At 49.1% G+C, this 141568-nt stretch overlaps 8 protein-coding genes and 1 long non-coding RNA gene across 18 annotated transcripts in view; 5 read left to right on the plus strand and 4 right to left on the minus strand.

The window, feature by feature from the left end:
* LOC122367985 overlaps positions 1-3975 on the minus strand; it is an 8885-nt gene extending 4910 nt beyond the window's left edge. Inside the window, exons 1-2 of the long non-coding RNA XR_006254159.1 lie at positions 3852-3975; positions 3118-3286 (exon numbers count right to left, since the gene is read on the minus strand). This is a non-coding gene — a long non-coding RNA (uncharacterized LOC122367985). The remainder of the gene's footprint in view (positions 1-3117; positions 3287-3851) is intronic.
* Positions 813-13151, plus strand: LOC122367984 (translation machinery-associated protein 16-like). Of its 2 annotated transcripts, XR_006254158.1 has the most exons (7): positions 840-992; positions 1849-1931; positions 3195-3335; positions 3854-4008; positions 4302-4535; positions 10094-10494; positions 13087-13151. XR_006254158.1 is itself a non-coding variant. In XM_043341564.1 (5 exons), the coding sequence occupies exons 1-5, from the start codon at positions 990-992 to the stop codon at positions 4511-4513; spliced, it is 594 nt and encodes a 197-aa protein (XP_043197499.1). In that variant the 5' UTR covers positions 813-989; the 3' UTR covers positions 4514-4539. The 2 variants fall into 2 exon arrangements, 1 of the variants encoding a protein (XP_043197499.1); XM_043341564.1 differs by lacking the exons at positions 10094-10494; positions 13087-13151 and having other exon boundaries at positions 813-992; positions 4302-4539.
* LOC122367983 (tetraspanin-5-like) lies at positions 4948-18043 on the minus strand. 2 transcript variants are annotated; one of them, XM_043341561.1, is made up of 7 exons: positions 17778-18043; positions 17467-17661; positions 14929-15102; positions 14231-14359; positions 13626-13676; positions 8513-8629; positions 4948-7867 (listed from the first exon to the last, which is right to left on the minus strand). In XM_043341561.1, the coding sequence occupies exons 1-7, from the start codon at positions 17862-17864 to the stop codon at positions 7799-7801; spliced, it is 822 nt and encodes a 273-aa protein (XP_043197496.1). In that variant the 5' UTR covers positions 17865-18043; the 3' UTR covers positions 4948-7798. The 2 variants fall into 2 exon arrangements, with proteins under 2 accessions (XP_043197496.1, XP_043197497.1); XM_043341562.1 differs by lacking the exon at positions 8513-8629 and adding an exon at positions 10104-10220.
* Positions 18044-29409: 11366 nt separating this feature from the next.
* Positions 29410-48318, plus strand: LOC122367976 (protein spaetzle 4-like). 2 transcript variants are annotated; one of them, XM_043341549.1, is made up of 6 exons: positions 29410-30008; positions 42886-43112; positions 44649-44869; positions 45554-45755; positions 46148-46270; positions 46689-48318. In XM_043341549.1, exons 1-6 carry the CDS (start codon positions 29976-29978, stop codon positions 47446-47448), a joined length of 1566 nt encoding a protein of 521 aa, XP_043197484.1. In that variant the 5' UTR covers positions 29410-29975; the 3' UTR covers positions 47449-48318. The 2 variants fall into 2 exon arrangements, with proteins under 2 accessions (XP_043197484.1, XP_043197483.1); XM_043341548.1 differs by having other exon boundaries at positions 29682-30008; positions 44649-45755.
* On the minus strand, positions 48311-57471 carry LOC122367977 (pre-mRNA-splicing factor RBM22-like). The gene is made up of 10 exons (XM_043341550.1): positions 57026-57471; positions 54633-54686; positions 54248-54346; positions 53843-53920; positions 53319-53405; positions 52925-53142; positions 52411-52517; positions 51264-51390; positions 50594-50754; positions 48311-49821 (listed from the first exon to the last, which is right to left on the minus strand). The coding sequence occupies exons 1-10, from the start codon at positions 57077-57079 to the stop codon at positions 49625-49627; spliced, it is 1182 nt and encodes a 393-aa protein (XP_043197485.1). The 5' UTR covers positions 57080-57471; the 3' UTR covers positions 48311-49624.
* On the plus strand, positions 57435-60279 carry LOC122367978 (histone H2A.V). The gene is made up of 5 exons (XM_043341551.1): positions 57435-57450; positions 57762-57841; positions 57951-58028; positions 59191-59304; positions 59663-60279. The coding sequence occupies exons 2-5, from the start codon at positions 57839-57841 to the stop codon at positions 59861-59863; spliced, it is 396 nt and encodes a 131-aa protein (XP_043197486.1). The 5' UTR covers positions 57435-57450; positions 57762-57838; the 3' UTR covers positions 59864-60279.
* Positions 60280-61548: 1269 nt separating this feature from the next.
* Positions 61549-71702, minus strand: LOC122367979 (adenosine kinase-like). The gene is made up of 8 exons (XM_043341552.1): positions 71401-71702; positions 71081-71160; positions 70334-70597; positions 65575-65720; positions 64621-64791; positions 64013-64163; positions 63481-63561; positions 61549-63217 (listed from the first exon to the last, which is right to left on the minus strand). The coding sequence occupies exons 1-8, from the start codon at positions 71418-71420 to the stop codon at positions 63090-63092; spliced, it is 1041 nt and encodes a 346-aa protein (XP_043197487.1). The 5' UTR covers positions 71421-71702; the 3' UTR covers positions 61549-63089.
* Positions 71703-72398: 696 nt separating this feature from the next.
* On the plus strand, positions 72399-85138 carry LOC122367981 (outer mitochondrial transmembrane helix translocase-like). Of its 7 annotated transcripts, none has more exons than XM_043341554.1 (9): positions 72399-72445; positions 72974-73125; positions 73276-73400; positions 74007-74180; positions 75067-75191; positions 75499-75695; positions 81790-81895; positions 82365-82452; positions 83071-85138. In XM_043341554.1, exons 2-9 carry the CDS (start codon positions 72979-72981, stop codon positions 83249-83251), a joined length of 1143 nt encoding a protein of 380 aa, XP_043197489.1. In that variant the 5' UTR covers positions 72399-72445; positions 72974-72978; the 3' UTR covers positions 83252-85138. The 7 variants fall into 7 exon arrangements, with proteins under 7 accessions (XP_043197489.1, XP_043197490.1, XP_043197491.1 ...); XM_043341555.1 differs by having other exon boundaries at positions 72399-72408; positions 72957-73125; XM_043341556.1 differs by having other exon boundaries at positions 72402-72530; positions 72957-73125.
* Positions 75710-80887, plus strand: LOC122367980 (uncharacterized protein K02A2.6-like). Its single transcript, XM_043341553.1, has 2 exons — positions 75710-76374; positions 76939-80887. Exons 1-2 carry the CDS (start codon positions 76192-76194, stop codon positions 80356-80358), a joined length of 3603 nt encoding a protein of 1200 aa, XP_043197488.1. The 5' UTR covers positions 75710-76191; the 3' UTR covers positions 80359-80887.
* Positions 85139-141568: the final 56430 nt, after the last annotated feature.

Raw genomic sequence — 141568 nt, forward strand, 5'->3', positions numbered from 1 at the left:
ACGAGACAAAAATGGAGGGGATGTTACGGAAATGGCGCACTGCCGCTTGTACGGTTTATATTTCGAAACAGAATTGATGGGCAAAATAAGCCATTTTGCACTAATTGATAAGATTCACCCAGCAGTGCAATAGAAAACTTATCTACCACATATTACAGATCAATCAGTGTTTGGGGCTACCAATGTCTCATTTTTCAGCTACCTCTTTACCACAGTGACACTTTGCATGGCGACACTGACACATAAAGTACTGAAATTCACACATTTGCATTAATTGTAGAGCAATGAGGGTAACACAGTTCGAAAGCAGACGAAACATACATTATAATTCAATTTTTAGTTGACCCTACCAATGTCCACGTTTTCGTAAAAGGCGCCTCATCAAAGTTACCCCCGTCCAACTTCAGCACAAAGTTGACATTTGGAGACCTGTGCCTTCTCTCCCTGTTGTTATTTCCCAATAAATTTATACTTAATGGATTTAGAAATTCATTTTCTTTCGAAAAATAATACATTTTATAAGTTTCAACGCCTAGGTATCGATATATTTGAGAATTACTGAAGGCATGACGATTCTTTATATAATTACAAAATTCCTGGCGAAGACGAATTTAGATAAAAATAATAAAAAATATGTATTTATGAAATCACATTGGATGATTGTAGACAAACTTTTATGAAAATCTATAATGTAGTTAGGGAGAAAATATCTTGCAAGTTGTGCTAGCAACAGTTGTCAAGACCTGAACCCGTTGCCCGCATGCTGAAGGAATTTCTCGGCGTTACCTAGTGTTTTTATATACCTTGATCTCGAGAAGGGTAAGCCCCGATAGAGAGAGCCCCATGCTCTGCTCATACTGCATCCGAATATACGCAGTTGTCCACGCGGTGGCTATAGAACTCAGATAGAACTCCTCCGAGAAGAATGTCTATAATTTGACATTTGAAATATTAAGAAGCAAAGAATCTTTTGAGTAGCACACAACATAATGGTAAGCTGTCTGATTTTGTCATCTTGCCGAATTGGAATGCAAGGCCGTTCAAACAAGTGCTGATTGCGTAGGTAGGTATATACCTAGCTTGCCTGTTTCCCTTGTGGGTCATCACGTCATTATTCGGTCAGGGTGGTCAGGTCATATAGCATTGTGATATACATTAATTTTGTAGCTTTTCGATTTTAAGCTACCACTAAAGGTTGCAATGCATACATCATTACCTACAGGCTACACAGCACTAACCAGTCAGAATTTGGGGTATTAGTAAAGCAGACGTCACATGAAGGTTTTCCAACCAAGGAGAGGCGCTATACCCGGAGGTGCTTCTTTCTAACAAAGCCTAAACAAACCACACTGAACCTGACTTAGCCTAACATACAACCTACAACCTACAACTGACAAGCCTACAACCTAAAACCCTATACAAACCTACCCTACAACCTACAAACCAACAGCGCATATCCTTGGTTGGAGGACCTTCGTGTGATGTCTGCTCTACTAATGCCGAATTGGATACAGTGCTGCCGTGCTGTCATGGTTCGGGGTGGCACCTCCTTTGTGTGATGCAGATAAAACCTGCAGCATGGTTCTTTGGGCAGATTGAATCATATCAAAAATAGCTTTATTTTGTCTTGCAAGCATTGACACAAATGATTTGGAAAGCATTGCCTGGGGACGAGAAGGGAGTTTGCTGTTCCCAGGAAGGAAACACCACGTCTTTACAGGTGGATGTAGCATTCTGGATGGCTAACAAGGAATTCGCCCCTAGCCCAGACCAATTCTCTCCACTAAACTCATTGTCTGGGGGTGCTCTCTACTTGATGCTCAGTGCTCATTCTAATTTATTTTACAGGGCAAGCTTGAGAAGAAAAAAGAGCCCAAGCTGGTTCACCCCAATAGTAGAAAGGCTGCTGCAATTGTGAAGAAGAAGATAAAGTAAGTATACCCAAACATGCATTGTTAGGTATTTTAAAGTAATCCACACTCTTAAGATATAGCACAAGCTTTTAACCCTTCATTGTTATCATCATGACTGATTTTTTTCCCTCTGCTCCACATAAGACATCATATGACAAGTAGGCCCCAGCCTTCCCATCTTACCCCACTGCAGGTAACATTGTTGTAATAATATAGTACATATCATCCAGGGATGCGGAGCCGTGGAAATTTCATACGGCTCCAGCTCGGGCTCCGGAGATAAAAAATTGGCTCCGGCTCCGGGTGAAATGTCATGGCGGCTCCGGCTCCGGGTAAAATAGTCCGGCTCCGGCGGCTCCGGCTCCGGCACCTACTCGGTACAACCCCTATGCGATCAATTAAATACGGGTGAAGAAAAAAGGCGATGAGATTGGTACACGTTGCTTCTGTATTTGCATAACAAGGCTATTTTGAATACCACATTGTTTTACGCCTTGTACTGTCAAACCGAACTAGGTAAATAATTTTTTCCTCTTTAAAAAAAAAGGAGCCGAGGTCGCCCGTCGCCCCCTTTTTTTGACGGCTCCAGCTCCGGCTTCGGCTGCGGACTATATTGTTTCACGGCTCCGGCTCCGGCTCCGGGCAAATTATGCCGGCTCCGGCGGCTCCGCCTCCGCATCCCTGGACTATCATAACAGTTCACACCAATACCTTTTGCTAGTCATCATCAACCTATGATGAAGTTTACCCATCATGAAGCCAAAGTTATGATGCATAACCTTTGACAAAGCCTGTGTGTGTACTGTGTAGGTCAGGCTCGACCAATTATTGATACTTTTACAGAGCGGTTTTTCTTAAGTTCGACCCTCACTGGACAATGTCTTTTTGAACATAGCACACAACTTGCCCAGAAAATGAGTGGGAAAATTGGTCGGTGCACATTGTGTGAAAGAGACGAAAATATTGTCAAAATTTATTTTGAACACCGATAAAGTAGCGTGTAGCTTAAATACCGTGCAATTGAAATATTGATTGATGAGTTCAGTGATGATTCTCGACAAGTCTAGTATCGCTGTGGGATATAGCCAAATACTCATTGTGAGTCCGGGAAATGGGAGTCAAATACAAACAGTTTTGAACAGGTTAATCAACATCTGTAAAAAGCAGTGTACGCTAACCAGTTTTCCAAAATTATCTAACAAACCTTGTGTCTTGTTTAGAGTGACGATTACAGTGAGGGTCGAACTTAAAACGAACGATGCATCTTTTGTCGCCGCTCAGGACAGCGCGCAGGGAGCAGAAGAAGGAGCGCGGACATCAGCACCTGAGGTTGCTCTCAGAGAGGCTCGTCTGGTTCAGGGACAACCTGCCGGCTGAAAAACAGAGGTTCACGGTGGAGCAGACACATCAGCTCATTGAACAGTGAGTACCTATACAGGCAGGCGAGGGAGTGAGAGGTAGGGTAGAGTAGAGTAGAGTAGAGTAGAGTAGAGTAGAACAAAGTGAATGTATGGAAGAGTGTAATGTATTGGGTGGATTGAGCGAGTACGATTGAGTGAAGGTGTAGGTCAGGTTAAGGAAATGGGGTAGAGTGAATAGGGTGGAGCAAGAGAGTAGGAGAGCATGAGGGAGTAGGTTCTGAGAAGGTTGAGATAGGGTGGGGTGAGCACCTTTTCAACAAGTCGCGTTTACTCTGAACATAATGGACTGGACCATTTTGAAGTGAAATATTGCTATACAAGATAATTGTCAACCACGGTGATGCAACCTTATGTGTATGCATCAACTGCATGCTTAAATTTCCATATGAGAATCTACATCATTATGAGTATTATGATAACAAAACCAAAACTTTCACATCACTTACTATTCACGCACATAGTCAGCACCATTCCCCTACAGTGGGCTTACCCCCCCCCCCCCGTACCCCCTCCTTACAGATATATCGCGCGCCACACTGCTGAGCTGGAGCAGCTGAGAGGTCGCGCTGCACCTCGGGGACCCGCCGGGCGGCGCGCCAAACCCCCTCAGAGGCTGGCCGCACTGGAGGCTACCCTGCGTGCCGAGACAGACGAATTCACGCAGGGCGGCATTGGTGAGCGACCGGAATATTGAAAATTCGGGGGTGGAACACGGATTAGATAGTAATGAGAATGCCTGTCATAAGGATATGATGGCTGAAATAAGGGTGGAATCGGAGACAAAACGTTTTGGCTGGTTCAGTTTTAGCAAGTAACTTTTCTAGCATTATCGAACATGCAAAAAGATTGCCTTTGTGTGCTCACTGCTCATTATGCACGAATTTCGACTCAAAAGAATGCCAAATTACCGATTACGTGGACTGGCCGCAGGTGATTCGGCTGACCTTGACCTCCCGTGACCCTGCAGAGGTGGCTGACCTGACCAACGAGGAGGCTGTTCTGTACCTTCGCGCCTGGGACGGACAGGTCAAACTCGTTCCGCAGATCAAGACCCGACGCTTCATCCGTGGCCGCCTGGCGGAGCCGGCAGCAAACACAGCTTCCGAAACTGGCCAACAGATGGCAGAAGAGGCTGTCAGCGGCGAGTCGGAGACCGAGGAGATGAAGGACGATAGCTGATAACAAATATATGACGACATATGTAAGTTTGTGTGGAATTGCTGCAATACGCGATGTAAGCGTCATGAGCTGACACAATATTTCGATTCCTTGCTGTTGATTGGAGCTATTACACTCTGCGGGCGCGCCGGCGGCATCCATGGCCGACCGTGCTGTTTACAGACAGTTCAGAGTAGCAATTCGATCATGGTTGATCACAGCCCAGCCCGGTGCGACGCCCCGAATCTCGCTTTAGCAAATTAAAGGATCCTCAAATTTACGGAAGTCACTGAGCTCAATGCTTGCATTTACAGGAAATCGAGTTTTTAAGTTCGCCTTGATCAAAAGAAGCAAGCTAGCGCTTTAACGAATCTTCATTTAACGGCAGTTCTTGTTTTATCAAAGCTTTGCTGCATTATGACTCGTCTCCTTCAACAAAACAATCACAAGCTGCATTTATCTCGACCAGTGCATGTATTATATAAAAGCTGAATAAACTACCAACACGACACAGTAAACCAAGTTCTAAGAAGCTAGGCGCACGGGCATACATCAGTGAAAATGTGCCATAGAAATATAGAATGAAGCAAAAGCGAACCGGTTATCAACGTATCCATTATAGTGTGCAAAAATTAACGGAGTTGATCTTAAAGCTAGCATATAGACACTTAACTAGACATTTGTAAATAAGAATCCGCAACCAAGCATCCAGCAAACGTGCCTGTCTTATGATTGATCGTAATCGTTTGCCCATGCGGTAAAACAGTCAATGAAGCGAAATACATGTAACATGACGCCCTTTAGAACGACGGCGAAGTAAAAACGTTGAGTGTTTTCTGCGCATTCGTAAACGTTTTTTACAGACATCACAGCAACATATTACCTTGATAGCACACGGAGTTTGTGCGAACGCTAATATCTACACCGCTGTACCGACGCCGCCTTCGAGTGTATGTAGTTCCATTCACACACATTGCACTTGGGACATTCCAAGGCTGTGAAATCATCTGCGACCGACACTTCCGCGGGGCTAGACCACATCATCGGCGAATGATAGGTACTAGTGAAGTTGTAGTGCAAATGTGAGTGTGCATGTGGTTGTTTTCGCAGCGTAGTGCACCACGCGGATACCATGCAGTGTGGCGCGTCATTCGAGCACCCCAGAAGGGGACGGGCGCGCACACATCCCCAGCCACACACGCAAACAGAGATGCAGACAATAAACGCTCACTTAAACCACGACTACGCATCGGACGAGTGGATACACCCCATTCGCTCGTACCGCACTGACATCACGTTCCGATTCAAAAGGTTAGGCTGAGTATAACTCAGCGATGCATGGAACACTACCGAGATTTGGGAGAAAGTCCAACCGAAACGCTTACATCGAAACTGCGGCGATTCGGCGTTAGTTTTTCGGCGCCGTTCGGGAACATTTGAGCGGGAGGTCACTCTCACTCGCTTAAAGGAAATAGTTCACTTTTAACATGGGGTTTGGAACTGGAATAGCAGTTTTGTTGCTTGCGCTGAGACTAGCACAAATCAGAAGCTTTTACGGCCCAACGATCACCCTAGACGAAGATATTCCATTTTTCGTTCCGAAAAGAGTGCCTTGCAGAGGAATGCGTGCCTTGCAGAGGAATGCAGTCACGTCATCGTCAGCCAATCAGAATGCTGCTTACAGCCGATGGGTTTGTCCTACGCAATATGATTGGTCAACGCGTAATAAGCTTCCGCGTCAAACATTATTTCATATAGAATATAGTTCTTCCTATACTAAAATATAGAAAATAATCCTTTTTACAAAAACGTTTTGTTTTATTTTCTGATCATTTTGAGCATAAAAAAACATAAATCCATAGCAAAATACTAATTTCAGGAAAGTGAACTATTTCCTTTAACTCACATGCTTATGCTTCGGGACGTTGGCATATACAGAGCTCGCACGATCTACGCTAAGTAGTACATAATCTCAGTGACTTTACCCTATACATCGTGGAGCGCGACACGAGTACGATCTCGGACATTGTTGTCATTCGTACAGCACGTGCTCCGGTCAAAACACGACCGTTTTAGTACCGTTATTTTGCGTTAACCTATGATGGGCTCGTAACGCGCGCAAACCCTCACTTCTGACATGTACTCAGACATAATGTTGTCAAGCACAGTTGTTTCACACTCGAAAGCCTTTTCATATGATCAGTATCTACCAATGGACACTCAATGCTCGTCGCGATAAGTCCAGCGCTGACCAACCCCTGTTTGATTTTTGTCGGTACGTCTTTCCACAAGTTGTATCCACCACGAATACCATTCAGAAGATGAATTCACCACGAATATCATTCAGAAAGCTTGGCGATGAAACAGCACCCTCCTTGGCCGCTTCCGAAAGGAATGAGATTCGACTGTTCTGTCACGTCATCACTTTCCACCAATCACCGAGCAAGGACTCGACCCGCTGACCAATCAAAAGTCGCGACAGTCTATCCCCACCAATCCGGTCGGCAGATCTGACGTCACACTTTGGCGATATGAAAAACATCTGCCAAAGCGCTACCACATACTCTGAATAGAGAGCTTCATATCGGGCACGGTAGAAGTTTTCTGGAAGACAGGAAGCTGGAGGGCTTCCGCAGAGGAGCGAGTCTTTACAAGAATAGGCAGCAGAGCATCCGGCGCAGAGCAACGAACATGTGGAGGATGGATGCAATGGAAAATGTCAAGGATAATGAGAGGATAAAGGTGGCGTAAAAAACGTCCCCGTAAATATAGAACGGAAATTGACCCAGTCCACTAACGGACATAAATATCTTCAAGCACAAATAATGCTTGGATGGGCAAATGCTATGGCTAAATGTACCCCGACTTAATGGAAATATTCATTGTTGACTCAAATATTTAAGCCGAAAAAGTACTGGATGATGGACAGTTTTGGTAAAAATAAGCTCAGAGCCTGTGGAACAAGTTCCGCTTTACGTAAATTTTGGCTTTAGATATCCCATTGAAAAATTCCACTAGTACCATAAAATCCAATAAAATTTTCCTAGCATATCAATATCGCTTTTGCATCAACCAACAGATCATTAGCGAAAAAAAAAAACCTTGAGCGATTACTTAATCATCACCCCAGCGGTTGAGGGGCGGCCGGTCAGCATGCTGACCCCGGGACAGGTCAGGACAGAGGAGTAGAGTCGAGGGAGAGAGGTGGAGCGCCGGCGGGACCACACGGGACCATGGGGCCGGTCACGGGACCATGGAGACCGGTCACCGGACCATGGAGACCGGTCACGCCCGCGGCACACACCGTCAGCGCCACTTGGACTTTTGGGCGAAAATGTCCGCGCGTAGATTCTGCGCAAAGCAGATGCCGAGAATCTGAAAACGGGGGAGCGGTGTCAGCGGGGAGTGCTACAACCTGCGAGTGGGGACATCTGCTAGGGATGGCTAAATTTGGTGAAATGAAGGCGATTGCTGACACTTCACGTAAAACGCAAAACCGTTCGGGAGCCCTGTGCCAGGTTAATGTATTTCACGGAAATTCGGTAACGTAATTTTCCGATACGTAAAGATTAAGAATGGCAATTACAGGTGACCGCTATAGAGCAAGCTTCACCCATCCATATGGTCTATTACCACGTGGTCTCCATGTGAACAGTACGCTTCACACAGGGCAACGGTTGTGGGTAAATACACACAGAACACCAAACTATAGTGCATCTACCGAGCACAAACTACTACAACTAGTAAGCAGGCAGAAACGTTATACCTATTGCCTACCAAGACGGCGCTTTGGTGGCCCGTGAGGCTCTGTTTCCTTCGAGTAGTATTCATGTCTTACGTCGTCATACTCGAAGAAAAATTACGCATTCGCTATCGATTCCAAGCATGCCAACTCTCAATACCTAGCAGATAAAAACGCGCTTTTCTACGCCTACAGGAGTCAAAGCCACGCCCATTCATACTTACCAGAGATGCAGCCACGCCCATTCCTACCTGGGACGAAGCCACGCCCCTACCTACCTGGAGGAACGCCACTCCCACAGCCACGCCTGCTACAACCAGAAGATTTCGTTCGACCCAAGCTTCTCCAGCCGGTAGACAGCCCGTTTGGTAGATCTTATTGGCAGCGTCATGCGGCTGAAACAGCGCCGACGACGCTCATTGGCTGTTCAGACGGCTGGCCGCCGTTCATTGGTCGACACCGGCGCACGACGGTCGCTGATTGGTCGGGAGGTGAGTGATTCGGAAGACGATTAAGAGGTTGATTCTCAAGATATGATTGGACAAGGAATGCAGACGCAGGATGGGAAAATCACGTGCAAATGAATGAAGAGTCGCCGCCATGCAGAGAACCGATGAGACAGATTGATCCTTTCATGAGAACCAATGCGGGGAATAACCGAAAGGGCCCTTGTTGACGTTGCGTTAGTTGTGTAGCATGCAAGGAATGCAAGGTGTGTGGGCCATGTGGGCCAGAAGTATGCGGTTGGGATTGGATGCATGCGGTGTACGGTTCCCTACCTCTAACTCGGAAGAAAAAAGAGGTCGTACCCGTGGATATTCAACTCTTCGTATCCGAAATCGTAGTTGTTGTTTGTTGTTTACCGTTTTACCTTTTTACCTCTGAAGTAGGTATTTGACGCCATTCGTTGGTTTGTTCGTGCCTTCGACGCGAGTATCTCATAAGTTAGCCACTCAAGACCAAATTATGTTGGCTTTCTTCGTCCTCATCAATGTCTTCTTTTAACGAGCACATTATTGTCCTTCTCTCACTACCCGGTGACACAGCCGGCGACTGTCAAAAGACAAATCTGACACCAGCCCCGTGAATGGGTTGATGGCCCAATCCACTGTTCAGTTTCCATATCTTCTGGAAGAAACTAAATGCAAAAGCCGAGCGTAATTTTAAGAACAAGATTCGCAATTCGACAAGGAGAAGAAAACCTTAAGTTTTATCGCTGTCTATACTTATGAGAGAATCTTCATTTCAGGACCATACTGCTCGCGCCTCAAACGAAGAAAGACAATGGTTGTGGACAAAGATCCAATTGAGGCGATCCCTATGTAGTGCAGTGCTTCGTTTTCCAAATACTGCAATGGTCACGATTACGAAGTGACTGAGTCTCGTTGAACTTCTGACATGCTTACGATAAAGAGTTGACATCGCATAAGGAAAACATCATAACCAAAAGCATGCTACATTCACTATCAATTTAGATTTCATGGAGTTACATTGTAGCCAAATATGCTTGTTCCATTTACAAGAACATAGAAGACAGCAAATACCTCAGCAGAACGAATTCTAGGAGAGCAAGAGAGCATCTATTCTGAGCCAAAACTATGTTCAAAAAGAAAAGATCGCGAACATTCGGAACGACCTAACTGCTAATTGTCAGCCACCAAGAAGAAAAAAAAACAAAAAATAAGCCACAGCAAATTAAAGGATACAAAGCTCAACAACCGCAGAGAAAGCACAAATGCCAGGAATTAGCAAGCACAAAAAGGCAAGCGAGCGAAAAGAGTGCAGTCTCCAACAACAAAAGTCAACCGGTAGCCCTGGTGGCGGCAGCTCATAACTGAGTTTCTCTTTCTGTCCGACAGATGCCAGTACCTGCAGCACGGCCATTGCGACCGTGGCGCCGGCGATGGGCACGAGGTTCCGCTCGGCCCACTCCTCGCCGGCGCGCAGACAGCCGTTCTCGTGAATGACGGCGCCGCGCTCAGATTGCTGCCGAACGAACCACATGTTCGCCGGGTCGCCAACAGAGGGCAGCAGTGCGGTTAGTGCGGGGAAAGCCCAGTAGGCGAGAAAGCGAGCGTGATATTGGGCGAAGTTAACAGACATGTTAGCGGGGGGTTGCTTTTGTAGCGTGTGAGTATAGAGGGAAGTGAAGGGGACATTTTACCGAGTGAGTGAAAAGCAGTATGCCTATGCATTTCTTCTGCATAGCAAGTGAAGTGCAACTCCTAAAGCATGTGCGTTTGGTGCTTAGGGAAGAAAGGATCAGTGGCGGCGCCACGAATTTTTGCCAGTGGGGGCAAGCTTGAGGTGACCCGACTGTTGTCTGATGATACGCCAATCTGCAAAATCAATGAGCACCTTGCCCCTAGATGTTGCCATTCAAAATTATTATGGTTCTCATGTGACCTCGAAATTTATAGATCCGGGAACAGGGGGGGGGGCAGCGGGGGCGCTTGCCCCCCCCCCCCCCAACTTGGGAGCCGAGGGGGCGGCGCCCCCTCAACATTGAGGCAGCGAGAAAAGATATTTCCTCCCTTTTCCGGACTTCTTTCCTTCTCGTTTCCTTTATCCATCTTAACATCAACACACGGCATGTTCCTTGCCATCTGAATGGTTTCTGCTGATACAGTATCGATTTAACAACATCTGCTGTTGTCATCCCGCTTTGATTTGGGCATGATCTTGGCCATAAGTTTGGCAGGCCAGATTTTATACTGGACCATTTTGAGTCAACTTTGAGATTAAATACATACCTAACGTACAACGGTGGTAAAATCGTTGCTATAGTTATAACCTAGTTCCGGGTGTGAGGGAGGGGCGTGGGGCAATGAGTGCACTGACGTGGCGCCCTCGGAGGACCGGTATGGGATTAAAGCTCAGCGACACCAAGGGCTTGTGTGGTGCCTTCGGTTTTCGGTAGCACCCTTAGAATCACCGGCCATAGGGCCCTCAGAGCCGCCGGTAAGGGGCCTTTAGAGGCACCGGTGTGGGGCTGTCATGCAGGTGCCGGTGTGGGCGCTCAGAGGTGCAGTATATAGATTCTCTCAGAGGCGCCGATGAGGGTCCTTACAGGCGTTGATGTGGGCCCTCATAGACGCTGGTGTGGAGCCGTTACAGACGGGTGTGGCGCCTTTAGAGCTGCTGACGCGAACTCTCTACAAGCCGGCAGGGGGTATCAGTGACCAGCAAGGGGTCCTTAGGCCGGCAGAAGAAGTCTTGTGGGGTCCTTAGAGACCAGCATGGTACTGTCAGACGCCGGTGGGGCCCTCAGAGTCACCGGTGTGGGGCCCTCAAAAGTCACCAGTGGGTGGCCTTTAGATGCGCAGGTGTTGGTTGGGTCCTCAGAGCCGCCGATATAGGGCTTTAATAGGCAATGGTCATGTAGGCACTCAGAGTTGGGTGTGTGAAACCCTCAGAGACACCGGTGTGGGCCCTCATAGGCGCCGACGAGGGCCCCACAGTTGCCGTTATGGGGCCCTCAGAAAAATAAGTGTGGGACCATCACAGGTGGGAAATGCCCCTAGAACTGGCCTCTCATAAGCCAGTAAGACCTCTCAGAGGCCAGTAACGGGCCTTTGGTGACCACCGAGGTGACCTTAAAAGCCGCAAGAGGCCCTCAGAAGCTGGCGTGGGACTCTTTTGGAGATCTTAGTGTGGTTATTTAGGGCCCATGAGGTGATCTAACGAGCTCCATGGGCCCTTCTGAGTAGTAATATGGCCAATTGGCCATCGTTAACCTTCAGCGGTCAAATGGCGCCGCAGGGCCCCTCGGACCCGAGGGTCCCTTTGAACCCGATGGGGGGGGGAGGTACGTGTCCCCCTAGACCCCTAGCTATGCCACTGTTTCATATGCATCATGTCCGGTATTTTAGGCTCGCCCCCCAACTTCAAAATCGTTCCCGGGCCCCTGCCTCGAATGACCTTTGGTTGACTTTGACACATGAAAAGTCATTTGTGATGATTTCGTAGCCGCTGATCACGATTCTGGCATCCATTTTGCTCGAAGCATTCATTTAAGAGCCTTAGGATGGGAAAACATGTCTTAATTACTAGATGCCGGCAACGCTCTTGCGTTGCCTTGGGCCAGAATTGGATGAACGGAACTGAGGGCACACACCGGGCAAAACCACCGAAACCCAGACTGAGCTCGGACTGAACCTGAAACCAACCGAAACATCCCAAAAATGCTTAAAAGCACGTGAGATTGGTGTGGATATCTACAGGGTGTCCCATAAGTTCGTTTTCACCTATATTTTACGTTTATAGGCTCTCTTGCTTAAAGGCACGCTGAAATTGGTTCGTAACTGAGCTTACGTGGTTGCCATGGCTGGTAGCAATATGCTCCACAGTAACTAATTTCTGTAGACAAAATAGCTTTTGCTAGAGAGCCCGCTTCCTACAGAGACGGCTAACGCCGCAACATAGAGGTCTCCGATACGGGTACGTCTTAGTATTTAGTCAGCACGTGACCATTCTCGACGATTAAGGGTGATTGAGGCCTACCAGTCTGTAGCCAATGTTCATCGCTAACTGGACGCACAGCCAGCAAGTGACGGCGATGATTTGTCGGGAGTCAATCACGGTGAATGAACATGAGTAGGAGAATGAGTGGGAATAGGAGATATGCGACAGATGGTCCGAGAACGAACGTTTTGCTGATGCACTTGATACGGGGACCGTCAAAAACAGGCGTACTATAACCGCTTATCATGAATGTTGCACTGCTCTTCTGTTCCCTTTTCAACATCAGCCAAATTTTGTGGGGGCAAAAACATAGTCTTGCCCCCACGGCCTCCTGCCAGTGGGGGCAGTCTGCCCCCACTGCCCCCACGGTGGCGCCGCCCTTGGAAAGGATACACCTGAAACAGCTGTCATAGTTGGGGTGAATTACGAAATATTAATGTCTAAGTGATGGGATGATGTACTTTGAGCCGTAGGACGAGGATACACCATTACTAAACATATGGTACGGTAACCACTAACCAAACAAGCACAATGTCAAAGCGTCGCAAAATAACGATTACTTATTTGCAAATTACAATTGCTTTTCCCGCAAGAATGAGCACTAAATCTTAGCTTGCAATTCAAAATACGAAAAGCATGATGAAGTTAACTGTTTTAACAACAACCCCAAAGCAACGTTCTTACGAAAAATGGGCAAGAAAAACTATCGTATTCTATCAGCATCCAAGAATGTATGAGCAGTGTAAATACAAATTGCAGATTTTCTGTCGCGCTTAGCGCTGTTGTTTGCTTGTAATCAAAACGTATCTAAACCACTCATGCATCAATTCTCCAGCAAATATATCGCCCGAAAAGCTTATCACTTCTACTGGCCAGCTAAGCCTAACCTCTCTGGCCAAATTAAGTGTGTGAGAGATGTGTACTTACATAGTCGGGGCTGCGCACCCCATACCCGCACTGCTTGTTGCGGATTATCTCCTGTGGAAGGCAACGCAGCATCAGTCTCACTCTCAGTCTCCGGCCCAGTATCAGTGTCAGTCTTACGTGCTCTGTGACGAAGGATGGAGTTTTGAAGATAGAGTTACGCACACGAAATAATAATGGACTTTGTACAGGCTTCTTGGTTCTTTGGGGCTTTTGACATGCTTTCCCAGTTTCGCATATTTAGTCATTATTTGCATCGTTAAATGGTTCTACACTACAGGTAAGTAGGTATGTGGAATCATTGTCAGAGTAGAATGTGCCACCAAAAGGCCTAGCATCCATAGCAAAGTACACATGTATTACGTGGTGGGACCTGAAAGTTGCGCGCCTGGTAAGACTTGCATTGGTAAACGTCACACGATGCAATTTTCCTCGGAAGTGGTATGTCATACACTACCTCAAAATCATGACATTGTCACCAGACACTCTTAATTATACATGGTCATCCCCGTTTTCAGAGCAGACTGGGAGTTACCTGGGACTAAACCACCAAATCTCCCTGTGTGGATGGAAGCTCAGCCAATTTTCCGTTTCCGTTCGGCACTCACGTTTTCATCTCTGACGCAGCAGCTGAAGGGCACGCCGCACGCCTCGCTGCTGCCCACTTCGACGGCCGAGCAGTTGAAGTAGCGGTTGCCGTCCCAGTCCTTGGGGCCCTCCACACCGCAACAGTGCAGCTGCAGGGGAGAGACGGGGAGTGTCATTTTCTTCCGAACAACAGTGGTTTGACGAGCGTTACATATGGACTGATGTGATACCCATGGTTATCTGTTCACATATCAAACCTCGGACTTTGGGGATCAGCAGTCACAGACATAAGGCAGCAGAGGCATCCAGTCAGAAGCATCTGGGTAGCATGAATAACTCCTGGAGCACATATATAACGATAACCTTTAAATTGTGAATCCAGTGATGCATGCTGACAACAGCCAGTGTGTCCCTCACAATGCACCCATGATTATTCCCATACACAATGGATTCTTCCCTCCTGGATTTTCAGTCTTGGATCCACCCACATGTATCCTTCCTGGCTCACTGATTGTTCCTGGATCCTATTTATCCCATTAGACCAGGGATCTGGTGTATTCCTCTCTAGTATTGAATCTGTGTTTTCTGGATTGAGGGCTCACACATCCATCCTGGATCCAGTATATCCTGATAGCTGGATCCAGTATCCCCCACTCACACATCCCTCCTGGATCCAGTAGGTATATTCTGATAGCTGGATCCAGTGTCCTCCACTCACCCATCCCTCCTGGATCCAGTCGATGAGGTTCTGCTGATCCGGATCGTCCCGGTAGTGGACGATGAAGGCCCTGAAGCCCTCTGTGGCCTGCTCCTTGAACCAGTCTTTGAAGATGAAGCACAGGATGCCGCTGGTCATCTCGATCAGCAGCAGGATCGCCAGGCAGATGGCGTACTAGTGACAGAGAGAAAGTCAGGTCAGATGAGACAGGTCAGGTCAGGTGACAGGTCAGACCAGGGGGCACACTGTGGAGTAATGGAAATACAATCCATTTCTGCAGCCAGGTGGTCCAGAATACTCTGTTCTCCTTAGCAAATATATATCTACTCTGACAGCCACAATACCTACCTATTCTCCATTGGCTTGGGCCATTTAGCTTCATGTTGGGACATTTATAAGTGATCTGAGCTCTTAAAAATTACCTCTTAAAAATTTTAGTCAACTCATTGTTCTAAAACAGGCTGACTCCACATGCTGGCACTTGCTTAGGTTAATACCAACCAAAGCTGGGTCAGTAGGCGGAACTATGGTCAAGCGTACCCATTTTCGGGAACGCATTTTCGTTCCCATGTTTGGGAACGATAAACCCAAATATGGGAACGCCATGTAGGCATTATTTAAAACAAGAAAAAGAACCGTTAAATGACGTCCAAAAAATATAAAACGATCGTGAACCGCCTGATATTTGTCTCAATATTGTTGGGAAAGAGTTTGATATTGTAAGGCCCATCGTAGTTTCAAATCGTTCCCCTATTTCTAAAGCAGTCCATCATCCGGGCCGCGAGCCCAAATTTGGGAACGCTCTCGTACACTGGCGCTGCAAGCGTTCCTTATTATGGGAACGGCGTACCCAAAATTGGGAACGATTTCACCGACGCCTTTCAGGGGCTCTTTTCATTAACAAGCATCACGTCCAACGCCGCAAATTATTGTTAACGCAACAATCATCAGATGACCTTTCCGGCAAGACCGTCGCATGTTTCGCCCGGTCTTCTGCGCTTTTATTCCCGTCGATCTCGCAGCGGGCACGCCCCCCTATGCAGGATTACGTAATTCACAACGCTCAGCGATGTTCAACAAGGTCTTCCATACCTATATCCACCGTCCGCGCTGAGGGTGGAGACATGTCAAGCACTTGTCTGTTTATCACCGATAGTTGACGAGTACAAGGAAGTATCCAAAAATGGGAACGCTGAATATGTTACACCCTCAAAACACCTAGTCCCAATGAAAATCTAGTTTTTTCCTTTCTTGATGAGTGTAAGTGGCAAAAGGCCTGGTAGGATGGGCACGAGGAATTATCGAAATCAGCATAAAAATTATAAATAAGCCACACAGAACGAGCTATACCTATAAGAAAAATCCCCCAAAACGATCACGCTTAGAAACACGGAAGACAAAAACCACGCTCATGACGCTCCTTATAAAACAACTCTAAACAGCTAGCATCCAAATAAAATATGTCTTTCCGGGACGATAAAATACAGCTGGATAATTTTCAACCGCTTAAACCGAGTTTACAACAGTAGCTCGGTAAATTCACTCACGTTCCACGCGGTCGTCCGCCCCGACACAAAAGTCAACAATATTACCTCGGGACCGTCCGCGTCTTCGCTTGCATTTGTCAGCATCTGGTGTCGATAGTATGAAAGTTCATAACCAGGCGAAAATTATTATACTTTACCTCAAACTAAAAAATGCTTCATTTTCCTTAAAATTGCATGCTAAATGTCGTATAACCCATATTTCAACCATTCTGTCATTTTCAAAAAATCATTAAAAATATCATTCCACGGTCAATTTCCTTGTTCCACGGTCAGATTAAAGATAACTTTATGGAGATTTAGTAGATACTTAAACGATAGGCGTTATCACAAGTGTATTCGCGGCCATTGGGGCGACGTAAGAAAAGAAGAAACCAACTGGCCCCAAGAACTTTAAATTATCAGTTAGCATGCACCTTTTCCTTGATGTGTAGAGAATTTACCATTATCTGTTACAGAAAATTGCATTTAAAATCTTCCATTTCTGCTTTTTTCACCGTTTGCACAATATGTTCTTTTACTAAGCTAGAAACACTAATTAGAAATAGTTCCCGCATCATCAAGAACAATAGGGAAGGCTTGAAGTGAGTAAAATAATTTAAACGGTTTTGTAATCTATGTGAAGGCACTTCTAAAAATGCCTGTAGAAATATTGAAGGCAAAAGCTCAATTTTTTCACAAGACGGATGTCTATAAACCTATTTAACTTGTGACAACTCAGCCGGTATTTCGTCGCCTGCAGCCCAGCTTTCCCTAGTGACCGATAGAGGCGCTGCTATCGATGTCCGCCCGTGCCGCCTAACGATCAGCGTGCACTTTTTTGAGACGTGATGCACTTTTGAGTTTTAGTGGGAGAACGGCCGAAAAATTGCCTTCCGTTCTCATAAATGGGAACGCCCGTTCCCATATTTGGGAACTCCGTTCCCAAAAATGGGAACGTTCCTATATTTGGGTACTCATGACCATAGTTCCGCCTACTGGGGTACCTACTCACAAAGGCCAAGAGGCAGGTGTTTTCTCGAAGGGCTCCAACACAGCCAGTGAACCCAATGATGAAAGTGATGGCGCCAACGATAATGAACGCAAAGGCCGGATCCATCGGAATATGTGTCAGCCGGCTGAGGTTGTTGAATGTGTTCTTCTCTGACCACGCCCATACTCCGATGGCCAGGATGGAGAAACCCAAGAACTGAAAAGAGGAAAATGGTCAGATTTGACTGAGTAAGACATGACAAAACCATGACGACTGAATAACATTCCTAGAAATGCAAAGCCATAAGATGTTAAATAGTTTAGCAGACTTACCCAAAATATGACGTTGAAGCCAAAAATGACATATTTCAGACAGCAGCTGACTTCTGTTCTGTCTCGTCTTCGCCTGTGATTCGCCATTGCCCTAGCTTCGGGCTGCTATAAACTAGGCTCGAAAGCCCGGAAGCAGACTTCTAAATGATGCGTATTTCAGCCAGGTGAATGAGCTGTTAAATGACGAATAAAATACTTATTTCACTATATCTTAGCTTATACGACAGCTTCCAGTAACAACAATTCCAGCACAAACAAGGAAATGCAGCGAATGCGACGCGGAAAGTAAGTAAATGCCGCAAGGTTGAAGAAAGTCGTGGCTGCTATATTGTAAACGTGTACGCTTGAAAGGCAATTTTGCGATTGTAAAGATTTCATTGAACTTTGGTAATTGGTTCATTCTTTTATTCAATAAAATGTTTTACAGATAGAGTGTGTTAGAAGGATAGTATTCGTAGTAAACAGTCTACCAACGTCATTGCTACATTTAAGGCAAACGTTGGCGTGGGTCTTTTCGAACTGAACCCGTACGGCTACCGTAGCAGCCAATAGGTAGCTTAGTTGGCAAGATCCAAGACTGATACCCTAGTTTGATCGAATGCCCCCCACCACCACCACCAACACGGGGTGCTGTAGATTATCCGCCTCGTCAACTTACATTGATGGATTGTGGTCGATTGTAGTAAGTAGTACGGTACCTACCTAACCACCGTTTACGGCCTATTGCATAGCGCTAGACTCCCCGGGCCAAGTTCAAGGAGAGCCAGATTTCCAACTTTAAATAAATCAAATGTCCCGGCGCTTGAAGATAAGATTCCTGATAAGCAGGGCATATGTTAAGGCACTTACTGCGTCCCATTCTGGGACGCAGCCCCCTCGCCTTGGGACGTAGCCCCTGCTGATTTAACCCACTGCGTCCCTGCCCTGTGCCGTCCGGTTCCCTGACCTGTGCCCTGCTGTGTGCCCTGACCTGTACCCTTCCCTCTAAAATGTCCTGTGCCATGCCGTGTGACTTGCCCTGCCCTACTTTCTGCCCTCCTCAGCAGTGGCGCAGCCAGGATTTGGTTTCGGGGGGGGGGGGGGGTCATCGCCTCCAAAGCGGGCCCCCTAGTGTGCGGGCCCCCACCCATTTTTCAGAATCTTTCCATATTTCATACGCATTCTGCTGAGCGGGCCCCCTTTACCTACACGATAACCCTGAGCGAGTTTGAATCGGAAAATTTTGATAGAACAATAGCTCGGTAATCACCCGGTGTTCAATTTCTACGCGAATTGACCATGACAGAAATATGTTACTATGAGGTACGAATTCGTATCGTTCGAGGCCGAAATGTGCCCCTTCCGCAATATGCATAGCATATACGCTAACAGAGCTGTTGCCTGCTTCTATCGGACAATATTTAAGTAGTCCCATGTGCCCGTTCTAAGTCATCTATTGGCTGCTGTAGTAGATTGTGTCGACAGAAATATGTTACTACCAGTAAAACGCATTTTGGGCGAAGAACGAGCGAGCGAGATAGTGAGCCCTGCACGTGCGGAAGGGCGAGAGGGTACTTCCAACAGTCTTGTGCAAAGCACCCTTCTAACCGGTCGCTAGCGGTGTGCCAAATTTGAACGCGATCGGCCCAGCCGTTCCTGAGATCTGGAAGCGGCATTCTGCACGTGCGCACGTGCGAACGGGGTCCAAACTGACTTTTGCACGGCACCCTACTAACCGGTCCCCAACCGTGTACCAAATTTGAGCGCAATCGGCCCTGCCGTTCTCGAGATCTGGAAGCGCCCCGCTGCACGTGCGCACGTGCAGTAGCACCCTAACCGCAACACATGGGAATGCATTGCCTGGTGGGTGCCTACCTGTATGCCAAGTTTCAGCGTCGCCCCAGTAATTACCGAGTTATTGAAATGGGAAAAAATGTGGCACCTCTTCTTTTTGTATTTTGCACGTGCAGTGGGGGTCACTTACATAGAACAACAGTACCCGACCTTTGGTAGAAGGGATGCAGCTACCCTACAAAAATTACCGCGAGACAATCGCCCAAGCGGCCCCGTTCTCCCGGGGCCCCGGACCCATCCACGGGAAGCCCGGGCCCTATCCACAAAGGGGGTCCCGGGCCCGTTCTCCCAGGGGCCCGGGCCAGTTCTCCCGGGGGCCCGGGCCCGTTCTCCGGGAGGCCCGGGCCCGTTCTCCCGGGGACCGGGGCCCCATCCAGCCGGGGATCCGGGCCCCGTCCACCCGGGGCCCGGGGCCCGTTCTCCAGGGGGCCCGGACCCATCCACGGAGCCCGGGCGCAAATTCCCAATAGTGCTACACGCCACGCACAGCCCGGGCGGGTGACGTCACGGTGTCGTCACTCGCGTCCGGGGCATGCGCATGGGGGCCCGCTCGGCTCTGGAGGCGCCGGCGGCAGGCGGCTCAGAGAGATCTGCACGACCGATGGGAGGGGTTCCGAGATGTGCACGGCCGATGGGAGGGCTCGAAGACCACTGCTCTGATGCTTTAGTCATTAGTCAACTACACTGCGAACGATTTATCGGGTTTATCCGACGCAAGGGAAGTTGCGGCGAAAGAACCTGAGGTTGTTGCGTCATGCAGCATTTATATGGTAATCGAAATGTACTCTGCTCGTGCGGTGCGAGTTGGAGTGTTGGCTCGGTGGTAGTAGGGCGAGCTGTGCACGGCTGGTGGCAGGTTTTGGGACCAACATTCCACCACGGCTCAAGTAAGCGTATCCGTCGTGAATGATTTACGCACCAGATGTTTGACAAAGCAAATGACCTCAAACAAGTAACACCGAATAGCGAGATGCTACGTTATTGCAACGTAGGTGAACGAGATGCACTCGCATCAATTACGAGTTTGACGGCAGCTGTAGCTGATCCGTTTATACAAAAGGCTATAGAACGTTTAGGTATAGGTACATAGTGTTCAGCGGTGTCCCTGGGTTTAGGTAAGTTGAGGTAGAAGAACAGCAAATTTCCAGCCAGTTGCTGAACTCTTCTCGGGTTTTGACGTTACATCTCAAAGCCAAATCTTTGCAGTTCACGTGGATGTTCAAAATGCCTGAAGATCATTTTTTCCGAAAAAAAAAACATTCTTTTCCATCGAACACCACAGGTGCAGAAACAACACTACCCACAAATCCAACACGAATTACAGTCTAACAGGTCTAACACCATCACGGTCAAATTCAACACCCAGCGCACCGACTCGCTCTATCGTCTGGAGGAAGATAGGCCCCTCTTGCACGGAGACACAAGTCAAAATCGTTTTCAAGTGATTCTAAATGGTCCGCACTCCGCACTCCGCAGACCATCAATATCGAATATGAATCTCAATCTAAATACGTTACCAAGATTATAGACATATTCGTCCAAGAAGACTGCGAATTAGGGATGAGTCTCCGTGCAAGAGGGGCCTATCTTCATACAGACGATGGATTGAGTCAGCGCACCCAACAAACGCCAACAATAGCCCCCTTGAATTCGCGCCTTAGGTCCGCGCTTGGATAACTAACAAGGTAATTATCCATGGTCCGCGTGTGGTTCGTGCATAGACTCGTATATTGTCCTCGTCAAGGCCCTATATACCAGGTAGGGTCGTCCGGCGATTCTACCTTTTCGTGACGTCAGCTCGTGACGTCATTTGGAGTCAAGTCTCGAAGCCCCGTTCAATCCCCATGTAAATGAGCGATTTTCGAAGCACTGTAGAATGAAGTCTGCACAAGATATATCAAACCTAAGTATCTTATCTGAAAGAGCAGACAATTTTCTGCAAGTTATCTATTACGTGTTTTTCGCTAAATCTTTTGCTTTTTTCACAAAAGCGTAAAATGTCCCCCCATGTCTCCGCAGCCTCCCTGGCGCCGGCCGCCGCGCGGTGGCGGTAGTGTAGTGGTTAGCGTGCCCGCGCAGTATTCCAAAGGTCTTGAGTTCGAATCTATGCGGTGCGGAACTTTTATTGCAATTCCAAGCTGAATATACGCACATCCATAATAAATTATTATTCGTATAGCTAAACTGTCACCAAGCTATCCATATAAATTGATTTCACCCAAAATATCGGCAAGATTCTATTAAAATATAAATTCAAATATGGCGGCTTGGACTGCCGCGTGCGTTAGGCTCCGCCCATAGCTCCGCCCACATGCGTGACGTCATTCGTGTTAGTGGACACGCAGAGAGATAGGGGACGACATGGGCCTGTAAGTTTCCTTAACCTGTATCTGGACTAGCGCAAGGCCCTATATAGAAGGTATGCTCATTAGGCCGAAGCAGCGATTTCCGTGACGTCACAGGTACGAAGGGTCGGACGGCTGTAATGCAATCATATGGAAAATGACCCAACTTTAGGGCTCTCCCACATAGCTGCCAGACTCGTTGCTCGGGTAAAAATTATATCACATGAAAGCTCGAATCAAGACGAACAAGAAACCTATGTGACATTTTTACGTATTACTAACGGCTTAGACTCTATTCAAGTATATTCAGAGCTCTGCATTAGCTCACTTTTTCTGCCGTCAATGCCTCTACAAATGCCTAGTCGGCGCACGTGCGCTTGTCGAGCGGGGACCACCAGTCGGGCGATTCGGAGCTACCGCCCAATCAGAACGCCACAATGCCGTGACGTCATTGGTCGCACACGACACGTTACGGAGATAGGGATGAGACAGCCCTGGGACTAGCGAATAGACCCCACCTCGTCTAACTATTGCTTGGCTGATAGATGTGACGTCACATAACCCGCACGCCAATGAGCATGGCGTCAGGCTATGACGTCATCTCCCGCGGCAACCAGCCACTCAGCGCTGGAGGTGCGTAGCAAGGTACCTATAAGAAACAGGTAGATCCGATGTTTGAAAGTAAAGCCCCAGTCACAAATTTGACGCACCTGTGACATTTCCTGACACCCACGTGACTATTGTATTAACTTTTGTGTTTTGCGATGTTTTGACCTTATTTAAAGTACTGAAAGCTCAAAATGTATGATTTATGTTGTTTAAAGCAGCATATTAATAATTATGTTTGTAAATTATCGATAAGCTGCTTATAGCAGGTCACGTGATTGCTACCAGATTATGTGCTCAGAAAGCATCTTTTCAACTTCGATTTTGAACAATTTTTACCTCCTTTGAGGCCAAATGATGGACGGTTTGAGGCACACGATGAAATGCTGAATCTATTGATGCCAAAATTTGTTCGCTTTTTGCATTTTTAGACTAGTATATCCTGGCTCAAACTTTGACCAGTTTGTGTGTAAACCCTATGGTGAAGGGAAAACTTCATGCCCAGCAGGCGTCCTTACAGTGCTGCCAAATCGTGTTTGGTGGGTGTCGGTGCGTAGCGTGTAGCATTATTGGGAATTTGCAGCCCGGGCCCCATCCACCCAGGGGGTCCGGCCCGTTCTCCCAGGGGCCCGAGCCAGTTCTCCCGGGGGCCCGGGCCCCATCCAACGGGGGGTCCGGGCCTCGTCCATCCGGGGCCTGTTCTCCAGGGGGCCCGGACCCATCCACGGGGGGCCCGGGCCCCATCCACCCAGGGGGCCCGGGCCAGTTTTCTCGTCCGGTTAGATTAGGACCTCTCTCCTCCCTCCCTCCCTCCCTCCCTCTCTCTCTCTCTCTCTCTCTCTCTCTCTCTCTCTCTCTCTCTCTCTCTCTCTCTCTCTCTCTCTCTCTCTCTCTCTCTCTCTCTCTCTCTCTCTCTCTCTCTCTCTCTCTCTCTCTCTCTCTCGAGCGGGCCCCTGACAGAAATTTCGGGGGGGGTCAGCTGACCCTCTGACCCCCCCCTGGCTGCGCCACTGCTCCTCAGTGCCCTAGTCTGTTCCTTGCCCTGTGCCCTTAGTCATAGCACGTGCCCTCTGCTCAACTTTGGGACGCAGTTAAAAATTGTTAAAATATGCCCTGCTGATAAGACATTAGTGAGTGGCTGTCATAAAGTCATTTGCGTCATCACAACTTTACATAGACAACTTCAAATCAGATAAAACTAGCGAGCGGACAGGACAATTCAGGACATGAACTGCCGGTACGGGCAAAGGTGGAGATCTCGGGGTCGACCGTCGAGGGGGTCAGGAATAGGATCCCCCTGATTCTGAAAACGAATTTGGTACTGTTCTGTAAGTCAGTTGTGAATTGGTACTGCATTCAGCCCGCCTCCATCTGCCCGGTCTGGACCTCCCCCCCCCCCCCCCAGGGGCGTAATCACTCCTTAAAAAATGGGCTGGAACTAACTCCCTCCGGGGGCGGCATTAAATGCGGCGCTTATATTTTGGGAGCCAGAGGCGAGTGTTTGAGGGCCGTTGTGTTTGTGTATTAACTTTCGCCCGTATGGGGGGGGGGAGGGGTCGAACGGACCACCACCTCAGTTTTCCGCGAATAACTCGCGTAAAAAGCCGCCAATCGCGACGACACTTTCAGTTCCCTCGCGATAATCAATTTTACACCTACCCTGAAAATGTCATGAACCTGACCTTAATGACCTTTGACCTGCGACCTACTTTTCGAGACTATGTTTGGCCCGAATCGTGATTCGGCGTATGTCGGCTCGCATTAGCCGCACGTTTGCAGTCTTTTCGTGGTTTCAAGCGTTCAAACATGGGATATGATGTTGCTCCCATGGATTAGGGTGGGTGTCAAGGTCACCGGAAGGTCAGACCAGATCATTGACCTTTGATGACCTCGGTTCACTTTTTTAGTTTTACATGTTTCTTGGTTAGTTTTTGGAGCTGAATTCGAATTAAGAAACCATTCGAACATTTACGAAGTAGATTTGGTGCCTCAGTAACATGTTGCGAAGTTGTCAGAGGCGGTTGCCACCTACTACGAATACCCGAATACCCGACAAAACCCTTACTGGTTGACCTGACCTGACCCGACCTGGCCTAAATACATGAAGACATCATCTATGATCATAATTAACATGATATGGGTGATCAGCACCCCGAAAAAACCATAGCAGCCACCCTTTACGACGTTCTAACGGGTCCCGATTTTCCCGACTTTTGGGTCAGACCTGACCTGGAAGGTCAACCAATGACCTCGGACCTAAAAAAATGGGTAGCATCAGCTTCCTCTCGTCACGGGCGTCGGGCAGCACGGTCGTTTTTTTCCGCGAAGCTCTAACTCGATCAGGGGCGAAACGGCAGGGGGGGGGGGGGGTTCAACGGACCTTCCTATGCGTTCGTGGCTAGAAAAAAAAAACACCAATAAGGGCGAGGGTTAAGTACTTTCGCTTTGGGAAATAAGAACAATAATCAGCAGTCAACTGACTACACGTTATAAGGGGCAGACGCAGAGAACCCGCCACGGCTCTGGTGTTGATATTGATACTTTATGAGGTAGAAATGCAATTGCATGCGTAAGATAGGCGGTCAGCCCGTTGCTAGCAGTTTGACTTTGCTACTACGCACCGGATTGATAAATGATAGGTACACCTTTAAATAACTCACTTCATTCAGGCTAGTTCAATTGCAATGGGATCTGAGTTCTGACTGGTTGGCGTCAAACCTAGCTGACAATTTTAGGGCACCCACAGGAAGTTAGCTATCCTGGTTAAAAGTTTACATGATAGACAGCGGCGTATTTAGAAAATTGCAAAGGGGGGCCAAGAGTTCGGAGGGCGCCACCTCACCCAAGGAGGGCGCCATATGGTCACGAGATAATAAAAAAAACATAAAGATCGCTCAGGAGGGGGAGGCGTTTTTTTTTTTTTTGCCACACCACCAGTTTTTTACGTGTGTACCTAAATGTCATTATTGTAAGATCAATCTGTTAAGACCAAGACGGGTTTCATGCATAGAGCGTAGGTAGTTTTGGTTTACTTCATTCATTGTGCTGAATGCACGCTCATCTGTGGCAGTTTCGACAGGCAAGGCATCAAATATGTGAAAGAGAGCGGCTATGCTGGGAAACATGCAAAATGAGTAGATAAATGAAGGGCAGCGATCAATAGCGGTCGCCAATGGGTAGAAGGGCTGCGATCGACAGGAAGGCGCCAATGGCTGAGAGGGCGGCGATCATCAGGAGAGCGCCAAATAGGAGGACCCCCGATCAGCATTAAACAGGAGGGCGCCAAAAGATAGGAGAGCCCGATCGACATTCGACAGGAGAGCACCAATATAGGCTATTGGCAAGCAGCAGCAGGGCCCCAGTAGGTATATGTAGAAGGGCGGCAATTAACAGGAGGGTGCCAATAGGTATACCCCGGCCAACATTCACCTGGAAGGCGCCAGTAGGTGGGGGAGCACCGAAAAACAGAAGAATGTTAATTATCAGGAGGGCGGTGATCAGCAAGAGGGCGCCAATGAGTGGGAGGATGGCAAATGGCAATCAACAGAAGGTTGCCAATGGGTAGGAGGGAACATGAGGGCGCCAAGAGGTAGGAGGGTTCCGATCAACATTCAACAAGAGGGAGCCACGGAGGGCGCCAATAAGTAGGAGGGTGGCGATCAACAAGAGGATGCCAGAACGGAGGACGGCGGCAATCAAAATTCTACAGGAGGGCGCAGTAGGTAAGAGGGCACCGACCAGCCGAAAGGCGCCAACGGATAGCGGGGCGGCGACCTACAGGAGGGCGCCTTTGGGTGAGGACGCCGATTTATAGGAGGGAGCCAATAGGTAGGAGTATTCCCATCAAAATGAGGGCGCCAGTGGGTAGGACGGCTGCGGTCAACAGGCTTAAATTGGCGACTACCACTACGATTAGAGCGCTACAGACTACAAAGCGGCTGGAGGGCGCCGGAGGGCGCCCTCCAACCGCATTTTCCTTGTAAACATATTCGCGATTCGAGGGCTCCTTCGGCGCCCTCCAATCGCAAAGAGGGGTGGGCATGGTCCAGTGACCCCCCTGCCTACGCCCCTGGATAAAAGATAGGCACGTGAAATAATACAGCGTGATAGGGAGGGGCGAATCATAAAACGTTCTGGGAAAGGGAGGCGTGTAAGGGCAGAAAGGCGTCTGGGGAGGGGCGGCACGTAGAGGTGGCAAGGTGCCTTGGGAGGGCGGCGCCGACTGCTAGATAGAGCATTGTGGGGAGGGGCGGCTTATTGAGGGCGGCGGGAAGTTGTTGCGAGGGCAGCACATAGAGAGCGCCGAGGTACTCTGGGGAGGGGCGGCAAGTCATCTGGGGAGGGCGGCACAGACGGGCGATAGGGCGGTACATTATGCGGAAGGGCGGCACATTGAGAGCGGTGGGGTTCTGTGAGGGGCGGCACATATAGAGCTCTGAGGAACTTGAAGGAGAGTCGGTGCGGAGGGGCGGCAGGGCATCTGGGAAGGGCGGCATGCATAGTGGTTACCTAGGTATTTTAGTGAGGAACGGCACGTTGAGGTCAGGCGTATAGTGGACCGAGCAGCTTGCCGTTTCTTTTGCTTCGTTTTCAAGTCACCAAGCCCCCCAATTGCAGAGTTCCTCTACCGGGGGCGGCATTTCAGCATCCCAAAAAATGGGCTGGAATTTCCAGCGTTCCAGCGCGGTGGTTACGCCCATGTCCCCCCTCCCCCCTGAAATTTTGACAGATCTCCACCCGACCACCCCTGAACTGCCGAATAGAATGATGCCTATTACCTACCTATGCAACATAATCTCCCTCAACCAGCTTCATGACCCGAGACTTTGACTTAAAGGAAAAGGGCCACCTTCGTGAAATATGAAGATATCGTTGTTTTTCATTTTGACATTATTATTTTTCATTTTCTTTTTAAAACTGGTGCCAGAACTGCACAATTCGCGAAAAAGTATTTAAAACTATTTAACATATTGGTACTATGTTGATACTCTCTACGGCACCTACTGTATGATGGCATAGCGATGACGTCACACTCAAGCCAATCAGCGTTCAGAAGACAGACTCGTCGGATTGTGTCAGATAAGCTGATTGGTTAAAGCTGAGCTGGTTGGAGCTGATTGGTAAAAAACCAAAGCCTCGCCGCGGGTGGCTGTATTGTCGGATAAGAACGCATTCCTGGGATAAGGACGCATTCCTGGCGTATTTTCTTTTAAAATTGCCGATAGCTACGAATGGAGGCCGAAATCGGCCGTAAGGAGGAAGACAGATAGGTTTTCGGACACGGGCTACAAGATGGCTATCTCAGTTTCAATCCCCATGTTAAAGGTGGCCCTTTTCCTTTAAAGGGACTATCCCACCTTCTAAAATGTTGTTAAAACCAGTTAAATTGTGCCCGACTTTATAGATTGGATGACCAGGAACACGGTTCTGGTATTTATTTTTCATTAAACATCTTAGGCTTCCCATATTCCAAACACAAACTTTCAAATATGTGACGTCACAGCCCAAAATTACCTCCTTCCCCAGGCCACATTACTGTCATAAAGCTGATTCTTTTTACTCTGTAGGCACCACAACAAAGTTCAGACCAAGTTTTAAGCGATTTTTCAACGAACAAACCCATTTAAATCAGAATGACTAAACGAGGTGACGTCACACTAACGGTCGCTCCATGTTGAAGATAGGGCCTTGTACAAGGCCCATTTTCAAATGAAGGGAACGAATTTCTTCAACACTAAGAGGCCGCGGGGGTTGCAACCTAGATAGATAGTGGTTTCTGAACCTCGCCGCAAACTTGGCTATCTCAACTCAAACCCCATGTTAAAGGTGGGATAGTCCCTTTAAACTTGACCTGAGGTCAACACCTTAATTTGATTATTCCCCCCAAAAAAAATGTCAATTTCCGCGAAGCAATAGGAGCAATGGGGTAGGTAGATTCACCTTTGAGAGCGAAAGCTACCCCCCCCCCCCCCTGTTAGAGGCGTGTGAAGGAAAACAATAGGTCCGACGAAAGAGCCCCCTTCGGCCGTAAGCGACTGAGGCTTTCCATAGGTTTCCCCATGAGTTAGGAATGTAGGTAGGTATGTACAGTCCACAGCAGAAGTAATGTACGGTTTCAGTCATGGGCATGTTCTGCTTCTGAAGCTTAGGAACGATTAGCCAGACTACAATGAAACTTTAAATGTAGCTTATATGTATCGTCACCCTTGCAGCTGAAACTTTAGCTGTTGACATCTTCTTTTCTATCACTATCGCCAGTCAAAGCCAACCGTTGAGATTGGTAAAACCCTACATTACTTTAGCGGTGGGCTGTATGTACCTACCGAATTGTTAAAAAAAAAAGCGAAAATCGGACATTTTTTGGCTTCGGCGACGTTAGGTTACCCGACCTTTGACGTGAACTGACACAGGTGCCGAGTTAGAGGGGCGATCAGACGTTGCCCAACAGGAAAACAACAACACCAGTCTTGCTAAACAGAGGTGCCAAACAAATGCCTTTTTTATTTTGAGGTAGAAGTAGCTGTGATCTGTGTGTGCAAAGTCAGTGACTGGTACACACCGATCGTTTTGACAAACCGTCTGTTAGAAAATAAACCCGTGATGCCCAATTACGACATCTCAAGTTTGTCAGGAACGCCTTTTATTTCTCAAATGATCAGCAACTTCCATTCTCTAGGAAGACGGGTAGATTTCCGTTTCTGGGAACCACAGTTGCATGCCTCACATCCCGCTGAGCCGATGCTGCTCACTCTGCCTTGTCACTCTCACCTACTGGTGATGCAAACGCGACGCACCGGTATCGCCGCATATCTCAACAGGGACCCGCCGAGCGCCGTGCTCTAGCGACCGTCTCTCAGTCCAGGCGTTAGGTACTGAGTCGTGCTGAGTCGAAAACGGCTGGGACGGGCTCGCGCAGTCCTCACCCTGACCCGTGCTAGGTGTATCGCCCACCACGCATCTCAACCCATTCACCCCAAACGGTTGTAGCCCGCCCCCGCTCAGACCTGTGCCTTTTCTCCAGTCTGACCTCTCCGATGGCAGGGGGTGAGGCTGTCTGTGACCGGGCCGGCCGGCGGCTCCTCATGGGTTCACTTTCACCGCGCGGCGACGGCGGCCGGGGCAGCCGGCGGCGGCGCGGCCGGCCAGCCGCAGCGCGCTGACCCACATCCCGGCAGCAGCGAGTTCCACTTTCCTCACAACTGGCGGTGCAGTGCGGCGGGCAGCACGTGCCTGCGAGCGGTGGCCGGCGCGCGGAGCAGAATCGCCGGGCTGTGCGCGCTGCCAGAGACGGGCATGAGGACGAGCCGGGTGCTACGCAGTGCTAACACGTGCTAACGAGTGCTAGCGGGTGTCGGCGAGTGCTAGCGGTCTGTCGAGAAGTGACCGGGGAGTCGTGCTAACCGGGCCGACAGTCATGGAGCTCTGCCTACTTCTGCTCGTGGTTATGGTGAGTAGAGAGTGCCGTTGCTTACCCAGCTGTGCTAAATTGTCATCTGACCTGTTACACTGTCTTTTGACCTGTCACATTTCCCTTAGACCCGTCACATTGCCAACTGACCTGTCATTGTCAGCTGACCTGTCAAATTGTCATCTGACATGTCAACTAAAATGCCATGCTGTCATATGATGTCGCACTGTCATCTGAGGTTGTCAGACTGTCATAAGAATAACATCGGCCATCGTCCTGTCCTCTGAATTGTCAGGCTGTCATATGACACGGCAGATTGTCATCTGACATTGTCATGTGACTTGTCAGGACAGGTAGAGATAAAGAAAGAGGGAGATAGAGAGAGAGAGGGGAGGGGGTGGGTGGGAAGAGATGTGCCGTCTGAGATGAATTCAGCTCTCTCTCCCTCTCTCTCTCTCTCTCCCTCTCCCTCTTCTCTCTCTCTCTCTCTCTCTCTCTCTCTCTCTCTCTCTCTCTCTCTCTCTCTCTCTCTCTCTCTCTCTCTCTCTCTCTCTCTCTCTCTCCCTCTCTTTCCAAGGCGAGCGCCTGTCGTTGCAGACTGGATAGAGGAGAGTTTAAGAGTAATTATGCTGTCACTTCAGCTTACGTCTGGAGAGCACGCGATCACAGTCAGTACCTCACACCAATCGACTGGGGAGAGCGTGCTTTGAGTGGCGACAATTTCCCTAGTATGAGATTACAGGCCACAGATATTGATATGGGATAAACGGTGTTTGCCAGACAGGGCAGTGTACAGATAATTATTAGGAAACAGACGTTTGCCAAACGTTTATAGGACAGTATTGCCGTCTTTTCTTTTGTCATAGGTATATGAAGTCTTGAACACTTCCAATCATACAAGAACATCCTTTTTCATCACACATCTCGGTTTTACAAGCCTACCCAATATCCATTCGTTTTACCTCCAAACGTCAATAATCACCACCTGCCTATTTTCTGGCCAGCTGATCTTTCTCGTCACGTCGACGCGTTGCCTCAGGTCAGTGCGTGACCCATAGAGCATTCTGTCAGTTTTCGGCGCCTGCTGTGCCCATTGAGGCTCGTGAGAGCTTCTGTACGGCCGCGTGCCCTCAGGCGCCGCTCCAGGGCAGTGCTGACTGACCATAGTCTCACAGTGGACCGTCTCCAGTGAATTAGCTCGCAGTCAGCTGAATTCACACCACAAATGGGTCGCTACTGGGGTGTAACTTAATGTGCGCGTGTGTGATGGTTGTAGTTTGTTTGTAGATTGTAGCTTCCCTATTTGTGGATTAGGCCATGGAAAATGTCTTGAAGGATATGGCTTGCATTCATCGGTTTTATACACCCCGCAAGGATATCAATGGCTTGCATTCCTCTGTCATATACTCCCTGCTTATCTTCCACCCTTCAAAGAAATGTGAGCGTGACATTGATTGGTATGCCAAGCGTTGGAGCTGCGGTTTGACCGAGTTTTGTTTCGTGTTGCGTCACCCTTCTGTGGGTGTTTCTTTGAGTCATCCACTGCTTGGCACCGATCCGTTATCGACAGAAATGGCGCCCTGAGCTCAAAAGCAGTGCACGGCATCCAGTAAAGGTGCAGGGCCCAATGTTCGCCTCTTTCTGTTTATTGGTTGTAACTTGTAAGGACGGTGCTCTCTCGTTCTTTGGCAAATGATTAGCCCGCCAGCGCTGTCGGCCGTTCGGAAACATTCCAATTGTGTTGAACCGAGGATTTGTCTGTATGACATTTGATTAATAATATCAAGTTCAAGGCCGGCACCATAGCTGCCTTTACTTATATCATCGTGCCATTGCTAACGATACATGCAACACATCTAAGCTGTGCTGGGCCATCATAAATCAAATGTCATGTAGGTATTTTCATCATCACTGCAAACAAGTTCTCAGCCCCCTGAGGTTTCTCGTACGCATGCTAAGGCGTTCTTCTTGCATCGAACTAGCTTGCAAAAACTTCATCCCTCGCTGGCGAAATGTGCTGGAGGGCAGGCGGGCGTCTGTTTTGCTGCAGCTGAGGTCAACTGCGTCAGAATAGTCATCTGAAGTTGGCACTTTGCCAGGTTAGCACAGCACTGAGTTGGCGCATTGCCAAGCTCACACAGCGCTTAAGTAGCTTGTTGCCAGGTTGACACAATATAAGTATTGAAGCTACTGTGTCAGTTGGACTGGAGTGACAACACGGTAAGCGATACTTCGGCGATACAGCAGCCACTACGGAAGTGTCACACCTAACAACGCACGAGATAGCGCGGATAACAGTGCCCTAGTGACTGAAGCCGCCGTGTTTTTAGAGTTCAACTGAGGTGAAACTTTCACACCACAGCTACCTCGCAGAAGAAATACGAGCCAAACTCATGGTCATACGCCGGCTCTAGCTGCTTGGATCGTCTCAAACCAGTTTGTCTGATCACTAGGGGCGGACCGGAGAGATTTCCATTCGAATTGCTACTTTCACCACACACCTCAGACGAGTCTGAGCAGGTCGTTTAATGGTATAAGAGCCGAGTCCTTTATTATCCCCAACAACGCAATCAGGCGTTGCCCTTTTAAGGAAAACGGTGCTACCATTTAGATTCGCATACCTACCCGCATACCTCCGCTACGGGATCCGGCGTCGCACCCTCCCTTAGTGCGTGGGAAAGGGGAGGACGAGGGGCTGGTCCCCAGGTGTCATGCCATTCTCTTCTATAAATATCCCATCCATTAGGTGGAAAGTTTTGGCCCGTGTCCAACTCGAGGGGACCACGGAAAGCCCCGGCTCATAGGAGTCTTGAACTGAATCGGGATCAATTGCTTGTCGTGTCGATATAATGTGACGATGCACTTGGGCACTTGTTATGTACTCAATAATTATTTCCCGAATAATGCCATTGTGACAGTCGTTAACAGCTCCTGTCTCACCAGCTCGGCGCGGTCTGCCACCAGACTGGTTACGGAGTGGTTAGACCGGCTGGCAGAGGACCAAAAACAGCCGGTACCTCGTGGTCCGGACTCGGTCAGCCATCACCCCTCCCCCTCCCCCACCCGCCCCTCCCCTCCCTGCACCTCGCCCTTTCGGCCGCAAACTGTGTCATAAACAGGTTCATACACCGGGTAGTTGTTCGCACGGAGAGGCCGCAATAGGTCGTACAATGGTGGGGATCAAAGCGTTTATGAGCGGTGTATGGCGAAGAAAAGAGAGAGAGAGAGAGAGAGAGAGAGAGAGAGAGAGAGAGAGAGAGAGAGAGAGAGAGAGAGAGAGGAGAGAGAGTTAAATGTAAATACAATACAATGCAATACAATACCGTGACGGCACGGTGTGAGGACGTATTTAGCACATTATGCCGCGATGGCGCTTCCAGTTGCTATGGAAACCGACCTCACAGCTGTTTTAAATTCCTGTCCAACAATCTGATACACGTAGCGGCCCTCTATCACCCACATTTCCATATTGATTCATCCTTACATCAGTCGAGGCACGTTCGAAAGTCAATGCAGAAATGCATGTCCATGTGGCCAATTGCAGGTCATCGCTCCGTCATTGCGGAAAGGTTCGACGATTGCGGAAAGGTGCGATGATTGCGGAAAGGTTCGACCAATGCGGAATGGGTCGGTCGGTAAGACTCGGACAGAGACACACCGCAAAATGTCACTCAGAGACAGATCAGTGGTCGATCTCGCCACCGCTATGCCAAGTTTCACTGGTTCTCAGTTTCCTTGTGGTTACGGACCGCTAGGCAGAGCTGAGGCGGTTTACTCCGTAGGTGACACGCCTATGACGAACAGTTTATCTTGCGCAGGGGTGGATTTTTATATTAAGTTGGGGTTGCCCGTGCAACCCCAACTTTGAATTGTGCAACCCCAACATCGGTTTGTGCAACCCCAACTTTACAACTGAAATAAATCGGCGGGCGACTCGAATAGTGCCGCCCCCATAACCCTGAGCCATCCCAAAACTCTATGCCACCCGTTGACATGGCACCATCTTTCAAAAGAGCCCTACCCATCATGTAGGCAATAGTCAGTTCACCCCTCAACTATCTAGTGTAATTGCCGCCTCCTCAGACCTCAAATGTAGGTGCCGCTCCCTCGAATGTAGGTGCCGCCCCCTCGAATGTAAGTGCCGCCCCTCGAATGTAGGTGCCGCCCCCTCGAATGTAGGTGCCGCCCCCTCGAATGTAGGTGCCGCCCCCTTAAATGTAAGTGCCGCCCCCTCGAATGTAGGTGCCGCCCCCTCGAATGTAGGCGCCGCCCATTAAATGTAGGCGCCATCCCCTCGAAAGTAGGTGCCACCCCCTTGAATGTTGGTGCCGCCCCTCAAATGTACCTAAATGCCGCCCCTCGAATGTAGGTGCCGCCCCCTCGAATGTAAGTGCCGCCCCCTCAAATGTTAGTGCCGCCCCTCCCTCGAACGTAGATGCCGGCCCTCCTCGAATGCAAGTGCCGCCCCCTCGAATGTAGGTGCCGCCCCCTCGAATGTTGGTGTCGCCCGCTCGAATGTAGGTGCCGCCCCCTCAAATGTAAATGTCGCCCCTCGAATGTAGGCGCTGTCTCCTCGAACGTAGGTGCCGCCCCTCAAATGTTAGTGCCGCCCCCTCGAATGTAGATGCCGGCCCTCCTCGAATGTAGGTGCCGCCCCCTCAAATGTTAGTGCCGCCCCTTCGAATGTAGGTGCCGGCCCTCCTCGAATGCAGGTGCCGCCCCCTCAAATGTTAGTGCCGCCCCCTCGAATGTAGATGCCGGCCCTCCTCGAATGTTGGTGCCGCCCCCTCAAATGTACCTAAATGCTGCCCCTCGAATGTAGGTGCCGCCCCCTCAAATGTTAGTGCCGCCCCCTCGAATGTAGATGCCGGCCCTCCTCGAATGTAGGTGCCGCCCCCTCAAATGTTAGTGCCGCCCCCTCGAATGTAGATGCCGGCCCTCCTCGAATGCAGGTGCCGCCCCCTCAAATGTTAGTGCCGCCCCCTCGAATGTAGGTGCCGGCCCTTCTCGAATGCAGGTGCCGCACCCTCGAATGAAGGTGCCGCGCCGCCCCCTCAAATGTTGGCCCCGGCCACTTATGCATAGGTGTCATCGGTCATCCCATAAAATGTAGGTTCCGTCCCTTCGAATGTAGATGGCACCCCCTAGGGTGTAGTTGCCGCCCCCTAAGGCCTTAGTTGCAGTGCAGCCCCCTCAAATGTAGGTGCCACCCCCTAAGTGTAGGTGCCACCCCTTGAAATGAAGGTGCCTTTCCCTCACATGTAGATAGATGCCCCCCCCCATGCGTGGGTGCCGCCCCTCAAGTGAGGGTGCTGCCCATAAAATGTAGGTGCCGCCCCCTTTAAGTGTAGGCGCTGCCGCCTCAAGTGCAAATGCCATCGCCGCCCCCTCTAATGTAGGTACTACCCTCCTCTCAAGAGCTTGAGCAGTCACAAGGCCGTGTAGAGCTATCGGACATGCAAAAATGACCAGTTAAAAAAATCGTGGATTTCGATTCCTGGTGCGCCGCTCAGTGGGGGGGGGGGGGGTGCCCAGTGGAGGTCGCAGGGGGCACCCAAAGACAAATCAGGGGCCATCATATAATTTGCCCCCTTAAACAACCGATGGGCCCCGATAGGCGTAGGGGCCCTGGCTCTTACCCGATTGTCACGAGGCTCAAGAAACCAACGCCAGGTATTATGTAACAGCCCCCATACCGGTCTTTGAGTATCCTGACTTCTCAGGGCGCTTCAGTGGCCTTCAAGGGCCCACCTTGACCGATGAGGGCCCACATCGACCGATGAGGGCCCACATCGACCTCTCAGGGCCCTCCACTGGCCCTTGAGGGCCCTAAAGCGGCATCAGGAGTCCCCCAACCGGCCTTTGAGGGCACCACACTGATCTCTTGATGGCCTCATTTCTGTCTCTGGGGTTCAGGACTGACCTTTGGGTGCCGGTCACTAAGAGCCCGCTTCGAGCTCTGAGGGTCTCAAACTGGCCTTTGAGGGCCCTGTACTGGTCTCGAGGGCTCCCAAACTGGTCTCTGGGGGTCCACGCCTCTAATGGCCTCATTTCTTTTTCTGGGGGCCTAAGACCGGCCTTTGGGTGTCCCCGAGGGCCCGTACTGACTTCTGAAAGCCCGATGCCGGTCTCTAATGGTTCACATCGGCCTCTGAGGGCCCTATGCTGACCTCTGGGGTCCAACACCGACCCATGCTGGTCTTTTAGGGCCCCACACTGACCTCTGAGGGCTCCACGCTGGCCTGTAAGATACCACACCGGCATGTGAGGGCCCACGTCGGCCTCAAACTGCCCTTTGAAGGCTCTGTACTGGTCTCTGAGGGCCTCACACTGCCGGTACGAACCCAAGCTGGTCTTTTGAGGGTCCAAACTGGTCTCTGACGGCCCAAACTGGCCTCCTAGGGCCCAACACCGTGGCTTCGGATGGCCCAATTTCTGTCTCTGGCGGACAAAGACTGACCCTTGGGCACTTCTGAGGGCCCGTACTGGCTTCTAAAGGCCCGATGCCGGTCTCTTAGGACCAACATTGGCCTCTGAGGGCCCATCCTGGCTTTTGAGGACGCTCTGTCCGGTCTTTTAGGGCCCCATACTGACCTCTGAGGGCTCCACGTTGGCCTGTAGAAATCACACTGGCCTCTGAGGACCCACGTCGGCCTCTAATGGTTCCAACTTCCAAACTGACCTTTGAAGGCCCTGTACTGGTCTCAGAGCCCAGAGGGCCTCAACTGGCTTCTAAGGGTCCCAAACTGGCCTCTGAGGGCCCCAAACCGGCCTCTAAATGTCTCACACCGGCTGCTGATAACCCCATTTCTGTCACTGACATCCAAAGCTGGCCCTTGTCCCTTGGGTGCCTCTGAGGGCCCCGTACTGGCTTCTGAAGGCTCTATGCCGGCCTCTGAGGACCCATGCCGGTCTTTAGGGGCCCTGTGGTAGTGTGCTCCTCGATTGTCTCCCTGGAGCCGCCTCTGCGATGACTTGCCCGCCGGCGCATGGGCCGACGGCTGGGGTCAGCGGGCGCGGTTGGAATGTGGACCAGTCTTGTTCGAGACACAATGCAAGCGGGAGCCCTACTGTCGCTTATAACAGGCCCCATACTGGACTCTGAGGGCCCCAAACTGGCTTCAATGGGCCCCAGCCGGTCTATGGGGTCTCTACACCGCCACTGATGGCCCTATTATGGTCTCTGGGGTGCCAGGTTAGTATAGTCCCTGAGGGCCCACATCGGCCTCTGAGCCTGGGGGCCCCATACAGGCCTTTGAGGGCCAATACTGGCCTTTGAGGGCCCTACACCGACCTCTGAGGGCCCCGAATCGGGCTCCTCTGAGGGACCCACACTAGCCTCTGATGAACCCACTCCGGTCGCTGGGGGCTCAAGATTGAACTTTGGGTGCCTCGCACTGGGCTCTGAGGGCCCACATTGACCTCCGAGAGCTCCACACTGGCCTGTAAGGGATCATATTGGGCTGGCCTCTGATGACCAACTGGTTTTGGAGGGCCAGTACTGGCCAGTGGCCACTCAGTGTCCCAAACCGGCTTTTGAGGGCCATAACCGGCATCTGATGGACCGAACCGGACCCTGGTAGCCCAAAACAGGCCTCAGAGGGCCCCGCACCAGACTCTGAGAGTCCCATCTTTAGTCTCTGGGGTCCAAGGAAGAACTTTTGGCGTTTCATGCCGTCCTCCAAGGTTCCCTGTCAGTCTCTGTTGGTCCCCATGTCGGAATTTCGGAATTTGAGGGCCGTTATCTCGTCGCAGCGGGCCGGCATTAAGGTCTATTACCAACCATATCGGGGTCACATCGGTTTCTGAGGGCCCATGTCTGCCGCCAAGGGTCCCTGGTCTCTGATAGAACCATTTAGGTCTTTGAGAGCCCGGGCCTGCCCATCACAGGCGCCTCATGCTATCTTCTTATTCTCTGCCGATCTCGGAGGGCCCCTGTCGATCTGTTTGGCCCGTGCAGGTTTTTAAGGGCCGCTGCTAGTCTCTGAGAGCCCCATCCCCATGTCGTTAGTTGTGTCTATTTTGGGTCGCATTGGCACCACACATGTCTCTTAGGGCCCATACCAGTCAAGGGGTCCCACATTGACCTCTCAAGGACCAACGCTGGCCTCAAGGGCTCACACCACCTCAGAGGTTCCGAACTGGCCTTTGACGACCCCGCACTGGCCTTTGATGACCCCGGGCCCGCACTGGCCTCTGATGGCTCAGGCAGGTCTCGTAAGACCCAGGTTGGAGTTCAAAGACCCATACTGCTGTGCGAGGTCTCACCCGGTTTACGAGGGTCAATCTCAATACTGGCCTTAAATGATCTTACGCCGGGCTTATATAAGGGTATCATACTGGTTTCAGAAGTTTTCCGCTACTTAAGAAAAACTTCAGGGGGAGGGGAGCGGATATTCGCCCCCCCCCCTCCGCGGTACGCGGGTTAAGCTAACACACCGCCCCCCCAGCGAGGGTCTACAGGGGCCCCTTTGCCAATTCGCCCCCCCCCCCCACGCCAAGTTTACGACCGTACCTGGTGGCGCCCACTTCCGAGCTATTGCGCCCCTCGGAACCGCTTTGGGCGCCCTTTCAGGGCTGTGCAACCCCAATAAAAAACAAAAAAATCCACCCCTGATCTTGCGTTCTAACTTCTATCAATATCTGTGCGGTACAACATGGATTTTGAAGTAATTTATTGTGAACATAATAATTACCTCAACTGAAAAGCCTCGATGTTTGTGAATGTTGTTGTAGGTGTATAAATAAATAATGTTCGAAATAAAGCTAAATACAAATATCTCCCAATTCAGGGACAAGTTTGACATTATTCGTCGAAATTGTACTCAACTGGCTACTCAATAGCTGTTCTGTACTCACCCGACACCGGCGCTATTCCAGAACATTCTCAATTTACCAGCGTTCAGCCGACAACCCGCTCGTAGTGCTAGTGCTTTATTCAGACATGCAGTCTCCGAGTATATCGGTGTTACTGTCTTGTGATGTCAGGAGGAAATGCAGTCTCCAAGAAGGCTGGGCAAAAATACGATATGGTTCTGTTTCTAGACGCAGTCTCCACGGATGTTCGCGGTTGCAAAGCTGTGTAGCACTTAACAGTCAGTCGGTTCACCTCGGAAATAACTTGTATGTTGGAATAATTACATCGAAACGAGGAAATAAGTGTCGATTGTAGAAATATCTATAACGCTTGACCAGGATAAAGCATTCATCTTCCACCATTAGGAAAATGTAAAATGCTGAGTTTCAATTTTCAAACCAAGTAAGTTACAAGGGAGGGTCAACTATATTTACGTTACCGTTCGAAGGATGAAAACATGTTTTCATTTGTTACATAAGTACATGATTGTAAGTTAGCAGTCGGGAAAGTCTGGTCCTCGAATAAGTACCGGTCTCCCTTTCATACGTCACCGACAAGTGCATCCTGTATAAATGCATACGGATGAATCTGTGGCCCGCTTGGGCGCCATGGCCCATGAGAGCGAAAGTGAGCCCTGTTCATCCAGCTTCGTACCACCAAAATTGGCCTGCATGGTCGGCTGGCGTGCGCGGCAGATCGTGAGCAAGACACCGCTACTGCTGCCATAGGCGGCGGAACGGGGGGGGGCACCGGGGCACCGTGCCCCCCTTCATTTTGCCATTTTAACATTAGCCCTATGGGCGTTGCATGGAAATAATGGGACCAAAAGTCGGCAGTGCTCCCCCCTTAATTGAAGGTGTTCCGCCGCTACTGACTGCTGCTTCTTCATAGCAGAAATCTTCTGTTTTATGCTTTAGAAAGGATGTCCGGAAATGACTGTCACTTACAGAATCATGAAGTGATACCTATGTGTTTGGAGGAAAACAATCAGCCGGCTTAGTATGTATTGTTACGAAGAGTTGTGGCGAATGCCCACTGGTCACATAACACAAACACAAGATTTACGAATAATGTTCCGTTGTACCGAACTCTCCAACAACGTTTACACTTACGTTCGTCATAGGTCTTCGTTGAGTCCAATGCCCTTACTTAAGTCCAGAGCACCAAAAAGTCTAACTAATTCCATGCATGACCACTTTCTTTTGCGTGTGTTTTGGCGGTGAAATTTCTACGCCGCACCATCCGTACTCTTAAATCTGTTGAAATGCCCTTTCCGCAGCAAGTTGCCAAACTCCAAATCCCTTCCAACTGTTGCCAAATTCACCGACAAGTTTTCGAGCGTCCGGTTTGCCGCCGAGTTGCTGCGTCACTGCTGGTGAGCGACCTTCAGCTATTCCAGGATTTACCAGCTGGCCTGTCCTATTTTCTGCCGTCCCCCTGCCTCGTTGATATTCAGCGTTGACCTAGCTTCATCTGACACCATGCGGACCTATTTCGGTCGGACCAGGAGCAGCTAAAAGTGAAATGTATACTGCTATAATTTGAAAGTCACCGAACCAATTGACCTAGGGAATGGACGAGGATGTGAATTGCTTCAGTGACTCAAATTTAGTAGGCCCTTCCTCGGTCAGGCATGATGGATCCACCGTCACTTTGCGCGGTACTTTTAAGACAGACTGTACAGGGTGACACAAAAAAAACGGTCATCACCAAAATTCGAATAACTTCGGAAGTTTTTTTCAGATCATCACCAAACTTCGGCCACTTTAGGTCACACCTATGTAGCAGACATCCACCAAGTTTCAAGTCTTCACTACGAATACTTTTAGTACAGTGTGTGTTTTACGGACGCTCCACAATGTGCTCCAGGTGAGCGCCCCGGCGCTGCAGGGCGTAGGCACACCTGCATCCGGCGGGCAAAGTTGCCGATAACCCGATAAAAATAACGTTTCAGGGGTAGCATACCCCCTGAGCACTGTCTCCAGAGGCCATTGCACTCTGTAAAGTGCACAGCCATCGGGTTATCGACAGCTTTGCCCGCCGGATGCAAGTGTGCCTACGCCCTGCAGCGCCGTGGCGCTCACCTGGAGCACATTGTGGAGCGTCTATAAAACACACACTGTACTAAAAGTATTCGTAGTGAAGACTTGAAACTTGGTGGATGTATGCTACATAGGTGTGACCTTAAGTGGCCGAAGTTTGGTGATAATCTGAATAAAACTTCCGAAATTATTCGAAATTTGATATGACCGTTTTTTTGTGTCACCCTATACCTACGAGAACCTCATAAGGTATACCGAGTACGCAAAGCTTGTCGACACCGTTTGAGTCGATGGGAAAGCGATCGGCGATCGCCTGCTCATGCGGGAATAAATCTAGTCGAGAGCGTGACAAATTTCAAGCTAACACCTTCGACACTAGAAATCGGTCTTAGAGAACGAGCATTGCGTGCCGAAAGAGCAACGAATTCGGGGACAGCTCGCTGCACGATCGTGCAGTTCGTGCTCAGATGTAGCACTCTTTAGACCAGAGTGACTTACTCTTGCGCTGGTAGTGGCATCACGTTTTCTGGCAGAAATCGTTTCTACTACAATTTCGTGCACCAAGCTAGCACGTTCCACTATGATTTGACCCAGTCCTTGGAGTGTGTAGGCTAATGTAACTCGTGATTTCACGATGGTTAGGACATACATAAGACCCGTCTCGATCCGAAAGTGGCACCATCACATCGTACAAGCGTTTTCTCTGCCAATTACGTAATGTGCAGTCTGGTGGCTACCCTTCACTAGAAGAAGAACCAGTATCAACCAAGCACTCATGGCAAGCATTCTTGCTCAACTTGCGCCAAAAACCAGACACACTCGCGCACCCGGATGCCGCTTTACAAACGCGCTTCCGAACGAACCTTTACATTCACTTGTGAGTGAGGATCTCCGGGATTGCGCTATCGCTGGGCTGGGCGGTAGGCCCGGGTCGGGTGCCCCAAAGATCCGGGTGCCCGGACCCCGCGGGAACCCCCTCCCCTCCCCTCCCAGTTCGGTCACTGTCACTTTCTCTGCTGGCAAGCGTGGCGTTGCCCACATGTCACGTGAGGTCACTCGATGCTGCGACTGGATCACGTATGTAATGTAATGTAATGCATGTAACCTGCAGTGTCTTTGGGAGAACAAAGAGTATTAAACGCTTTATTATCTGGGCGTTAAAAGATGAAACCGTGAGTCTTTTTTAGAATCAAGTTCTAGAGAAGGGATTTAATAGTTTTATAGCTCCAGCCTTCAAGGTTTTGACCCATCGCTTGCATGTTTGGTAGTTACACGAGCTAGAATAACCTAAGGCGGGCCCGAAGGCCCTGCCCTACAGAAGCCAGCGGGCAGCTGCAAAATTACACCGCGCTTACAATGTAAATGTAAGCAGCGGATGCCCAAAAACATCCACCACTCCACAAACAAGACCTCGTCGAGTCAAGCAGATGCAGCTCGCGACAGTAACCATGGCAACGCCCTGGTGTCGCGCAGGTGCACAGCTGGCTGGCGATTTCACTTTTATTCTCGGCTCCAGGCCATCGTTCGGCCGTTGCCTGTCTCGCACCAGACAGCGTTTCTCGTTCACAAAGCGCTTTCGTGACGAGCTTCGATGCTTCTGAGGCTCGTGAAGCTCTCATCGTTTACGATCCATTGCCACCAGCGAAATGCGACGACGGTGTTTCGTGATTGTGGCTGAGCTCTCACGGGCGTTCCGTGACACAGTTTATGGTGTGTCGACGGCTCGGAGAAACTTAGCGCATGTGACGTGCCTCTTAGCAGAGCACCCCTTACGGGGGAAGGTATCAGGCTCGAGAGACATGCATCGGCCTTATGGCGATTGACAAACAAAGATTGGCTGGAAATGGGATCGATAATAAAGTAGGCATTGTTGGCACTTAAACAGCCTACGCTCCAACTATACCTCCTTTCAGTCCACATGACTACACGGGTCGCATAAATTTATGAGCCACATACCCGCTAAATACCCCCGCTCTCATACCACATGTCTAACCCCCCCCCCCCCCTCTTCCAACAGGCGGTAGGCGTCGCCAGCACTGGCAACAACAACAACAACAACAGCAGTAGCGGCGGCGGCGGCGGCAGCGGCAGCCCGTTCCCCAGCCTACAGTGTGGCCCAGTGAACCGGAGGGGTCGGCGACTCTGGGGGAAGCCTCGACCGGTCCACCCGCCGTCAGTCTGCGAGAAGTCGGCACCGAGCCGCGGTGCCGTGCTCTGCGACGAGCCGGGAGACGACTACCCCTGGTAAGATGGGGGTAATAACTACTAACCCTGGTAAGATGGGGGTAATAATTACTACCCCCGGTAAGATGGGGGTAATAAATACTGCCCCTAGTAAGATGGACCGAAGCCAAATGACGGCTGTCACTGGGAAGGAGTTACTGCTATCAGGCAGTAACTACTCACTCCTCATAAGAAGGGAGCACCCCATCTTGGTGAAATGGGAGAAGGGTCGGGAAGATGGAGAAATGACAATTACACTGGTAGCTAGGTACCTAAAACAAGGGGGCATGAAGTATGAATTGGGGGATGCTCACCTTATATAATAGTAAAACTACTAACAAAAGAAATGAGTTACCATCAGCGGATCTTTCTTTAGGATAGTTGCGGGGGAATACCTACTTTATTGTATGGTAGCAGTTGCACGACCAGCCTATTCCTCATTTTATGTTTTTACTTTCACAGGGAGTTAACCCTCGCCCGTATTGGTGTTTTTCCAGCCGCGAACGTATAAGGGGGGGGGGGGGTCCGTTGGACCCCCCCTTGCCGTTTCGCCCCTGATCGAGCTAGAGCTTCGCGGAAAGAGTTAACCCTCGCCCGTATTGGTGTTTTTCCAGCCGCGAACGTATAAGGGGGGGGGGGGTCCGTTGGACCCCCCCTTGCCGTTTCGCCCCTGATCGAGCTAGAGCTTCGCGGAAAAAACGAGCATGTTGCCCGTGACGAGAGGAAGCCGATGATACCCAATTTTAAGGTCCTAGGTCATTGGTTGACCTTGCAGGTCAGGTCAATGACCCAAAAGTCGGGAAAATCGGGACCTGTTAGAACGTCGTTAAGTGTGGCTGCCATGGGGTTTTTCGGGGTGCTGATCACGAATATCATGTTAGTTTTGATCACAGATGATGTCTTCATGCATTTAGGCCAGGTCGGGTCAGGTCAGGTCAGGTCAACCAGTAAGGGTATTCGTAGTAGGTGGTAACCGCCTCTGACAGCTTCGTAACATGTTACGAAGGCACCAAAACTACTTCGTAAATGTTCATATGGTTGCTAAATTCGAATTCAGCTCCAAAAACTGGTCTAGAAACATGTAAAACTCGAAAAAGTGAACCGAGGTCATCAAAGGTCAATGACCTGACCTGACCTTCAGGTGACCTTGACACCCACCATAATGCATGGGGGCAGCATCATATCACATGTTTGAACGCTTGAAACCACGAAAAGACTGCAAACGCGCGGCTAATGCGAGCCGACATACGCCGAATCGCGATTCCCGCCAAACATGGTCTCGAAAAGTAGGTCACAGGTCAAAGGTCATTTGGGTCAGGGTCATGAAATTTTCAGGGTAGGTGTAAAATTGATGAACGCGAGGGTACTGAAAGTTTCGTCGCGATCGGCCGCTTTTTACGCGAGTTATTTGCGAAAAACCATGGGGGGGGGGTCCGTTCGACCCCCCCCCCCCTATACGGGCGAGGGTTAGGATAGTTGCGGGGGAATACCTACTTTATTGTATGGTAGCAGTTGCACGACCAGCCTATTCCTCATTTTATGTTTTTACTTTCACAGGGAGGCGATCGACAACTACCTACGCCAGTCCAGCGACGTCGTCAAGAAACGCGTCGAGAACACGCTAAAAGCCAGCAGAATAGTGGCTGCCAACGCAGTCCGCAGACGAAACGCCCGCTCGGCTGATCAGGTGGTCAAGGATAGTGACGCCCAAGAGATCACCTTCGCTACCGATTCCAGCGACAAGATCAGAGCAAAGAAGCATATCGATCCGCCGCCAGGTAATTTGAACAATGCGATGACTTGGGAAGGCTCCGGGACCCACGACGACACAGAGACTGACCCGACATCTATCGGTGACAGTGCAAACTTGACGTTCTCTGAGGACTTACTAGAGGGCAGTGGGGACGAGACGACCTCTAATGAGGATGCTAAGGCGCCCAATGACGACCTGGACTTCTTAGTGTCGTACTTTCTGCGAGATGAGCCTGTGGACGATATGACAAAAGACGCCATCAAAGACATGCTGAAGTTCCGCAAGACGTTTGTGACCCCCAGTGGACGTGAGGAGATACTCGCTCCCCCGACCCAGGCGTCCGACAAACTGACTCCGACTCGGACTCCGACTTCAACTCCGACTCAGACCACGACTCCGACGACTGTGACTCTCAGTCCAGTCGAGCAAGCCCCAGCCACTGACTCAGACGATTTCCGCGAGCAAACAATCGCTCACCCCAAAAGCACGAAACCTAGCAAAGTAATCCGCCTGGAGCCTGCTAAACGATCAGAAAGCGACGTTGAGCTGAAACAGGCTGCCCCGAATCAAAACCCCCCAGCAGACGTCCCTGAGGATGACCTCTTGACCTCGGCATCAGACGAAGATCCCGTGGCAGCGATGCCAGAAGCTCTTCCTCTCATTGCCAGTCCGCCAAAGATTGTCCACTTCAACCCACCTTCGGTTACAGTGCGTCAGCGCGTCACCGTTGCCAAGACAACGCCACCGCGTCCAACCACCTTCGGCCCGGAGCTGGACGACTTCACTGAGCTGGTGTACGCTAGCGGCACCCAGCGGCAACCTGAGGAAGCTGAGGTTGCGCCGCCGGCCACTCGAGCACCAGCGCCGCCGCCGCCGTCTACAGTCGAGCCCACTCCGGACCCTTACACACAGTGAGTATGGCATAGCATGAGCCTGGTATTCCCAATGTGGGCTTTCTGTTCATATTTGGTATGCCTGGCAGGTATCTTCTTTTTGAGCCACTATTATCTAACAAACTTTCGAATCGGAAAAGCGACTGTAGTTGCCCCGTGCGGAGTCGCAAACGCAATACACCTTCCAGTGGGCCAGACAGTAGGCCCTCTCGTGGTACATTCTCCTGTTTGCCCTCATTGTCACATGTAATACCAAACGCAGCGAGCCAGAGTACGCTCAACTGTGCTGAAAACACCCCAGGTACTGGACACTTGGACACCTTGCCCTGGAACAACTCAAGTTCCCCGGATCCAACGTGTTTACGTCTGGAGTGCTGGCAGCGAATGTGACATCCCCGACTTCCCCTCAGGTCTGCCTGCGACTACTGGGAGGAGCTGCGGTCCCCGTTCTACGCCATGAACACGCACAGCGAGTGGAAGACGCTCATCAACATGCCCAACTACGAGACCTACATCCACATGGAACACTGCAAGTAAGTCAATGGCAAGGTTTCTTCGATGGCTGAAAAGTCGTGTGTCTAGGCACCCCAAGCGCTGAAACAAGTTGTATCTCTAAGTCATCTCGATAGCTGGAACAGGTCGTGTGTTCAGGCTGAAGTCAATATGAAACCGATGGGGAGCCATTGGTAACCGTAGAATCTGTGTGCTCAATTTAGGTGTCCTTAGCATCATTCTCGTTGGAAAAGTTAGGTTTTCGGAATAAGTGAAGGTGCTTTCACACCAGACATGGATCCCTCCCACTGACCGATAGCTCTGAGCATTGACACCTCATTTCACGTCTACATCTTGCCATAACTGGAAACACTCCGGTCACATATGCGACCAGCTAGCTGAGCCCCTGCGTTCATTTATCCCCAACTCTAACATACCCCTCTGTCTGTCTATTCACAGGGAGGACAAATCGCAAGGACGCTGCGCCGAGGGATGCCGATGCACTCAAAAGTTCACCATCCGCAACATGCCCGTCTATGATCGTGACATCAACGGATGCGACGTTATCTACATGGACGAGTTCCTGTTCCCATCTCACTGCGACTGCAAGTGTCTTCCGCCCGGGTATACCCTGTTCCAGAGACCACCGGAGCCCACCACTCCTCTTCCTGAGGTGGCGGAGTTTTCCGAGTCGGTCCCCGAGGGGTGGCTGCCTGAGAGACCGACGACGGGGAGGTACGGTCAGAAGGAGAAGGAAGAGGAAGAGGAAGAGAAGGAGGTGGTAAGAGAGGAGGTGATAGAAGTGGAGGAGGCGGATGGAGAGGAGGAAGTGGTGGTAGTGGAGGTGGTAGAGAGGGAGAAGGGTGAAGAGAAGCCAGTGACATCTGTTGGCAGTCCGGAGAAGCTCAAGTCCGACTCTCCACCGTCGGGTGATGAAGAACGATCCGAATCTCAGGAGAAGGGGACGGAAGAACGACGATCACAAGCACGGCCACCGCCTCCGGCAATTCGGCGTCACGTGACCGTTCGACCCCGGCCCCGACGGCCCACAGCTGGCCCCAAACTGCCCTCCCCGCGCCCGGCAGCCGGCCCTCTCCGCTGGGAACTGTTGGCACAACGCCAGCGACCGGAGCGCCGCGCGGCGGTAGACAGCGAAACTAGCCACAGAAATCGGCTGCGCGGCCCGGCAGAGGCGCCCGCGGAGCTAAACCGCCGGTAGTGACATCTGTCGGGACGGAATGAAACTAGAGCTTGGCTGTGCAGGCGCTGCAACCGGCGGCGCTGTGTGAGAATGGCACGCTCTGAGAAACCTCGCGCGTGATACAAACACTACCAGTGGCAGCGAGGAACTTCGGGCGAAAGCGTCACTTATGAGTGATCAGAGACATTCAGCAAAAGGCGTGCGCTGTTGCCACGCCAAGCCATTGTCATGGAACGATACTTGTGGTAGTGTAAACCGCGAGATGGACGTATACCAGCGCTGCCGAGCTACGCCAAAGTGTGTGCCTACTGCCTTTTATCCCCAGTGAGAGGACACGAGAGAGAGAGAGAGAGAGAGAGAGAGAGAGAGAGAGAGAGAGAGAGAGAGAGAGAGAGAGAGAGAGAGAGAGACGCGTGCACAACTTTGCAGCACTTCACTTGCTTTACCTGCCCCAGTATGTTTATCCCCGTTTCATCACATGTACCAATATACCCCAGTGTGATGCGAGTATTAGATATTGACTAGTCTGTATTTACAAATGACAGGGCCGCGTGAGAAAAGCGTTCAGACATGTTCCGATACGTCACAGCCAGTTTTGATGAGCGATTTGTCCACCTTCTGGGACTCATGTTTATACCTGCAGTGTTTTTATTGCGTCGCGAGTGTTATGTGTAAGTGTATATTGTATACATACCGTCTTCCCAGTACTGTTTTACATTTGTACCATACTTTTACTTATGTGTTTTCAGGCTGAATTGGCCACTTATTGTGATCGGATGTCGTAACAAATATAACCGGACGTTGATGCTACAATTGTTTAGGACTCGAACACACGATGATTACTTTATTTTCTCGTGTCTGCTTTTTGTAAAAACCAAAATCCGTATGTGTGGTGTTTATTGGTTTCCATGAAGAGCACAAGATGATTCATCATTTTTACAGTCTAGAGGCCCACGTGAATATGGCTCTAGATCTCTCTTCAGCGATATACACGCAGTTTACATCAAACCATTACGCACAGAAAACAGAAAGAAACGGTGACGTACGACCAACACTCGCGCTGACATGTAGCGTCTCACACAAAACCACACACACAAACACACGCATCTTAGGCCCACAGACCAGGCGAGCAACCGATCATCTACGAATGTACAACAGTACAAACATGCCCACCATTTAGACAGGATGTGATCGGAGCGTCCACTCGCTTACACGTCAAGTAGGGTGCCTCGCTCCCTTTTGTTATTCAGCCTTCATCAAAGGAAGGTCGGATCTCGGGCGATCCCAGACAAATCAGGTAGAAAACTACCCTAGTGCTGGGTGTCTGGTTCCATTGTTGTGGCTAAAAAGACCAGACGCTTATACAGGGGAGCCCTCTGTCATATAGAGCCCCGTCAGCCTGATCAGATAACAGGATAGCGTTGTTCCTCACGTCAGCTGGGAGGTGGGTCCAGTCCAGACGTCCTTATTCTTTCTCTGTAGAAAGGTCACAACTCCTATTCTCTCTCTCCTCACCCTCACGAACCCCGCGCTCTGTCTCTTGCTCGTCTCCCTTTCGCAGTTTGAGCCACCAACTCTGTAGCTGAATCAACCACCGTCTGTCCTGCCTCAAAATAGGCTTCCAGCATCCCGCCTTTCCTTGCAGTGACTGTCCCGACTTCAGGGGAAGAGGCTCATCGAAGAAGACTCAAGAATGAAAGGCTGGGCAATCGATCGGACGCGCATCATCAACAAAATCCCCATCAGGAACCGGTTCTTAATTCATTACATAGAATGTGTGAAACAGATAATCAAAAGGGATTCATTGTTACTAATGTTAAATGTGTACGACAATCACGTATTTTACGGCAAAGTACCCACAGCATAAAACTCTTTCGACAACGTACGTTTTGTTACCGGTTTGACAGCTACGCCAGTCTAGCATCTCAAGTCAAAGCCATCGACATAGGTTCGCTTCCTGTCGATAGCATCCTTCGTCTATTCAGAAAACTGGAACAAATTTGGGCAAACCAGCCGCCAACAGCACCTCTTGAAACCAATCAGACCTAATCCAAGCGCACAACAACCGACCGACATAAGATGACAACAGTCCTAGCCAGCGGCGGTGGCGGCGCAGACACGGTGTGGAGACGACGCAGAGACGCGGGGGCCTGGGGTCGAGGGAGACGGCGGCTGCGGCAGGCTCTAGCCCTCCCTACCTCCTCGGCGGCTGACTGGGCCCGGCCAGAGCGCCCATCCTGCTCGGGTCCTGAGACGGATAGTGTACTGCCGCCAGGAAGGCCGGCGGGGGCGGCGGCGGCGCCAGACCCGGAGGCGGCCTCGGCGGCATCAGGAACGGCGGCGGCCCCGGCGGTGGGCCGTGCGGCGGCGGCGGCAGCGGGCCCGGCAGACCTGCGGGCGAGAGAGGAAGAAAGGGGTTAGATGGGGCCGGGCAGACCTGCGGACGAGAGAGAAAGGAGGTGTTGTCGATTCATTCACTGATTCGTTCATCAGTCCATGATTCATTCATTTATTTATTCTCACATTCATTCATTCGTTTCAATTCGCTCGATATTATTTCTGCAGATGTCAGCGTCTTATTTTATGCAAAGAGCAATGGATGTCTTATTAGTTTCTCCTTCCTGGCAGATCTTTAAATTTTCAAATGTCTCGATTATTGTCTCGCGACCGTTTTTTTTATACAATGACCTTTGCCATCGATTGAAGGTCACACATTAAAAATATTTTCATTGCACAAGCATGAATGTTCGTTTTTACTTCAATATATTGTGAAAATGAAGAAGGCGTCTCATGTTGCAGTTTGCAACTGAGGAGGGGAGTGTTAAAGTAAGGTGGAACTAGGGGTGAGTTGGCGTAGGTAAGGGGGGCTTTGGGGCGTTAAAGAAGAGCTCGAGAGTGGCTGGCATACCTGGCGACCACGCTTGCCTCCAAGCATCGATTCAAAATGAGTGGTCTACGCCACAAAATTAAATCGATTCAGCAACAAAAACATCACCCCGAAAGGCGACAACCCACACCGTCTAGGAAACACAAAACCACACCCGTCCACAGGTGCGACTTGCGAGCATTTCACGTTCATCTCTCATTTGAGCCTGTATACCGTCCTTTGCATCCCAACCCAAAAAAGCGTCCCCCATACACACTCTTTTCCCACCAGTCTCACCTGGCACGGGTTCTAGCGGCATGCCCGATGGCCCTGCTCCGCCTGTGTACGTCTCCTCTGGTCCCTGGCGGCCCTGACTGCGGCCCCACTTAATGTTGAGCCGCCTCCCACGGATGATGAGCTTGTTGAAGGTGGCCTCCGCGGCTGCCTCGGCGGACGATCTGCGTACAGGGAGGAACGGTGGTTAGTGAGGCACGCGAAGGTGTGGGGGAGCGGTAACGGGTGTAACTTACACTATAAGAGTCGATAAGACCGGTAGGACCAATGCCCTAAAACGAGGGCAAGACATGGGCAATGGACATGCATAGTGACTTCAGTGGAATGATGGTTACAGTTAAATAGACGTCTGCTCTTCTTCCAGTGCAAATTGTCAGACGCATACTTTCAAGATTTCAGCCCAATATACAGATACAACTAAGATAAAGTAGGATTTATATCACATCATATCCCGAACTTAGCTTGACACACCTACATTAAATTGAAAGACTTATATTTCATGGTAGTCTAAATTTCACTCAGTCTCAATTTCACTTCAATTAAAGGGAATTTAGTGAGACCGCTTCTGTTCGAAAAATTGCACCTATACGAATATGACAGCCATGCTGATTCTGAATGAATGCCTTCCAATAAACGACCAATTCGAGTGGGACAGCTCCCAACGCTTACATACCTGGAAACATACTGTACGAAGGCACACTGATTTTTGTGCACCACAGTGATATTTCGGATCTCTCCGTACTGATAGAAGTGGTCCTTCAGCTCCTGTTCGGTGATGAAGTTGCCGTCGCCTAGGTTACCTGTGGACATATGGGAGAGCATGTTAGATATACAAAAACGGAAATGCACTGGTCATGAAAAAACGATGCACGAACCAAGTGTGTGGCCCATTAGCCCTGATGGGCCGCATAGTTGACGCTGAGCGTTTCTTATAGTTTGGTGGTGACATTAAAACGAAGGTTCGTGTCCGCATGTTACGCATTACAGCAAAAAAAAAGGTACAAAATCGTTGCTAAGAACGCTAAATGCATATGATCAAGGATTGATTTGACCTGTAAGAATATAGACATCGTTGACGTGAATAGTCGACGTTGATGGAACACGCATGTAGGAGAGTCGAAAGTGCGACCTGAATAGGCAAATTAAATCACGAGAAGACTTAAAGACAAGGGAAAATAACGTAAAGAAAACAAGGACTAAGCAAGGTCGTGGTGGTTGGAAATGTCAATTCCTCAGGTCGACACGACGACAGAGCGATCGATCAGTGACGAGAAGCGCCACAAGGACGAGAGTCAGGATAAAGACGGATTAGACATTTGAGCAATCACGGTCATTTAGTATCCAGCCTATGGGGTTTATCTGAGGTGCTTTTATATTTACTATTTTGTAGATACATGATTCATGTTATCTATACTATAGTCCTCTCCGTGGCCGAGTGGATAAAAGCGCCGGAATTCGACGCTTAGCCGTAAGTGAGAGCCTTGTTCAAGCCCCGGTGCGGGCGGCCACATTTAGCTCATACGTGTAATGGCGTGCGTGTCTGTGGCAGGGGCCGCACAGAAGCCAGGTAACGTGAGTGAGCGGAGGGGACCGTGTCCAGTCGTGAGGGCACGTTAAACGTTCGGACAAAATTCTGCCATACAACTGGAATTGCGCGATCGGGTGGTGGGGTCAGGGTCAGCAAAACAAGCTATGCTTAGTGCGGCTCTGACTCCTCAAATCCGCCCATTCAGCCATTCGGACTAAATTTATAAAAAAAATAAAAAATGCTAGTTTGAAGCTAGACGAAGATGAGATTCCAAATACGCCTCCGCACGTACCAACATAGAGCGTAGTGATGCTCCTGTCCTCTGGAGTATCCAGTCGTGGCATGGCGGCCGCCCGTCTCAGAAGTTTCTCTGCCACTGGATCGTTCACGCCGTAGTACCTGACGGGGAGAAGCGACAGGTGTTAGAGATGAACGTGTTCCAAACGAGTGGGAATACACACAATTTAGGCGTCAGTTAACATAGTTTGAGTTATGAATTGAAATTTGGTTGTCTGGAAAATAAATAAATCACTTAATGGTTCAGCTAAGTTTCCCGAAAGAGCGAAATAAACTGACGAAACTTCGACAGAGAAATCATAAAAGGAGCTTAAAACAACAGCTAAAATGCATTACTTACCTAGTTGGTAAGTGATAAATGCTAACCACAAGCATTGGCCTTCAGTTTTTCATCGAAATTCACATTCCCCGAAGAATCTGTCACCTTATCAATGCCTTGTCTACCTCCACGGCAATGTGTTCTGAAAACAACCCCCCCCCCCCGGTCCCCCTCCCCTCACGGCACCCACCTGTCCTTGATGTTCTGATCTGCCAGCGGATCATCCGGATCGGTCGGCTTCTCGTGCCGGTAGGGACACTCCTCGCCGCGGCGGCACTCGCCCTTCACCCAGAAACTGCAGATGTGCGGCCGGTTGCGTTTGTAGTAGGGCGTGGTGCGGGCGAGTTTGAGTAGCAGGTCGCTCGGAGCTGCGGATTTGAGCGCGCCGGCGGGGTTGGCGCCCTGCAGCTGAGGAGGAGAGGTTGAGAGGCAAGTGAGGTGCAGACGACACTGTAGAGCTTATGGAAAAGATAGAAAGAATTGCACCATATTCCCCAGCTGAAAAATGAGCACACTTCATTCAAACACAGCCAGATGTCTGCAGTGTTTAACTTAACAGCAGCTAACCAAATAAAGACACCTACCTCTGCCTCCTTGTTCTGGATGTAGTACTCCTTGTTGACGTCAGACTTGGGGATGTCCTCCTTCATCTTCAGGGCCGCATCACGCACCTGAGGTCAAAGGTCACAAGTCAGGTCACAGGCATGTCACAGGTCCAAGGAAGGTCATGGGTTGTCATGGATTGAGTCTGTATCGGTGTTGATACATTGGCTAAAGTTCTGTTCGTTCGTGTCAAGGAGGGAATGCACGTTTTTTCACAAGCGACACACAGGCCACAACTGGCCCAGGTTTCGGACGCACGGCTGGCTAAGCACAGCTATAGAGATCACAAATGTGCCCGGACTAGGTTAACAATGAACATCCTGCTAAAGTGCGTTCAAAGCGCAGAAAACGAAAAAAACGACGAAGGTAACACGATAAAGGTTGCTTCCGCCGACACCCGGACAACGAGGGCTATTTACGGTCACAGGTATGTGTCAGTGACGGGATGCCACCCTCCAAAGGCTCATTCCACACCGCACCGGTCAGACTGTTAGTTCAGACTCACCTGAATCGGCAGACCGTACTCAAGGTCCAGCAGACACGTCTGACAGATGTTCTTCAGCTTGGCACAGGTCTGACACACCTGAAACACATGGAATTGTGGTGTCAGATGTCAACTGTGTCACTTAATTGCTTTCAACTGGGTGGCAGGAAAGTAAGCATCCTAAGCAGAAGGCAAGGTACTCTGGGGTGTTTAAGGACATAGCACACCTTTAATATGGCGAAAAATCTAACACCCTCCTTCATTTCCACCACTTATAACCTACTGTCAACAAAGACAGTACCTAACTATTGTTAGATGTCCCCTGGGATCTGTCCCCTGGAATCCCCAAGCAGTTACAGTGCATACCCAGCCTCTCTCTATTCCAAAATGAGCCACAGCCACAAACTGCTGCTGCTCACAACTAACCTCTGTTTTCTTGAAGCGCATCCTGGCTCCCGGGCACCACCTGAACACTGTGAAGGGCCTGGTACAGATCTTGCACTCCTTGCCATACTTTTCCTTGGTCTGAGCATGGGGGATAGGAATTGTCAGTCATTGTTCAAACAAAACGATCTGCACTTGGTTCAAACATCAAGATCTCCACTTCACACATGTACTTAATTAAATCTATCAGAGATTCAACAGTCACATAAAATATGTCATTGAGCACAGACATTCAAAGTTGCAATGACCTGACAATACCACACATCTGAAACAAAAAATCAGCAATAGATTCAACTAATAAAGAGAACACATCAGGGTGCTTAAGACTGTGCTAATATCTTACACAAAACCAGGGAGACTAACTCACCATCCTGATGTAGGGATTGTCTCCAAGACATGTCTGGCAGAGTACAGGAAACTCCTGTGAAAGAAAACAGACCACATTTAGTATTTATAGGTTAGGAATCACAGGGAGATGGGGCATGGGCTACACACAATAGTAGACTTTGTCCATAGTCCATACCATTCTGATGGCTGACCCATTAAAAATTATATTCCTTATCTATTTAAGAAATTTAAGTAAAAGGGGCAATTCAAGCTTCATTAGCACCATGGAAAATAATCACCCAACTCAGATGGGTCTCAATAGAAAAGGAAAAGGCATTCAACAATTGAGCACTGTAATGTAAAGGACATATCAGTAGGTGGAACTATGGTCATGAGTACCCAAATATAGGAACGTTCCCATTTTTGGGAACGGAGTTCCCAAATATGGGAACGGGCGTTCCCATTTATGGGAACGGAAGGTAATTTTTCGGCCGTTCGCCCACTAAAACTCATTAGTGCATCACGTCTCAAAAAAGTGCACGCTAATTTAAGTATCTACTAAGTCTCTATAAAATTATCTTTAATCTGACCGTTGCACAAGGAAATTGACCGTCGAATGATATTTTTAATGATTTTTTGAAATGACGGAATGGTGAAAACATGGGTTATACTACATGTAACTTGCAATTTTAAGGAAAATGAAGCGTTTTTTACATTTTGAGGTCAAGTATAATAATTTTCGCCTGGTTATGAAGTTTCATACTAGCGACACCAGATGCTGACATATGCAAGCGAACACGCGGACAGTCCGGGGGTAATATTGGTGACATTTGGTGTCGGGGCGCACGACCGCATGGAACGTCAGTGATTTTACCGAACTACTGTTGTAAACTCAGTTTCAGTGGTTTAAAATTATTCAGCTGTATTTCATCGTCCCAGAAAGACATATTTTATTTGGATGCTAGCTGTTTAGAGTTGTTTTATAAGGAGCGTCATGAGCGTGGTTTTTGTCTTCCGTGTTTCTAAGCGTGATAGTTTTGGGGGAATTTCTCTTATATAGGTCGCTCTGTGTGGCTTATTTATAATTTTTATGCTGATTTCGATCATTCCTCGTGCCCATCCTACCAGGCCTTTTGCCACTTACACTCATCAAGAAAGGAAAAAACTAGATTTTCATTGGGACTAGGTGTTTTGAGGGTGTAACATATTCAGCGTTCCCATTTTTGGATACTTCCTTGTGCTCGTCAACTATCGGTGATAAACAGACAGGTGCTTGACATGTCTCCACCCTCGGCGCGGACGGTGGATATAGGTATGGAAGACCTTGTTGAACATCGCTGAGCGTTGTGAATTACGTAATCCTGCAGAGGGGGGCGTGCCCGCTGCGAGATCGACGGGAATAAAAGCGCAGAAGACCGGGCGAAACATGCGACGGTCTTGCCGGAAAGGTCATCTGATGATTGTTGCGTTAACAATAATTTGCGGCGTTGGACGTGATGCTTGTTAATGAAAAGAGCCCCTGAAAGGCGTCGGTGAAATCGTTCCCAATTTTGGGTACGCCGTTCCCATAATAAGGAACGCTTGCAGCGCCAGTGTACGAGAGCCTTCCCAAATTTGGGCTCGCGGCCCGGATGATGGACTGCTTTAGAAATAGGGGAACGATTTGAAACTACGATGGGCCTTACAATATCAAACTCTTTCCCAACAATATTGAGACAAATATCAGGCGGTTCACGATCGTTTTATATTTTTTAGACGTCATTTAACGGTTCTTTTTCTTGTTTTAAATAATGCCTACATGGCGTTCCCATATTTGGGTTTATCGTTCCCAAACATGGGAACGAAAATGCGTTCCCGAAAATGGGTACGCTTGACCATAGTTCCGCCTACTGATACATCACAATTGTGACAAGAAGCACTGCCATGTGAAGTCACTCAGCAAATGCAACTTTGGTCAGATGTGGTATGTGGAGGTGGGTGCTGCTTTGCTTGAGTTGATGGGGGTAGGGTGCAGGATCAAATTTGTTATTACACCCAGCCTTTATCTCTTGTTAGGTACTTACTCATTTTATATAACATTTTATGCACCATACACAGAGAAGTATTGAAGTGGCAATGCTATTTTTATAGCTATCACATATTTTCCGCAACACAGTGTGTCAAGCTGTGGGCTGCGGGTCAGTGCGGAACAGCAGTAATGTTACTGACAATGCTCAGGCTATTTGTTTTCTACCTTGACCTATAGGAGAACCAGTGAGAGCTGCACAGTCAACAACACCTTCTTTTAACTGTATTTTACTTAAGAACGAAAAATCATCTATGGGATCTATTTCTAGGCCTTGTTTTAGTTTGATGCGGGGAATGGTATCAGTTGCTACTTTACTTCCACTTTGATTTTGCAGGGTGGTGTGACGGGATAGGCGGCATACTCACGGAGTCTTCCCAATTTTGTCGATTGTAAGTATTCGACCCTTTTGATGCAGCCATGGTTTCGAGTTATCTTCACCTGCCAATTTTAATTTGACAGAAATTAACCAAATTCACACAGCGCACTCTACACAAATGCGTGTGAAGTAAACACTCGTGGAAATTTTTACATTTATGGCGCAGGTTTCATTTGTGGAATATCAAGTTTCAAATAAATAATATTTCAGCAATTTAAGGGCAAGATAATTTTTTTGAGTGGCTTATTTTTAGAAAATTAATTTTGAAAAACTTCCGACTGAGACATTAACCCGGTTTACATAGGGTTTGTTGCAAGCTTATATCTCCGTCCGTGATGTTGCAAAAGATGCCAATGGTGCTTAACAATTTACAAAATGATCCCCTCTAAATATTTGAAGAACACTGCAACGAAGTTATCGCCAAATTAACGAGCTAGAGCCTCGTCAAATATGCTATGTAAACCGGGTTATTGAAGAGATGAGGGCAGAATCAAACACAGAAGTGTTTTGCCTCTTCAAAAGCAGTTCATTTTACTGGGAAATTTTGGCTTCAGAAATAAAGAAAAATATCAAAATTTGATATAAAAGAAACATTTAACAGCCCAGCTGGCCATTTTCTTCTTATTTGACTTCATATAAAATCAACTCCCGCCAAAATTTGACTCTGCTACTCTATGATTGGCGGAAATCTGAAATACGTCATCATTTAAATTCTGTTGTTGCAGTCCGTTGGTGGTCGTCGACCGGCGTTCTCGCGTTTTGGTGTTTTGTACAGTTTGAACCCAGCAATCACACATTTAAAATGGTTAGTACGATAAAATGCATGAGTTTTGTTTAATTGAGCATTAATTAAGTAAAACGTGGCTTGTTTCACCTGGCGGTTGTGCTGAGCCCCTTGTTTCCTCGATTCACAGGCGGGAGGGAAGGCCGGCAAGGACAGTGGAAAGGCTAAGGCCCGTGCAGTTTCGCGGTCAGCGAGGGCAGGACTTCAGGTACGTATATGTAAAATACCCTCTCTTCCATTCGTGCAACTGTGCTCAATTTTTGCTTTTTGTTGCGCAATTGGGACGTCAACGTTTTCTGACGTTTTCACCATGTAGACGTATATGGCGCAGTGATGCAATATTTATGTTTTTGGTTGTAGATACTTTGTTAAAAGAAATGTGTTTTTAAATGAAAAAGATACTTCTAACTAGCTTTTAGATTTACTCCTCAGAAAATATTGTTTAATTTATTTACTGTTGTTGACCAATCTTATCGGACAACGGAATTGTAGTTATCATTTTCTGTGAACTGTTGGTGGCCTATCAGCATGGGTCATGGGCATTGGGCTGTGCTGCTAATTCAATTTTTCATGCACAAAATTTCTTCAAAAGAGCTTCTCATTCTCAAATTTTAGTTATAGGTAATATTAATGAAGCTCTTGTTTGTACCCCATGCTGAGGCAGCACATTGTTGATAGGCAAAAATGAAAGTGAGCAGTTCTGATGTGGTATATTTGCTCAACTTGAAACATGTCAGTAAAATGTTATTTTGTACGGAGTTCAATTTAAACATTGTGCTAACTGATATGTTCTGGATTTTGTTCTGTGACATTTTGTAAACATATATTGCAAAACTACTTCCTTGGTGTTGATGGGATACTTGCCTTGTTTACCTCAGGTTAATAGGAGACTGAACTAAGCAGGATTATGCACAGAGACAAAACTACTCATTTTTTTGTAATGATCATTGATAGTCTGATGGTTGAATGTTAAACTTGTTGGCTCAATCAATGTACTCTCATTGTATTTGTTATTGTATGCTACTCCATATCCTCTGTGCTTGTCAAAATTTGAGAAATGTACCTTATGTCTGTGCTGGCATGGATATTTCCTTATTTCTTAGATATCACTGCTTGGCACTAACTGCCAATTAGTAATGCTGTATGTGACATAAGTATTCTTACCATTTACTAACATTGATGGTATTTTATTGTCATTGTGGTCTGCTTGTAGGTTCCTAATATATCTTTAAGCACCTGTTTTATCATTAAGCCTAACTAGTGATTATATGGATCTGGTTCTGTCATTTACAATGCCTGTCTGGTGTTAGAGTCTCGTATGCTGCCACAGTTTTTGTTCCATTGCTGACACTGCTCCCTCCGCTCTTCAGTTCCCAGTGGGTCGTATTCATAGGCACCTGAAGAACCGCACTACCTCTCACGGGCGGGTTGGAGCCACAGCAGCTGTCTACAGCGCCGCCATCTTGGAGTACCTCACTGCTGAGGTGAGTCTCACAACATGAATAAAACCCTAGTCCCTAACCAATATTGGCTGCTGTAAGGCAACGCTGCGCTGACATCGCGTGGGTGTTTTTGGGAGGTGCTGCGTTGGGTTTTAATTTATGTTGTGCTCTCTGATCGTGCCTGTTTTCGATAAATTTGTTTGATCTCGTCGTTGGTGTTATCGTCCAAAGCACTCAACTGCCCTCTACGTGCGCATTCCCACTTCGTACGTCGATGACGTGTCTTGTTTGCATAGAGTGATACGTTTCCCGCTCGTACCAAGCCACGCCCTCTGTCTTAGCGCGACTGTACTGCCATCTGTCGTTGGATCCCACAACTAACCCATCTCCGCCGTCACAGGTGCTCGAGCTGGCCGGTAACGCGTCCAAGGATCTGCGCGTGAAGCGTATCACCCCGCGGCATCTTCAGCTGGCCATCCGCGGAGACGAGGAGCTCGACAGCCTCATCAAGGCCACCATCGCCGGCGGCGGAGTGATCCCGCACATCCACAAGTCCCTCATTGGCAAGAAGGGCGGTCCGTCGCAACCTGGCAACAAGTAGACATCGCCGAGTGGTCATCATCTCATGTACAAACACTCATTCACCACGGACTGGGCCGGCACCGGCTGCCGCGGCCGATTTTAGACGGCGCATGCGCACCGCTGTCCGCCATGCTAGCGCGGTGTCACACACGACCGGGCCGCCCCGTGTTTTAGATAGGCGCTACATGTCGCGGCTTCGGCTGGCACCGGTTTTAGCGCCATGATTCAGCATTGCCTCCATTCCCTGACGATTGGCAGTCGTGTGGTTTTTAGGGGCTCGCGCGCGGGGGAGTGGTTGTACGTCTGATTTGTGCGAGGTGTGTGCGCTGGGGCCCGCGCGATGCGGCGCCGGCCTCTCGGGGCCGACGCATTGCCTGGACCTGATCATCATCGTTCGCTACATCATCCAATACAAATCGTTCGACCATTCTCATACGCGTGTTTGGTGGGACGTGTGCGTGAAGCATAACGCGGGGACAGCTGTTTAGGTAGGAAACTCTTAATGAACTTATGCCGTTGTATAGCCTTTTTTCTGATTGCCTTCGCTTTAAATGGACTCGTGCTCCTGTTGATGTGTTAATCGCCAACTAAACCTTCTATAGGGTTTTCATATAGTTAATGCTTTTCGTTGAAACCATTGCATCTTTTCGAAACAGAACGCCCAAAACTGCTCTTAAGCTCAAGCATCCGATACGAGTCAGTATTCACCTTCATATAGCTCGATATTGGAGAAGTGAGGTGGTGGGAAGACCGGCAACAAAGCTAGCTCGCAGATGGCGCTCGTCTCGCCATTCACAACTGAGTTCAATGGTCACACACCGCGGTCACCCGGCGACTCACTAGGGTGCCTGCCCAGACCAATGTCTCCCCCTAATTCCTATCATCCTTCCGGCTCTGCAATGGTCTTGTCGACCGAAAGGGCCTAACCCAACAAAACAAACAAACAAACAAACAAACGGGGCAGCTGGCTCGCTCGCTGCTGTTCAAACGCGGACGCGCTATCCACTGCCCTTCTGGTGCATGTGTGTGTGGGGGGGGGGGGGGGAGTGTGTGTGGAGAGGGGGCAGGTGGCCGGAAGCTGAATCGCCTCACGCAGCGACGCTACTGAAAGGGGTCGGGGTGGCCAGTTGCGAGTACCCTGGGGCGGCCCACCGCAGCCGGAGCACTAATTAGCGTCGGCCGAGGGGGACGAGTTTCTGCTGTTCGCCAGGCGTTACGCTGGCTCGAGCTGTGCGTGCAATAGAATTACTAGCCCCATATCGCAGAGAGCATCGACTTCGAAATGATCGATTATCGATTATTGTCCGAGGGTATCGATCGATGCACCACTTTCCAAGTGTCACCGAACTCCAACTCCCTATCGCAAACACGGCTAAAGGGCGCCCAGAGTTGGAACGTGGTCGATGGATATGGATTTCCCATGACAATTGTAGCGGTTTTACAGGACACAGTCAGTTCATACTACGGGCGAGATATTGTTACGGCTGCAGGGGGTTACTCTCATTGCACAATACGCAGACCACATAGTTTTTTCAAACGTTTCTAGCCCTACTAAACCTATGATCGCAGCTGACAGTGCACGGAAAGGACGAAGCTAACGGCTAAAGTTGCCGCTGCTATTGCCGCTTCAGGTGCCTGAAGTACTGAAGTATAAGCGACCTCTGGGTACCTCATCATACTTCAAGCAACTGAAAACCATTCGGATATCCACGCCACGGTGTATTGGTAAAAACAGGTTTCGGACATGACCAAACGAATGAGAGAAAATCGCTCGAAAACACCTGCAGGCACTGCAAATGACAAGTCCCTTCAAAGAACCTGAAAATAAATTGCACAGAATGGGCACGCGTAGAAACCACCTTAAAGTGTTAAACAACAGAGTTGGGAGAACGTAAGGGAAATATTGTCACACTGAAAAGGAATGCATTTCGACAAAACCCTGTTCCACCCGCGTAAGTATTGGTATCACCGCACCGAAAATCCATCGAAATAACACCGGGAAATAGAGCAAGCCAACACAAATTACGTGTATGCCAAGTGGTAGGCATGCACGTAGGAGGCATCCGAAACTGATCGTTGTCTGTTTCACGGTCAATCTACTAGTGTAAGGCACTTTTAATTCGCTGGCTTGGCACACGCACGCCAGACCACGGAGCATGGCAGCGTGTGAAGTGAGACAAATATCACCGAATTCATTTGCCGAGTTAGAGGAAGAAAAATAAGAAAAATAAGAACTGTTACGTTACACACAGTGCAATGCATAAATTAGTTTTGTTAGTATTCGCAAAAGCAAACTGGGGTTGGACAAACCTGAAAACAAACTAAACGATGACGGTCAATGTTTGATGTTGACATTGGGTTTCCGAATACGGAAGTTATGTACTTACAGATAACACATGACTCTAGAGCTGTCAATTTACAAAATACGAGACAAGTGTCGAGTAAAGGGTACACGTCCCTTTACTTAAAAACCCTCGGTTAGTGAGTTGAGCCCCCGAGGCTACAAGAACAGAGTACTGTATGCTATTATGCACGTTGGATTGTACAGTGACCAAGTCGCCTGCGACTGTGGTGGGCCCTTCGTTATTACAAATGACCATTGCAATCTAGCAAGGTACCTGACAGCAGAGATGCAACGCCCAAATGGCAATGCTCGTTCTGTTGCACGTGACATCCATCAATGTTTATCCCTGAATCCATAGCAACCGTACGCCTTACGCTTCGAAGTGGGCACAATTTCAAACGACCAAGCCGACAATACTGCACAACACGCGAAAACCGTGCACAAATACACCCAGACGTGTGAAGTGTTTCACACATCCTTCAGATTCCGACTGAATTCACACCCGCCGTCCCGGTGATAACAGTAACAAAACGTTATCAAATACACACAGACAGCCCATGGAAGTCAGAAAACAACGGCCGTCTGTCCAGGTTCCGATACATCGGTAACAAAAAACCAACGTCCCTCGCGGAATGGATCTACCGGCTCCTGCGAGCACAGGAATCGGTGACCCTGCAAGAGACGCCCAAAACCCCTCAGCCACAACGGCAGTAGAACACGTCCTAACAAGGCTGCTCCGTTTGACAGTCACCCTCTTCCAGCAAGCAGAACCGTTCGTGTACGATTTCCACGTCTACACCTATCCTGGCGTATCCATACACCCTTCTGGAGTGTAATATTACACGCAATAAGAGTGTAACTAGTAACTACACACTCATCAGGTGTAACAGCTAACTACCGGTTACTCGGTGAACTCTGGTTTCTCGGGGAAGGTGCAGCCCTCACGCTGAATCACCACCTGCGCGGCGTAGGTACCGCAGCGAATACACGTCTCCAGAGGCCGGCCGCGGATGTACTGCGCGAGGAAACCTGGAAATACACACCAAACGGGTGTAAATGTCACGTATGAATACTGCCCGCGGCTGAACTGAAAACTTGGAAATACATGACAAACGGGTGTAAAAGTACGTATTCTGTGAATGATCACGGGTAAGTTGAACGTTAGTGATTGTGCGTTTCGTACGATGTGCTGATCATGTAGTCCGTAGTTTAGCTATGCACTCACCAAGTAACCTGGGGTTTCAACCACGGTGTAACTTTACCCCCTCCCCCTCGTGTAATAATACACTCACCGCCGACGAAGGCGTCTCCAGCTCCGTTGGTGTCGATCACGTTATCCACCTTTCCAACGGGGAAAGTCTGTACCTTTCCGTCTGAAACAGCGGGAAATGTGTCAAAATTGGAACCCCTCTTCTGCAATAGTCAGCTTTTTATGATATCCATATGGCGATACGGCAGAAAAGGGGAAAAACTTAGATTTATGATCTGGATTTGGCCCCAAGAGAGCGCATACGGCAAAGAAAATGAGTTTCCTAATCGTACTGTTTCCAGAATGTGTACCATAAGGATAGATCATACTTCATAGATCAAGTAAGTTACCCCACCTAATGTACCCAAAATAGCGGGTTTCCCTGGGTGTCTATTTATGGCAGTATTTAACACCAGAGGCAATTATAAAACATAGAATATTCATGCGAGTATCGGTGGAATACATAGATGGTTCAAAACCCTGTTATCCAAAAACATGTAACCCTTATACATTTCGAGTTTAACGCGTCACAGAAGCTCTCACCACTAACGACAAGCAAAACTCGCACAACCCACCTTCTGCCACGATGACGTCATGCTCTCCCTGTGTGAAGACCACCATGCGCGGTCGCTTGGTATTGACTTTGGGCAGCGCTGCAGCCTTCAGGGCGATCTCCTTGATGTCGGTCGTGCCAAACGTCTGCTCCGTGGAGAAAGTTTCCGCCTCCTGTCGACAAAAGAAAGGTAAAATGGATGCAAAACAGTCAAAGGAACATATTTTGCGATGACCGAGCTAAACAGTGAATACAGTAAACCCTTGTAAATCGAACGCAGAGAGTACCTTGCAGTCAAATCCAAAAGGTAGCTCACACTAGGTCTTATCACAACTTGTCAAGAAAACGGAGGTAAATAACATACGAAGTCCATAAAACATGTCCCGCTGGTTTAGGAGTTGACCTAGGATGCAATACACCGATATGAGCGGACCGTAGTATGCTCGGGTTGTCACTCTCACAACTGGTGTTTGGACGCGCAAGGAACGATCCAATGAAGCATTTACATTTACCTCATCTAGTAACGAGAAAAATCAGCCCAATAAGCCATTATGATACACGTGTGAAAAGTATAACTATGAGTGATGACTTTATATAATGACCACTTTCGGCGACGCTCTGCCAACTTACCGACTCGTTTCCGAACAGGATGTCCACGTAGGGGAAGGCCTTCATCTGCTGCTCCTTGAAGAACTGGCTGAGGAATGGAGCGCTGAGGTTCATCATGAACGGCCGGTTCTGTTCGGCGGCGTACCGTCCCACCTCCAGAATCGAGTCGATCGAAACCGTCAGGAAGAAACCCTGAGGGAGGGGGAGAATGGTCACAGACAGGTCAGCACAGGTCACGTTTAGGGGGAATCAGAGGTAACGCCCTGAAAAGGGTGAATAACTATAAATGAGGCTAGAAAGGTGTCCACTTACTTGGATCACATGTCACTTGTGACAGGATGAGAATGAAATTCATGTGCGCATTTATCGCAGATACGTCCTTGATGTGAGGTAAAAACGCTGACAAATAGACAAACGGCAACCACCAGGCTTTAGTTCACCTAACTCCCATCAGATGGCAGCAGCAGACGCCATCGTACGGACACATCGGGTAGTGAAATAATCCTTTTCCGCCAGCCCCAAGAACCGGCAAGAGTTGGCCCATATCTACCAGCAGTCTGGCAAAAGCACTACGGTTCTCCGGTACTGGCAAATAGGGCCGTAGAGCCAGGCCTCCGTCCCCGTTCACACGTAAGGACATCGAGCCGGTAGAAGTTGGCCTCCACCCAAATATCGGGACAATGTGTACCAGTTGCCTGAGTTGTTAAATCTGACTCTACCTGAGGGAGTGGAGAGAAGATGATCGAACGGCGACCGCAGCAACATTATAAGAAACCGACTGCACTATACCTGCAGAGCTGAGCCTTCTCCCAATCTACCGAGACATAGTAGAACAGAGCCTTTATCCCACCTACCGATACATAGCATAACTGGGACTTTAAAAAACCTACCAAGACATAGTAGAATTGGGTCTTTGCACGAGGGCCCACCCTACAAGGCATGCATAGTAGAACTGAGCCTCCTTTCCCCACCTACCGAGACATAGTAGAACTGGGCCTTCTGCACCAGTGCCCAGTGCGCCGGATCCTCCAGATGAGCAGTGGTGAAACAGTTGGCCGCCGCCAGGTGGGCGCAGAGTGAGCGACACTTGCCACCCTGGGTGACCACCACAGCACATCGGCCTGTCGGAGAGGGGGGGGACAGTCGTCAGGGGGCTGCAGAAGAAGACAATGGGGGAGAAGGTGGTTGCTGAGTGACCGCAAGGTGTATAATCGTAAATGTTACGTAGTCATTAGTTACATAGGGTGGGCTTCGGGGTATTTTGTTTTGTAGGTTTTCCCCCGGACAAGTTATATCTGAGGTTCTTTTTCTGCCACTTGCAAAAAGCTTTTTAGCGAGCCAAAACCTCCCAGCATAACTTGGAACACTGCTTGAAACTAAAAAAACCTCAGCGTTTGATTGTTCTAAAACGGACATGATCTGCAAACAGGACATTCTCAGTTGGGCACCTTCCTCTTTTTCACCCGTGTTAACTCGATCAACCACCGGAATGATTAACCCGCGCCCTGCTGGGGGTCCTGGATTTCCACGCCCTGCTGGGGGGGGGGGGGTGTTTGAACACCCCCCCTTGTAACTCGGCTCCTGGGCCACGTAGCGATACGCGGAAGGCGGCGTTCGAAAGAGCGTCAAAAATAATGACGAAATCACTTCGGTCAATTTTTTGGTCAGGTCAAAGGTCAGGTCACCAGAGGTCATTGAAGGCAAAATTTCGCCGATTTCCAGGTCGAATGTCGAAAATATCCAAGAAGCCAACGCATAACTCGGGAACCAATAGAGCTGCAGCGCCGCGGAAAAGCGCATTCGATAGCTCTTTTAACGCCCTTTCTGAGTAATTCTCTCAGATTTGACCTAACGTCAACGGTTTTGCCTGCAGGGGGCAAAAACTGCAAAAATAGCCGATTTTTTCGAAAACAGTTTTTCTGCAATAACTTTTGACCCAAGCCTTGTACGAGCTTACTTTTACCGGCATCGTGTTCCTCTCGTCAAGACGCATCGAATGAACTATGACTTGACCTTGAAAGGTCAACTTGAAAATTTGACCTCAGGTCAAGGTCATGACCTGACCGGAAAGGGTCATGTTGCATATCAGTCGATCCGTATCGTCGAGCTGAACACATCTAAGGCGTTTTCATCGCTCTAGCATACCTCTATCAAAAGTTATTTGCGAAAAACTGTTAGATACCATTCGTGACCTAAGATGACCTCAGGGCATAAACAAGGGTCACGGACACCATTTTCAAGTTCAGTTTGTCTAAACCACTTGTAATTCGGTGTTTGGGAGTGTTTATAATGTCTTTCATCCAAAAGAGGCGCATTTCAATTTTCTCCCATTGACTTATAATGGGGAGGTCGCAAAATTGACCTGACCTTAGGTCATCGATATCAAAATTCTGAGATATACATTTCGTACATGCCATTGCTCTTAGCAATCGCTGAAAGTTTCAAAGCGATCGGTCACTCGGTGTAGCTATGACAGACATTGAAAGTTTTTATGAGGTGAGGTCACTTCAAGTGACCTGGTGACCTGACCTTGAATGACCTTGGTCTGAAATTTTCACAACATGTGTAGAATTGATGTATGATAAGTTGTACCAAAAACGGCGGCGCTCCGCGCCGCCGTTTTTGAGATATTCGCGAAAAACCACAGGGGGGGGGGTGTTCAAACACCCCCCCCCCCAGCAGGGCGCGGGTTAAGTCCGGTGGCATATCAGCGCTAAGGTCATCGCTGATAAATTAATGGCTGTATGAGCACCTAATAGATGCATCTCATGCGATTTCTTGTGATTAGCGCGATAAAAAAGGGGTGATACAAATGCATCAAATGGCTAACCGTCTGAGCAGGGCACTACATTGCTTGGGACTTAAGTTGAACTAGAAATATGCCGCGACAAGCGAATTCGATGTTTTCACGTGAAAATGCATGCACAAAAATGAAATAAAATTTGAATCGGTTTCGATGTAATTTACATGCAACCCACTTCAAACGCAGGCAACGGAATGAAAACGATACATCTACACTTCAAACGTTAATTACGATTCCATTACTCTGGTAAAGATAAATCTAAATGTTGCACGTTCAATGAATTAGTCCCACTAAACAAGCTATATCCGGATATCATCAGTTCAGTCCGGATCCATCTAGTATTAACTGGCTCAATCCAGTTACCATTGAGTTACGCCCACCCAATGGCGTGGACCAGACGGCAAGGCCATCGGGAAAAGTCAGGGACTATGGCACAGCCCTGGGTACGCCTCTGGGTGTATTTATACAGGCTCAGACACACCCACGGACACACACATATACAGCGGTGCGTTCCCGACATTCTAAAGCATGGATGGAGAGCCTCGGTGTCCTCTCTCCCAAGACCGCTAGCGTCAGAGGGTTCAACCACCCTGAGTACGCCACTGGCCCGCTCCGGCCCCAATAACGTAGGAAGAGGCGGGGTCATTAGGGACGCGGCGGCGCAAAATGAGGTACCGGAATATACGGACGGAATACGAGGCTTTCTCAGAAAGTAAGCTTAATAAATTTTACGAAATGAGCTCGACGAAATATATTTCCACCGTTTGGAATGATAAGATAAAGCATAAGCGACTAGCGCGGGAGCTAATCCAATTTATCAAAAGTCCACAGACCACAATTCATAAATCGAGAAGCCAGAAGGGGTGCCGAGTCGAGCACCCAACAAATTTGCGAGGGTAGTTCCTACTTTAGCATGTTTTTGGGGCCTTGCTTGAGTAACGTCCTTGCTAGCTCGCCGAGGAAAAGACCATACGCCAGCCACCCGGCTAGCCATATTAAAATCGAATTGTTTAGACTAGTGGTACATGTGTCTCTGACGAAAACCAGACACTACCCAGCGCATAGCGGGCGTGTGACGACAAATACACTGCACTTGGGTACGTCCTCGAGAATGGAAAGTCATGGCTTGGCAAGCTTGATGCACTCGAGTTGAGTTGAATTACATAATGAATGAACACATACTCAACACTTAGCAAACTGTGGTTTTGTAGTTAATGAAACGAAAGTCCTATCAACTCTAAACCTCCATCTACCTATTACATAACTTATTTATCTCTCGTCCTTTTCAAATTAGACCTATTCGTTGGCTTTGTGTATGCATTTATGTCGTTTTGGTCTCCATATTCCTTCCATTACCGTACCTTCATAACTTCACTATTACCAGCCTCAACGAAATATCCTAGTCTTTTCCCAACCCACCGAGTAAAATCCCACGCCCACTGTGTCATCTAATACCGCGTTTTCTCTGTCTGTCTGTGTGAGCTTATGTGTCCTGTCTATCACAGCCACTTGACAGCCCCGGGCGTGGCTGTCACAGATAGGCCGACTCGGGGCCCCGAGCACACGAGAGGAACGGAAATATGTCGGAAAACGCAAAACAATGTTGGGTAAGCGCTCCTTGATAGAATTCCGAAAGTCACATTATATTTTTTCGGCTGGGGGAGGGGAGGCGGCAGTACGGGGAGGGGGTAGAAGGGGCGAATGGAAGGGATAGAGCTTCAGCAGGAGTGACAATTTGTGGGCACGGCAGCCGTCAGCCTGTACACGTCCGATACAGGCCTTCCGTATCGCAGCTATATCACACTGGATCCAGTGTGCATTTCACGATGCTGAAGTTGCATCTTACATTGTTCAATTGGTTACTTGTAGTCAACACCATACAACTGCTAGCCTAGTTATAGGACACAATACGAACTGTTTTAGACACAAACAGGAACGAGATAATCGACAATACATCACGATATGACGTTCAAAAGACGAGCCACAATGGATTACCGACATCGGCGATAGCCAGCTAAATTCAGCGTCGCTAAACATAGCGACATCAAAGCTATGTCGCTAAGACTAGCTGAAGGGCTTTGATGATGATGATGATGTCCGTGTCATACACAAAAACACTTTCAATGATGAAACGAACTGTCATTTAATTAGAAAAGAAAGAATCTATTATTGCCAAGTCACGGTCGGCCGGCGACGTATCAAACGATAAATCACCGTATCGAAACTACGCTCGAATTGCCACAAACGTCGGTAACATTTACGCTAGATGAGATAACATCTCGCTCTTTCTCGAAAGATTCCGACAAACTCAAGGGCCCAGATGAGATATTTACGGCCTGTTACACCAGGTCATGAGACACATGATTAAGGCCGGACAAGATTCAGCCAACCTTTATTCACAGGGCCAAGGACGCAGAAACCTTTTTTATCCGATAGGTATAGCTATAATTATAGCATAATCGGTCCGTCGCGTCAAACCCCTCTGACTACCACACGCAAGTTGAAATTTTACCGAGGAGCATGGTGAAAATGCCTGTAGGTAATGCGTTTCATTTCCAATCAAATTATCACTAGGTTTTGTAGGTAGGTATCGCTGGGAATGCAGCTATCGCGCTAAAGCCTGAAAGACAATTATCGTACCTAATTTACCCGCCATACGCTCAACTTTTGATGAAAATCACCGGTGAACCGGGCGCGGGCGGGACTGGGTGGTGGGTCCGTGGTGTCATTCGCAACAGGCACTGCTTAGCGGGGCACCCGGGCCCGTGGCCAACCACTCAACCTTTCAGATAAACCTATCTCAGTTCAGCATTCAGAATAACAAAACGACGGGAAATCATTTTCGATATCGACGAGCTCGAAATTCTTCGGTGATTATAAGACATCACGCTCTATCATCGAGAATCGTAAACACACCAGCGCGCTGCTTACCTGTGGGTGTCGAGTCATTGTACTGGTAGACCACGTTGACGCCCGCCTTCCGCGCGGTGGCACTGAGGGTCTCGCTGGTGGCATCCCTTCCCACACAGCCGAAGAAGGTGCTGGTGTTGGGCCGGTCCAGGAGCCACTGAGCTGTACGCAGGGTGTTCTGGGTCGCCCCGCCGGCCACGTAGTTCACCTTGTACTTCTCGACCATCTCGTCGTACATGGGCATGTGTTTATCGTCGGCCAGGATGGCATCATCAGGCTTCATTCCTGGTGAGGAAAGGGGATCAAGCATATGAGTGAGATGTCTCTGAGCGGGCAACTTCACTTCTCCATTATAAATTCAAACATTTGTTGGGTGGACAGACTGATGAAGTCAGTCTGTACTAAGTAAGCTTGTAGTGCATGCCCTGACCTAAACTGCAGAAAATTCTGGGTAAACCTTACAATAATCTTGCATGAGCAAGTGACTGAAAAACCCTCGAGTGATCAAAAGGTTTGCAAACCCTCGAGAGAGAATGTCTTCCAGTATGCATTCATACTTACTTACTTATACTTATAAAGTTCGGAATTTTGAAAGGCCACTTGGCCTCAAGGATCCGGTCCTATCGAATCCTTGCAAAAATTAAATACCTTTTCACAGAAATTTTCATCCACAACTCCTTTTAATATTTTTTTGTTTACTACCAAATATGGTCACACAAAAGCAGCTGAATGGTTCAAGATTTAAGGTGTTCAATTAGCAATACATACCATATTTGTCAAGGAACTCCTGGTCGCCGTGGGCTGATATGTCCAGCAGTGGATTGCCCATCCCAAAGAGGATTCCATCACTGAAACAAAAATAAAATGTCAGCATCCTTTCCAGGTTTGCAAGTTAATTCATATAGTTCTACTATTTGTGGGCCTTAGATTGGTGGGATGTTTTCACTTTTCAGCGGCCTACAATCTACTTCGAAACTCTGCTATATGTTAAAGCTATGTGGACATGCTTTATTTACCACAGAGGTTTAATAAATATAACCCAAAAAGGTAAGAAACCAATTAATTAGCGTGCAGCCACGTGGACTTACGACAGCTCGGGTGGAGACATGACAAACCACACTCGTGAATTTCAGTCGACTGAGGACGTTTACAAACTGCTCATGAGCTTTATCAACTACAGTCGTTAAGTTTTCACTAGCACTATTTCCAATAGCACAAATCAAGTGTATTTTCATGCATGATAGAGCCTTTATTTGATATTTCCTTTCAAAATAACCTATTTAAATGTATTTATGTCTATTTAAGGCAGTAACTGAAGATTTTGCACGTAAATTTATCGTATAAAATAAAAATGTTGAGGTGCACCCGGTGAAACACTTTCCATCTCTTCTTTTACAGCAAGGCCCTATATACCAGGTAGGGTCGTCCGGCGATTCTACCTTTTCGTGACGTCAGCTCGTGACGTCATTTGGAGTCAAGTCTCGAAGCCCCGTTCAATCCTCATGTAAATGAGCGATTTTCGAAGCACTGTAGAATGAAGTCTGCACAAGATATATCAAACTTAAGTATCTTATCTGAAAAAGCAGACAATTTTCTGCAAGTTATCTATTACGTGTTTTTCGCTAAATCTTTTGCTTTTTTCATAAAAGCGTAAAATGTCCCCCCATGTCTCCGCAGCCTCCCTGCCGCCGGCCGCCGCGCGGTCGCGGTAGTGTAGTGGTTAGCGTGCCCGCGCAGTATTCCAAAGGTCCCGAGTTCGAATCTATGCGGTGTGGAACTTTAATTGCAATTCCAAGCTGAACATACGCACATCCATAATAAATTATTATTCGTATAGCTAAACTGTCACCAAGCTATCCATATAAATTGACTTCACCCAAAATATCGGCAAGATTCTATTAAAATATAAATTCAAATATGGCGGCTTGGACTGCCGCGTGCGTTAGGCTCCGCCCATAGCTCCGCCCACATGCGTGACGTCATTCGTGTTAGTGGACACGCAGAGAGATAGGGGACGACATGGGCCTGTTTTACAGTAATGGCGCAGCAAAGACAATCATCATCTGTGGTGATTCCCCTCGTTGCCCTCGGTCAAAGCAGCCAAGAAAGTTGAGTTGCGATTATTGATTTGAGGTGTTGCTGTTTGCTATTTTCTACCCCGCGTTCGATGTCTCTCGGACGGCGAAGATTCTACGTCGTCCGGCCAATCCCGTCCAAGGTCAGCGGGGGCTCGGCTGCGCAAGGCTATAGAACTCCGGCTGCGGTTATGGAACGTGATTGGTCGGATGGCGTAGAATCTTCGTCGTCCGAGAGACACCGAACGCGGGGCTAGTTTTGTTTTGCCTGTCTGTTGGATTTCAATAATTCCGCATATTCCAAGGGTAGGTACCTTAGCCTTCTAACTTTCCCCAACCCTCGGTCCTTTCAGCAGTGAAAAAGGGGTATTGGTATAGCTAACTTAAAACTTAAAAGTGACTCCAGAGTTAGCTTGAATGTCATATAGCTTTTAGATTTGTTAAGTGCACAACTTCAGAATCACCAAATATTTTTAAGATTTAAAACTGGAATGTGTACGATGCTCATTAACTGATATCCTATTTTGGTTCACCCAGACTGAGGCCCCTCGCTCTGATTTGCATGTCAGAGCCTCGTCTTTCACAGAAACCATGCCGGACAGAGCATTTGACCGCTCAGAGCTGCTTAGTCTCTTGGTGCGGACAGCTGTCGCATCAGCCATCACCTACCTGGGTGTAAAATGGGCTGTGGACATGATGGACCCAACTCGGAAAAGACGACAGGAGGATAAGAAGAGGGTAATTTGAACTTTTGTGAATTGGCTACAGTTAAGGGATGATGATTAATGGATAATGATCATGCCTTTTCTGTTTCAATAGACATTTTTGAACTTACCATGATCCATGTCAGCGTAGCCAGATGAGTGACAAGTGTTTGATTTTTGCTAGGCTGAACGTCTGATGACTCGTCTGGGTATTGACAAGAACGTCCATCTGACGGATTATGAGATGTCGATCGCCTGTCAGCTGGTGGAGCCGGTGTCCATCCAGGTCTCCTGGGACAGCATCGCCGGGTGAGAGGTGCCCACGGCAGCAGCCAGTGTGACGGAGGTCAGAGGTTGTGGGGATGATTGTCGGTGCCTGATTGAATTACAGATTAGATTACAGATATATTCAGACAAGGTCCTCTCAATAGTGAGGCTTTTCACATGTCCACGTCATGATAGTGTGATACAAAACGAGGAACAGTGTGCAGCACGCATAATTCCCACACACGCACCCATACATGCTATTGCTCATGTCTGTTGCTTAGACAGCAGCACCTTTCGGATGTTCGCCCGGTACGACAATGTCCCTGGTTCTACTCCAAGTTCGTTCGTTGAAATCCCTGTAATCAGCTGGATACACTTCAGGGAATAAGTACCTAATATATTTGGCAATTAATGTGTTCAGTTTGTGATGTCAGTGCCTTCCTTAGCATTGCATGCTGGGGATTCGGAGATCAATAGATCAGATTTCAGTTGCATACATGCTTTGCAAAAATAACTGAACGCTTTCAGGCGAAACAGTCCTCTATTTTATCTCCTCCGGCTCCCCTACCCCGCCCCCCCCCCAAAAAAAAAATATTGTCGGCCCCCGGTACTGAGCTCTGGCCACCCCTATCTCCCCCCTCGCTCCAGACTGGACAGCGTGATCCAGGAGCTGAAGGAGACGGTGATCCTGCCGATCCAGAACCGACACCTGTTCCGCGGCAGTCAGCTGATTCAGCCGCCCAAGGGTGTCCTGCTGCACGGACCGCCCGGCTGCGGGAAAACATTACTCGCCAAAGCCACCGCCCGCGAGGCCTGCACTCGGTAAGGAATTCTATTCTGGATTGGGGCTGGGGGGGGGGGGACGGGGCCGGAGTCCACTGCATGTCCTTTTACGAGATCGGGAATTAGAGAATGCTGAGAAACAGACCGTGTATGAGCGAATTGAAGGGGGATTATTTTTTGTGGTTAAACTTAGTACCGTTTTCCTTTTGCCGTGTGCTAGCTTGAGATCCCCTGATTCGTCGTTGACCGGTATAGCTTTCAGTGCAACCTTATCACACCTTCCGTTCCCGATGGGATGCAATAGCTCAATTCATCAATCTTGACGTGCTGTTTCAAATAAATTGTCACAGGAAGCTGTCGCTTTCAACCTGCCATGCATTATCGTCTCAAAGGCAGTCTGTCCATGCAACATTTAGAGAGATTTGTGTGGCAATTGTGGCATCGTTCATTCTTCCGATCCTAGAGTTGACACATATGAATGAAAGTCTGAACTTGACTTTGAGTGCTATAAATTTCAACCAAAAGTAAGAAAAGATAAAAAGACTGTTTATTACAACGCTTCTTTTCCTCACCTGCTTGGTGTGCGTAATTAAATGGCCTCAATATTACGCTTATCGGCTAACTACGATTAATCTAAAGACGGCCTGACGTTTCGTTCATGGATTCACTTACTCACTGACATAGTCTTTCACCGACACAGTAACATACCCCGCGTTTGATGTCTTTCGAACGACGAAGATTCTACGCCGTCCGGCCAATCACGTTCCACAACCGCAGCCGAGCCCCCGCTGACCTAGAACGGGATTGGCCGGGCGACGTAGAATCTTCGTCGTCAGAGAGACATCGAACGCGGGGTTAGTCTTCGCCGGTGTGACATGGTCTGGTCTCTCATGGTCTCTCAGTACCGTGTCATGTTCTGTGGCAGGTTCATCAACTTAGAGATCAGCAGTCTGACGGACAAATGGTACGGCGAGTCGCAGAAACTGTGCGCCGCCGTCTTCTCGTTGGCCGTGAAACTGGAGCCCTGCATCATATTCATCGATGAAATCGGTCAGTTCAACGCCAGTGTCGGGAAACATCAACTGTTGTCAGTTGCATTGACTCCACTATTTTTTTTATGTGGTGGTGAGGGAATAAATTCAGCATCTGCTTATTTCGTTTTTGGCAAATGTAATTTAATTAATTTTATTCTCATTTTTTGATGATCTTATCTCTTGTTTTGCTAAGATTTAGCTTCACCACCTGTGATATTTTTGATTGGCAAGCCACCAAAATCTTACCCATGCTGATCTAAGCCATTTCCTCTCCGTTTGTCTTCCCCTTCTTTACCCCCGCCCCTTACCCCCCCCCCCTTCAGACTCGTTCCTGCGCGCGCGCGCCACCCACGACCACGAGGCTACAGCGATGATGAAGGCCATGTTCATGTCGCTGTGGGACGGCCTGATCTCAGACTCTGAGCGCTGCGTGCTCGTCATGGGCGCCACCAACCGGCCCCAGGACGTCGACAAGGCCATTCTGCGCCGGATGCCCGCGGCCTTCCACATCGGCAAACCGGTGAGTGGGGTGTTATGTTCTTGACACAGCGGAGTATGTAGACGGCGGGGAGCTGGCCTGTACAGTGGTGACATCTAGCTCCGGTAGTTCGGCCGCCGTCCGCCAGGGTCCGCTGTCTCCGTCCATTAGAGCGATCAGCTGATCGTGCAGCGGGACCGGGAGTTTGGTGCTCGGGAGTCCGCCGAGTGCGTGCGTGGAGGCCGGTGGTATCGTGACGGAGAGTGGTGCATTATGGTGTTCTGTTGCTCGAGGCCAGAAATACAGCGAGGACCGCATCCAGAGCCATGTGTGTACTGAAGTAGTACAGAACAGAGGAAGAACAGAACAAATTGGCGACGAGGATTATTTTGGAAGGATTGCAAGGAACCACGCCAGACGAGAGCCGTCGCCGCCACCGCCTCCGGCATTGGACGAGTCCACTCTCAAATGAAAAGGGGAGGAACGTAGGGGTCAAGGTGAACAGCTGATCAGCTGATCAGAGAAAAAGTAAACAAAGATGGCTGCGCCCTATTTGCCCAGTGTCAGACAGTTCAGAAAGGGTGAAGATTTTGAAGTTTGGATGAAATCACTTGAGTACTATTGTTTAGCGATAGGAGCCGTTGAGCCTGAACGGAAAAAGGGACTGCTGCTGCATCTTTTGGGCCCAGAAATGCAAGAAATATATGAAACTCTGCCAACAGTGGAAGAGGAAGAGTTGGATGTGTTCCAAGTGACAGTTGAACAGCTGAAACGCTATTTCAAGCCAAAGTCAAACCAAGTGTTTGAAGAAGTTCAATTCCAGATGCTGAAAAGGGAACAAGGAGAATCAGTGGAGACTTTCGTGGCTCGTCTACGCTCACAAGTAAGAAAATGTTCATTTCAGGATAAGGACATTCATGTGAGAAACAGACTTGTAGCTGGATGTGGTTATCCAAGGCTGCAGGAGAAGCTTTTGGGCATGCCTGACCTAACGCTTGAGAAAGCAGTCAACATTGCACGACTTCATGAAAAAGCACAAGAAGAAGTGGAACATCTCAGTCTGGATCGAGTGCAAGAGAAGCCAGAGATGATTCATCGAATCAACAAGGGTCCGCACAACCAACAGAAGAAAACTCACAGCCCAGGTGAGGCAGAAAGCTGCTACAGGTGTGGACGTTCAAATCACAAGAGTGAAAACTGCTTCTACAAAACAAGAGAGTGCTACAAGTGTGGGAAGAAAGGTCACACAAAAGCCATGTGCAGGAACACAGGGAAGAAGACGAAGATGGAAGAGAGGAAGGTGAATACCGTGAATGAATCACCAGAGGTGTATGACATGTATCACATGGCAGAAAAGGCACAACCCTCATATCAGGTGGCTGTAACTCTGGAAAATGAACCAGTCACCATGGATGTGGATACGGGAGCAGCCCGTTCTATCATGAGCTACCTCAGCTTCAAGAAGATGAAGATGAGTAAGAAGATGGAACCCACCAGTGTAATCCTCAGATCATATGGAGGACAGCGGTTGAAAGTGAAGGGCAAAGTGAACGTCACAGTGGAGATCAATGGACAGAGAAAAGACCTGGATCTACTGCTGGTGGAAGGAGATGGTCCTGCTCTGATGGGAAGAGATTGGATCTCTGCTCTCCAACTGGATCTGACAGGACTCATCAGTGTGGTTCAGTCAGAGGAAGGAGGGAGCTGGCAAGTTCAAGAGCTCATGAACAAGTATGCAGACTTGTTTTCAGACAAACCAAGTACCTGCACCTTTGAAGCAAGACTGCAAGTGGATGAAACAATGCCAGCCAAGTTCTACAAAGCAAGACCAGTTCCTCTGGCAATGAAGCAACTGGTGGAAGATGAGATCAACCGACAAGTACAGAAGGGAGTGCTGGAGCCTGTCTCACACTCAGAGTGGGCAGCCCCAGTAGTGACAATCGTCAAACCAGACAAGAAGTCAGTCCGACTCTGTGGAAGCTATGATTTGACAGTGAATCAGGCAAGCAGGCTGGAACGGTATCCAATGCCTCGCACTGAGGAGCTGCTGACCCAGTTGTCGGGTGGTCAACGATTCACAAAGTTGGACCTGAAGGAGGCCTACCTCCAGCTTCCGCTTCAGGAAGAGAGTCGCAAGTACATGGTAATCAATACTCACAAAGGCCTCTTCATGCCCAAGAAGCTGCAGTATGGGGTCTCCTCAGCCCCAGCTATCTGCCAGAGGTACATGGAGAGTCTGCTGGCAGGGATACCACACACAGTAGTCTTTCTCGACGATGTGTGTATCACAGGGAAAAACCAAGAGGAGCATCTCAGCAACCTGGAAGAGGTGTTGAGGAGGCTGCATGATGCAGGGCTGCGCCTGAACCCAAAGAAGTGTTCATGGTTCCAGTCAGAGGTGCAGTACCTCGGGTTCAAAGTGGACAGCCAAGGGATCCATGCTACAGAGGAGAAATTGAAGGCGATCAAAGAAGCTCCTGCACCAACGAATGTTCACCAACTGAAAAGCTACCTGGGCTTAATCATGTACTACAACAAGTTCATGAAGAACCTATCAACGGTGGCAGAACCACTCTACAGACTCCTGAAAAAGGGTCAAGTTTGGGAGTGGGGAAAACAGCAACAAGCCAGCTTCAACAAGACGAAGGAGCTACTCTGCTCTGCTCCATGCCTCACTCACTACCGAGCCTCCGCTCCGCTGGTGGTGTCAGCTGACGCCAGTCCGGTAGGAGTCGGGGCAGTTCTCTCCATAGTGGATGAAGCAGGCGAAGAACGTCCAGTGGCGTACGCGTCACGCTCGCTGAACAGCACAGAGCGGAACTGGAGTCAGCTGGACCGAGAGGGATTGGCCATCGTCTTCGCAGTGAAGAAATGGCACAGTTTTCTGCTGGGCCGAGCGGGCGTCACCATCAAGACAGATCACCGTCCGCTACTGGCTCTGCTCGGACCAGACAAGCAGCTACCGCTGATGACGTCACCGAGGATTCTTCGTTGGAGAACGATCCTGTCAGCGTATCAGTACACTTTGGTGTACTCGCCTGCTCACAAACAGCGGAACAGCGACGGACTCAGTCGTAATCCGCTGCCTCTGGAGGATGATGCCACGCCACCAGTACCAGCAGAAACAGTCATGATGCTGGAGACGCTGGAGAAGACGCTGCTGAAGTCTGAGCAGATCCGCAAGTACACGGCTACAGATCCGGTGTTGAGCAAAGTCATGACGCATGTTGCTCAAGGATGGCCAGACAAAGTGGAGGACCAGCTGAAATCCTTCCAGAACCGGAAGACAGAACTCAGCCTCGAGATGGGTTGTCTTCTCTGGGGGAACCGTGTGGTGGTTCCAGAGAAGCTGCAAGGCAGGCTTCTTCGGCTGCTACACGATGGTCATCCTGGAATCGGTGCGATGAAGGCGACTGCACGCTCGACAGTCTGGTGGCCAGCAATGAACAACGCCATCGAGAACACTGTCAAGTGCTGTGAGCGCTGTCAACAGCATCGCAGCTCAGCACCGCCGGTAGAAATGCGACCATGGAGAATTGAAGATCGGCCATGGACCCGACTTCATCTCGACTACGCTGGACCAATAGAAGGAAAATGGCTGCTGATTGTTGTAGATAGCACCAGCAAGTGGATCGACGCTCATGTGACGTCAACACCATCTGCAACAGCAACCATCAGCAAGCTGAGAGTAACATTTGCAACGCACGGACTGCCGTCAGTGGTGGTAACTGACAATGGCACCGCATTCACCAGTGGCGAGTTCGCGGCGTTCCTGCGAGCAAATGGAGTTCGACATCTGAGAACCCCAGCGTACCATCCGTCATCAAACGGACAGGCGGAAGCCGCAGTAAAAGTGGTGAAAGAAGGACTGAAGAAGTATGTGGAAGGCACACTCGAAGTTCGGCTGACGCGCGTTCTGTTCAAGTACCGAACGACGCCGCATTCAACAACCAGGCAGACGCCAGCTGAAGTGCTGATGGGCCGGAAACTCCGAACGCACCTCGATCTGGTTTTCCCAGACCTCCGAAGCACAGTCGAGTTTCAGCAAGACCAGCAAATCCTGAGGAAGAAGGCACAGTCTCGTCAATTCAAGATTGGTGACTCTGTGTACGTCTCGGAAGTGGGAAGAGGAGAGCCGAGGTGGCATGCTGCAGTCGTAACGTCCGTCCGCAGTCAGCTGTGCGAACTGAAGCTGGATGATGGTCGGGTGTTCACTCGACATATCGATCACATACGAGGTCGTGAAAGCAAGAATGAAGCTGAAAGCCAGGAAGACAGAAGACCGAGACAGCTGAACGAAGAAGAAGAAGAAAGACTACGCCAAACGAAACAACCGAGAGAGGAGGAAGAAAGAAACTACGAAGGAAGAAGAGAAGACGAAACCGATCAAAAATCACAGTGGTCAAAGAAGACAAATCGAGCAGAGAAGGTGGACGAACAAACGAAACAGAAGAAGGACGAAAGGAATATGGAAACAGAAGAAATGAAGAAAGACGCCAGCAGTAACGTATCCGAGCCTACTGCAGAGCTGAACAAGCCGGTGGGAGGTCATCATACGGAGGAAGGAAACCGTGGCGACGCGGTTATTCCGAGCTCCGCGGCTACAGCTGGTGACTCCGGGGAACAGTCGGTTTCTGGTGCACACCGGTATGCGCTCCGTGACCGATCTCGACTCCGACCTCCGGACCGGTATGGATCTACGTGAACCTGTCAAGTGAATGACGAGTGTTGGATTGTTCGTGGATTGTTTTTTGTTAGTTTTGTTCCGCGTATCAGTTTTGGGTCTGAAAGATACTGTCGCTGTGCCAACGGGGTATGTTGTGTCGCAAATGCATTATTATCGTATGAACAGTGCGGATTATGTAGGGGGTAGAACTTAAAAAGCTAAGGGAAGAGGAATTGTTATGTTCTTGACACAGCGGAGTATGTAGACGGCGGGGAGCTGGCCTGTACAGTGGTGACATCTAGCTCCGGTAGTTCGGCCGCCGTCCGCCAGGGTCCGCTGTCTCCGTCCATTAGAGCGATCAGCTGATCGTGCAGCGGGACCGGGAGTTTGGTGCTCGGGAGTCCGCCGAGTGCGTGCGTGGAGGCCGGTGGTATCGTGACGGAGAGTGGTGCATTATGGTGTTCTGTTGCTCGAGGCCAGAAATACAGCGAGGACCGCATCCAGAGCCATGTGTGTACTGAAGTAGTACAGAACAGAGGAAGAACAGAACAGGGGAGAGGTGGGAATATGGCAGGAAAAGGGTGTGTGACTGTGGACGCTTTGATTTAGGTAAATGATGTTGTAATCAGAGTTTTTTTTTTGTTTGGGATGTAATCCTTGAAGTTATCTAAACAAGCCTTTGTTAAAAACCGATATCGATGACGGGTAAATGTCTTTTTTATTTGCAATTTGGGTCGCTTCCAAGATTGATGAAAACTACGAAGTCATGAAACCATCTGAACTATCGAGTGAAGCTTGTTATGATGCATAAGAAGTGTTCGAGAGAAGGAATTCGATAACCAGACGGCAATTTGTCAGCTCTCGATTCTCGACAATGTGCTTTGTTTGTTACCTTGATTTGTCAAGGTGAACGAAATTATCTGACGATAGCTGGATTATTTCGTGATGCTTGATATGTCTACTTTGCGTGTATTTTTGTGTACAGGTCTCGCGGGTTTTAGCGGCAGGTTTTGCACCAATGAAATTGAGTATGCTTCAGGCTATAGCTTGGTCGTCTTAAGCTTTTGAGTGTTAAAGATGCGATCGATTTGTTCGTCAACAAGCCTGCCATGATCGTTTAAAATGGCTTCATCGTAGCTCGATTAGTTTCTGAGATATAACCGGAAATGTAAAACGGTTAAACCTACCCCTTAATCTCGCGAGAGCCGTACATACCCCTTGTGACACGTATGTGTGTATGTATGCATGTATTAACATCAAAAGAATTCATATATAGCGTGGCGATTACGGCTTAGATCCTACTCGTAGCTAACGAGTACGCAGGTAGGGGGAGAACACTCACCATACATATCAGCCATCCATTGGGTACCATTACGTGCATGGGGGCACTCCTGGTCACCTGATCATGGGTGCGGAGTAGTTCGAAAAAAAAAATGTATCCTAGTACGACCCCGGCGTGTTTCGTTCCAGACGCTGCCTCAGCGGAAGTCGATCCTACACCTGGTGATGCGGGGCGAATCGGCCTCGGATGATATCGACTTCAATCGGCTGGCCAAGCTGACAGATGGGTTCACAGGTACGGGTGGAAGAAGTGAGGGAGGGGGGGGGGGACAGAGAGGGATGGCTGCCATGGCTACGAGATGAAGCTATGCTGTCTAAAGGTTATATTTACATGTGCTATGAAAATCACGTTGGATGACGTAAAAAAGAATTCCTCGTAGATTAAATGTATTTCATTGTGGATTTCGCGAATTCGTGAATCTATAGTGAATCCATTCACGTCCCGAGGATAACGTGTAACAAAAGTAATTTTACCTATGGTCTACGAGCTTCCAAATGGTCAAAGGTATGGTCAAAGCGTCCTTTATAAACCCACCTTCTTTCTATCACATTTTGACGCATTTTGTCACCTTTTTCCCAACTTTGATGTGATTTGACGAGTACATAATGTACATTCGCTGTTACTTGTGACTCCTATTTCTGTGTCTAGTGCTGTTGTATCCGTATTCTCCCTCATTTCTGACACTGCCCGTTTGCCTGCGCAGGTTCGGACCTGCGCGAGCTGTGTCGAACGGCCGCCATCTACCCGGTCAGGGACTACATGACCTCCCCGTCAGCCACCGTGTTCGGCGGGTAAGATGGCACGACAGGGGCGCCACGGAACGCTACCCGGGGGTGTGAGGATAGTGTGTGTGTGTGAAAACGAACGGGAATGAAAGCTGGAACAATATGTGGGGTTTAGGAATGTTTTACAAGTCGGCATGTGAATATAGTGTCACATGCAAGCAGTACTGCCGTCGAAATAATCACAAGTTGTCGCTGATTTTTCACTGTGAAATTATTCAGCCTTCGTCACTCAAACCTAACCGGCCGAAAATTTTCTTAATCCGTTTTCTTTTAGTGTGTTTCCACATGCCAGGCATCATGATGCCCCTTGTTCATTCTTCCATTCCCACTTTTCAGTCTCTATTTCTGTGAAGCTTCGCTTTGTTTGAATGCTGTCTTTGTATTTTATTTGTCTGCCCCCCCCCCCCCCCCATAATCTTTCACGTTGACCACCCACTCTGCAATATTTTACTTTGCGCCAGCACTCCCGCTAAAAAATTCATTTTGTTGGGCTCAACACTCCATACTATTTCACTCTGATAGAATAACTTTACCTTTTTTGCATCTCACCCTGTTAGGCCACATCTTTTCTCCCACATATTCACTCTAACCGCCGCCCCCCCCCCCCCCCCCGCCCCGTTTCAGTCTCTCGGGCGCCGGCCCGGTCCCTGACGGCCCAAGTTCGGTAACCAGAGAGCTGAGCCGACCTCCCACTGCCCAGCTGCGACCTATCACCCAGGCCGACTTTGACCGCGCCATCTCCAAGATGAAGGAGTCCAAGTCGCACACCGGGGGCCTCCTCTCCACTGACGATATGCTGGACTAGTAACTTAGGTTGTTTCCCTCCTAGGGAGAGAGTTTGGGCTAGGGAGTTCACGTGCGACTTGTGATGCAGAAAGGAGTGTTGTGACTCGTGAGGTAAAGGAAGTAGTTACCGAGGGGTTAGGGGGTCGTGCGAGAATTCTAGGAATTTTTCGCGACGATAGATAAGGTTTTGGTGTGATGTGGTAAAAGAATAGATCAGGCAACGCTGTTTACCTGTGGTCGATGGGAATGGGTAGCGATTATGTAGGTTCCGCCTTAGTTTTGTTCTAAATTGCTGATGCAGCGTCACAGATAGGCTGCCATTGGTCAACGCTTTGAGTTAGCAGGCTTGGAACATTGGACAGAACCTCCATCCGATTTCCTAAAAATGCTCAGACTGACTAGATTTTCTGCTGTTGATCAGTTTATGATAATCATCAAGCGATTCGAATCCTGCGGAAATTATCTGCAGCTCTAATATCTAGAATCAAAATGATGTTTTGTAGATATTAAATGAGCGAGCGAATTATGTAGTTTCGTGAACGATTACGAATTCAGGTGTTCAATCGTTGTGTAGCACCACCAATCGCCTCCCAAATCACATAGCTCGCAGCCCTTCACCGGTGTAAATTAATTGTAAAATTCAATCGGGCTTAAATAACTTGGATGCAGTCCTGTCGTGCCATGTTTTGTGAGATGCGCTCGTTAGCCTTGCGCTGATTAGTGTAATTGGACTTCGTTAGGCTAACGTCCTGCTTCCCGATGTAGAAAGGGCAGGGTTGATTTACAATAGCTTCGCTAAAAGCCCAATTGCTGTAAATCCTTGAAGAATGTCGACCACATTATGCTTTATGCTTGCAGGCATGAATGAAAAGCAGTCAGTGCTCTAATTAAATTCGAAATTCGCCCGTTACTATGTAGCTGAGTGGCTCAGTTGTAAGCGCATTACGAAACAATGCGGTATGTAGATTCCAATCAGACTGCGTTGTGAATCGCTTACGTCTATAGGAGCATTTACTAGGGGAATAATAATAGAAACATTTCCCGGCAATCGGCTTAACTTGCTTTCGGCTCCGTGTTTACGTCATTGAATTCAAATTGGCCGCTTATTTTGTTAGTATTGATTTATTTTCCACCATGTGTAGAAAACTGGGCATTTTAAGTTACGTTGGTCCGAAGCATCGGTTTGCATCTGCATGTTACTCCACGAATATTACGATTACTTGAAAGAAAATAAGCATAAGAATGATCCTTGACTCGGCAGTGGTAGAGGTCCGTGTTGTTTGACACCTAGGGCTGTCATCAACAGTTGTTCATATAGATCCACAAATAGCTAGATAGCCGAGTGGTAGGTAGGCTCGTATAGTGATGTCGATACCAGATACCTACTCTGGGTGCCGATGCCAAACCAAATACCAGCCGAAACTATCGGAAAATGCAAAAAATCGAGCCAATTTGGGAAATTGGAGAGGAATACTACCGTACCAAATTCACAGCCTTTCATAAGTCATACATTGTGGGGTTTCATAATACCAACAAAATAACAAGCACAGTAGAATTGAAATATCATACACTACGGTGGTATCGGTTCGGTATCAGTGCACCAAAAAGTTGGTATCCGATTGACATCTCTATCTCGTATGCGTACTTGCGTCGTAGTCTCCGAGTTATCAAACCAAGTGTTTCGGCGCTGACTTTTGCTACCATCCGCCGAGACACGTCGCTAGTGAACCAATGACGTCATTTGTCCCGGGACCGATGACGTCACGGCCGTCAGACACCGATACCGAATGTTTCTCGGCGGTGTTGGCGAGGCTGCCTGTGATATGACGTGCGTTCCTGTCTGCGTTTTTTAATTGTCTTCGCATGTATGCGCTGCAGCGGACAAATACATAGAATTCGACCCTTATTGAGTCTGTTTACTTTTGGTAGTGTTGACCGTTGACGTGTGGCGACGAATGACGATGGTTCAACGAAAAATATTCAGGCAAATCCAGAGAGCATTCCAAATACAAACACCGGCAGTAGCGGCGGAACACCTTCAACTGGGGGGGGGGGGGGGGGGGGCACTGCCGACTTTTGGCCCAGCATTCTTTCAAGGCAACGCTCATAGGGCTAATAACCCGGTTTACTTAGCATATTTGACGAGGCTCTAGCTCGTTAATTTGGCGATAATTTCGATGCAGTGGTCTTAAAAATTTTTAGAGGGGATCATTTTGTAAATTGTTCAGCACCATTGGCATCTTTTGCAACATCACGGACGGAGATATAAGCTTGCAACAAACCCTATGTAAACCGGGCCCTCGACCGTATTCAGTGGCGGATTCAGGGGGGGGGGGGCAAAATGGGCATTTGCCCCCCCCCCCCCCCAAACGGCATAATTTTAACATTACGCCTATGGACGAGGCATGGAAAGAATCGATAAATTGTTATGGTTTGCCCTCCCCCCCCCCCAAAAAAAACTCTGAGCTGGATCCGCCTCTGCCTGTATTGGTGTTTTTCCAGCCGCGAATGTATAAGGAGGGGGCCGTTGGACCCCGTCCTTGCCATTTGGCCCCTGATCGAGCTAGAGCTTCGCGAAAAAACGAGCGTGTTGCCCGTGACGAGAGGAAGCCTATGATACCCAATTTTAGGGTCCTAGGTCAATGGTTGACCTTCCAGGTCAGGTCTGAGGTCAGTGAACCAAAAGTCGGGAAAATCGGAACCTGTTAGAAAGTCGTAAAGAGTGGCTGCTAGGGGTTTTTCGGGAAGCTGATCACGAATGTCATGTTACTTTTGATCACAGATGATGTCTTCATGCATTTAGGCCAGGTCGAGGCAGCATCAGGTCAGGTCAAACAGTAGGGGTCGTGCCGGGTATTCGTAGTAAGTGTCAACCGCCTCTGACAGCTTCGTAACTTGTTACGAAGGCACCAAAACTACTTCGTAAATGTTCAAATGGTTGCCAAATTCGAATTCATCTCCAAAAACTAGCCTAGAAACATATAAACTCGAAAAGTGAACCGAGGTCATCAAAGGTCAATGACCTGACCTGACCTTCAGGTGACCTTGACACTCACCCTAATGCATGGGACCAACATCATAACACATGTTTCAACGCTGGAAACCACGAAAAGACTGCAAACGCGCGGGTAATGCGAGCCGACATACGCCGAATCGCGATTCTGTCCAAACATGGCCTCAAGAAATAGGTCAAAGGTCATTTAGGTCAGGGTCATAAAATTTTCAGAGTAGGTGTTAGAGGTGCCCTTTTTTGGGAATCCAGGTAACCTACCCCGCCCCGCAACCCTTCACCAGATACCTACAACTACCCGCATGTGTCACTTCCGTGGTAGCAGCCCGCAAAAACCCGCATACCAGCCAAAAACCTTTTCCATATCCATTTTCTAGCCATATTTTTCTAGGACATCATAATGCATTTGTGAAGTATTTTAGGCCATGCTCCACTCTCCAGCATATTCATTTTCCATTTTAAAGGGGAAATTTTGTTTTGTTCTGGCGATGCAACCCGCCCATGCGGGTTTTGTCTACCCGCGCTCATTGCGGCCTGGCGGGCCGATGAAAAGGCATATTTAGTTATTAGTAGGTGTAGAATTGATTGATTCGAGGGTACTAAAAGTTTCGTCGCGATCGGCCGCTTTTTACGCAAGTTATTCGCGAAAAACCGAGGGGGGGGGGGGTCCGTTCGACCCCCTCTCCTATACGGCCGAGGGTTAAAATGCCAAAATTAAAGTGGGACACGGTGCCCATGCCCCCTCCCTCACCCCACCCCCGTTCCGCCGCCTATGCAAACACGTGAGTTTACTGCGATGCAGCGATGCAAACAGCAAAAGGCTTGTAGTAGAGCACGGGGTCGGAGTGGAGTTGAATTTTCAAAAGTTGAAGTAAGAGTCTTCTTATTTGAATTCACAACAAACTTCAAAAAGTGGAGCAATGTGACATATGAACCCGGTTTACATAGCATATTTGACGAGGCTCTAGCTCGTTAATTTGGCGATAATTTCGATGCAGTGGTCTTCATATATTTAGAGGGGATCATTTTGTAAATTGCTAAGCATCATTGGCATCTTTTGCAACATCACGGACGGAGATATAAGCTTGCAACAAACCCTATGTAAACTGGGTTATGTAGAGTGTGAACTCGCATAACACAAAAGTTGCAGCTCTACTCAGGAACTTTAAGCTTGCAGTTAGCATCGTCTAAAAAAATCAACGCATTGAGCTGTACTTTTTCCATTGCAGATGTCATGCAAATAATGAAATAAAAATAAAATACATGACCCAACTTCTTGTTATTTAATGGTATAATACAAACGATAGTTTTCTTTAACTTCATGATGTTTCCATGGCAACGCCTTCTGCTGTGATTCTCGAACGTTCTGTTTGCGCGAGCAATCGGGCGTCTGGGGATGGGCGTCTGGGAAAGTGTCTATTGTTGAGAAGCTGACCCGTTGCTGCGTAAATTTTTTATTGGAGGGACTCGCAGATTGATTATTTCGTATCCTGCTTTTGATTAGTGAAGTGCATTCAAATATCAGAATTCGCTGGTGTCTGCTATCATCAAGCCTGTGCTTGTTATGCGCAGCATTCCAATCACAATCTTCGTTCAGGGCTGAACAATCCGGCTAGTGAAGTTCGCACTCCGGTAAGTTAAATTATGTTTTTTCCCCGGCTTCCCATTTCTTCCTATCCACTCCACATGCCGCATGCTTCATTTCTGATATTGTTCTCTCATGTGCTCTCTCGAATCGTAGCTTGAGCTCCCCATTTTTACTCTGACTCCCCCTTTCCATCAGCCATCTCGGCCTGCTTTTCTCTGATGTCATCTCTCTCCCTCGCCTCCTCTCTCTCCGTCTCGCCTATTCCTCGCGCTCCCTTTTTCTTCCTCAATATTTCTTTCACTCGCCTCTATTGTCACTTTTCCTCTTTTCTCTGCGCTAGGGTGTCTGCAGTCTGCATAATCAAAGTAGCGGTCTTGTTTTCCGTGCGCGCACCTTGTCCCCGAACAACCAGCGCTTCCCGTATCAGTGTATCGTATTACACCGAGCGCTCTTCTCAGGTTCATTTGGCTGCTCTCCTACTCCACGTTGGTGAACGCCGAGAACCCGCGGCCGACGGGATCCGACATCGCTGATCACCAATAAGTGCAGTACCTACCCGGTGAGGTCTCGTGGTCGTCGACGGTAAGTACCGGATTTATTTTTATGATTGCGTTTATCCCTTATTTGCTGAAGCTGGAAGCTAGATCGATTTTGTATCTCCAGTTGTATTGTGCTCTTTTATTCCGAATTGAAGAGTTTCTTCCGATGTAGGTATATTTTCCAGCTCAATAACCAGCACTGAACGTTTTGTGTTGGATCGATTGAAAATGTGTTTGGAAAGCTGCATTTTTTCCCTATAATCTGACTCGCTCCAGGTATTCAAGGTGCTGGATCGGAATAATTGTAATCTGCGGGTTGCAATAAGCCGACAGTCTTGCAGTCTTCATTTGCATAATGCCAATTAGAAGTGCTCGTTTAAAGTTATTTTCTTCGGCTGACATCTCAAACACTTGTCCAGAAAACTGACTCTAAAAAAGCGACAGAAAAGCAGCGACCACGTTCAGGACGACCTCTAGAACAGCGGATCGCATGTATGAGCGATTGTCCGAAGGGATGATCCGTAACAGAGCGACTTTGAGAGGAACATCGACTATTCTGCGGCAATGGCAGCAAAAATCGACGATGTCTTGCGAATTGTATTTTGTGTAAAAGGCAATCGAATGGCATAAATGCTTACTGAAAGTCACAGTTTGTAGGTAGTTGGTAATTGAAGTACCTATATTTCATAACAAACATACAGGCTCGTTTCAATTCAGTCGTTCTTTTTTTCAATAATGATAGGTGAAAAGGGCATCGTTGATGTTTAAGGACAACTTAGGTAATTGCTAAGTTCTCTCGGGTGCGGCTAATTTTTACATCTAAGTTTTTGTTTTGGCGCTTTTAAGCCCGAGCTACACTATGCATGACCGTCCAGGAAACTACGTGCGTGATCTGCAAAGGCGTGATTGCGAGACTCCCTTGACATCGGTTTCTGCGATTTTCCAGATTTTCCGTGAATTATTGTACGCTGACGTAATAATAACAACTTATAAATGGTTTCGCAACAAACGCTTAAGCCTGCTATCCTTTATACTATTTTATCGATAAATAGTTTATTTTGATAATAAAACATCAATAACACATGAAAATTGAAGAAACAATTATTAATTAGGTCACTTGGATTCATACGATGCGCCGCCAAGTGCGCCAATAACTGTCTCATATCACTTGCAGATTCTGCAAAAAGTTCGTAGCTCTGAGCTTTGTATCGGTACGGAATATCCTGACCGTCCTGACTATCCGGCATTTCCTGTAGTGAACGTCCGGGATTTCCTTGACTGAATTTGCGTGACCCCAGTGTAGCCGATCCTGTATATTTCCTATCAGCTGAACTTCATCTGCGTACCGATTTTCTGCAAAACCCGCAAACTCGCAGATCACGCACGTAATTTCTTGGAAGATCACGCATAGTGTAGCTCGGCCTTTAGACGTTTTTTGGCGTACTGCTGTTCAAGTTTGAAAGGCCTATTTTACACTTTACAGCCAATTGTTACTCGCAAAACTGCTGCAATTTTATCAACTCTTTTCTTACATGTAGGTACAGGGAGAGGCAGATAAATTTGGACAAATTCATACCTTGTATTTGCGAGAGCGTAGGTCGCGCATTTGAAGACACAGACACTTTCAGCTTTGCACATATGTTCCCACATCTGTCGAGTACACGGTCACTCAATGTGACCCAGTGTTCCATTTTTCAGACTTTTTGGTGGCAAATCACACCTAATGGGGAAAATATTTTCATCCCTAAAATATGAATGACCGACTTTACTTCATCTCTGAAAAAAGTTCCATGCATTGTCAACAGCCAGTTTACATGTCACTTGACAGTTGATGCACCCACATCCTTTTTTTTCACACCCTGTCAAGATCCTGACATGCAATCCTGGTTTATCAGTTGGCATAAAAATTGGCATTTACACCATTTTGCAAAAACCCTTTAGTCATTTACCTATTTCCTTTTTTCTCATCCTAGGATTTTTTTCTTCATCGGCACACCCAACCAATATCCAATTTTAGAACACTGATGTGACCGCCCTCGGCCACCTGCACCAGTTCCAGCCGGTGCCTGAACCGGCCGCACGCTCGCCGGGCCTCCTCCCGGGAAATGGCCGCCATCGCTCGCTGGATCGCACTCTTGAGGTCGTCGACAGTTGCGTGACGATGTTCGTTAGACCTGGCCTGCCGTGAAAAGCAAGAAAAACGTAACTATACTCTGTTCCGTTTCAAGTTTGCAGCCGAAGTGCCCTGCTGAAAGCAGTGCGTGATTTCTGTATATACAGCTCTTACATTTTAGATGCAAATTCTTGAGTGGAGGAGCGATCTGCCGAAGAAACTCCGACTGCAAGCTTGATATGGAACAGACTATAGCATTTGGCACTTTTTACAGGAGAGCGATTTTTTCCTCAAAGCTTTATCTTGCACTATCGTCGAAAGTATTGATCGAAATGACAAAAAATACACCAAACTGTTCCGGAGACTTTGAAGATTCTTAATATGTTTGAATTTTCGCTGTAATGCTCATAGTATATGAGTTAATTGATGAAATGTATTTTTGCTTTTCACGCATAGCCTCAATCGCACCGCCCCTCGCAAGCAAGAAAAACGTTACTCCAACAGCTCGAGTTTCGTAACCGTATGTGCAGCGTCCGGCAACGTCGTGAAAAGCAAGAAAAGCGCATCTGCGTAGATACGACTTTTTGCTTGTCATACCCTTGGTATGACGTACATACGGTATTTGCCACGTTCAGATCAGATCAGATGCCACGCCTTGCTATTAGATAGGGGAGAGTGGGGCAAAGCGGCCACCCTAACGCTTCTCACGATGCCAACGCTTGATTTTTAAACTTGGAAAGATTCTTTCTATACCAATGTGATCCCTATTAAGTTGCCTTTTATTTCAACTGCGTTTTATTTCCAAAGGCGTTCACATATGAAAGATATTGACAAAACTTTAAACCTATGCATATTGGCCACTTTGCCCCATACCCTGGGGCAAAGCGGCCACCGGCGTCTTCTCAAGTCCCGATATGAGAAACAAAATAGTTGCCTCGTGTACGACTAGGGTATTTGATGGTGACAAGGTTAAGCGAGGATGGATGTTTACTTTATCATCTTCCACCTGTAGGTAAACAAAGAAAGGATTTTCATGAAAATAAACATTTAATTGCATTATTTGGTAACTCATGCAACTGAAAAGTGGCCAAGATGAATGCATGACGACACATTTGAATATAAATGATGTTTTTTATCCAGATGGAAGCAACTTATGGCCAATTAGGGGGTGGCCACTTTGCCCCGGCCACTTTGCCCCGCGCATACCGTCCGAGACAAAAATATTCCAGCTTAGCTATTAGTGGGGTAAAAAACATTAAAATTGGTAGAATACATGTACGATAACCATGCAATGCATGGACAAGACCGCTTATAAAAATTCCAAACGGTTATGGAATAACATAACATTTAAAAATTGTAAACATAGTTGGTAACCTGGCAAGAAATGCTTTTCGGTGTTTCACAGAACAATGGTGATGGGCCTGAAACCCCGGTCTGGCTCATTCGAACGACCGTGAAGAGAAGTATAATTGGAAACCATAAATTGGAACTGACGCCAGCTATGAAGGGCTAAAACGATGGGTGGCCGCTTTGCCCCGGATGGCCGCTTTGCCCCACTCTCCCCTACGTTTAATTATAATCATACTTAATGTTTGCATATAGGTATAAGTTAACTTTGAGCATGAGTTCGGAGAAGTGTGCACGTGCCGGACCCTCTAGATGTCTCACTACTCTCACTAAAAAATATCTTTCAACGAATGTAGGTAGGCAATAGCCATGTATTTATTAAATTGCACTTATTGCGGTCCAAACAGCTGTCCGCCTGCCAACACAAACACAAATGGAAACAAACATGAAAACATTATTACCAGATTCTACATCCAAATGATCACAGAACACCGGACATAAGTGCGTCATTTACACTCATCAGGCGTCATTTACACTCAATGGAGCTCAGTGGAGCACGCTCAATGGCGTCCCTTGGTGCGCTCATTGGCAAGTGAGGGAGGGAGGTGGGGTAAGCGATGTTCGCCACCCTCACTGCTCTTGCGCACGTAGCGTGCAGGTTTTCCCAGAACTGGCGCTTATGCGCCGGCATCAGCGGCAGGAGGTTCCGGCAGATCTCGCCGATTTTCGCGCTGTTCACGCCCCGTGGGGCGGTTCGGCACGGCGGGGCCTCCGTGCTGTCGTAGGTATTTTTCAGCAGGTCGTACGTTCGCCATGTGCTATCCGTGTGCTCGGCCTTCACGAAGAGTCTCTCGCTGCCGCGCCTGGCCTGACTCGGAGCTCGCGCAGATGCGGTCGGAGCCCCTCACTTTTCAGAGCGTTCAGTTTCTTCTGACTCACGCAGTTCTCAAAGTTCATGAATTCCTCGGGCTTCAGGGTTTTTACGAGGACGCTACTGTCTTCTGTTAGTTTGACAAAGTCCTGATAATCGCAGATAACCTGTGACGTGGCCAGTTTTTTTTTCTGTATCACCTGATGTGAAGAATCTGCACTCATGGCCGTGTGGCCAGTTTCCAGATATTTGATCGTGATCCTCTCTGTAGCGTTGTGAGCCTGCTGAAGATATGTTATCAGCACTGTGGCGAATAACCACGACTTCTGCTGAGCTGCGCAGTTGTCAGCGTAAATAGTGATTAGTGTCTTGTCTCTGTTCTGCAGTAGGTACTGCCAGAATGCAGCGGCGACGTCCTCGGCGTCTCTGCCGGCCACGGCTTCGTGCCAGAGCACAGCTAGCGGTTTCTTGCCGCTTCCGCGTGACCCTTTCTCCACGAGAGGCGCGAATGTCTCATTGAAGACCACGAGCCGCGGTGTGAAGACAGCCCTCTTATGGGGGGAGTATGGGAATCAGTGCGATTTTCATTAGATCAGCGCTGCACACAGCTTCTGGCAGCGCTCTACCGACTGAGCTACGGGACCCGTTTATTATACAAAGCGCAACACTTTTCTTTAAACGACGAAGACTTGGCTTGCCGAACAAATAAAGCTTTTTGTCGCAAGTAGGCATCGCAAGTAGGTATCGCGCAGTAGGTGTCGCAAGTAGCTATCGCAAGTAGGTACATATCAAGAAGTCTTGGATAGACGAAACCGGTCCGCTTATTTATATATAATTGCTTCTTGAATATATTCGTATGCTACTTGCTCTTTACTACAAAAAAGCTTTTGTTTGCGAGCGCATAACAATGACATAAGACGGAAAAATAAAAATGATTCAAAGAATGCACAACGAAATGAGAACACTGACCTCTGGTAAAAGGAAATCAGTGATGACTCGCCACAACACTCCCCGCCCCAGAGCGGAGCTAGAAAGTAGGTATAGTAAAAATTTATCTCGTTCAAAAGTATCACACAAGTTGTCAGGCAGAATGGGGTCAGACCGGCTCTTGGTGGCGACACAGCGCCTGCGGTACCGGACGGGATTGGCGATAGGACGGCGCAGCCCGGAAACTCCGGCGACGGCGACCTGTGACTTGCTGACTAATGTTCTGCGTTCGCGGCGACGTAGGTGCATGTCGTTAACTAACGCTTGGTAGGTAGGCAGATAGGAAGAGAAGTACGTACCGCGGTGGAGCGATCGTAAGTGATCGTTTCTGATCGGTTGTGGTTCTTGTCGTATGAGTTAAGTATGTTATATTTCTTTTCGTTTCGATTATTTGACATGTTGTCCTCCTCATTCTTCTTTTTGAAGTCGTCTTTATAATATCTATAAAATCTTGGAGATAAATAATTTACTGTTAAAAGTTAAGTATCACGTCGGGGTCACCAATGTGGCAGGCAAGGGTCGATAAAGAACATTTACTGATGAAAAATAGTAATTGTTAATGAGAAACCATTGCAAGAATTATGATGAAAGCAAGTTCTTGGATGGACATACACTAAACAGACAATTCAAAACTAGAGCAGCCTCTATTTCCAAGGCTTAGTAACATAAAAGTAAAGCACGTGGTTGCCATTGGTTACCGGCGAGAAAATAAAAGTGAATCATACATCATAGTGAATCACAGAACTTCCAGACCAAGTCATCCTGCCAAGTGCCAACGTCATATATCGAAAGTGTTTCGCCTTGTTATCGCAAAACTAGGCATACATTTTACGAAAACGAAACAAAGTAAACGCTTCATTGGTAAATCATTATTTTCAATAATGATTTGGATTTGAGGTCACATGTATAATTCCGGGAAAATGTGTTATTAGGTGCATACATATCAAAAGGCAATGCTCTTCAGAAATGTAACATGTAACATACAACAAGATTATATTCTGTCAGGACGGTCATAAATTGATCGCCACCACCTGAATCTGGCTGGCGGTTTTTGCCTCGGTGCAGTGGGCCGCCGTCAGCACGTAGCGGTTGTTGGTGACGCTGCCGCCGCAGAAGGTGCGGGTGGCGCCAGGTCTGGCGATGCCGGCCTGCCACGGCTACTGGCAGGCGGTGGGGTCTGCGCCGCCCACCACGCGGGTCTGGCGCAGGCCGCAGCGGCAGCCGCCGCTCGTGATGGTGACCAGGCAGTAGAACCCGGTGACGGTCACCGAGTAGTCGGTGTAGATGCGGTCGGACCCGCAGCTCGGCCAAACGGTGGTGGCGGGAAGCGCGGTTGAGCCGCAGTACAGTCACCAGCACTTGCTACCCATCACCCCCGGACGGAAGGGGAGCAAGTTGCCACCGTCCCTGCGGAACTAGGAGACTGAAGAGAATTAGGAGAGGAGAGAATTAGGATACTGGCGATGTGTTGCTTTGAGTATGTGAGTTAGTAAAGAAAGTTCTTTTTTCATTTCGGCCCACTTGGAAAGCAGCCCTCTACAGTTCCATTGGAGCATGGTGTAACTATTCATGATTGGTGACGAGATGTGTTACCACGACTGGGCGAGGCCCAGCTCAACGCGCGGTTACGACCCATCGCCACCCGTGTGAGGAGTTGAGGTTTTTGGGCGAGAGCCACTCGACTTCTGGACCCTTGTCCAGCCAGTGAAGCGGATTGCACCGACAGGCTTCGGCTTCTGAGCGATCTCAGGAGAGGCAGCTGACGGCCGACGGGGACTCGTGGGAAGGCATCTGTTCATCCGCATCAGTGGTCTCAGATGTCTGGGGTCGTGCTGGTGGAGGCGGTCGTTTCGGGAGTCATTTGCTCAGGAGTCAGAGGCGAGAGGCACTTCAGAGGAGGGAGCTCTGGGATGGCATCTGTGTTCCGCTGGAGACTGTGAATCTGTGTGGCCTGTGCGTACGACTCGACTTTGCTTTGACGAGTTTTGAGATTTTCTCTTCGACTGAGCGGCGTGCTTGTGGGTATGATACACTCGTGGCTTTTACGGTGCATATTTCTGTTTCTTTTTCCTTTTTCGTTACTGGGCACTGGTTCGAGTTGGTTGAGTGGTCCGTGAACTTCACAACTGAGGCATTTCACTGGGGCGGAGCAGTGAGAGCCATCGTGCGGAGCCGCACCACCCCGGTACTGACTTTATATAATCAGCTCGCCGCGCCGATCGGAAGCAGTTGTGCAGCACCGTGAGACACGGCCGGCCCGCGGCGACCCACATGCGCTGCCAGAAGCGAGTCCGGTCTCGGGCTGCTGATATGGAAACAGACCACCAGGACTTGGGTGGTCTCCGGCGACGGGAGCAGCCTGCCTGCCTCTGCCGCCGCCGCGTGTATCGACGTTGTGAGCCGCTTATCAAGCTGCTCAACATTTGAACAGAGTGGGTCAGTGGCTGCCATCCGCTCAGCCAGTTACCTGCAAAATGTATCATTCTGATTCTGTTCACCGTTGCTCCAATCCAGCACCATGCGACAGATGGAAGAAGCATTAGGACCTATCGGCGTCTTTCTCTCCTCGCAACGTATGTCAAACACAAGGACACATGTAATGGACAGGTGTGGGCTAAGATTGTCCGAAGATTGAGATACAATAGTGCATGAATTCAGATTGTCATTGAAATGTCGTTGGACGGCCACGTTGTCGATATGTGTTTTGTGACCCCCGTGCTTAGATTAGTGATATAGCTTAGTGATATAGAGTGGTGGCCTTATCCTCGTGGGTTAAAAGTGTTAAAAAGCAAAAGACTTGTTTATTGATAATTTCGAGCACAGCTCTTCATCAGAATAGCAAGTTAGAAAAAGGCCGTAAAGGTCTCGCACCTTTCGAGCGCCGCAGCACGATCTTCATTTCCGAATGTTTATGAGAGTGCTAGTAGCCAGGGTAACCTTCCAGTTTTTTTTTGTCCCAACCTATGTAGTTGAGAGTGCAGCAAAGCATCCTTATTTGCGCTCTCACATGTTTGGCAGAAGACGTCATGTTTTGCGTCATGCCTGAGCCACGTTAAAGCTCCCTCCAGTGGTTTTCAAATCGACGACCAGAAGACTGGCTAGACACTAGGCAGGGCTTGCCGAGCTCCATGTTCAGAAGGTGGATTGAGGGATGATGCGGATTGGGTGGCTCTGTTCTCTTTCTTGTCCGGCTCGGCCAGCGTGTAGACTGTAGATGAACCGGCTGAATTCAAGCAATGCTATCACATTCGACTTCACTAGAGCTGGGTGCCGCCCCTCCACTGTGTCGAAGCTCAGCCGTGCTTTTTTTGGCTGATATGTTTCCCTCCAGCGCTGCGCTACGTCGTGTAGAACGTGCTTTAGCTGCTAAGCTGCTTTCTTTATATGTTGTGGCGGCCATGACAAAAGAATAATTGACAATTATATTGTGACAGGAAAGAGAGACATAACAGCTCGACATTAGGCCGCACACTGATCTCAAAATAATTCTCCTTCGCGATGTAGACTCGGTTTTCTGAACGAAGTGTGCTACGAACATCCGGCGCGTTTTCAGACACTGAGCGACACACAGTTGAAGTCACGCTTCACTAACATAGACAGAGAACACGCTTCACACGTGACTTCCAACGCACCCTTCAGCGGGTGGAGTGTCCTACGGACATCAGGCGCGTTTTCAGACACTGAGCGACAAACAATAGAGTTAAAACTTTTTTTTTCTATCTCAGAAAATTCAAGTTCACGAATGAAAGTTTCAGATACACCGCCACACATGTTTCTGAAAATATTGCCTCCAAAGTCAATGTCGGAAACGTGCAATACATCCCCGACCAGATTGGCGAGGTGGCCGAACGCCGAAGCCACAAAAAGTAGGTAGTACCAATTGTCAGGTATTGTACGACAATAAGTTTGCGAAGCGTCTGCTTGTCACATTTTAGTCACCTCAGTTTGATCAGACCGCGCTGGTGAGCAGACACTTCTTGTTTAATATAGGGGGGGGGGGAGGACTCGGAGGTCCAGTAATTCAGTGTATGTCTTATATAAGGGTAGATATAAGAAAATCCAACTTCACCGATAAATGTTTCAAATACACCATCATACGTTTCTAATGAGCGTCCCAAGCATCAATGGCGGAAACGCACGATACAGCCCTGGTCAGACTGGCGAGCTGACCAAAGCAACAAAAAAGGTAGCACTAATGGTCAGGCATTCTGCGGTAATAACTAAGCCGGGTTCGGTGAAACCTGTACCAAATACCTGTACCTGCGCCTATACCTGATCCTAATAGAAAACCTGTATTCTTTATATCCACAGAGTTGACTTCCCGAGCTGGCTCTCATCGTTTTCACTCAGTTTGGCAAGCGAAGAAAATGAGCCTACCGCGCGTGCTCTCTGCTCGGCGCCGGCCTCGGCAAGCCTGGGGCAGAGATGCACGCGCTGACGCCGCACCCCTGGTCCGATTGCGCCCATCTTTTGATACGATGGTCCGCCCCACCCAAATTTTGTGGTCACCAAATTTCACGTCGCTACGCGGCGCCGTGCCGGCGCAAGAAGACACATACGGCTGACGGAGACACAGACAACTTGAAATTTATTAACTAAGCAAAGCTATGTTAACCCGCGCCCGGCTGGGGGTCCTGGATTTCCACGCCCTGCTGGGGGGGGGGGGGTGTTTGAACACCCCCCCTTGTAACTCGGCTCCTGGGCCACGTAGCGATACGCGGAAGGCGGCGTTCGAAAGAGCGTAAAAAATAATGACGAAATCACTTCGGTCAATTTTTTGGTCAGGTCAAAGGTCAGGTCACCAGAGGTCATTGAAGGCAAAATTTCGCCGATTTCCAGGTCGAATGTCGAAAATTTCCAAGAAGCCAACGCATAACTCGGGAACCAATAGAGCTACAGCGCCGCGGAAAAGCGCATTCGATAGCCCTATTAACGCCCTTTCTGGAAAATTCTCTCAGATTTGACCTAACGTCAACGGTTTTGCCTGCAGGGGGCAAAAACTGCAAAAATAGCCGATTTTTTCGAAAACAGTTTTTCTGCAATAACTTTTGACCCAAGCCTTGTACGAGCTTACTTTTACCGGCATCGTGTTCCTCTCGTCAAGACCCATCGAATGAACTATAATTTGACCTTGAAAGGTCAACTTGAAAATTTGACCTTAGGTCAAGGTCATGACCTGACCGGAAAGGGTCATGTTGCATATCAGTCGATCCGTATCGTCGAGCTGAACACATCTAAGGCGTTTTCATCGCTCTAGCATGCCTTTATCAAAAGTTATTTGCGAAAAAGTGTTATATACCATTCGTGACCTAAGATGACCTCAGGGCATAAACAAGGGTCACGGACACCATTTTCATGTTCAGTGTGTCTAAACCACTTGTAATTCGGTGTCTGGGAGTGTTTATAATGTCTTGCATCCAAAAGAGGCGCATTTCAATTTTCTCCCATTGACTTATAATGGAGAGGTCGCAAAATTGACCTGACCTTAGGTCATCAATATCAAAATTGTGAGATATACATTTTGTACATGCTATTGCCCTTAGCAATCGCTGAAAGTTTCAAAGCGATCGGTCACTCGGTGTAGCTATGACAGACATTGAAAGTTTTTATGAGGTGAGGTCACTTCAAGTGACCTGGTGACCTGACCTTGAATGACCTTGGTCTGAAATTTTCACAACATGTGTAGAATTGATGTATGATAAGGTGTACCAAAAACGGCGGCGCGGAGCGCCGCCGTTTTTGAGATATTCGCGAAAAACCACAAGGGGGGGGGGGTGTTCAAACACCCCCCCCAGCAGGGCGCGGGTTAACTAAGCAAAGCGTTGGCTTCTCACATTTGTATACAACGTCCCCTCACTGGCGGCTCCGGTAAGCAGACACTACGTGTTGCTAGGGCGGAGCCCTCTAATTCAGCGTATGGTTTTGATGGTAGTATGTGTAGCTCTCACAAAACTCAGTCACACGAATAAATGTTCCAGAATAAACGGTAGCGTGATTTGTAGCAAAGGAGAAGCAATAAAAACATATAATCTTTGAAATGCCATATTACGTTTGATGGTGATGATGATGATGATTCTTTGAGTAGCACATCCCTACTGAAGAGGTCATAGGCAACTATTGAGATTTCTGAAACGACAGTACTTTAGTTAAATAATGTTTGTAGCCTAAATGTTTGTAATTTTTCTGTTTTCTGTTTTTTTTTTGGGGGGGCATGCAAAAATTAGAAGTAATGCATAGCTATTAGTTCCACAGCATTGGAACTTGGCGTATCTGTTAATACGCAACTACTAAACGCAATTCTTAGCGCCTGTGATGCATCCTTTGGTGGATAGGCGCGTCACCTGGCAGGTGCGCTGCGTTAAAACAAACATTTTGTTGTTTTTTTTTTGGGGGGGGGGAGGGCATGCAAGCAATGTAACTAGCACTCATGCGTAGATACTTGTTCCGGAGCATAAGTATCTACGCAAAGTTTGTATTCAGAGCAAAGTTTGTTCTTTCTTTCGTGATAATGGTCTGTTGGCCGAAATATCACGTAAATAAAAAGGTAACTTTGCATTAATTTTGCTATATATTCGAGGAAAAAGGTCAATGTTTTTCTTTCATATAATTGTGTTAATCATGTTCCTCGCCAGAGCACTAGCAAACATTAATACTTATGATATCTTGAATTATTGATGGAAGGTGGTTACTTGCATTGCTATAAGGTATTTTCATTTTTTCTCTTGGATTGGTCGTGTCGTGCGATTTCTTAACTAAGGCTGGCAAAAAGATAAGCAATCAACTGAAATAGAAAACAATCACTTGAAACAGCAAAAGTTACGTAATTTTTTCAATGTTTTCTTGGCTATTGATATTCAGTCTTGTTTTAATTTCGTTATACCTAATCACGGCGGGGTCACCAATGTGGCGGCCGAGACATAGGATAGAAACAGTTAATAGATTATTATTACATTACAAGATGAAATAGCACCATTATATAAAAATACTTAGTTTAACCATAACGTCGAATGCTTTCAAAGCGTGTTCTGTGTGCTAACGAGTGCAATAGTCACGTGATCCGATGGGGTCACGTGATTGCGCTTAATCCCGAAATCGGCGTCAGGAAATGGCCACTGCACGGTTTCACGGCACCCGATCCACGACGCCAGGGGGCTCACTACACAGCTACTTTCAGCGAGCAAAGCCGATTTTACTTCCTCCCAGCCCAGAGCCGGTGAATGGACTGGGGAGAGGTGGGCTAGGTTTGTTTTGGTATGCAGCGCTACTTATCCTCTCTTCGCCGACATCGGCGCCTTGTGCATCATCACATTCATACAAGGGGACGCTAAGTGTCGCCTCTACGCAGGGCTGGAAAAAAGCTGAATCTGCTACATACCAGATATTACGAGAAACTCTTATTAGCTACATTTCTGCAAACGTTCTTAACACAGAAATTGCTCAGTTTGAGATGCACACACACATGGACAACACAGCAATTCTCACCTGAGACATGCAGTATCTGACGGAAGTCACCGCCGAGGACCACCACCTTACCGCCGAACGGCTCGTCTTCTCCGGTGATGTCGCGCGGAGTCCTGTCGAAGGCTTCGAGCAGGTGACTGTGCGCCATGGGCGCCTCGTCCCAGACGATGACGGCCGTCCTCCGGATCAGGTCTGCCAGCGGACTCTGGGCGGCGATGGCGCAGGTTGAGGTGACCTCGGGGTTGAGCGGCGCCTTAAAGCGCGAGTGGAAGGTGCGCCCACCTTCCAGCAGCGTCGCGGCGGTGCCGCTGTACAGTGTACATATGCCACGGCGAGCGCCACCATTCCGCGCGCGCGCACCGCCGCCAGCAGCGTGTTGAAAAGAAAAGTCTTGCCGGTGCCGCCGGCGGCGTCGACGAAGACGGCCAGCGCTCGGTGCTCGTCGACGGCCGCCAGCACCTGGTCAAAGATATCCCGCTGGGACGACAGTAGGACGGGCAGCGCGGCCGGCGGCGGCTGGCTGGTCGTGCAGCTCGACGCCGTCGTGTTCCAGCTCCTCCTGCAGGTGAGGCTGGCAGGTCATCTACGTCGATGTATACGGCACCAAGCTCGGAAGCAAGGTCCGCGTGCCATTGACAGTAAAGCACGGCATAGAGCGAGCCTCTCTGGGAAAACAATGCAAGGGAGATTGCGCCCAAAACGATCGGCATCGTGTTTCGGCTTAGGAACGTGACCCCAATGACCTTACTCACCGCGTTTTTGCATGATGCCAGAATGTGGTCTCGGTGGGAAGGGTTCAGGATGAGGTCACCCGTCACGGCATTCACTCCGAACGATATCACTGCTGCTGATGGCTTGTGCTCGTGGTGGCTCACCACTGCGCCGAGGAGCCACCGGCAGTCTTCCTCCAGATTTGCACTAAGGCCCCCGCGCGTGGTACTGCGAGTAAGGGCCTCGGTGCGCATCTGTAGTTGTCCGATTATTGGCGACTTTGGCCGCCTCACCTCTCCCAGCCGGCGGGGGTGGCTATCGCCGTAGCAGGCAACACGAAGCGGCCGACCGGGAGGATGCCTCCCCCAACCACACACCCGTGCACCCCACCTTCGTTTACCTCCATGCCTTCTCCATGAAAGCTTGTGAAAACCTTGATACCTTGGACCTGACCGAGGCGTACAAGTCCAGCTCAAGGGCAGCCGACTTTTCCGCTCAAATAGAGTCCGCTCAAATAGAAATGGTTCACTCCGTGTGGTGAATATTGATGCATCAGAAATATCCGTTTGGGAGAGCCTTCCTTTATGGGCGTAACATGTTGTACTGCGGGGTGTTTTTCAGGAAGAAAATGCTGTTCGGAGCACATTCGTTGATAAAAAGACTGAACAAAACTTCAAATATAGCATTATGCTCGTGAAATAAAGTACTGTTGATAGGTGCAAGTTTTGCATCAAAATTGAGAATGACATTTTGACCACGGGCCCTAGATACCTACCGTTCCTGTTTGTAAAAGAGGAGGATTTTACGTGAATTTAAGTTAATAGTGGCATACGAGTAGTTCTGACAATTAACCATGATGTGGCTTTATGGGAATCGTTTTGGCTTTCATTCACCGAAATATATCTTTCCTCTCTTTGTTTCTGGTTCTTTACTTTGCGATGCACACACCAACGGCGCTTAGATAGCACTTGCTTGTTATCAATGTTGCACGCTGAAGACGCTGATTGAGCTCGGAAGTTTCCATGCTGGCCACGGAGCGTCATACATCACTTAAATAGTGTTGGCACCAGAGGCTCGTTCTCCACTCTGTCAGAGGTCAGCATGGATGAATAGCTGGTCGCGCGCACCCTCATGTCCTGATTGCACACCAAGCCGTGCATTATCACTGTGCAGCCCCTCTGTTGCGCTTTTTGGTGGCTCGGTGTCTCAGTAGTGTGATTTTGACTTCACACGTCCGTCTAGATGAAAATGTGCTTCATCTGACAACCAGACATTGTTTAACTGAGAGGAAGCACCGTTTCGTCGAACCACGATCTGCTGCCTCCTGCTAATCGGCACGTCGAACCGGTGCCAGCAGGCTTCACTGGCGCCAATCAAGCGCATGTTCTGACGCTCGGCGATTTCGTCGTCGCCGCCGATCATGTTGTCAGCGCGCACCATCTGGCGGCCCGGGCCCTTGTAGATGTACCTGAAAAGATACTTCACACTCTGCACCGAACATTACACCTCCACGTTCACATGCGCCTCATATTCCAAGGATAGGTAGGGACAGTACGACACCACCCACTGGTTGGTGATGAGCCGCTCGTGATGCACAAACTCCTGGCCGCCCTCGGCCGCCGGTCGCGGGCTGTAGACGGGGTATGGTGGTCATCCCGCCACTCTGTCTCGTTGGCGAACGGCTTGGGGAAGCCCTTGGAGCAGCGACCGCCGTCCATGCAAGCGGCCGTCGGGTTGGCGGCGCTGCACTGGCGATGCACCATAGTATTCGCCACGACATCGTGCAGGCGGCGCGCCTGGTCTGGCCTGGCCGGGTCGGGCAGTTCCGCCGTGATCACCGCGTCTACATCGTCGGCAGTCCGCGGGCGGTCCTCCTGCCGGACGATGACCAGGATATGGCCGTGCGGCAGACCTGCAGGAAAAGTGAATGTTTTATTTAAGGCAATAATGATCGCGAATATACTACACCTTTTTGCACTCAAAATAGGCATCTTTTCATTCAATTTCGGCGAATTGCATTCAATTTTAGCGATCTCTCATTTGCTTCGAATAGAGAGATCGCTAAAATTGAATGCAATTCGCCGAAATTGAATGAAAAGATGCCTATTTTGAGTGCAAAAAGGTGTAATACGCTTGATAAGCTGCATGATCCTACGAAAATGTCAATATGTACATTTGACCAACAGAGATACAAGCATTGCTGTTTATTAACGGCAGCAACAAATATTTAAATGAAATAGCGTGTATTGATTTCGTACCTCGCTCACTAACCCTTGTCCTCTTCGAGCCACAGCCAACTTCACTGTTGGTAAGGGCAAGAAAGCCCCATTTCAGTAATTCACTTAAAAAGGGTGCGTCAAAGCGCTGATTTGAGTGCACATATTAAAAAAACTTACTTGCGTTGGTAGTACCGGGGGCCGCCGGTGAAGGAGGTCGGCAGGATGATGCGCCGTCCGATGCGGTCTTCGTCAGCGCGCTCCTCAAGGGCGCCTTCGTCCGGCAGCGCGTCTTCGAGTCGCTGAGAGAGCTCGGCGCGAATGGCGGCCTGTTTCCGTGCCAGGTACAACAGACGCTGTGTCTCAACGCGTGCGAAAGCCATGCACACGTACTCCTGAAGCAGGCGTCCTGCGCGGAACAGTGGGCCCATCGGGGCCGGTCGCCCCTGCGGCCGGTGGGCGTAAAACTGCATGAGCGTCAGCGCCCGCACGTCGCCGCGCCCGCTCGGCTCCGCCTGCCTCAGGGTTTGCTGCCATCCGTCGGTGCCCCACGGGAGCAGCAGGATGAAGTGAAGGGCTTCGAAGGCCCGGTGCGTCTCGTTGATGGTCTGAAGCACCGAGCCTCCAGCACCAGCGCGCTGCCGTAGCACAATGTCGTGGTCATAGGGCTCCTCATCCATCAGGACGGACACTTCGCGGAAGCCCTCGGCGCGGCTGCGGCGCCCTGGGCACTGATCGGCCGGGCGGGCCTCGGCGCTGATAACTAGCCGCTGCTGGTCCACCCGGTCCACCTAGTCTCTGGCAGCTCCAAGGCCAGGATAAAGTCCTTCGCGTACGGATTTACCGCACGCAGCAGCACCTGCAAGTCCTCCAGCAGCGTCAGGAGGCGCTGCTGCACCGCTGGGCTGGTGGCTCGCGGCAGCGGTACGTGGTCGAGCCGCATGGCCACCTCCGTCGCCGGGTCTGCGCAGGCCGGGTCGTGCACGTATATCTGCGCGAACGACGGCTCTTGGCCGTCGCCGGCCTGCAGCGGGCCGAGCCGGTGATACAGGCGGCCCTGAATGACGACGGACGGCGCGTAGCCACCGTCCGCCGGCCGCACTTGGCGTGTCATCATTGATGCGAGACTGAGCGCCGTGTTCAGGCGGCGGGCGGCGGCTTCCGTCCAGAGGCGGCGCAGGAGAGCCGGTGGAGCCGGCATTAACTCCAGCCGCACCTTGCGCTTGAAGTCGCTTCGTAGTCGTCCTATTCGTATGCACACGCTTTACATGAATTCCAAGTTCAATTCCATTCGTGTTCACGCATTGACGTAGATATTATTCAAGTACATTTATAAAATGGCGCTAACGCGTCGACAAATAAATCACACTATTGATACACCACCACCTGGTTTTCAGACCTTGCTTGAATAAACAATTACCTATGCTTAATCACGACCACCACTGCGAGCATCACTCGTCAGCAGTGGAACCGCACTTCCAGCTAACATCAGCCCCTAATGCTGATTTGCACCATGCCCTGCCGTAGCGGAATGAGGGGCTATCAATGACCATCGTAATCAGATGGTCGTTCCCGACCGTGCGCCGCATCTCATTCAGGTAGACAGTTTCGTAATCACCGTTCAGCTCTGCAGCGCGAAACCATCCACTGCAGAACGCCCATTATCGTACAGCTTGCGTGGCTCCTATTTGGGGGGTACGACTCCACGCAGCAAAGTCGTCCACCGTCTCCAGCGCCTACAACTGGCGGTCTCATTCGCCTGACGGCTAACCGACACGAATTGCGAACAGACGGTGAATGGTTGTGGTTCCGTGTGCCATATGGAATGACGCAGAGCCCGTGGGCATTCGCTCTATGGGCTGGGCCGTCAGTGTCTTCTGCAGAACACACAAATATCGCGTCCGGAGCCGTCCGGTAGAATCGATCACGTACACGGTGGGCGAACAGCTCCTGCTTTTTGTGTAACTACTTCAAGCGACTCAGAGGCTGCGTAGCAGAGGGGGTAATTGAAATGTTTATGATTGCTTGTGCGAGGTCAATGTCATATTGTGAGCATTTTGCGCTGTTTCTCTTCGTACATCACCTTATCCTCGTTGAAATATTTAAAACTTAAGAGCATAGATCGAAGTACAGTGCTTTTGCTTTGATCCTGACAAATATTTAGTTAGGGGAATAGATAGGGCTGTATTTAGCGTACACGGATGTCATAAATATCCGTGAAGAGCAGATTTTTAAACATTTTTGATTAGTGATCTTATCCTGGAAGTGTAAAATTGTTGAGCATAAACACTTGTTTATTAATAATTTCAAGCACAGCTCTTCATCAGGATATAAAGCAAAAAAATGCCACGATAGCACTGAGAAAGTTGAGCAGATTTTTGTTGAAACCTTTATCGCCACATCCCTCCTGTCGTTGGCAACCACACCATGGGGAAAGTGTTGCATTTCTCTGTTCCTTTAATGTCCCTTGCTCTCTCGTTTCTGTTTTTTTATATGTCCGTTTGCTTTTCAGCTTCCGTAGCATTACGTGTTGCCCGTCTATTTCACGTACGCAGTTGGGAAAGCCGCACTCTTCTCTCTGCGGGTGCATGCATCACATCATGCTGGCCGTCGATTGCCGCTACACAACCATCTCTTCTCTTGGTTGAATATCTCTTAACGGTTTTCATTGGCTTCTGCATCACTGCGTGTTTTCCGTCAGTGGCTCCGACACAGTTGGGAAAGTCCCACTTTTCTCTGTGAGCACCTTTTTCATCACGTGTTTGCCGTCTATCGCTCCGCCACTGTTGGGGAAATGCCGTCCGTGTCTGTTTGTTGGCTGCTGTGTCGTCACCTGTTTACCGTCGATGGCTGCAGCGCAGTTTGGGAACTCCCACCACTTTTCCTTCCTTGAATGCTGCATCGCTGGCGTTCAATGTCAATGCGAGAACTGCGCTTTCGCTTATTAAAGGTAGACTGCCACCTTTTTTCCACAAAACGGTTTTCACTAGAGCTGAGCCACCTATGTCCCAGACTGAAGTCGGTTTTCCGAAATTCGAACCCGTTTGGGAGAAATCGGAGACCAAAGTTCAGTTTGATGCCATTTTTTTTAGTCCAAGAAAACCGACATCTCTACTGTTTATCGATAACTTTGAAACATGAATTTTCTTATCTTTTGGTAAATATATGTCAAAACTTTGATTGTTTCGAGATCAGAAGAATTTTGGAGTGTCAAAATAAAAGTTAAACTTATATATTCAGTAGTTCATTTTTTCCAAAAAAGTGTGGGAAATGGGGTTTAACATGGGCCAGACCCATTCCAAATGAGCCATGATTTTTAAATGTTTTACGAACTTAAATGCAAAATAAATTAAACATGGCCAATTTCTTATGAAATCATATATTAGTAAATCATAAAATACCTTACTTTTTCAAATAAAATGTAATAATCTTATGACCTTGAAGTCTAGTGATGTGTAAACATTGTCGCTAGACATTAACCGATTGATAATTGTATGATAATCGACAATTTTTTCGCGATTCACGTGATGATACTTTGTCAGGTGAATTATAAAATTTTGTTTTGTCCAGGGAATAAATCATAGGCCGATCTGAGAAAACTTTTTGAAGGTGGCAGTCTTCCTTTAAATTACGGTGAATATGGGGATTTGCGTTCGCGCCCCACTCCGTTCGCACAATATGATACGTGGCGGCGTATCGCAAGCGCGCCATCGCGAGTGTGTCCATTTCCCCAATGAACGCTGTAACCCACGAAAAGACGCCCGGGTGCCCCGGGGTGCTAGCAAAGGCGCGCGGGGTGCTAGCTCGTCGCTGAGCATTTCGCTGGCGGCTGCGCCGTGAGACGACGATGGATAGCACGAGATGATAATGATACGGGACAACCCTAGTTGGCCACAGATGAACTACGAGAGGAATGTCAACCGCTCGCCGTGACGGCGGGTCTTCAAGATCGTGAAAATCGCCAATGATTTCGTGCTTTTGTGCACGCCAAAAGGCATCAGAATCCTCCATTTTTGTTTGAGAACAGAGCAGAGAGCGAGCCAGCGTGCGGCACAATTGGGGATCGTCTACAAGCTGTTGTTTTGTGGGGAGACCATCTGGAAAATCGGTCAGATTTAGAGGGACGGTGGCATCGCGATTTGAACAGTCCCTGCTCTTTTGGTTGCTAATCACAAATTGTAGCTCAATGTTGCCCTCGGATTCTGGCTGTTGAGCTAGCCAGTGCAAATATGTCTGACGCCAAGTCTTTATCGGCTGGTGAATTGAAACAGGCCGCTCCTGAAACGGGTCGGCATCACCAGTTAACAACACGTCCGGAAAACAGAGCTGAAAATAGCCGGGCGTCCACTCCGGCAACGTATGTTCGCGGTTGGCCGGAGGCATGCTAATGCGGTGCAAGGCTGTCTATGCCAGACTTCGCTGACGAATGTCTTCCGGCCGATCACTTTCGGGTACGGTAAGGACGCCTACCGCCACGCCGCTGGCTCCGCCGTCGTCATTACCAAACTCGCGACTCAGAATTTCGAGTTCCTCGCAGCACATCAGCAGTAGCGTAGAACCGCGAGCAACAGTGCTTGCCGCCTCGTCTTGGACGGACAGCGCTAACGACGCGACGCTCGACCGCGCACTGAAGTACATGCGTGTCGCATCGTTACGTTAACGTCGCCATCGTCCCCCGGCTCGTCACCATGCGCCTCCCTGACCGTGCATTACGAATTTCCTCCCAGAGATTTCGCAAGTACGCCTCGTTTGTGTCCGCTTCCTCGCCATCGCGCTCGGATGAGTAGCTGGTACGGAAAATGTCTGCCATGGGAAAGCCTGACTCTAGCCAGTTTACAAACTGATAAAAATGTAACACTTTACCGACGCGCGCGTGGACCTTATCTAAGTTCAGTGCGCGCAGACCGTGTGGCTGGCAGAGACAGGAAGGTGACTCTGAACTTCGCGCAGATTTTCATCGGAAAACGGCACCCACTGCTCCGCCACGAAGCGATAGAACGGCCGCGTGCTTCGCGGATTGTACTTACAAGGCATGAGCCGTTCCATGAGGTGCCTAGTTTTTGGAATTGTCTCCATATTTAACACAGCCTCGCAATGAGTGCCGTCACGCCTGTTTTGCTGAACGATAATGAACGGCATTTGGGCAAAATCGCACCAGGGCAGACTCGCCGCCTGAACGGGACACTTCATCGGATAGCAAATTGATCCATGCTTTATGAAAGGTACGTTATTGGCCCAAGATCTAAGCACGGCAACAGTGAGATGGGCGAATCATCGTTTCCACACGGGTACACGAATTATCAAAGAGACGTTACGTGACCTTCTTTCATTTATTTTACAACAAATATAATCAAATTTAAGAAAGATAAGATTCAACTTAAGACAAGTGAATGAAATTCAAATTAGGAAATGTAAAATCCATTTTAGGAACGATGAAACTCAAATCAAGAAAGTTAAAACTCAAATTGAGAAAAATAAGATTCACATTAAGAAAGGTAAAGCTCAAATTAAAACAGCGTCACGCTCGTTCAAGCTCATTCGTGGCATGAACCATTTCCTCCTGGATTAATGGTGCTTTTGGCAATGTTATTTCGGTCGTCCATGTCAGCGATTACTATGTAAATGTATCGTAGTTGAACTACCGGGTGATCATTTGGGAATGAGATAAAGTAAGTGGCACGTGCAGAATCAGATGTGTATTCAATAGCACACCAGACAAAAGACACGTCATTAGACTCGTCATCGTGGGACATTTTGTACTGCACACTATTATACACCTGCAAGCCACTGTTCATCTACAGCAGGTGCTCAAAGTGGCCACCCCCTTCTGAGCGGCACAGCTCAGCCCGACGGCGTGTGTGACGCGCCATCTTTCGCAGCTGCTCTTCGTCCATGTTGCGGGCGAAGTCCTCAACCAGTTCCTTCAGCTGTTCCAGCGTTTGGGGCTCGCTGCGCACGATCTGAGCCGTCACCAATGACCAGAAACAAAAGTCCAGACAAGACAGGTCGGGACTGTATGGCGGCCATCGGTGTTCACTGTTCCGGGAGATGACGCGGCCGCCGAACTTCGAGTGGAGGAAGTCCATCACGGGAGCAGTGACGTGCGGCGGCGCGCCGTCCTGCTTGAACCAGTACTGGTGGCGCGTCGCCCGAGCCCTCACCGCAGGCCACACCACCTTCTGCAGCATCTCCAGGTAGGCGTCGCTGTTGACGGAGCCAGTGAACCAGTGAACTGGCTGGCACTTCCCATCCACCACGCCCACCCACGCCATCACCTTCTGCCCCTGGGCCTTCTTGCATGGCACGAGCTTGTTCGGATTCTCTGGCGACCAGCACACGGTGTTCTTCTTGTTTGGAGACGGATGCAGAACAAACCACTTTTCGTCACTCCAGAGTACACGCTCAAACCACTCCTCATCATGGGATAGCCAGAATTCACAGGAGTCCATCCTGGCCATCCGCGTCATCTCCCGGAACAGTGAACACCGATGGCCGCCGTACAGTCCCGACCTGTCTTGTCTGGACTTTTGTTTCTGGTCATTGGTGACGGCTCAGATCGTGCGCAGCGAGCCCCAAACGCTGGAACAGCTGAAGGAACTGGTTGAGGACTTCGCCCGCAACATGGACGAAGAGCAGCTGCGAAAGATGGCGCGTCACACACGCCGTCGGGCTGAGCTGTGCCGCTCAGAAGGGGGTGGCCACTTTGAGCACCTGCTGTAGATGAACAGTGGCTTGCAGGTGTATAATAGTGTGCAGTACAAAATGTCCCACGATGACGAGTCTAATGACGTGTCTTTTGTCTGGTGTGCTATTGAATACACATCTGCACGTGCACTTACTTTATCTCATTCCCAAATGATCACCCGGTATGTACATCTGACATGTGTATTTTTTGCTACTTTTCGTGGAGAACCAATAATGCAATTGACATAAAAAAGAAAATACATCACACCACAAGAAACATCAGTATCACCTTTGTCGTCACATGAGCACGCAAGTGATGCCACCCAACTACACACTTAATGCCCTAACTCCTAAGGGTAGATCACCGAGAGCCGGGCACCCTGGCAAGTGCCGCTGCACGTGGTTGCAGGCCCGCAAACACAGGCACGGAATGATGGCGGGTATCGCCGGGTCTATCCTGCCCTCCAGGTAGCGCAGGCGATGCTCTGCGACATTACTGGTCACCAGTCTGCACTTGCAGCATCTCTCTGAATCGCTTGTTTTACCGTTGCATTCACCACCGACCATATACGCTCAATGGGGTTGAGTGGAGCACTGTACGGTGCCAACCGGAGGATCATCTGCATCACACCAGCAAACTGTTCCTCCTCGGCCACTTGTTGCAGGGCCGCGTGCACCGGTGTGTTGAAACAGTTTCAGTTTCAGTTGTAAATGAAGCTTCAGTTTCAGTAAAAAAAAAAAAACAGTTTCGTAAACGGCGTATCGGTTTGTCATTAACTTCGTCAGTGCTGTTGTATCAGAAGCAGTTCTCTTGCCTGTTTTCGACACAACGGCAAACATTAGATCTCTATGCCTCCAAAGGGAAATCTACAATGGGGTACTTCCTTGGGCGTGGTGAATCCAAAATACTGGGTCATGACGTTGGGGGTCGCTCGGGTTTTCTCCGAACTGCGGTGTTAGATGAACCCCATCTGACTAATTAAAAAAAAATCAGGATTGGCGCACAGCGTTCGCGCTACGTCCTCAAATTGGGCTCTTCGCCCTGACGCTTGCGAGACCGCCGCCACCTTTTCCCACTTGTCATAGTTGACTTTTCTGAGGAATGGCTCGTGCTCTGGGATGGACGGGCGTGGAAAGGCCCCGAGAACCAGGGCACACAGGTTCGAGTTTTTAGCCAGAAGGTCCCACAGAAGATGCTGGTGGCCATCCAGTTCCGCCATGGTCCTCCCATCAGATTTGCGCTGTGTCCGTCCAAAAACGCTGTTAACAGTGAATATCTCCAGTTCTGTGTTGGCTCGTCTTTAATTACAACGTGCTTGCCGTTGTGCAGTTGGTATTATCCCAATATTTTCTCTGTTGGCTGCCTCCACTGCGAGTTTTGTCGCCAATGGCCGCTACTTGCCTGTGGCTACACTTTCCTTTCTTCGTTGAAATGTCTCCTTCCCTCTGTTGCTTTGCTCCTCCGTCACTGTGTGCTTTTAGCTGACTCTCACTGAGAATATTCCTCGTCATTGAGTCTGGTTTTCTGACATTTCTTCGGAAGTCATTTGGATTCGGCCTTTTACGTTTACCATAGGTCATGTTTTAAGTCTGCTCGCATATGTATGGTTGAAATATGTCATATTTCTTGGAACATTTGCGGTGGCAACCCTTCATTTTTCTTCGTATCCTGATCAGTTGCCCCATATCCCTGTGTACTGCGGCATCTATTTACATGATTTGTTGATAATACCGTGGTCAGTGAACTGTGTGTCAGCAGCACCGCTGGTGTTAACTCATCCATCGCCGCACGGATTGTGCGGTAGGAGAGTTGATGAAGGTGGACGTCATCCGCCTCATAGTCGTACGGTCCTAACCTCGGGAGGTCCCGAGGCAGAACACTGTCCGACCAGGAGCTAACGGTTTCACCGTCACCAGCTACCTCCACCACACCACACGACGTAGGGATGCCGGCGGCGTCAGTCGCCGGACGCCGTCTTATCCGCCGCCACCAGTCTCTCGATATCCAGAAAACAGTGCGAGGGCCATTTCCCTGACGATGTTTTCAATGGTGTTACGATAGGCGTTATCACAAGTGTATTCGCGGCCATTGGGGCGACGTAAGAAAAGAAGAAAACAACTGGCCCCAAGAACTTTAAATTATCAGCTAGCGTGCACCTTTTCCTTGATATGTAGAGAATTTACCATTAATTGTTAGAGAAAATTGCATTTAAAATTTTCCATTTATGCTTTTTTCATCGTTTGCACAGTATGTTCTTTTACTAAGCTAGAAACATTAATTATAAATAGTTCCCGCATCATCAAGAACAATAGGAAAGGCTTGAAGTGAATACAATAATCTAAACGGTTTTGTAATCCATGTGAAGACACTTCTAAAATTGCCTGTAGAAATATTAAAGGCAAAAGTTCAACTTTTTCACAAGACGGATGGCTATAAACCTATTCAACGTGTGACAACTCAGCCGGTATTTCGTCGCCTACAGCCCAGCTTTTCCTAGTGACCGATAGAGGCGCTGCTATCGATGTCCGCCCGTGCCGCCTAACGAGAGAGGTAACGGAAGTCGGACGTGGTGTCGTCTGTCAGCTGACACCACGGGAGTATCGAACTAGTAAGCAGATGACTCCGCCCGGGATGCCGAAGGCGACGAGTCCAGCGACAAGCCACCGCACTGAGTCCATGATCTTCGCGATTAGCGATGGTTGTCTCCGAGTTAACCACAAGCTGCTGATTGCCGGAGTAGACCAGTTTTTTTATAAGGAATTAGCGGTGTTTGCGGGATGTGATCGGGTGATTTCCCGCTGTAATACTGCTTCACTGCCAATAGGCGGGATTGTCCTGAGATTGGTGTGGTTGGCTGTAAGCCAGTTCTATGCTTGCGTATCTTAACCTATCTAAAACGAATATTCTTGATTAACAATGCTATGTATTATAACAATGTTATGTATTCAATGTATTCCCGCTGCAAGCCGGCGCTGTACCTCGCGGCTGCGGGCTTGATTGTCCACCTCCTGTGCTTCGAGGTGAGCGAGGAGTTCACGAGGCTCCGCCACATACCACTTCCATGTGTTGGCCCCTCGGGGGCCCGTCCTGAGGGCCAGCGCCGTGACCTCACTTCGTGGTCGGAACATCGCTTCCAATTCTAGGTCCCCGTACACACCAGACCGCAGGTGGCACCAGTCCGACGGCACTCCCTCACGATACCCTGCATACGTTTCCGGCTCAAAGTAGTCCCGTACCAGCGAATACCGGCTCGACACTGTGTACAGCCTGTCAACACCACCGTACACACACAGAGTCGAGAAGACCTCAGCAGAGCGCTCGGCCTCGACCGTCCCCACTTCATACCACTCCAGAGGCTGCAACAGCTCCAGGGTCCGGAGAGGCCGCAGAATGCCGTGGATCGTTGCGTTGGCCGGCACCTTGTCCAAAAACAAGGCCGCTTCTTCCCACTGGTAGGCGCTCTGGTGTAGCTGCATCCACCACACAACCTGCCGCACTGATGCTAGGCCACCCGAACTCCCCATGATCACGCGTCCTGGATGTCCATCCACGCCGAGCTTTGCTAGGACCTGCACAGCGTGGGCCACCACGGCACTGGTACCCGACGTCTGCGCGAGCATCGCCCCAACGTCCGTCAGAGCCTTCTTGGCCTCGGCTAGCAGGTAGGCTGCTGGGCCCACCGCGAGCTGGACGAACTGACGGACACCTAGTGCGAGGAGCAGCTGGCGGGTTGCACCCCGGACGAAGCTCTCGGCAGCAGGGGGAAGTCGAGGGCTCCGGGGTCCGCCCTAGCCAGTTCGTTGCCGCTGTAAAAGGGCATGGCCAGGTGCGGCCATGTCGCGAACACCGGTAATTGGATGGCCAGCTTCTGGGTCCCGAAGACAGGACTTGATTGGGGCGTGGCCCCAAACCACAGCGTCTCTATGGTCGACACGTAGTCACAGAACAGGCCCCAGCAGTTGATTGGTCCACACCAGCGGCGCGCGAGCCCCTCAGCGGCCTCGTCAGTGACTGTGCGGGCACTGTCGCCGATCGCTTGTGGTAGAGGAGTGTAGCACGCGACCCCCCCCCCCCCCCCCCAGCGTGGGTAGGTACTCAGCTACTCCCGGCAGCTCACACTGCCCAGCGTAGGCCCCCGGCACCCGTAGTGCAAGGTCTCCTGCTGCTGCCGCCGTCCGCAGCAGGGCCCAGTCCTCGGACACCTGCCGTCGATCAGCCCGGCACTCGTAGACCACAGGTGCAAGGCCGCCCTGTCGACACGCCTGCATGGCAGCAGTGTGGGCAGCTGGACCCGAAAGCAGATATGGTGACGGCACCTCCTCTGTCTCCAAGTTGAGACGTGGTACGCCGTGGAGCTTCGCCCATCGTGTGGCCACATACATGGTGGCCAGCCGCCAGACCAGTCGATGAGGATGACTTTCGGCCCGCAGCATGCTCCGGAACGCAGACTGGGCTTCCGGTGTGAACGACTCGGTTGGAGGGGGGTTGGCATAGGCCGCACGCAGCGCCGACAAGGCTTTGGGGACGTCCGCGCAGTAATGGCCGGTGAGAACAGGCCTGCCAGCCCGGGGTCTACACCGATCGCCGTTCCCGCCGACACCCGGTCGATAGTGTACTGAATGGGCGTCTGGCTGACAGCGTGCACCCGGCCGATCTCAGTCCGGCTTGTTCCCGCCAGCTCGCTAGTGCACAGCAGGTCGTAACGTAGCGACCTGGTGTTAACGTTCCAACGGTCGTAACGTTCCATGGTGTTAGAGAGGTAACGGAAGTCGGACGTGGTGTCGTTTGTCAGCTGGCACCACGGGATTACCGAACTAGTAAGCAGATGACTCCGCCCGGGATGCCGAAGGCGACGAGTCCAGCGACAAGCCACCGCACTGAGTCCATGATCTTAGCGATTAGCGATGGTTGTCTCCGAGTTAACAACAAGCTGCTGATTGCCGGAGTAGACCAGTTCATTGCCTCCACGGGAGAAGAGAATGCTCCGGGTCGCGGGGTGGTGATGTTTGCCGTGAACTGCTTCTCACAGCTTTGTGATGATCTCCTGGGGGCTTATGTCGAGATAATTTGTCCCTGGGTACACCATCTTGCTACTAGCTTTAACGTCTAGCGTAGTTTTTAATAAGTGAACACTTTCGCAATTTCAACACTAACATACGCTATGAGCTACGAACGCAAAGCCAGGACATTACTTAAATACACAAATGTACAAGTCAAATGAAAGCTGCGTAACATTCACCACATGTTTGTGGCGGTTGGCCAATTGGGTGATGAAATGAGAGGTATATGTATAATACAATGTTTCGGTTTCATTCCTACATGATAAGCAACGTAAAGTGGCAGACCACCAATGCATACAAATTTGGGAATGCATATCAATTTTGGTGAGCATGTTGACGTTCGCGGGCGCGTCGAGCAAGGTGACGGGCGGCGCCCGAAACCGTGACGCCCAGAGTCTGTTGACGGTGCGCCGCTGCTGGTCGTACGTCTCTGGGCGGACGCCGCGCACTCTCGTTCGGGGTAGAACGGGGTAGACAAAGACCTCGACGGCCTCCGCAGCCCTGAGGCCCTGGCCAAGGGCGATGAGGTCGCGGGAGAGCTGGGGGACGTCGAGGTCCCGTTGGCAGAGGTCGTTCCCCCCGATCACCAAAAGCACGTCCATTGGACGGTTGTCGGCTGCTGCGCGCAGGAGGCGGCGCCGGTGTTCAGGGCAGCCGAGTCGTCCTCCTGGGATGCTGAACGCTCTCACTTCGTCTGGCGCGGCCGCGGAGCTGGCGGTGCTCGGCTGCCTTATAACACTTCTTAAATAGCCTAAACTCTTTTAGAGGCTCATTGTAATTTGTAAATATTGCTAATGTGAAAATAACCATTAAACTCACAGTATAAATCCGAAATAGGTTAATCCGAAATATGTTGGATGTATACCATGCGGTTACTGGTTATCTTCACAGTGTTTTATAACACGTTAAGCCTAGCTGTTAATATTTTTCACAACAAGAACATCTACGGAACACATACAGAAGAAGCACTTCTCTCTTGGTTGATTCCTTCATCATGATGTGCTTGCCGTCTACTCCGACGCAGTTGGAAAAGTCCCACATTTCTCTGCTTGTAGTTGTCTTCGTCATATGTTTGCCAACTACTGCACCTACACAGTTGGGAAAGCTTAACATTATTCTGTTTGTTTGCACCTTTATTATCTTTTTCTTTTAGTCAATGGTCCCTACACAGTTGGAAAGTCCTACTTTTTTCTTTAGTTGTTGTCGCCTTCACCATCACTTTTTTCCTGTCTACTGCTCCAACAGAATTGAGGAAGTCCCACTTTGACTCTCTTTGCTGGTGTCTTCATCATCACATGTTTGCCGTCCATTGCGTCTATCCAGTTGGGAATGTCCCACTTTTATCTTGGGCGCCCTCGTCATCACTTGTTTGCCATCTATAGCGCCTACGCAGTTGGGAAAATCTCAAGTTTATCTATTTATGGGCACCTTGATCATCACATGCTTGCCGTCTACTGCGCTGACGCAGTATTTGCACCTTGAATGAAAGATGCTTACATCGCCAACAAATCTGAACAATGTTGATGTATGTATAGCTCACAAGCTCTTGGGAATCCGCTCGGCGTTGTTGACGAGTTCCAGATGATCCTGACTGAACTTATTCGTCAGAATGTTAGACGTCAGAAATCGCCGTTTTTACCCATTGAAAAATGACCAAAAATAACTGACCCCTTTCGTTGGCACACACTTCACCTACCCTCCCCAGGATATCTGCTGCAACTGACTGGTTTACGCACGATTTTCCAGGATGTGCCGGAACAGGAGCTGTTTGTTAAGAGGTAATCAACTCTGATGGGCGCGACAGGGAATTTTCCTATTCAGAACACCAAGGTGGGGGCCAACCCTAAACCTTAACTCACTATCCCCAACTAAGAGAACTTTCACAGTCGCCTCCGGTCTCAGTACCCTCCGCTTTGCCCGATCCCTTTTCTTCTTGGAGTTGCTGACGGTTGTCATGTTACACTGGACTGCTTAACAAACCAAATCGAATTCTAGCTGAAGCACTCTTCTCTAGAATCAAATCTGAAATGAAGAAAAATAGTGTTGTGTTCTCATATGTATGTAATCAATACCGTTAAAACGCCAACAAATGAGCGGTACGGACGGGGGTGCACGGGGCAGCGATAATCAACAAGGAAAATATTTAAGTTCAATTGGATTATATCTCTATGCCTCCGAAGGCAAACCTACACGGTCCGCCATGAGCAGAGCTCCATGGCGGACAGCCTGTCGCTGTCATAGTCGCCTGCGGCACCCTCGGGCAGGTCAAGTTTTATGTGAGGACGGGGGGCTGGCGGTTGCAGCGCCGCTGCACAAATCATCTCCTCCACAGCGGCACGGATTGTGCGGTAGGAGAGTTGATGAAGGTGGACGTCATCCGCCTCATAGTCGTACGGTCCTAACCTCGGGAGGTCCCGAGGCAGGGCGATGTCCGACCAGGAGCCAATGGTTTCATCGTCACCAGCTCCCGCTGCCACGCCACACGACGTAGGAATGCTGGCGGCGTCAGACGCCGGACGCCGCCGTCTTATCCGCCGCCACCAGTCTCTCGATATCCAGAAAACAGTGCCAGGGCCATTTCCCTGACGATATTTTCAATGGTGTTGGAGAGGTAACGGAAGTCGGACGTGGTGTCTGTCAGCTGGCACCACGGGATTACCGAACTAGTAAGCAGATGACTCCTTTCGGGATGCCGAGGGCGACGAGTCCAGCGACAAGCCACCGCATTGAGTCCATGATCTTCGCGATGGTTGTCTCCGAGTTAACAACAAGCTGCTGATTGCCGGAGTAGACCAGTTCATTGCCTCCACGGGAGAAGAGAATGCTCCGGGTCGCGGGGTGGTGGTGTTTGCCGTGAACTGCTTCTCACAGCTTTGTGGTCATCTCCTGGGGGCTTATGTCGAGATAATTTGTCCCTGGGTACACCATCTTGCTACTAGCTTTAACGTCTAGCGTAGTTTTTAATAAGTGAACACTTTCGCAATTTCAACACTAACATACGCTATGAGCTACGGACGCAAAGCCAGGACATTACTTAAATACACAAATGTACAAGTCAAATGAGAGCTGCGTAACATTTACCACATGTTTGTGGCGGTTGGCCAATTGGGTGATGAAATAAGAGGTATATAATACAATGTTTCGGTTTCATTCCTACATGATAAGCAACGTAAAGTGGCAGACCACCAATGCATACAAATTTGAGATTACATATCAATTTTGGTGAGCATGTTGACGTTCACGGGCGCGTCGAGCAAGGTGACGGGCGGCGCCCGAAACCGTGACGCCCAGAGTCTGTTCACGAAGCACCGCCGCTGGTCGTACGTCTCTGGGCGGACGCCGCGCACTTTCGTTCGGGGTAGAAGCGGGTAGATAAACACCTCGACGGCCTCGAAGGTGACGTCCACCACGTGGCCTGTGGTGGATGGGCTCGGCGGACACTAGGCGTCTAGCCTGGCGTGGCTGTCACCAAGGCTGACCACGCGTAGAGTCCGCTGGCCCGCCGACCTGTCGCCGGGCGCGCGGACTCGGAAAGCTGAGCGACGTCTCTCAGGGCGTCGGACAGCTGCCGGAACGCCGACAGGACGTCACCGGACAGCCGGGCCCGTCATCAAAATGACAACTTGGTGTCCGGGGTGCCGAACATCGCCAGGCAGCCGAGCAGCCACCTGACATTGCTGGCCACCGCTGCCGTCACCGCGGGACGTTGTCGGTAATGTCAGAGTTTTTTTGCGGTGTCTACATATCGGTCAGATAGGTTTTTAAAGGCATTAACACCTGCTGCATCCACTGCCTTTGGGTGGATGGGTCCTAGGACGATCACTCTCGTAAATTTTTGAATCTCTACTGTCTTTGACACGTCTTTTAGAGTTTCTACATCTACACAGTTGTCAATGACAACGTCGATATCCGGGTTTTCGAGTGTCGTCATATTTGTCCAGGGTGAGGGTGATTGAACCAATGCAAATAACGCTGGGTTATCGTTTTGTGTCACTGTCATCACCTCTCAGAGCAGCAAAAAGCCTGTCTTCCTCCAGGTCCCTTTCGAGGCCACCGACACAGGAAGTGCTAAACCAGTTAACTTTAATGCTTCCATCATAAAATAAATAAAATAACGGGATCCTTTACCGCTGCCACCAATGTAGGCAAGGCCGAATAAAGCAGTCGATTAAGCAGTCGCCGAATAAAGCATCGATTAAGCAGTCGATTGAAAAGTCCCACTTTTCTGTGTAGTTGTGGACGCCTTCATCATCACGTGCTTTCTGTCCACTGCTCCGATACAGTTGTAATAGTATTTACCACTTTACATTTCATCGTGTTCATTTGTACGTGTTTTCCGTCCATCGCCTCCACGCAGTTGGGAAAGTCCCACTTTTCAGTACTTATGAGCGTCATCGCCATGACGTGCTTGCCCTCTATTGCTCCGACACAGTTGGAAAAGTGTCACTTTTCTCAGCTTGTAGTTGTCTTCTTCATCATGAGGTGCTTGCAATTTACACCTGCACAGTTGGGAAAGTCCCGCTTTATCATGCTTTTGAAGTCTCGCATTCTCTCTTTGTGGTCGCCCTGAGGCTATCACGTGCTTTCCGTCTACGGCTCCGACACAGTTGGGAAAGTCCCACTTTTCTCTGTTGGTGGACGTCTTCATCATCACATGTTTAGCGTCCATTGCGCTGGCCGCGGCTGGGAAAGTCCCACTTTTATCTTGGGCGCCTTCATCATCACTTGTTTGTCGTCTTTTGCTTCAACGCAGTCGGGAAAATCCCATTTTCTCTGTTCACGGGCACCTTAATCTTAACATCCATGCCGTCTACGGCGCTGACGCTATAGTTGCCACCTTGAATGAAAGTTTCTTACGTCATAAACAAGTATGATACAATGTTGAGATAACATGTTATCAAGTTCTCGGGAGTCCGGACGGCGTTGAAGAAAAGCTCGAGGTGGTCTTGGCTGAATTTGTACTTCAGAACGTAGCTCTTGACGTTAGAAAGCGCGGGCACGGGCATATTTGCAACACATATGGTAGGAACTAAAACCGTCCGTTTACAATAGTCCAAACACCATCATCATCTTCTCAATGGTGGCCGTTCAGGTCTAGCCAGTTTGCTCCTCATGGGGCGTTGGTGGTGTTGGTTGGGATGGCGCGACCAGGTGGAGGTCATAGTGCTGCTTCTGCCTATCATATCATAGGTGGATAGCAAACTGAATTGGTGCTCCATAAGCACCTGAGGACCGTTTTCCCACACATAGATGAGACGGCCAAGGACGCGTGCTGCTGTTCTGATCTCTGGTTCACCACCATACTCACCTCCCCTGCGCACGGAATTAATGTGGCCGTCGAAGTCATCCCAGCCTCCCGTCGCTGCGTTCCTCATCACATATTTTCTGCCGGAGGGCCACATGACCCAGCAAGGCGTTGACCCCTTGAAATATATCCCGACGGAGGACCGCCGGGATATATTTCAGGCTCCTTGGCGGCTTCCGGCGGCTCCTCATAAATAGTGGCGAGTGTTGGCTTAAACTTCATGTTTTTTGTCTTCTTTTTCAACCTAAGGAAGACAGATTTTCAGACAGTTAAGACATTTTAAAGGATGAGGCGGCGGCGGGCGCACCTGAGGCGGCGGCGGTGGTGGGCGCGCCTGAGGTGGAGGCGGTGGGCGCGCGGGAAGCGGCGGCAGTGCACACTTCCACCCACACGTCCGTGCTACGGCCCGGTAGCCCCTCCTGCATCATACGTCGCGTTGCTACTCGGGCTCCGACCGGAGGTTGACCTTCCATGTCCCAGTCGGAATCCGACCAGTCGTCCACCAGCAGTCGATAGAAAAGTCCCACTTTTCTGTGTAGTTGTGGACGCCTTCATCATCACGTGCTTTCCGTCCACTGCTCCGATGCAGTTGTGATAGTATTTATCACTTTTCATTTCATCGTGTTCATTTGTACGTGTTTTCCGTCCATCGCCTCCACGCAGTTGGAAAAGTCCCACTTTTCAGTACTTATGAGCGTCATCGCCACTTTTCTCTGCTTGTACTTATCTTTGTCATGATATGTTTGCAAACCGCGACGGACCAGACATCTACGCCGGCCTCCTGCACCACTGCCGCTGCCTTATCCTCCCATCAGGCTGTGGCGGGACACGCGGCGGCGTCAGTTGTCCAGCGCCAACCTCTCAGCTCCCAGCAGCCGCTCGACGTCCAGAAGGACGCAGCGAGGAGCGTACTCCGTCGCCACGCCCCTCAGGGCGTCGGACAGCTGTCGGAACGCCGACAGGACGTCACCAGACAGCCAGGCCCGCGGAACCGCCGTCATCAAAATTGCGGTGGCGTCCGGGGCGCCGAGCATCGCCAGGCAGCCGAGCAGCCACCTAATGTTGTTGGCCACCGCCGCCGTTACAGCGGGGACGCTGTCGCTGACATGGCGTGGTTGTGCCCGAGTCGTAAGGGCATTTCCGCCCATTCCGACCTCAACGGTGTAGTGGGCCGACGCGCACCTATGTTAAGTCCGAGCTTTTTTCGCGGTTTCTGCATAACGGTCGGGAGAGGTTTTTGACAGCCTTGACATCTGCTGCCTTCACTCCATCCAATTTGGTGGCGAGTTTTTGTCGCCGTGGATCCCAGACGTCGCCCATGGGAGTCCCCCATCGCATGGATAATGAAATTCGTCTGTGGATGATGGCTGGAACCTCCTCTCTAGCGGCGACCGCGTTCTGGGCCGTCCTGGCGTTGGTAGCCCTATTGAAACATGGTTGGCGGTCTCGATGATGCTGTCAAAGTGTGGAACGTCTTTCGGTCATTCTATTTGCTGTCGTCCAGCCAGCCTTTTCTCTTGTAGTCGTACTGGTTGAACCATGTCTCGTCCAGGTATATGATGGGCTTTTTCACCCTCACGTGCTTTCCGTCTATTGCTCCGACACAGTTGGGGAAGTCCCATTTTCTTTGTCGGTGTCTTCGTCATCACTTGTTTGCCGTCTATGATACTAACGGAGTTACGAAGTTCCCGCTTTCCTCGTTTGCTGGATCCCGTATCATTACTTGTTTGCCGTCAATTGCGCCAACATAGTTGGGAAAGGCACGCTTTTCTCTTTTAGGGATGCCGTCATCATCACGTGTTTACCATCTATTGCGCTTGCCCAGTTTGGAAAGTCAACTTTTTCTCTCTGGGTCGCTTTATCATCACGTGTTTGGGATACATTGCGCCCACATGGTTAGCAAGGGCCACTTTTCTCTGTGGATGCATTCGTCATCATGTGTTTGTAATCTATTGCGCCTACACATTTACGATAGAACCACTTTCGTTTGTTTGTGGGTGCCTTCATCATGGCATACTTGCCGGCTATTGCTCCCACACAGTTGGAAAATTGTCACTTGTCTCTGCTTGTGGTTGTCTTCATCATGACATGCTTACCCTCTACTGCACCTACACAGTTCGGAAGGCCCTGCTTTATTTTGTTTTTGGGCGCCTTTATAATCTTTTTCTTTCAGTCTTTGGTTCCGACACAGTTGCAAAAGTCCCGCGCTTTTCTGTTTGTGGGCGCCTTCATTGCACGGACAGGTGATTGTGTAGGCTCTAACATAAGCCGGGTTCACACCGGTTTTCCGGTCCGGAAAAATTCCGTCTGCCGGGCCGGCACCAAAATGTTGAAATTGTCGCTAGATGTCAAAAAAGTCGCTAGAACCGGAAAACCGGAAAGTCGAGCCGGAAATGTCATAATCATCAACCATCAAGTAGGGGAGAGTGGGGTAAGATGCCCAGGGTGGGAAAGACGCCCCACCCCCTCTAGCGGCGAAACAAAGAATCGAACCTGGAAATTTATGTTCTTAGCGTAAAGCGGAAGCCTGCCTTGTTAACTGCACAAAAATTTGCGAAGCTCAGTTGGGCAACGGCTGGCTGGTGATTGCATGTTTTTTATTTGCTGCTTTCAACAAATATTTTGGTGTCAAAACATTGTAAATATCAAAAAAGGTAGATAATTTTTGCGTCCCTTGCTATAGTCGTGATACATTAACATGCGTGTACTGTGTCCCAAACAGTTTGTTTCAGGGTGTAGTTTTATGGCTAACAAATTGTACTGATTTAATGTTACTTCGGTACCTTGGGGTAAGATGCCCCCTGTCCTGATGGGGAAAGACGCCCCCCTAAATCCGTAGGCTGTCCTTCAAGCAGCCCGTCAAATCATTTATTACATACTTGTGATAAGAGACAAAAGCCGATCTGGGACTATTGAGAGTCCAGTACGGTCGGGTGCTCCCCATGCCGGTCTCTCGGCCCACACAGCGACTTTTTGGGCGGCATCTGACTCTGAGAGCCCTCACGACGGCCTCTGTGGGCCCCATTATTGGCTCCAAGGCCCCTCACGACATCCTTTGAGGGCTCCCACGTTGGCTCCACGGGCCGCGCAGGCATCTGAGGTCCCCACGATGGGCTCGAGGGCCCTCAAGCATCATGAAGACCTATAAGGGCCCCACAGCGGTCTCCGAACGCCACCACGGAGGCTTGTTTGGCCGCGCTGAACTAAGCTAGCCCTAACGATGACCTCTGAAGCCCCTTACGACTACTTTTGAGGGCCCTTCGATGACGTTTGGTGTCTACTGCAGGTTCGAAGGGACTACTGATTCGTTCAGGCGATTCACGTGCCCATTTATGTCACTTATAGTGCAGGGGGCATCTTACCCAACGCCAGGGGGCGTCTTTCCCACCCTGTGGGGTAAGATGCCCCCTTTCACTTCTTTAGGAAAATGCTTAATAGCAAAAAAAGTTATCATATTTCAGGCACGAAATTGTGATATTTTTGGAGAAAAATGATGTCGGCTTCTGTTGAAACTCCAAGTTTTTGCTTTCCTATCGTCATTTTCGAATAATATATGACAAAGTAAAACCCTGGGCATCTTTCCCCACTCTCCCCTACGATAAGTGGTACCAAGCAATCTCGCGAATTATTTTGAAATCGAACATACTTGTGTGACGGCTTTATAAGTCCCTGATGCAGTTCCACCCAACCGAAAATCATCCATACTTCACTGGTAGGTATATTAGCAAGATTAATACAATTTAACATTTACAGCATGCGGGCTGGGTATCGACAAAGAGACACAAATAAATTTCAATCGCGCTTTGGCTGTTGTTGGTTTAAAAACACTTGCGAACAAAGAGGAATTGAGGGCTGGGCAGGGCGCATTAGAGACGGCGAGCTTGATATTACGCTTGCTGATGTAGATGGCTGGGTCTCAAAATCGGTCATCTGACCGTCACTGAACTCTACTGCCATAACCCGCGCCCCACTGGGGATCCTAAATTTCCACGCCTTGCTGGTGAGGGTGTTTAACATCCCCCTTTTAACTCGGCTCCTGGGCCACGTAGCGATACGAGGAAGGCGGCGTTCGAAAGAGTGTCAAAATTAATGACGAAATTAATTCGGTCACTTTTTTTTGGTCAAATCAAAGGTCAGGTCACAGAGGTAATGGAAAGCCGAATTTCACCGATTTTCAGGTCGAATGTCGACGATTTACAACAGGCCAACGCATAACTTGGCATCAATTTTCTCCCATTGACTTATAATGGGGGGGGTCACAAAATTGACCTGACCTTAGGTCACCGATATCAAAATTCCGAGATAGTTATTTATTTAAATTGTGTACATATTGTTGCCCTTATCAATCGCTGAGAGTTTCAAAGAGGTCGGTCGCTCGATGTAGCATATGGAAGACGTTGAAACTTTGTATGAGGTGAGGTCACTTGAAGTGACCTGGTGACCTGACCTTAAGTGACCTTGGTCTACAATTTTTACATGTGCAGAAAAGATGCATGATAAGGTGTGCCAAAAACAGCCGCCGTTTTTTAGATATTCGCGAAAAACCACAGGGAGGGTTCAAATATCCCCCCCCCCCTCACCCCCAACCCCAGCAGGGCGCGGGATAATATCCTTGGCATTCAGTACCATCGTATTTCCTGAATCTTCTATGTACTTGCGATTTAGTGGCAAAACTGCCTCCACCCTCCCGAGCTGCTATGTGCTTGTGTAGGAGGGCATCGAGGGCAGAGAAGTGTTGTCAGCGCGTCTTGTAGAATGTAGATTTCAGAATCTGCTCGGCTGGCTCCACTTCGTAGACGACGGAAGTTAGCAATACGTAGGTACATTGTGCTACCTGTCCTGCGGCCGGCTCCAGCGCTTGATAATCTCTTCTGCAGATACTGGCTCCGCTCCTTCTACAACCAGCGCGTCCGCAATGTTGTTCCACAAATTCGCCCTTTTCACCGCTTCCTTATAACATTTATCTTTTTTATTATAAAGTCATGGATATTTTCCAACCAATGAAATTAATTTATAATTTGAAAAGGCCATGAGTCATGTGAAATACAAAAACAGAAATGTAGCTATCACTCCGTTTGAGATGCAATTGCAAATGTTTTGAAATAAAAAAGAAACGCCGTCAAATTTACGCTTGAATTTTATATTCTCGTGAAAAATTGCGAGACTATTAGGGCACCGTTGGTTAAATTGGTCCTGTAGCGCTGAAACATAACATTATTTCCCTCGTGCCTTAATTTCATATCACAAACGGTGGCTATCCGGCAAGGCAAAAGTTGAGATGATTTCAACTTTTTGCCGGACCGGAAAATCTGGCTCTCCGGCCTGCCGGACCGGTCAAAAGAAGTTGCCAGATTTGCCGGTTCACACCAGTTTTCAATTTTCCGGCACGGAATTGGCCATTTTTCCGGCCCGGCAGACGGAATTTTGCCGGTCCGGAATCCGGTGTGAACCCGGCAATAATGATCAAACTTTAGCATAGGTATGTAATGTATATGCTACAGCCTACAGGCAATGTTTGAAATCAGGCATTCTTCGTATAGAATGTCTAGAAAGGGCTGTAAATTTGACACTGTCAACGAACCGATTATGATGTGAACTGGTTCGGTAACTGTCAACTTATAGCAGCCCCTCCTGGCTCCTCGGTTGTGCTAAATGGATCCACTGCACCGATGCGCGGAACTTTGAAGGCGTACTGTATGTACACTGATATTTGATAGGCTCGCTATGTTTCAATCACACGTCAGATGTCACTGGGGTCCAAAGGACGCGGATGACAGCACGCCAAACATTTTGCACAGCTCAATGGTAAGATGCCCTGCCTACCATGTTTTCTTAATGCGCCCGTCTTCATCACTCAGCACACTGATAGCGTCAACAAAGTATTGTCCGATGTTTTTGCGGTGTCTACATATCGGTCACATAGGTTTTTAAAGGCCTTAACACCTGCTGCATCCATTGCCTTTGGGTGAATGGGTCCTAGGACGATCACTCTCGTAAATGTTTGAATCTCTACTGTCTTTGACACGTCTTTTAGAGTTTCTACATCTACACAGTTGTCAATGACAACGTCGATAACCGGGTTTTCAGGTGTCGTCATATTGGTCCAGGGTGAGGGTGATTGAACCAATGCAAATAACATGAACGCTGGGTTATCGTTTTGTGTCACTGTCATCACCTCTCAGCGCAGCAAAAAGCCTGTCTTCCTCCAGGTCCCTTTCGAGGCCACCGACACAGGAAGTGCTAAACCAGTTAACTTTAATGCTTCCATCATAAAATAAATAAAATATCGGGATCCTTTACCGCTGCCACCAATGTAGGCAAGGCCGAATAAAGCAGTCGATTATGCAGTCGCCGAATAAAGCATCGATTAAGCAGTCGATTGAAAAAGTCCCACTTTTCTGTGTAGTTGTGGACGCCTTCATCATCACGTGCTTTCCGTCCACTTTCCGTCCAATAGTATTTACCACTTTACATTTCATCGTGTTCATTTGTACGTGTTTTCCGTCCATCGCCTCCACGCAAGTGGAAAAGTCCACTTTTCAGTACTTATGAGCGTCATCGCCATGACATACTTGCCGGCTATTTGCTCCGACACAGTTGGAAAAGTGTCACTTTTCTCAGCTTGTGGTTGTCTTCTTCATCATGAGGTGCTGAGGTGCATCACAGTTGGCAAGGTCCGCTTGTCTATGGTTGTTGGTGCCTTCATCGTGACATGCTTTCCGTCTATCGCTCCCACACAGTTGGAAAAGTGTCACTTTTCTCTGCTTGTGGTTGTCTTCATCATGACATGCTTATCATCTATTGCACATAGAAAGCCATGCTTTATCCTGTTTTGTGCACCTTTACTATCTTTCTTTTTCAGTCTATGGTTCCGACACAGTTGTAAAAGTTCCACTTTTTCTGTAGTTGTGGTCGCCTTCACCATCACTTGCTTCCCGTCTGCTGCTCCGACATAGTTGGAAAAGTCCCACTTTTCTCTGTGTGTAGCCGTCTTCATTATCACTTGTTTACCGTCCATGGCGCAGACGTGGTTGGGAAAGTCTTACTTTTATTTTGTGCGCCCTCATCAAGTGAATGCTATATATTGCGCCTACGCAGTTGGGAAAACCCCAATTTTCTCTGTTTACAGACACCTTGATCATCACATGCTTGCCGTCCACAAATCTGACGCAGTACTTGTCACCTTGAATGAAAGCTACTTACGTCGCAAACAAGTTTGTTGCAATGTCGATGTAAAATGCACACAAGCTTTTTGGGAGTCCGAACGGCGTTGGAGACGAGGTCAAGATGGTCCTGACAGAATTTATACGTCGGAACGTAGTTCTGTCCGTCCGAAAACGCCGTTACCACCCATTGAAAAAAGACCAATAACAACTGATCCCAGTCTTTGGCACACGGCTCCCCCCCCCCCCCCCCAGGATATCTGCTGCAACTGACTGGTGTACGCAAGATTTTCCCGGCTATGCCAGAGCAGGAGCTGTTTGTTGAATGTAGATGAACTCTGTCTGAAGGGCACTACAGCGAATTTTCCTGTTTATAACGCCAAGGTGGGGGCCAACCGTAAACCTAAACTTACTATCCCCCCCCCATTAGCAGGACTTTAACAGTCGCCTCTGTTCCCAGTGCCTTCGGCTTTGCCCGATCCCTTTTCTTCTTGGACTGGCTGACGGGTGTAATGTTTCACTGGACTGCTGAGCAAGTCAAATAGAATTCTAGCTGATACCGATACCAGCTAGGTAAAAGTTTTAAGTTTGATTATATTATATGTCTATGCCTACGAAGGGAAACCTACACGGTCCGCCATGAACAAATGCTCCATGGCGGATAGCATGTCGCTGTTCTAGTCGCCTGCGGCACCCCCGGGCAGGATTAGTTTGCAATGAGATCTAGGGGCTGGTGGCTTCAGCGTCTCTGCACAGATTAACTCCTCCTCAGCGGCACGGATTGTGCGGTAGGACAGCTGGACGCTGTTCGCCTCATAGTCGCACGGCCCTAACCTCGGGAAGTGTCCCGAGAGGCAGGGCGCTGTACGACCAGGAGCCGACGGTCCCAGTGCAACTTCCTCCATCCGCCAGCAACTATCTCCAGCCGCCGCTCAGACGCCAGCAGCCGCTCGACGTCCAGAAGGACGCAACGGGGAGCGTACTCCGTCGCCACGCCCCTCAGTCGGACAACTGCCGGAACGCCGACAGGACGTCACCGGACAGCCGGGCCCGCGGAACCACCGTCATCAAAATGACAACTTGGTGTCCGGGGCGCCGAACATCGCTAGGCAGCCGGGCAGCCACCTGACATTGTTGGCCACCGCCGCCGTTACAGCGGGACGTTGTCGCCCACGAGGTGTGGTTTTGCCCGAGTCGTAAGGGCATTTCCGCCCATTGACACCAGAATCGCGTCGGGAGCAGGACCACAGCCGGTGGGGGGCTCAGCCGGCGCCGCAGAACGGCGATAAGGAGGGTGGCGACGTTTGCGGTCGCCGCCCCACTGGTCCCACCCCACGTTGCCTCGAAGGTGACGTCCACCACGAGGCCTGTGGTGGATGGGCTCGGCGGACACTAGGCGACTAGCCTGGCGTGGCTGTCACCAAGGCTGGCCACGCGTAGAGTCCGCTGGCCCGCCGAACTGTCGCCGGGCGCGCGGACTCGGACAGCTGAGCAACGTCCCTCAGGACGTTGCTCAGCTGTCGGAACGCCGACAGGCCGGTGCCGGACAGCCGGGCACGCGGAACCGCCGTCATCAAAATGACGGTGGTGTCCGGGGCGCCGAACATCGCCAGGCAGTCGGGCAGCCACCTGACGTTGCTGGCCACCGCCGCCGTTACAGCGGGGACGTTGTCGCCCACGAGGTGTGGTATCGCCCGGGTGGTCAGGGCGTTTCCACCCAGCGACACCATGATGGCGTCGTGGGTAGGACGACTGCAATGACCAGGACGCCTAGCGTCGGTTCACAGCGGCCCGCCTCTGTTTGTGGAGCTCTGGACGAACGCCGCGTATATGTAGACCTCTACGGCCCCTGCAGCCCTGAGGCCTTCACCCAGGTGGCGAGTTTTTGTCGCTGTGGATCCGAGGCGTCGCGCATGAGAGTCCCCCACCGTATGAATAATGAAATCCGCCTGCTTTACACGACGGTCCTTACCGGCAGATTGATGACTGGAACCCCCACTGTCTCGGCGACCGTGTTCTGGGCCGTCATGGCGTTGGTAGCCCCATTGAAACTTTTTGGGTTGACGGTCTCGATGATGCTGTCAAAGTGTGGAACGTCTCTCGGTGATTCTATTTGCTGTCGTCAAGCCAGACTTTTCTCTTGTAGTCGTACTGGTTGAACCATGTCTCGTCCAGGTATATGATGGGCTTCTTCACCCTCACGTGCTTTCCGTCTATTGCTCCGACACAGTTGGGGAAGTCCCATTTTCTTTGTCGGTGTGTTCGTCATCACTTGTTTGCCGTCTATGATACTAACGGAGTTACGAAGTTCCCGCTTTCCTCGTTTGCTGGATCCCGTATCATTACTTGTTTGCCGTCAATTGCGCCAACATAGTTGGGAAAGGCACGCTTTTCTCTTTTAGGGATGCCGTCATCATCACGTGTTTACCATCTATTGCGCCTGCCCAGTTTGGAAAGTCAACTTTTTCTCTCTGGGTCGCTTTATCATCACGTGTTTGGGATACATTGCGCCCACATGGTTAGCAAGGGCCACTTTTCTCTGTGGATGCATTCGTCATCATGTGTTTGTAATCTATTGCGCCTACACATTTACGATAGAACCACTTTCGTTTGTTTGTGGGTGCCTTCATCATGACATACTTGCCGGCTATTGCTCCCACACAGTTGGAAAATTGTCACTTGTGCTTGTGGTTGTCTTCATCATGACATGCTTACCATCTACTGCACCTACACAGTTCGGAAGGCCCTGCTTTATTTTGTTTTTGGGCGCCTTTATTATCTTTTTCTTTCAGTCTTTGGTTCCGACACAGTTGCAAAAGTCCCGCGCTTTTCTGTTTGTGGGCACCTTCATTGCACGGACAGGTGATTGTGTAGGCTCTAACATAATGATCAAACATTAGCATAGGTATATAATGTATATGCTACAGCCTACAGGCAATGTTTGAAATCAGGCATTCTTCGTATAGAATGTCTAGAAAGGGCTGTAAATTTGACACTGTCAACGAACCGATTATGATGTGAACTGGTTCGGTAACTGTCAACTTATAGCAGCCCCTCCTGGCTCCTCGGTTGTGCTAAATGGATCCACTGCACCGATGCGCGGAACTTTGAAGGCGTACTGTATGTACACTGATATTTGATAGGCTCGCTATGTTTCAATCACACGTCAGATGTCACTGGGGTCCAAAGGACGCGGATGACAGCACGCCAAACATTTTGCACAGCTCAATGGTAAGATGCCCTGCCTACCATGTTTTCTTAATGCGCCCGTCTTCATCACTCAGCACACTGATAGCGTCAACAAAGTAATGTCCGATGTTTTTGCGGTGTCTACATATCGGTCACATAGGTTTTTAAAGGCCTTTACATCTCACATCTGCTGCATCCATTGCCTTTGGGTGAATGGGTCCTAGGACGATCACTCTCGTAAATGTTTGAATCTCTACTGTCTTTGACACGTCTTTTAGAGTTTCTACATCTACACAGTTGTCAATGACAACGTCGATAACCGGGTTTTCAGGTGTCGTCATATTGGTCCAGGGTGAGGGTGATTGAACCAATGCAAATAACATGAACGCTGGGTTATCGTTTTGTGTCACTGTCATCACCTCTCAGCGCAGCGAAAAGCCTGTCTTTCTCCAGGTCCCTTTCGAGGCCACCGACACAGGAAGTGCTAAACCAGTTAACTTTAATGCTTCCATCATAAAATAAATAAAATATCGGGATCCTTTACCGCTGCCACCAATGTAGGCAAGGCCGAATAAAGCAGTCGATTATGCAGTCGCCGAATAAAGCATCGATTAAGCAGTCGATTGAAAAAGTCCCACTTTTCTGTGTAGTTGTGGACGCCTTCATCATCACGTGCTTTCCGTCCACTTTCCGTCCAATATTATTTACCACTTTACATTTCATCGTGTTCATTTGTACGTGTTTTCCGTCCATCGCCTCCACGCAGTTGGAAAAGTCCACTTTTCAGTACTTATGAGCGTCATCGCCATGACATACTTGCCGGCTATTTGCTCCGACACAGTTGGAAAAGTGTCACTTTTCTCAGCTTGTGGTTGTCTTCTTCATCATGAGGTGCTGAGGTGCATCACAGTTGGCAAGGTCCGCTTGTCTATGGTTGTTGGTGCCTCCATCGTGACATGCTTTCCGTCTATCGCTCCCACACAGTTGGAAAAGTGTCACTTTTCTCTGCTTGTGGTTGTCTTCATCATGACATGCTTATCATCTATTGCACCTAGAAAGCCATGCTTTATCCTGTTTTGTGCACCTTTTCTATCTTTCTTTTTCAGTCTATGGTTCCGACACAGTTGTAAAAGTTCCACTTTTTCTGTAGTTGTGGTCGCCTTCACCATCACTTGCTTCCCGTCTGCTGCTCCGACATAGTTGGAAAAGTCCCACTTTTCTCTGTGTGTAGCCGTCATCATTATCACTTGTTTACCGTCCATGGCGCAGACGTGGTTGGGAAAGTCTTACTTTTATTTTGTGCGCCCTCATCAAGTGAATGCTATATATTGCGCCTACGCAGTTGGGAAAACCCCAATTTTCTCTGTTTACAGACACCTTGATCATCACATGCTTGCCGTCCACAAATCTGACGCAGTACTTGTCACCTTGAATGAAAGCTACTTACGTCGCAAACAAGTTTGTTGCAATGTCGATGTAAAATGCACACAAGCTTTTTGGGAGTCCGAACGGCGTTGGAGACGAGGTCAAGATGGTCCTGACAGAATTTATACGTCGGAACGTAGTTCTGTCCGTCCGAAAACGCCGTTACCACCCATTGAAAAAAGACCAATAACAACTGATCCCTGTCTTTGGCACACGGTTCCCCCCCCCCCCCCCCCCAGGATATCTGCTGCAACTGACTGGTGTACGCAAGATTTTCCCGGCTATGCCAGAGCAGGAGCTGTTTGTTGAATGTTGATGAACTCTGTCTGAAGGGCACTACAGCGAATTTTCCTGTTTATAACGCCAAGGTGGGGGCCAACCCTAAACCTAAACTTACTATCCCCCCCCCCCCATTAGCAGGACTTTAACAGTCGCCTCTGTTCCCAGTGCCTTCGGCTTTGCCCGATCCCTTTTCTTCTTGGACTGGCTGACGGGTGTAATGTTTCACTGGACTGCTGAGCAAGTCAAATAGAATTCTAGCTGATACCGATACCAGCTAGGTAAAAGTTTTAAGTTTGATTATATTATATGTCTATGCCTACGAAGGGAAACCTACACGGTCCGCCATGAACAAATGCTCCATGGGGGATAGCATGTCGCTGTTCTAGTCGCCTGCGGCACCCCCGGGCAGGATTAGTTTGCAATGAGATCTAGGGGCTGGTGGCTTCAGCGTCTCTGCACAGATCAACTCCTCCTCAGCGGCACGGATTGTGCGGTAGGACAGCTGGACGCTGTTCGCCTCATAGTAGCGCGGCCCTAACCTCGGGAAGTGTCCCGAGAGGCAGGGCGCTGTACGACCAGGAGCCGACGGTCACACTGCAACTTCCTCCATCCGCCAGCAACTATCTCCAGCCGCCTCTCAGACGCCAGCAGCCGCTCGACGTCCAGAAGGACGCAACGGGGAGCGTACTCCGTCGCCACGCCCCTCAGGGCGTGGCGACGGAGAATACTACTATAGAATGCCTGCCATTCTATAGGGGTTGAATGTATTATCAGTCCATCCCGTCTTGTTGAGCCCTGAAAGCTTAGGACGGCTGGAGCAAATGATTCGAAACTTTCCTCATTTAAATATGCTATCGTAACTTCAGCAAAATACCATGAGTTTTAAGAGCGTTATGAGCCGGTCCGATCCTCTGCGCTACATGGTAACCGGGTTAGTTGGTAAAGTGAGCTGGCTACCAGGGCTGGTAACCGAGTTGGATTATCGCCCCCTCTGCCTTTGGACAGGATTTTGGCGAGCCGATGCTGCCTCACCAGCGACCCGTGGATCCCTTCCTGGAGCTGGAGCTGGAGCTGGCGCCCGGGCGGCACACGGAGCCGGCCGCCGAACCGCCGCCCCCGCCGCCGCCCGGGCTCCGCGCCAGCCCACCGCCGGCGGAGGGGCGGGAGCGGGCCGCAGCCGCCGGTCCAGAGGAGGTTCCGCCGCCTGAGGACCCGAGGCAGAGAGCGTCCGAACCCGTCACTGCACCTCACTCGTCACTCCCGCCCGGCCCGTCACGGTCTGAGCGGGACACCCCGTCGGGGCCGAAGTCCGTCACGACGAGCCTCGCGAAATCCCGGGGCGGGGCCGCGCCGGACCAGACATCTACGCCGGCCTCCTGCACCACTGCCGCTGCCTCACCTCCCATCAGGCTGTGGCGGAACACGCGGCGGCGCCAGATGTCCGGCGCCGACCTCTCAGCCCCACCAGCCGCTCGACGTCCAGAAGGACGCAGCGAGGAACGTACTCCGCCGCCAGGGCCCTCAGGGCGTCGGACAGCTGTCAGAACGCCGACAGGACGTCACCGGACAGCCGGGCCAGCGCACCGTGTTTTAACGCTGGCCAAAAACTGGCCAGGACGCGAAATATCGACTATTTTTAAACGTTTTCATTTGGCCACTATCGTGTTCAAAAATGATCAGAGCATCTTTAACGACGGAAACTTTTATTCTCTTTACTTTTGAAAACGTTGAAAATGTACAACAAAGTCAGACAATTCTCGAAAGCTAAACTTCGGCGAACAAACGCAGAAACAGTCGCCTTGCTTCACGTCAACATATTCGAGCTTTGGATTGACAAAACTATATAATTTGGGTACCAAACGATAGCGCGAGCTTTTGGCTTTGTAATGAGTCATAATTTATATAATTATGATGCATATAGGACATAGGTGTTACATTTATTGATTTCCGCCAGCCCTTACATTGGCACACTTTTTTGAAAAATGTCAAGGTTCTAATAGAGCTACAAAAAATTGTACGCTAGTGTACGGTCTCGGACTACCACCACACTGTGGGTCAAGGAGTTGTCTATATGTCCTCAAAATTTCAGCTGCGCCTGAGTGCGCCGGTGTTGGGGGTGAACACTTTTTGAACGAGTCACGTCTACTCCTGTTGAGCCATGGGACGGTCGCTAGCGTGCGTCAAGGAAAAATGCTAGTACTTCTCGTTCATTCTCTCGTCTGTTGCGACGAGTTGGTGTCCCATGGAATGTCGCCGACCTGTGGGCGACCTGCCGTACCCTGGGGCGTAATCAGCTGACGGCACGACCCCCTACGACACGTGCCAGCTGCATTTTCATGTGCCGCGAGAAGAAAACAAAGGGTCTCCGGAACCGGAGACCGGACAATGTCGGTGAATGACAGTTGTTCATTCAAAAACTGCTAGCATTCCTATGAAACATACATTTCTTAAATATCAACAGCATTATCGGTGTAATTAATTAAGTATAGTACCTATAGGTCTATAACCGGAACCTTCCACCCCATGGCTATTTCAGTAAATTCATAGATGGGCTCTGGAGCTGTAATGGTCGCTACACATGCTTCCTTGATAGCTTAAAAACATATTTTAGTACCTGATGAAGCGCAATTAAATGTTCATTGTGCCCAGTTTAAGATGGGACTGTTAGCTGAAAGGTGACTGTATGAGACCTGTCACAGACTGCTGATCACGATGATCGGCTTTTGGTCGTCCATTACCTGTTTGCGTTCGGCAGGGTTAGGTACCATCGGCCTCTTCAGTCTGCAGTCAGTATTACTACTTCGATGTAGGTGGTATGGTATCATAAGTGCTGTCCAACTTTATGAAAAAGTATCAGTTTGCTGCAGTAAGCGTCAGTTAGTATGGCAATGAGGTGCTTTTACATGCACGCTGCATGTTACATAACGCACCATACAATAGGAATTGGTAAGAAGTTTTGGTATACATTCTACCATTTCACGTCATGCGATGGCGGATCCAGTGAAGGGCATAATGGGTATTTGCCCTCCCCATAGCTGAATAGTGTCGGCAAGACTATCCTTTTGCCGCTCCCAAAGCTTTTGGTGATGAGAAATATAATACAGCGTCGATGCCTATCTGGACGAAAAGCAGGTCTTTTTGTCACAATCATTTTGAGGGATGGAGCTGACCGCTCGCTGCTCATTGTTTAGGTCGGTATGCTGATAACAGATGAAACTCCCTGAACTGCACACATGCAGATTGCAGACGTAGTGAAGCGTTGTAAAGTCACCGGCGCGGCGGTGGGTCGAGGTCACCGAATGTGTCGGAAACTTTTGCCCTCTCCAAACGGATTAGCTGGATCCGCCCCTGACATCATGTGACGTAAAACATACAGGACTCTGGACTTACTAAAGTGGAGACAGGGTTAACATCAAGTTGATATCAAAACATACGTTTGAAAATGTTTTTTGAAATAAATATAAAGATTGTAGGTCCTATATGAATAAGTCCTATATAAGAGCATTCAAGGTCATCTGAGGTCATCAACGCTAATTAACAAGGTCATGTCCTCAACCTTGACTTGCCTCGTCGATGAGCCTTGCTCAGACTTACGATTACTATAAATTTACAGATACCTAAATGCTCGTGCATTCATAGCTAGAATATGACACAATATTTGTATATGTTTCGTGACACTTGTGACGTCATAAACAAGTACATAAGCATCTGGTCCGACACATTTTGCACTTTAAATGATCGTTAGTCTCCAACGTTTCGTTTGAGCCCAAAAACACGTCTGTATCTCATATAGTTTCTTAGTTACGAGCCCTGGCCAGTTTTGATCCCGAGTTAAAACAGTGCAGCGGAACCGCCGTCATCAAAATGACAACTTGGTGTCCGGGGCGCCGAACATCGCCAGGCATCTGAGCAGCCACCTGACGTTGTTGGCCACCGCTGCCGTCACCGCGGGGACGTTGTCGCCCACGAGGTGTGATGTCGCCCGGGTTGTGAGAGCGTTTCCACCCAGTGACACCCACACCACGATGGCGTCGTGGGCAGGACCACTGCCATGAGCGGGACGTCCAGCGTCGGTTCATGACGGCCCGCCTCTGTTTGTAGAGCTCTGGACGAACGCTGCGTATATGTAGACCTCTACGGCCCCTGCAGCCCTGAGGCCTTCACCCAGGTGGCGAGTTTTTGTCGCTGTGGATCCGAGGCGTCGCACATGAGAGTCCCCCACCGTATGAATAATGAAATCCGCCTGTTTTACACTACGGTCCTTACCGGCAGATTGATGGCTGGAACCTCGACCCTCTCGCCGACCGTGTTCTGGGTCTTCGTAGTGTTTGTAGCCCCATTGAAACTTTTTTAGGTTGACGGTCTCGATGATGCTGTCAAAGTGTGGAACGTCTTTCGGCCATCATATTCGCTGTCGTCCAGTAATCCTTTTTTCTCTTGTTGTCGTACTGGTTGAACCATGTCTCGTCCAGGTGTATGATAGGCTTCTTCACCCTCACGTGTTTTCCGTCGATTGCTCCGACACAGTTGGGAAAGTCCCATTTTCTCTGTCGGTGTGTTTATCACGTGTTTGTCGTCTATGACGCTGACGCAGTTAGTAAGTTCCCACATTCTTGTTTGCTTGGTCCCGTATTATTACTTATTTGCCGTCAATTGTGCCAACACAATGGAGAAAGTTACACTTTTCTCTGTTTGGGGATGCCGTTATCGTCACGTGCTTATGCTTACCATCTATTGCGCCTACACAGTTGGGAAAGTCGCACTTTTTTCTCTGGGTCGCTTCATCATCACGAGTTTGGGATACAATGCGCCTTCACAGTAGGAAGGCCACAGTCACTTTTCTCTCTTTGCGGGTGTTATTACGTGTTAGTAATCTATCGTGCCTACATATTTACGGACGACGCATTTTTTCTCTCCTTGTGGATGCCGTCATCATGGCGCGCCATCCACGTAACCTAAACAGTTGGGAAAGTCCTACTTTTCTCTGTTTCTTGGTTACTTCATCATGACGTGCTTGCCGTCTATAGCCCCGACGCAGTTGGTCAAGTGTCACTTTTCTCTGATTAAGGTTGTCTTCATCATGACATGCTTGCCATCCACTGCACCCACACACCGCCCGCTTTATATTGTTCGGGTGCACCTTTACTATCTTTTTCTTTCCGTCTATGGTTCCGACATAGTTGGGAAAGTCCCACTTTTCTGTAGCTGTGGTCGCCTTCACGATCACTTGCAGCGTCTAGTGCTCCGACACAGTTGGAAAGATCCCACTTTGAAACGTTTGCGGGCGCCTTCATCATCATGTGTTTTTTTCTCGGCTACATTTAACGCCGGTAAGTACTGTCTCCACGTGTAAACCTTTTTGGTTTTTACGCGTTTTAGCAAACGAGAGTTTTTCGCTTTTTTCGCTTTATAACGGACGCTTTTGCGAGTTTCTCGAGATTTTACGTTACCCTATTGTTATCACCGCTATGACAATATCTGTTATCCATAGAGTCACTATGCAATTATTTGACATCCACATAGTTGGAATAGCAACAGAAGTTATTGGTGGGGTTGTCTAGTACTTACCATGATCGTTGGCTTCATCAAATTGCGTTTCATCGCTTCCCACACTTTCCATTGCATCCATTTCACCGTAAAATGGTATTAATAGCAGAAGGATTACCTCCTTAGCCCTTTCGAAAACCGGAACACTTTTATTCGATCCAAATATTTGGATAAAATCGCGCGTTTTTTACAAGTGAGAGTTTTGCACTTTTTAAAAGTTTAACGAGTTTTGCATGGCACAACTGACGTGTTTTACGAGTTTTGATACAGAGCTTTCTGTATCTTATACATTGTGTTGATCAGTGTGCTCTAATAATGATTGAATTTCCATAGCCGTTGTATAGATTACCATTAAGTAAGATACCGAGCTATTAGATACATGTACTTTTTTAGAAGGGTACATCTGTATCGAACGCATTGTGTCTTTCCAGTTCCAGTCTTGTACCACAATCAAACAATGTCCCAAAATTTGTCGATTTGGGTGGGAAATGACATCCAAAGGAAATCCATTTTCCACTCTCACCACCAATTTTTAAGAACAATTTTCCACTCCCAACCAAGAAAACCTAGATTTTTTACCTCTAGAAAGAGCGGTTGTGTGGATGCCCGGTTTAGCATCAATCATTCTACACCCTAGAATAAAATCCATGCTTTATGGCGTTTTTCACTCTTTTTTTGATCTAATCGAATCAGCAGTTTTCCACTCTCTCCCCTCTTTTTGGTGGGTAATTTTCCCCTCTGACACCCCATACAAAACTCAATTTTGGGACACTGCAATCAAATATGTATACTGTATGTATAGGTACAAACCTGACAAGTTCCGATGAATTGTGGAAACAATGATCAATGTAACGAACTGTATCAATGTATATAAGTCCAAGTAATATAGTCGCCTCTATTATATTTGACAGCACAATTATAAACCGCAACCGTCAAGTTCCCAAAGCGACGCAAGTCATGTATAATATTCATTTGACTCTTTTCAAACCGCACGATTTCGTACAACTGGGGACTTTTCGACAAACTTGCTGCTCCGGCGCACAGTAAACGGATTCTGAACGAATGAGTCGCTACGACGGTGATGGTCAAGCGCAAAGATATTTCATTGTAATGCACGTCAATTTTTTATTCCTAGACTAGCTGCCGGCCGCGCTCGTGTGTTGCCTTGGGCCAGAACTGAAGAGATGGCTCCGAGAGCACACCGGGTCAATTACACTGTGTGAGTTTCGGACCTGCTTACTTTGCATAAACTCCCTTAATATGTGGACATGGGACAAACGGAAACGTTTGCTTTCATCCTGTAGCGTGTATGTATACAATGTACTTATCAGGGTGGATTTTATAATGGTAGGATGTTAGTTGCCTGGGGAGTAAGCTGGATCAGGCTATGCTTTTTACATATTATTTGTTCTTTGGAGACCATCAGTTGTTCGTTCCAGAACATCCCACATATGTGGGTGGAAAGATGGGCCGCGATGGCGATTTCGCTGGGGTCTTCTGATGTAAGTGTCGTCAAAATAATCAATAACGGAGTTAAGAATGTCCGAAAACTCGAATCTTCTATAATTTTGATAAAAGCAAAGCTAGAACAGTTGCTGTTCCTCTGAGGTCGCTCTGTTACGGATCGCCGTTTTAAATAATCGCTCAAGAGTGTGAGCCGCTGCTCTGGAGTTCGCTAAAAATGCGGTCGCTGTTTTGAGTGAATCGCTGTTTTTGAGTCGCTGTTTTCTGAATCGCTGTTTGACGCGCACACCGCGCGGGTTAACGAGTGGCTGCTGGGGTGCCTGGTCGAGAGCCGCGCCCCATGCAAAAACTCGGGTCAAACATCGTTGATATTGATAGACAAATTCAGTTATAATTGGAAAACAATGGGAACGATTTTGAGTCATATTACTTTAAGTTGGCTACACAAGTGTTTCGATATAAATCTTTTTCAAACCATAAAGACAAAGTCACTGTAAATAATTCGCCTAAATACCGGGTGGAAATTAAAGGTGGGTGTACCTCATTTTACAGTTGAATAAAACCAAAAATGTTCAACACAGACATAATTGTATTACATCATTTCAAAGCACATTCTTTGGAGATTTAGTTGCGACCGGTCCAGCATCTTCACGCTCCACGGCCTCACCGCTACAGCGCGTGCTCGAAAAGCCCGCCTTGTCTTGAGTGGCACAGCTGTGCTCGCTTGTCCACTTCACGGAGAACTTTGGCGCACGTTTCCCTGCTGATGCCTCTGACCTCTTTCTTGATGGCGCGCTTCAGCTCTGTCAGGTTCTGCGGGTCACCCTGGTACACTTTCGACTTCAAATACCCCCACAGGAAGAAGTCCAGCCGTGTCAAGTCGGGGGAGTGAGGGGGCCACGGATGACTCGTCTTCCGGCTGATGCGCGGTCGCCGAAGTGCTCCTCAAGCCATGCGAGGGTCAGTTTTGCCGTGTGAGGGCTTGATCTTGCTGGAACCACCAGCTGCCCTGATCGCCGTCACCGGCTCTCCTGATCTCCTTCAGGAACTTGTTCAAGACGCTGATGTAGCGGTCGGTTGTGATGGTGGTCGTCGCGCCATCGCTGGTCTCGAACCAAAATGGCCCGATGATGCCACTGGCGCTCATGGCACACCAGACGGTGACCCTGGGGCTGTGGAGAGGCAGCTGATGCACGTCTTCTGGCTTCTCCGAGGCCCAGATCCTGCAGTTTTGGCGGTTTACTTTGCCGTTCAGACAGAAATGTGCCTCGTCGCTGAACCAAACTTGTTGCAAGAAGTCCGGATTTTCGCGCACTTTCTCCTTCAGCCAGCTTGAAAACGTCATTCGCTGCCCCTCATCGTGTGGCGCCAAG

This window comes from Amphibalanus amphitrite, unplaced genomic scaffold (genome assembly GCF_019059575.1).
Source record: "Amphibalanus amphitrite isolate SeventyFive unplaced genomic scaffold, NRLGWU_Aamphi_draft 000912F_arrow, whole genome shotgun sequence".
In the NCBI taxonomy this organism is placed as follows: domain Eukaryota; kingdom Metazoa; phylum Arthropoda; class Thecostraca; order Balanomorpha; family Balanidae; genus Amphibalanus; species Amphibalanus amphitrite.

Coding starts and splice junctions, on each gene's coding strand:
- LOC122367977 (XM_043341550.1), bottom strand. CDS start 57,079: ATGGCTGCATCAAAAGGGTCGAATACTTACAATCGACAAAATTGGGAA. Junction 53,921..54,247: donor TGCGCTTCAAGAAAACAGAG/GTTAGTTGTGAG, acceptor CATGTGTTTCAG/GTGTGTCAGACCTGTGCCAA. Junction 53,143..53,318: donor TCCAGAACAAGGAGGCAGAG/GTAGGTGTCTTT, acceptor TCTCCTCCTCAG/CTGCAGGGCGCCAACCCCGC.
- LOC122367978 (XM_043341551.1), top strand. Junction 58,029..59,190: donor CAGCGAGGGCAGGACTTCAG/GTACGTATATGT, acceptor TCCGCTCTTCAG/TTCCCAGTGGGTCGTATTCA. Junction 59,305..59,662: donor TGGAGTACCTCACTGCTGAG/GTGAGTCTCACA, acceptor CCGCCGTCACAG/GTGCTCGAGCTGGCCGGTAA.
- LOC122367976 (XM_043341548.1), top strand. CDS start 29,976: ATGGAGCTCTGCCTACTTCTGCTCGTGGTTATG. Junction 45,756..46,147: donor ACTCCGGACCCTTACACACA/GTGAGTATGGCA, acceptor ACTTCCCCTCAG/GTCTGCCTGCGACTACTGGG. Junction 46,271..46,688: donor ATCCACATGGAACACTGCAA/GTAAGTCAATGG, acceptor GTCTATTCACAG/GGAGGACAAATCGCAAGGAC.
- LOC122367979 (XM_043341552.1), bottom strand. CDS start 71,420: ATGTCTCCACCCGAGCTGTC. Junction 65,721..70,333: donor CAATGACTCGACACCCACAG/GTAAGCAGCGCG, acceptor CCTCTCCGACAG/GCCGATGTGCTGTGGTGGTC. Junction 64,164..64,620: donor TCCTGTTCGGAAACGAGTCG/GTAAGTTGGCAG, acceptor TTTTGTCGACAG/GAGGCGGAAACTTTCTCCAC.
- LOC122367981 (XM_043341554.1), top strand. CDS start 72,979: ATGCCGGACAGAGCATTTGACCGCTCAGAGCTGCTTAGTCTCTTGGTG. Junction 73,126..73,275: donor GACAGGAGGATAAGAAGAGG/GTAATTTGAACT, acceptor GATTTTTGCTAG/GCTGAACGTCTGATGACTCG. Junction 75,192..75,498: donor CATATTCATCGATGAAATCG/GTCAGTTCAACG, acceptor CCCCCCCTTCAG/ACTCGTTCCTGCGCGCGCGC.
- LOC122367984 (XM_043341564.1), top strand. Junction 3,336..3,853: donor ACACATCAGCTCATTGAACA/GTGAGTACCTAT, acceptor CCCTCCTTACAG/ATATATCGCGCGCCACACTG. Junction 4,009..4,301: donor ATTCACGCAGGGCGGCATTG/GTGAGCGACCGG, acceptor GTGACCCTGCAG/AGGTGGCTGACCTGACCAAC.
- LOC122367980 (XM_043341553.1), top strand. CDS start 76,192: ATGGCTGCGCCCTATTTGCCCAGTGTCAGACAGTTCAGAAAGGGTGAA. Junction 76,375..76,938: donor TATATGAAACTCTGCCAACA/GTGGAAGAGGAA, acceptor AAGAAGACGAAG/ATGGAAGAGAGGAAGGTGAA.
- LOC122367983 (XM_043341561.1), bottom strand. CDS start 17,864: ATGGCGAATCACAGGCGAAGACGAGACAGAACAGAAGTCAGCTGCTGT. Junction 13,677..14,230: donor GCTGCGTCAGAGATGAAAAC/GTGAGTGCCGAA, acceptor TGCCTTCCACAG/GAGATAATCCGCAACAAGCA. Junction 7,868..8,512: donor TGGGAGTGGCGTTCCTCCAG/GTAGGTAGGGGC, acceptor CCCCGTTTTCAG/ATTCTCGGCATCTGCTTTGC.